The 139903-nt window shown below is 48.4% G+C and overlaps 5 protein-coding genes, 2 non-coding genes and 1 pseudogene across 11 annotated transcripts; 3 read left to right on the top strand and 5 right to left on the bottom strand.

Moving 5' to 3' along the window:
- Positions 1–16892: 16892 nt before the first annotated feature.
- IGF2BP1 (insulin like growth factor 2 mRNA binding protein 1) lies at positions 16893–60193 on the bottom strand. 2 transcript variants are annotated; one of them, XM_032321681.1, is made up of 15 exons: positions 59572–60193; positions 58302–58362; positions 34432–34480; positions 33845–33896; positions 30691–30754; positions 28648–28929; positions 27461–27595; positions 25894–26016; positions 25002–25137; positions 23353–23475; positions 22895–23011; positions 21994–22068; positions 20635–20766; positions 20267–20380; positions 16893–18785 (listed from the first exon to the last, which is right to left on the bottom strand). In XM_032321681.1, exons 1-15 carry the CDS (start codon positions 60188–60190, stop codon positions 18693–18695), a joined length of 2175 nt encoding a protein of 724 aa, XP_032177572.1. In that variant the 5' UTR covers positions 60191–60193; the 3' UTR covers positions 16893–18692. The 2 variants fall into 2 exon arrangements, with proteins under 2 accessions (XP_032177572.1, XP_032177570.1); XM_032321679.1 differs by having other exon boundaries at positions 22895–23014; positions 59572–60192.
- LOC116577891 lies at positions 26564–27061 on the top strand (annotated as a pseudogene).
- A 14818-nt stretch (positions 60194–75011) lies between the features above and the next one.
- On the bottom strand, positions 75012–75118 carry LOC116578581. Its single transcript, XR_004280952.1, has one exon. It is a non-coding gene; the product is annotated as a U6 spliceosomal RNA (small nuclear RNA).
- Positions 75119–89128: 14010 nt separating this feature from the next.
- Positions 89129–91762, top strand: GIP (gastric inhibitory polypeptide). Of its 2 annotated transcripts, none has more exons than XM_032322256.1 (5): positions 89129–89171; positions 89271–89417; positions 89910–89999; positions 90695–90796; positions 91641–91762. In XM_032322256.1, exons 1-5 carry the CDS (start codon positions 89149–89151, stop codon positions 91648–91650), a joined length of 372 nt encoding a protein of 123 aa, XP_032178147.1. In that variant the 5' UTR covers positions 89129–89148; the 3' UTR covers positions 91651–91762. The 2 variants fall into 2 exon arrangements, with proteins under 2 accessions (XP_032178147.1, XP_032178148.1); XM_032322257.1 differs by having other exon boundaries at positions 90707–90796.
- A 4835-nt stretch (positions 91763–96597) lies between these two features.
- Positions 96598–105334, top strand: SNF8 (SNF8 subunit of ESCRT-II). Of its 2 annotated transcripts, XM_032319672.1 has the most exons (8): positions 96598–96755; positions 97118–97168; positions 100260–100398; positions 101284–101388; positions 102076–102148; positions 103069–103210; positions 104030–104104; positions 105096–105334. In XM_032319672.1, exons 1-8 carry the CDS (start codon positions 96702–96704, stop codon positions 105231–105233), a joined length of 777 nt encoding a protein of 258 aa, XP_032175563.1. In that variant the 5' UTR covers positions 96598–96701; the 3' UTR covers positions 105234–105334. The 2 variants fall into 2 exon arrangements, with proteins under 2 accessions (XP_032175563.1, XP_032175564.1); XM_032319673.1 differs by lacking the exon at positions 104030–104104.
- A 1317-nt stretch (positions 105335–106651) lies between these two features.
- Positions 106652–129981, bottom strand: UBE2Z (ubiquitin conjugating enzyme E2 Z). The gene is made up of 8 exons (XM_032319671.1): positions 129873–129981; positions 121235–122090; positions 119184–119256; positions 117084–117271; positions 114607–114718; positions 112003–112115; positions 111026–111116; positions 106652–108712 (listed from the first exon to the last, which is right to left on the bottom strand). Exons 2-8 carry the CDS (start codon positions 121834–121836, stop codon positions 108542–108544), a joined length of 1350 nt encoding a protein of 449 aa, XP_032175562.1. The 5' UTR covers positions 121837–122090; positions 129873–129981; the 3' UTR covers positions 106652–108541.
- On the bottom strand, positions 129300–132137 carry ATP5MC1 (ATP synthase membrane subunit c locus 1). Of its 2 annotated transcripts, none has more exons than XM_032319675.1 (5): positions 132042–132137; positions 131429–131476; positions 130550–130627; positions 129873–130054; positions 129300–129520 (listed from the first exon to the last, which is right to left on the bottom strand). In XM_032319675.1, the coding sequence occupies exons 2-5, from the start codon at positions 131465–131467 to the stop codon at positions 129406–129408; spliced, it is 414 nt and encodes a 137-aa protein (XP_032175566.1). In that variant the 5' UTR covers positions 131468–131476; positions 132042–132137; the 3' UTR covers positions 129300–129405. The 2 variants fall into 2 exon arrangements, with proteins under 2 accessions (XP_032175566.1, XP_032175565.1); XM_032319674.1 differs by having other exon boundaries at positions 131972–132077.
- Positions 132138–132840: 703 nt separating this feature from the next.
- Positions 132841–133022, bottom strand: LOC116578645. Its single transcript, XR_004281010.1, has one exon. It is a non-coding gene; the product is annotated as a U2 spliceosomal RNA (small nuclear RNA).
- Between the last annotated feature and the right edge of the window lie 6881 nt (positions 133023–139903).

Below are 139903 nucleotides of genomic sequence, written 5' to 3' on the forward strand. Positions count from 1 at the left end.
TGCCATTCTGCCTACTTGTGATCTCTGTCTGTCAAATTTTTAAAAATCTTTAAAAAAAAAAAAAAAGAAATGAAGTACTCAAAAGATATACAAATATCAAATCATTATGTTGTACACTTGAAACTAACATAATGTTATATGTAGATTGCATCTCAAGAAGAAGAAGAGTGTGCCTGGGTGGCTCAGTGGGATAAGCCTCTGCCTTCAGCTCAGATCATGATCTCAGGGTCCTAGGATCAAGCCCCATGTTGGGCTCTCTGCTCAGCAGAGAGCCTGCTTCCCCCTCTCTCACTGCCTGCCTCTGCCTACTTGTGATCTCTCTCTCTCTGTCAAATAAACAAATAAATAAAACCTTTAAAAAGAAGGAGGAGGAGGAGAAGAAGAAGAAGAAGTAGGAGGAGGAGGAGGAGGAGAAACCGTTGTAGTAGTAGTGCAGGTAAACCTCAGAGATATTATGGGTTTGGCTCCAGACCATCGTGATAAAGTAGATATTGTGATAAAATGAGTCAAATGAATTTTGGGGTCTCCCAGCCCATATAAAGTTATGTTTACAGCTTGCTGTGGTCTAGTAAATGTGCAAGAACATTATGTCTAAAAAGAGGTACAGTGGCACCTGGATGGCTCAGTGGGCTAAGCCTCTGCCTTCGGCTCAGGTCATGATTTCAGGGTCCTGGGATCGAGCCCCGAATGCGCTCGCTGCTCAGCAGGGACCCTGCTTCCCCACTCCTCTCTCTCTCTGCCTGCCTCTCTGCCTACTTGTGATCTTTCTCTCTGTGTCAAATAAATAAATAAATAAAATCTTTAAAAATAAAAAAAGGTGTACACCCTAATTTTGAAATACTTCAATGCTAAAAAATGCTAACCACTATCTGAGCTTTCCACAAGTTGTCATCTTTTCTGGATGGAAGGTCTTGCTTTGATGTTGACAGCTGCTGATTGATGAAGGTTAGCCTGGCCGTGGCAATTTCTTAAAATAAGACAACAGTGAAGTTCCTGCTGCATCAGTGGACTCTTCGTGTCACCAGAAACTCCTCTGTAGCGTGCGATGCTGTTTGACAGCACGACCTAAAACAGAACTACTTTCAAAACTGGAGTCAATCTTTTCAAACCCTGCTTTATCAACTAAGTTTATGCAATATTCAAAACCCTCTGTGGTCATTTTTCTAATCTTCTCAGCATCTTCACCAGGAGTAGATCCCATCTCAAGAACCATCTTTGTTCATCCTTGGGAAACAGCTCCTCATCTGTTCAAGTTATCGTGAGATCACAGCAATTCAGTCCCATTGGTGGGCTCCACTTCGAACTCTCATTCTCTTGCTATTCCCACCACATCTGCGGTGACTTCCTCCACCAAAGTCTTAAGTCTCTCAGAGTCATCCATGAGGGTTGGAATCAACTTCCTCCAATATCATGTTGATATTCTGACCTCTTGCCATGAATCACAAATGTTCTTAATGGCATTTACATGGTGAATCCTGGGGCACCTGGGTGGCTTAGTGAGTTAAAGCCTCTGCCTTCAGCTCAGGTCATGATCTCAGGCTCCTGGAATCAAGCCCCGCATTGGGCTCTCTGCTCAGCAGGGAGTCTGCTTACCCCTTCTCTCTCCACCTGCCTCTCTGCCTACTTTTGATCTATGTCTGTCAACTAAATAAATAAAATTTTTTTTTAAATGGTGAATCCTTTCCAGAAGGTTTGCAGTTTACTTTGCCCAGATCCATCAGAGGAACCACTGTCCATGACAGCCAAAGCTTTACAGAATGTATTTCTTAAATAATAAGGCTTGAGAGTCAAAATGACTCCTTCATTCATGGGCTGCAGAGTGGATGATGTGTTAACGGGCATGAAAACCACATGAATCTCATTGGACATCTCTACCAGAGCTCTTGGGTGACCAGAAGCCTCGTCAATGAGCAGTAACATCTTGAAAGGAATCTTTTTTTCTGAGCAATAGATCTCAACAGCAGGCTTAAAATATTCAGTAAACCATGCTGTAAACAGGTATGCTGTCGTTCAAGCTTCATTCCATTTACACAGCACAGGCTGAGTAGACATAACACATCTCTTAAGGGCACTAGGATTTTCAGGATGATCAATGAGCACGGGCTTTGACTCAAAGTCACCAGCTGCATGAGCCCCTAACAAGAGAGTGAGCCTGTCCTTTGAAGCTTTGAAGCCAGGCATGGACTTCTCTCTAGCTCTGAAAGTTCTAGAAGGCATCTCCTCCTCCCCAAATAAGGCTGTTCAAAAAAATAATAACAATAAGACTTTTTTGCCTGCATTGAAAAACTATGGTTGACTGTAGCCCCCTCCAGGAATTATCCTAGCTGGACCTTCTGGAGAAGTCACTGCAGCTTCTTTATCAGCACTCACTGTCACCTTGCACTTGAATATGATGGAGACGTCTCCTTTCCCATGAGCCAGCCTCAGCCAGCCTCCTGTTCGTCTTTTGAAGCTTGCTCGCCTCTCTCAGCCTTCATGGAGCTGAAGGCATTTAGGGCCTCGCTCTGGATTTGGCTTAGGCTTAAGGGACTGTCATGGCTGGTTTGATCTTCTCTCCAGACTACTAACACTCTCTCCATATCAGCAATAAGGTTGTTTCAGTCTTTATGCCTGTGTGCACTGGAGTAGCACTTTTCATTTCCTTCGAGAGCTTTTCCTTTGCGTTCACAGCTTGGCTGACTGACACGAGGCACATGGCTTTTAGCGGGTCTCAGCTTTTTCTCAGCCAGTCTCATGCCTTCCTTACTAAGCTTTGTCATTTCTAGTGTTTTGATTTCAAGTGAGAGAGAGGCAACTCTGCCTTTCGCTTAAACACTGAGAGGCCATGTAGGGTTTTTTTAATGGGCCTGATTTCAATATTGATGTGTCTGAGGTACTAGGGGGGCCCAAGGAGAGGGAGAGAGATGGGGACCGCTGGTTGGCGGAGCAGCCAGAAGACACACAGTGTTTACGGTTAAGTTTGCCATCTCAGGTGGGTGCAGTTCATGACGCCCCAAAACACGTACAAGAGGAACATTCAGGGTCACTGATCACACATTGCCATAACAAATGTACTAACGCAAAAGTTTGAAACCTGGCAAGAATTAGAAAAAAGTGACACAGAAACACAAAGTGAGCAAATGCTGTTGGGAAAATGGCACCATTGACGTGCTCAATCCAGGGTTGCCACAAGCCTTCAGTGTGAACATCTGATGTCTACGGGGCACCTGGAGGCTCAGTCAGTTAAATGTGTGGCTCTTGATTTCAGCTCAGTCATGAGCTCAGGATCCTGGGATCAAGCCCTGAGTAGGAGTCTGCGCTCAGCAGGGAGTCTCCTTAAGGATTCTCTCTCCCTCTACTCCTCTCCCTGCTCATGATTTTTTTTTCTCTCTCTCTCTCAAATAAATAAATATATTTTAAAATGTGATATCTAAAAAGTGCAATAAAACGAGGCTTGCCTGTGCTGGTTTATCTACAACATGAGCAAACCTTGAAAACACAATGCTAAGTGAGAGAAGCCAGTTACCAAAGGCTACATAGGATATGATTCCATTTATATGGAATGTCCAGAACAAGCAAATCTATGGAGACAGGAAGAAAATTAATGGTTACCAGGGGCTGGAGGAAGGGGGCAATGGGGAGTGACCACTAATGGGGTTTCTTTTCTTTTTTTGAAGATTTTATTTATTTATTTGACACAGAGACAGAGACAGAGAGGGAGGGAATACAAGCAGGGGGGAGTGGGAGAGGGAAAAGCAGGCTTCCTGCAGGTGGGGAGCCCAATCCGGTGCTCAATCACGGGACCCTGGGATCTTGACCTGAGCCAGAGGCAGACACTTAACAACTGAGCCACCCACGTGCCCACTAATGGGGTTTCTTTGTGGGGATGAAAATGTTCTAAAATCAGGTTGTCGTGATAGACACTCAACTCTGAATATACAAAAACCATGGGATTACAGATTTCAAAGGGTGAATTGCATGGTATGAAATGATAAGGCTATGTAGTATGAAATGAAAACATCATATTTCAATAGTGTTACCCACCCCCCAAAAAAAGGCCAAAAAGCAGCCAGGATGGCATTTTTCCTTTCATGATAATATAGGAAACAATGATGCATGTAACAACTGATGTCATCTTACCGTGGACTAAACATGGTGTTTGGGTTCTTAATTATCAAAACAATCCAGGTACTTAAGTATTAATATCCCTATCCTGTAGACGAGTGAACAGTCATGTTCCTGGATCTGAGGTCAGGTCTGTATGTCGCGCTCCCACACTCTGCCTGTGATTACAAACGCAGGGTCAGTGCCCGGCAGTCAGAGTATCATGGTCAGAGGAACTGAGGTCAAGGCTGAGCTGACAGGGAAAGCAGAGCTGATCTTGACCCCAGGAATTCAGGTGGTGGAAAATTAGGCAGGTGCTCATTTTTCCTAGCTACAAGCATAGCTCCTGGTTATGGTACGTGGGGAAAATGGGGCTGGCAACAGAGCTTGATTATCCTAAACTCAGTCCTTTGCTCAGGAACCTGCCCTGTGCTAACTCCTCTAGCAGGTCAACAGCGTGGAATCTGCCCCCACACCCCCCTTACCCTGGGGGCAAAACCCCTAGCTCTGACTGTCCCTAGGAAGTTTTCACTCTCCTGTTGGAACCCTGCAGCCAGAAAGTTTCTTTCCTCTTCTTGGCGCCGGGGATCTTTCTCTTAGGCTGGGCCTGGGTTCTATCTCAGGGAGAAGCCTAGGGGATGTCCTCACAGGCCAGAAGTGTCTGGCAAACTGCTGCATAGACAGTTTCTGGACCCTCGTTTTAAGAGTTGGCTTGACACTGAGTTAGAATTTTGGCTTTAGGAGCACCTGGGTGGCTCAGTCAGTTAAGCAGCTCAGGTTGTGATCTCGTGGTCTTGGGCTCAAGCCTTGCATCAGGCCCCGTGCCCAGCATGGAGTCGGCTTGAGATTCTCTCTCCCCCCACCCTGCACCTACTCCTTCAAATAAATAAATAAAATCTGAAAAAAAGGGGGCGCCTGGGTGGCTCAGTGTGTTAAGCCTCTGCCTTCGACTCAGGTCATGGTCTCAGGGTCTTGGGATCACGCCCAAGGCTCTCGGCTCAGTGGGGAGTCTGCTTCCTCCTCTCTCTCTCTCTGCCTGCCTCTCTGCCTACTGGTGATCTCTTGTCTGTCAAATAAATAAATAAAATATTTTTTTAAAAATCTGAAAAAAAAAATTGGCTTTAGACTCAAGTAGCAAACAAGCCACAAAATCCATGAGGGCAAAGAGGAGAGAAGAGAAAGTAGAAGAGTTCTGTATTCACCCGTGAATATATGGTTTCCTCCCCAGATGATGTCCAGAAAACGAAGACCCTCTGGGCAAGACCCTTATTCCTAGAGACTATATGGAAACCCTTCCCAAGTCCCCTCTCTTTCCTGCCTTCTCTGGATTGGGTTTCCAGCCTTGACCAGTTTTCCCGTCTTGTCCCCCACTCTCAACTCCCCCCCAGATTTGCTGTATCATCTTGTTTTCCCTTCCTGAGGCTCACCAAGGGTAGATCCATCTGGAAACCCCATTGCTCGCAGCCCTGCTACTTACTTGTTCTTCCCAGCCTGCTGTAGGACCATCCACTCAATGCTCCCTGTACATCTGCCCTTGCCTGTTGACCTGTGAGGACCCCACCACAGGCTGTCCTCATTCAGGCAAACATGGGGCTCTCCACCGACGTTACTTGGTGTGGTTAGAAATAATAGGGGCGCCTGGGTGGCTCAGTGGTTGAAGCCTCTGCCTTCGGCTCGGGTCTTGATCTCAGGGTCTTGGGATCGAGTCCCACATTGGGCTCTCTGCTTGGCCTCTCTCTGCCTGCCTCTCTGCCTACTTGTGATCTGTCTGTCAAATAAATTTTTTTAAAAATCTTTAAAAAAAAAAAAAAAAGAAAGAATAGGGTGGTCCACTCGGTCCCACAAATCTTGCAGACTCTGCTTTGTCACATCGCCTGACATAGCCTCCTTAGCTAACCTCCTGAAGTCTAAGATTTTCTTTCTCCAGCAGGCAGGGTCCTTCCCCTCCTTCCACAGCCACGTGATTCTATGTCCTGCCTCTGCAGCCAGCTGGTCACCCCGTCTGCCATCCCATATGTGGCCCACACCACACACCCAGCCTCATCCTTAGGCAGCTCAGCAGTGTCTTTCTTTCTTTCTTTCTTTTTCTCTTTCTTTCTTTCTTTCTTTCTTTCTTTCTTTCTTTCTTTTTAAATTTTATTTATTTATTTTGTCAGAGAGAGATCACAAGTAGGCAGAGAGGCAGGCAGAGAGAGAAGAGGAAACAGGCTCCCCGCTGAGCAGAGAGCCCGATGTGGGGCTTGATCCCAGGACCTTGAGAACATGACCTGAGCTGAAGGCAGAGGCTTTAACCCACTGAGCCACCCAGGCGGCTTATTTTAATGGGAGGTCCTTGCTCAGGAATTGCCACATTCAGAGACAGTCTGTAGTTTGTTCTGCTGGAAGCTGAGCCTCAACTATCCAGCTGGTTATCCCTGCCAGCTCTTCCTTGTTTAGGAGCCCGGGCCATCCTGCAGAGGCACCTGCTGCCTGGGGAGGATGCCAGCTTGAAAGGGCCCCAGATGCTGCCCACTGCTGGGCACTTTTTGCTCCAAAGATGTGCTCAGGAAATCCAAAAATGTGATGCAGTCCATCTAAGCGTCCTTGACTGGTACGGCACCTACATCCCGTGCAGATGGACATGGAGTGCCTCTCTGAAAACACATCTCTGGGAGGCAAATAATTTGGATGCCCAGAGGTATTGAAGTCCGAATCCCAGGAACTTGTGAATAGTTATGTTACCTGATAAGGGGAATTAGAGAGCCAGATGGAATTAAAGTTCGTTTACTTTGACCTGTATCTGGGCTTCTATTTGGGGGAGTTGGTTGTCCAGTAGATGAAGATTTCTGGATTTAATGGTCCCTGACAATTGGTGCCAATTGAACAAACCAGTCACCCTGACCCTGAACGACTATCTTATCATCTGGGCACTTGTGGTTTCCATTATAAATCCAGGCTGAAGTTACAGTGACTCTAAAGGAAGTTATAGCTTCCCTTATCATTATTGCCCATGGATACTTAGCAGAGAGCTCCTCTTGGGCAGGCCATTATTTCACTGTTGAGGTAAAGACTCACTGGAGATCAGTGCCCTTCTAAGATCCAAGAAAGCTCCCTCACCCTCCTGCCACGTGAGGACATCTGGAAGACAGCTGTCACCAGACACCAAACCTGCGGGTGACTTGATCTGGGACTTCCCAGCCTCCAGGACTATGAATAATAAATCTATGTGGTTTATGAGCCTCACAGTCTATGATAAATTCTGTTACAGCAGTCCAGGTAGACAAAGACATTCAGTTTTAGCCAAAACCCTCCCCAGTGTTCCTCCTCCCCAACTCACTGTAAGAGCAGACCTTAGTACATCTCTGTGCAAATGACTGTCCTTGACCCCTAGGGAGTTTCTCCTGTGGTCACAGCCACAAGTGGAAGGGAAGTTTTGCTCTCCCAGTAGTACAAAAGGGTGAATAACCACCATGCTGTTTTTCTTAGCTTTCAGAACCCTTTCCTTCCTCCGTAACTCTAGCCACCAACCCAAAATACTGGGGTCTTAGGGCAACAGCCGAGTACCACTTGTCCCCCTTGTCACCAGATGCTTTAGCAACCAGGGTCACTACCATCCCAGCATCCTAATCTGCAGCCACAGGGTCACACTGATCTTCTTCCAAAAGGGCACCATGTTCTCATCAACCTCCAGAAGAAGCGGTGTTAAAATCCATTATGACCAACTTGTCAGGGGCTGGTGGGCCAAGCCCCACATAGTATGGCCTCTGTATGGGTTGAATGGCATCACCCAAAAGATACACCCACCCTGGACCTTAGAATGTGACCTTATTGAAATCAACAGTCTTCGCAGTTGTCTGAGAGGATCTCAAGACGAGATCATCCTGGATGAGGAAGGTCCAGTAACAACGGTCTTCACTGGAGACGGCGAAACGGAGAAAGAGACACAGAGAAGAGCACGTGAACACGGAGGCAGAGATTGCCATTGACTTGTCTGCAAGCTAAGGAAGGCCAAGGGCCGCTGTCGGCCACCAGAAGCTAGAAGAAAGGCGTAGGTCTGGGGACCTTTAGAAGGAACTGAACTGCTGACACCTTGATTTCAGACTTCTGGCCCTCGGAACTGTTGCTTGAAGCCACCATCTTTGGGACAATTGTTTTAGCAGCCAGAGGAAACTCATGTAGCCTCTTTTACAGCAAGATGAATAGGGCCAGCTCTGATGAACTCTTGTCAAGAGTTACAAGTTTTGGGGCACCTGGGTGGTTCAGTCGGTTAAGCATCTGCCTTCGGCTCAGGTTGTGATCCCCGGGTTGTGGGATTGAGTCCTACATCAGGCTCTCTGCTCTCTGCTCTCTGTTCCCTCTACCTCTGCCGCTCCCGCTGCTCATGCTCTCTTCCCCACACCCCTGCCGTTAAATAAATAAATAAGCAAATAAATAAATAAAATCTTTTAAAAAAAAGAGTTACAAATTCTGAATTAGGAAATAGAATTTTTTACTTTGTTAAAACACAGCAGTTTTCCTTGGCTGTCAGAGAAATTCATTGTTTCAAGACACTCTACTTGGCAAGCCTGCCCTGGGTCTTGTCGGGGCTTATTGGTTGTGGTTTCTCCCGCTGGCAGGCAGCCAAGGCCACTAAGAATGAGATCTTTAACTTGCCAAACAACAAGACATCATTATAAAGACAAGAAATAACAAGTGATGGGGAGGATGTGGAAAAAGAGGAACCCTCACACGCTGCCGGTGGAAACGTACACTGGGGCTGTCACTGTGGAAAACAATGCGGAGTTTCCTCCGAAAACTAAAAATAGACCTATCATATGACCCGAAAATTAAAAATAGATCTATCATATGACCCAGCAATTCCAATTCCACTTCTGGAAAAAAAAAAAAAAATGCTAACTCAAAAAGACCCATGCACCCGTATGTTCATTGCAACCTTATTTACACTAGGCAAGAGATGGAAGCAACTGACATGTTCATTGATAGAGGAATGGATAAAGATGTGGTCTCTAGATATAATGGAATATTATGCCGCCATAAAAAAAAAGAATGAGATCTTGCCTTGTGTGACAACATAGACAGACCGTGAGGATATTATGCTAAGGGAAATAAGTCAGACAGAGAAAGACACACACTGTATGATTTCACTTGTATGTGGAATCCAAAAAGCGAAGCAAACAGACAAAACGCACAGACACAGAACAGACTGGCATTTATCAGAGAGGAGGGAGGTTGGGGCAGGTGGAAAGGGGTCTCGGGTCAATTGTGTGGTGAGGAAGGGTAACTAGACGTATCATGGAGACTGCTTTGTCGTGTGTGCACAAGTATCAATCCGCTGTATGTATGAGACACCTGAAATTAACACAATGCTCAATGAAAAATAAAGATTGCGTAATTATGTGTGCTTTTTATAGATAAACATATATAACGTAAAATGAAAAAAATTAAAAACCTTCCAACGCAGAGATTTAAAAAAAGGTATCATCACAGACTGAAAGCTGTGGACCCTAGAGGAATTTTCTAGCACTTTGTACACACAATTCAAGCACGTAAAATATTTCAATGCCAATTACAACAGTTCATACAAGAAATGGGCTGGACCCTTCATTTGCCAAGTTACTTCATCTTTATCTTCTGCACCAGCAGGTCCCCTACCCCCGTCCTGCCCACGGCTTCCTTGCAAGGTTTTTGCCCAAGCTCTATTAGGTGCTTTTCTTTTTCTTTTTCTTTTTAAATACAGAAACACAAACCAAGGAGTTTTAGCAAAGGCACTACAGGAGGTCTGTGTAGTAGCCAGACGGAAGGGGAGCAACTTAGACCAGTAAGTACAGCTTTAAACTGCATTTTGGTTTTAAATGGCCATAAATGCAGCCTCAAACTCACTTTTTTTTTTTTTAAGATTTTATTTATTTATTTAAAGAGAGGGAGAGAAAGAGAGCAGGAGGAAGGGTAGAGGGAGAGAGAGAATCTCAATCAGACTCTACACTGAGCATGGATCTCAACTCAGGATTCCATCCCATAGCCCTGAGATCACAACCTGAGGAAAAATCAAGAGTCAGATGCTAAGCCGACTGGGCTACCCAGGTGCTCCTCAAACTCACTTTTAACACCTGAAGTCACCAATCTTACCTCTAGCCACTTGACCTCCAAATGTTTATCAACAGGTGGCAGCAACTATGAGGTTCCAGAAAATTCTATATGCTAACCTGACCCATGACCCTCACAGTTCCCAAATAGGTAGGATGCCTGCCTCTGGCCTACTATTTAGGTGAGGACTGCACTACCAGATCCTGGGGCACGTATATCATAAGGGCACTGTACCTTTACGGTCCCCACACAGGGCACCAAAGTTTGTTAAGCTTACCCACACACGACAAGCCAAGGCCAAAGCCAGTTCTCATCTGACCAGCAAAGATACCAAGAGCTGCTTGTGAATTTACCGTCAATTACTTACATGGATGATGAAAAGCAGAACAAGGGTGTTCTGGCCAACTGTCCGTGGAAACAGCTTGCATCTTGTTTCATAGGTAGCAGTGAAGATTTCTCTTGCAGAGATGGTAACTGGTTAGCTGTATTGCTAAAAGCACAGGTACTAGGATCACACACTCTGTGGCTTTAGTAACATAACCTCTCTGATCTTTGGAGATCATCTTCATCTATAAAATGGGAGTCACATTCATTTTAGGGTTGTTGTGAGGGTTAAACATTCCATCACGTAAGGTCTTTTATGCCTTCGGTGTGGGTAAGAAGCACAAAATTTATCTCGACACTGACCATATAAGCGAAGTATTCACACAGGGTTTCATTCCCACGTGTAAACCACCTTCACGACTTTTGAAACAAGGCAGGGAACAAATAAATATTCATCTCCTCTATAAAGCTTCCACCAAGACTGGGAAATCCTGTCCCAGCATGTATCCCGTTATTTGGGAAGACACAGTAACAGCAGCACTGAAGGTAGCCTAATGGCTTTACCCTGAGACCCAGGTTAAAGCTATCTCAAACGAGACTGTGCTAAGTAGCGGCACCTGCATGGCTCAGTCGGTTAAGTGGCTGCCTCCAGCTCAGGTCATGATCCCGGAGTCCTGGGATGGAGCCCCGTGTCGGGCTCCTCGCTCAGCAGAGAGCCTGCCTCTTCCTCTCCCTCTGCCTGCTTGTGCTCTCTCTCTCTCTCCATCAAGTAAAGAAATAAAATCTCTTTTAAAAAATTGGGTTAAGTAGGAAAGAAGACAAAAGATGTGGCAGGAGAGGAGGTTAAAGAGTGGAAGGAGGAAAGATAAAGACTGGCGTTAACTATTCTTAGCACATACTCCCCACTGTGTCCGGTGGAAGCGAAGGAAGGCTTCACTGATCTGCTCAAGACCCAGGGCAGACAGACTACCTGCGCGGGAGGGACGGGTCATTCTTCCCGTGTCCCGTGTCTACAGGAGACTTCCCAAGACGGTAGGGGGTGCTAGACCCATCTATTTACTCAACAGATAACCTAGAACGTCTCTTCAAGCATGGTGTTGCCCAGGACCACCATGTGGTCTTTGAAAGACATGTCAGAGGGGAAAGGGCTGGACCAAGAAATCAGGAGACCCAAGCTGGGAGCGTAGGCTGCATCCCATGGGGTTATCTGCTCACCGACCTGCCATTCAAAATGGAACAGGCAAGGGAAGGATCACAGTGGTAGGAAGAAGCCACTTGCTTCGTTTTTTTCAGGGTAGGTGTCAGGAAGGACAGCCCCTCTCCCCCACGTCCCCAACCGTGGCTGCTCTGCACTGGGATTTCGCAGCATTTTTTTCACAGTGGAGGCCTTATTCCGGCATGCAAAGGAACTGAACAGCAAGGGACCATCTCAAAGCCACTCCTGCAGGCTGTTGGCTAATTGAAGAAAAACGCCTAGTTTGTATTTGAGCGACTCTGGTGCCTGCGAACCAGGCCTCACACTGAAGTCTGCCGCCGAAGGTCTCAACACCGCAGTCACCTGACCCCCGAAAGTACCCCCGGAGACACACAGACACACGCACGCATGCGCGCGCAGCTTTCAATAAAAGTTTCCTTTTATTTTGGAATTGAAACAGCAGAATGAAGTGGTATGTAGCTGAAACACACTTCGCGGGGAAAGCTGGAGCGCTCACCCAGCAAAAGCACAAATTCGCCAAGTCTGAGCCAGCGGCCCACCACCCCGGGGCAGAGCAAAGAACGCGGAGGGGGTGGGGCGGGGAAGGGTACAACCAAAATCCGGCGGTGATGATGGCTGGCAGGTGCCCAGAAAGTACAATATTCGAAGTGGCCGCAATTAGAGACCAGGCGAGCAGTCACATGCAGGAGCCCCCTCCGGCCCCGACCAGGATTCGCGGCCATAAAAACACATCTTCCACTCTCCCGAGTGAGTGACGTCTCAGGACGGGATACCCACGCACTTTGCCTCGGGGAAGGGAGCTCCTCTGACTTAAGTCTGGTTTCCGGGACCTGGACGAAGATGCTGGAGAAAGGGGAGACTCCAAGTGGTGGGAGAGGATGTTCATTCATTGCGCTAACTCGTCATCTGCTGAAATTCATTTTGAACAGCTTTACACGGCAGTGGGTTACATAAAATTTACACAGAAGCATTACAAGTGTTACAAGCGCCCCCCCAACCCCCACAGGGGGGAAACGGTGAGTCGAGAAGCACCCCAACACACACAAAGTCTGTATTCTTGGCTGGGGAGGGGGGACTGAAGTCACCTGGCTGGGAGGGTCTTGGGGTGAGCACAGGTAGACTCACCAAGGGAAGTGGGGGTGTAATGGGGGAGACCGCAAGCCAGGGGGCTCTGTGAAAGCTGTACCTGTTAGATTAGCACGTTATCTTAAGCAAGTGGAGAAACTCACCAGAGTGAAACTTATTTACGGGGGAAAAAAAGAAAAGTTTGGGGGATTAAAACAATCCAGTGGTCACTGGAAAATGTCTCCCTCTTTTTTTTTTAATTTTAAAATTTTTTTTTTTTTTTTGGTTTTTTATAATTTTTTGGAAAGTATTTTTAAGGTAATATTTTTTTTTTCCTTTGGAAAAAGAAATCTTTTTCCCCCCCTAACCTAAGCAAGTGGAGTTGCCACTACCTAATTTCTATTGTCTGGCTAAGAGGTAGATAAAACAAAAGTGAAATGGGGCTTCTATGAGGAGGTCCATTAGAGGATGGGGAGGGGCTGGGACCGCCCAGTGGGCTCCCCAACTACAAAGACGCCTGAGCGACCAGAGGACGGGGGTGCCTTGGACTCTCTCAGGACAAAGGATCCTGCACTGCCTATTCCAGAGCCAACCGTCCCCGTGACAACGGAGAAGGGGGTACAGTGGAGGCAGAACCTCTCAGAAAAAGCCTGAAGAGGCTTTGCTTTCCCAGGCCTCCTGACTTGAGGGCTGGGTGATGGGCTCCAGGCCTAAGCCCCCACATCACATCCAGCCAGCCCCTCTGGTCCAACAAGACAGAGCAAGTAAGGCAGAAAGGGGGGCACCTCATTGCCAGGCCTCCCAGCCCCGTCGACAGGAATGGGGGGAATCCTGGCAGGCCTGTCCCTCCAAAACAAACCTTTCGTGGCACAAGCCTCTCAAACTCACTTCTGGCTGGGATTCATACCCCCATGCACGAGTCCCCGCCCTTGGTTCCAATCTTACTGTTAAGGATTGAGGTAGTTAATCCGTTTCTACTCGTAGCGTCCATCACCTGTGGTTACTCAAAACTCGTGCTCCGGAGGAGCTTCCTGCTAGTTCATTTCAGAAAAAAAAAAAACAACAAAACAAAACAAAACCACAATTCTTTCATGTCTTGTCAGTCCGGATTCAACCATACTAAGGCACCCTACTAATGGTGCCATCATCAGGCTGTGCTCCAAGGAGGTGCACTGGGCCCAAGGGTCAAGGTTGGGATCTGGTCCTCATCCTCTACCTCCGCCTTCGGTCACGAGGCCTCCTCCCTGCCCTGGACCCTGATAGAGAAGCCTTATGTATCCAAAGGAAAGAAACCGAAGCTTTCAGCTGGTGTTACTCTAAGTCTGAATACAAGAGAAATGTTCTGCATCTAAGTCATTGAGCGTTCAGAAGGGAAATGGCTTTATGTCCCCTGGCACTGAGGATTTGTCATCCATCTTCCTGCGATTACTTTTTCTTAGGCTGTGCTGTCTTCCTTCTACCAGTTTTCAACAGGCAAAACAGCTGCATGGTTTGAATGTCAAAGCCCCCCACCCCTGGCTGAGAGGTGGGACGAAAGGGGGGACGAGAGGTGCCAGGTTCTCCGCGAACCGGAAGCTTGGACGGTCCCTCCAGGGCTCGGTGAGGTAGTTAACAGCGCACTGCTGGTTCCCAGTTTGGCAGAGGGTATGTCTGGGGTGGGAGGAGGGGAAGGCACCCTTGAGAGCTAACTGAGGCCCCTCCTCGCTGCCAGTCTGCCAGGCCTGAAGGGAACTCGCCGTGCCATCTCTGCAGCGGGGGCAGGGGACGGAGAGCAGTCCCACGCGGAGGAGCCCCGAACTTCCCCTCCTACCCCAAAGTGCAACCAGGAGCCCATGGACCCCTTTCTCAGCTCCCTACCCCTTGGCAAGTCCTGGCCCCAAGTCCCCCAGGAGGCTCGGAAGGGAAGGGACGCGTCTTTAGCTCACACTGTCTCCGGGAGCCCCTCCCAGACAGCCCAAGTCTATGTTGAAAGATGGCTACTGCTTTGATTCAAAAGCGGCCTCTCAGCCTCTGTCTGTCTTTGGCACAGAGGAAAACGGACACAGAGCCACCTGGAGTGTTCCCCCCAGTGTTCTCTGGGTTTTACACGGGGTCTTTGCTGCCAAGAGTGAGGCATACCTAAGAATAGCTCCCAACCGCCCCCCCGAAGTGGAGAGCTCACGGGAAAAGGAATAAAGACTGACAAGGACTTGGGGGGGTGGGCAGGAGAGGGCAGCAGGGGAGAAAATTCCCTGTCCCTCCGCTGAGCTCTCTCCTACCCAGGCCCCTCCGAGGAGCCAAGTCCAAAACCCAAACCACAAAAGGCAACCAGACCCTAGAGGGGATTAAAGCCATCGGGGTGTAACTGTCAGATGCAGGTTCAAAATTAGTGAATCAAACCATTTTGGTTTTTTTTTGTGTGTTCCATAGAATTAAAAAATATATCCTCAAGAGATGGTCCTTTCTTAAAAATATATATGTAGCGCACACACACACACACATACATATATATATATAATCTTCGAGTATAAGAAGTGGTTTTTTTAAAAGTCGCTTTTCTCAGATCATCCAAATCTCCCAAGTGCTTTTCACGTTGACTTATCTCGCCAAGGATGGGGAAATGGAGGTGATGCGGGGGAGGACAAGGAACCGTCCCAAGACCTAGCCTAGGGGTCAAAGGCAGGCTCACCAAGGCAGGTCCTTTATCTCCCCTAAAAACTTTTAACCACCAAACCATATTCCTTCTGCTTCTGGTAGGGTTAACTTTCACAACCTTCCTGCTGGGCAAACGTCAGCGATGAGTGGAGCTGTGCCTAATTCAACTCCTGTTGGACAGTCCCTCGCCACATTTCCTGACCTCTTCTGGAGCTGAATCAGCCAAAGGAAAAGGACGTGGGCTTACGGTGTGAAGGGAGCAGGATCCCAAGGAAACTGAACACTGCAACAATCACATTTCAGGTACTGTGGGTGGTTTTTGTTTTTGTTTTTCCTGCTGGTAGTTTGAACCAGATATTAAAGCATGCTTGCTGCTGGAAATTTGCCTTAAATCACCAAACGGCCGATGTCTGAATGTTATCTGCTTCATTTTGGGATAAAGCACAGAGAGCCAGAGATGGAAGCTGGGAGACCCTTTTTTTTTTTTTTTTTGTGGTTAGGACAGGTGGGAAGCTCGGATTACACTGGCCTGATATTACCCCGAAATGCTGGCCTGCATCCTCCTCTCTTTGGAACAGACCATTCTGGAGGTTATAAAAGAATATCACGGGGACAAAGGGATAAGACATGAGCGAGGCAAGAACCTGTCCCCAATTACATTTCCATACCTCCTACCCCTCCTGGCAACCCACCACCCTAAATTAAGAATTCCTTTAGTTTGGGTCCACTATTAAAATCAATCAGATCAATCTAAAGAAGACAGAGAAGACCGGGGGGGGGGGGGGGGCAGTCATCCAAGAGTCGGTCTGCTCCTTGGTCTGTTGACATAGACCAAAAAGGACAGCAAGATGGGACTGAGAAGAAAATAATTGGGGGGGGGGGGGGATAGAAAAAGAAAGAAGAAAAAAGAAAAAGATGGCAATGACAGACCAGGTGGACCTCTCTTGAGGGTGTGAGAGCAGCTATGGCTCTTCTACCAACGGAATCTTGGCTCCCATATTTCTAGACAGAGAAACAGAATTTTTTTTTTTTAAACGGGTATATTTTTTTAGTTATTATTTCACTCCTCGATAAAACGGAGGCAGTATTTTAAAGTATCTCAACAGCACCACTGGTGGGGAAAATTGGCGGGGATGCCCTTTAACCAAAAAGGGAAAGAGGGGGGGCGGACACCAGGGGCCGGCTGCTGGGGTTTGTTTTCTGACCCCCGGAGGCCCACAGCTCCGCCAGGTCTCTGGATCCTGACAAGCAAGGAGTTTCCAGAAGAGAGGACAGTGGTTTTTAGCAATCTGGGAGTCCTAGATCAGGGCCTCCCCCCGGGGCTCGCTCAGCCCCAGCCTCCTCCCCAAGAGCCAGCCCCCGCTGCCTTTCCCACAGGGCCTGTTCTCCATAGAGAGATCCTAAAGGCTTACACTGGCTCATGTTGTAAGAAATTATGAAACATAACTTTCTCGTTTTTCTCTTTTCATTAAAAAAATAAAATATTCAAGACTATCAGCTTCTCTTTTGCTTTGCTCTTCTTTTTTTATATAAAATATCAGCAAGCCGCAAAGAAAAAAAAAGGTTAAAAAAAAAGGTGGGGGAACAAAAAGGAAAGTAATTGCTGAGGTAACTTCATACCTTGAGGTAGTTTACTTCGCGCACAGCATTACCTGACTGACTCCGCCCAGGTGTCATGGTTGTCTCGTGATTACTACTGTCGTGGTTGCAGTGTTGGAAGGACGGGAGGCCACGCATGGGCTCTTCCACATGCAGAGAGGCCTTCCTCCCTTCCCAGCACACTTGATAGCATTGTCCAAGGTAGCTAAAGTGCACCACCTGGCTAATATGCATTGACAATCAGTATATTCGGAGGGGAGGCCTAACCTCATTTAACTGATGGCTGCCGTCTTCTACAAGCGCTGAACTTCCAACGGGATCTTATTGAGCCTGGTAAATTAATAAATTAAGCTTATTTACCCCTTTGTGCATAACGCTGCTGGTATTTTGAATTCTGTTCTCAGGCACAACTCTTGTCGTGCCAATGATTCACAGAGGCAGAAGCCATCGGTTAAATAGGCCTCTAGGATAAAAACAGAAGCAAATACTCTCCAATGTACTGAATATTCGTACTACATGCCAGATGATGGGCTTTAGCTTTACTGGAAGCTCAGGGTTGGGTTCCACATCCCACCACCACCAAGGGAACAGTGCCGTGGAGGGGGAGTGCCCCACAACCCCTACCTCTGGGAACCAGCCCTTATAGGAGCACATGGGCTGGAGTGAGGGCACAGTGGCAGCCTTTGGGGCCACTCAAGTCCTCCATGGAACTGAGACTTTATCAAGGGGAGTCATGTCCCCTTCCCAGTGCTCATATCCAATCATTAAAATAGACTTTAAAAAAATATAAAATCTGCCTGAGAATGATGGGAATCAGGGATAGTACAATGGTCAGCCCCTATCCCGCTGAGCATTCAGTACCACCCATGTGCACCTAGATGGGGAGAAGGACACGAATGGGGCAGGGAATCTTGGTGGGGACGTCCCGACCAAGTGGAGAAAATTTTAATCACGCCAATTTTTCACCCCGGTGATCTGAACTAGACCAGCCGTAAGGGCACTCCTTTTAAACGTGGATTACTATATATTTTAATCGTATTTCCCCCCCATTCTTTATTCCTTGCTGTTCCTATCGGTTGGTTAGGGAAGGAGCGGAATTAGACTACAGATGCTGGTGTGTCTTCTCCTTTGAATCAGTAACATAAGCAAAGCAGTGCACTGGTTCCCACTTTTTCTGGTAGCAGTACAGATAAAACAATCCGTGTGACTATAGAAAAAGGCTGTACAGGAACAGGCTATGTCAGGGCATGAGAATAGAGGTATTTTAATCAATGGACCAAGTAGGAGAAGGCTGGAAGGATTTTAGGGTCAAGAAGCAAACCATCCTTTGAGGCTGATTGAAACACCCCTCTTAAGTGATTGAAAAAACCTGAAGGAAATTTTATTTCTCTTCCCACTGGGGTCTGACCCACCCTCTCGGTGGGACCTGGAGAACTTACTTCAACAATCCACGTTTAAAAGCACCCTGAGCTAGAATCGCCATGGTGACACCCTGAGGGGTGGGCAGTGTCGGGCCAATTGGTTGGGCGTGTGGGGCCGAGGGATCAGGGTTCCTCACTGGAACGTCTTTTCTCAAGCAAGTGGGCAAACCTGATCTACATCCCGGCCCAAGTGTCCCTGATTCCCACTCATTCTCAGGCCTGCTGGGGAGAACGCGCTCTCGACTTCAGCCCGTTGTCCTTGAGTCGATGTGATAGGGAGGGGCTGGTCACTTCCTCCGTGCCTGGGCCTGGTTACTCTGTCCCTTTTGGTGCAGCTGTTTAACTTGGGCCAGGATGTCTCGTATCTTCCTCTGTGCCATCTGCAGGAAAACCAGAGAAGAGGCCAGAGTGAAGACCCCCTTGAGGATCCCCCAAAGGAGCCCCCAAAGGTAAGGACTTAGACACTGGCAACAAGAGCAACAGGAAGAGCGAGGGTGAGCGGGACCCGAAGTTTCTCTGCCTCCCCGTGGGCCCTGAACACCCCTGGTGGGGGGGGGGGGCAGAGGGGGACGCCTGAAGGTGGGGGGTGGGGAGCCAGAATACAAACTCAATTCACCAGAATTGAAAAACTGACAATAGTTGCCACACACGCTACTGAACCCCAAACAGAACTCCTGGGGTTTCCAGGAGGGTGTCTGGTCGGAGGGTCATCATTCGGGAGACCTCCTCGCAAATCAGACTCCCCGCTATGTGTGCGAACATCTCCAGCCAAAGGGATGAAGTCATGTCCAGACACGGATTTACAAATCAAACAGTGAAACCTAAGCAATGGACAAAAGACCCAAGGATCTGTCTCTTAGAGTCTTTCCCTCTCAAAGGTGCTTTGCTAAGAACAGAGCTCTGCCAGGGAAGCCAAATGGAACAGGAGGCGCCCCTAACCACTGACCAGAATCGCTTCCTTCCATAAACGGAGTGCTCAGTTTCCTGGTGCAAGAGAAAGGTGGTGGAGGTTGGGGGAAAGGCTGTGGACTTGGGATCCTCGTACTTCCCATGCAGTCGGCCGCAGGTGGATGATTTACAGAAGGTTTCCCTGATTCTCATTCTAACACACAAAAAACGCATGCATCCCTGCACCCCCGATGCCCCCGTCGGCACTGGGAACATCCTGGCCCAGTGCGTCCTTGGATCTATCCTTCACGCTACCACGCTGTACAATGAGGCTATCAGGGGATTAAGTGAGCTCATATATGTGAGCCACATGGAACGGTGCTCCATGTATCAGACGCACGCAGGAATCTAGGATACTGTCATGGCTCTTGTTCTCCGAGGACTGTCATGGGAAGTTTCTCAGCCCAGGCCACACAGCAGAAAGGCCACATGGGGTCTGAGCTCCAAGCCCTCTGCCTCCAAATCCCCTCTCCTGGTGCTGCACGGCCACACCACACTGGGAACCGAGAGCCGGGAACTGGGGTTCGGGTTCTGGGTTCCTGTCCTGCCCTTGACCGCGTAGGCAGCATCGAGCTTAGGAAGCTGCCTATTCTCTCAACAGAAGGGCTCATGTCCAGGAGTCCCCATATCCCTTCCCGTTCCACCGCCAGAGGATTTCAGGGCAACCCCACTACATTCCAATCAACCTTTCTCTGCCTTTTTGAGATTCAGAGCATTTGAACCTAATATCCACCCTCTTTCCAGACTCCGGGGTCGGTCCCAAAGCGGGGCAGTGCTGACTGGCCCACGGAAGTGGCGTGGGGATGGTGAGTTCTGGAATGGGACAGCAGAACCGGAAGCAGGGATGGAGGTAGTCACTGTAAAAAAGCCAAAGGGACTGCACTGGCACGAGACGGGGGAGTGCCCTGTGTACCTGGCTGGCATAAAAATGCCCAATGATCTTGACGATGACCTGGTCATTCTCATCCGGAGTCTGGTCTCTTGGCACCACCACCTCGGCCGCTGTCAAATTCTGCAACTCATTTACCTGGGCGGGGTGGGGGGCAGAGAGCGGCTTAGGGTGCTTTCCAGAAAGCACAGAAGGGGGCTGGAGGGAGGGGCAGAAGCCAAGTCCCGAGCAGGTAACTGGAGGACCTGGGAGTCGGGCCAGGAGGAGAATTAGGTAATGGAGCAAGTTGGGGTCCTCAGGTCCTACGGGGTAGGGGAGGAGGAGGCCAGGGCAGAGCTGTGCGGTGTGGGCACTGCGACGCAGCACGTCCATCCCTGGCCCTCCAGGCTCACCGTTTTGCCACCTTTGCCAATGACTCTGCCAGCAGCGGACGCCGGCACCCGGATGTGGGTCTCTAGCTTCACTTCCTCCTTGGGACCAAAGAAGTTCTCCTCCTTGAGTTTTCCATAGATTCTTCCCTGAGCCTGAGAGGAGGAGGTCCTTATGAACCAGCGGGCCCCACACGACAGAAGGGAAAGCAAAGGAACCGCCTGACCGGAGCCCCCAAGGTGCACCCGGATCCCCTTTCGCCCCAGAGGCCCGGCTCAACCATTTACACCAGGGGATGCGAAAATGGCCCACAAGCAGCGACCTGTTCCTTCTGCTTCCTTGTAATGCTGGAGAGCCCGGGTACAGTAGCTGAACACATACTTCCAGGGACGATTCAGAAGCTACAAACCCCTGCAGGCTCTGGGAGGATCATGAACAAGGCAGCTGATCAAGTCAGCCAGAGGACAGGCTGCTGGACAGTCCCCACAGCCTCTAGAGTGTCCCCGGTTCTCTAGCCCTGCCTAGGTCAGGAGGAGCCAACGGGTTGCTCTCGGACTCTGTGTCCACCAGTTCAGGGACCCGGCAAAGCAGCAGGACATAAAGAAAAAAAGGAGAGGAGGGAATTGGGCATCAAAGATCTTCCTAAGGGAAATCGGACACAAGAAAGAAGCCCTCAGCATTCCTTCTGTCCCAGACTTCTGTTCACCTTCAGAAGTAAAGAGCAAAGAAGTCAACAGAAATGGAGTCTGATGCCAAACTGACAGCCAGCACCGCAGTGCTGCCCTCGGGTCCCCCCAGCTGGCTCAGTCAGCAGGACAGGAGACTCTTCCTCTCAGGGTTGTGGCTGCAAGCCCCACGCCAGGTGTAGGGGTTACTTAAATAAATAAAAACTTTTTAAAATAAAGTGTTATGTAGGGGCGCCTAGGTGGCTCAGTGGGTTAAGCCTCTGCCTTCAGCTCAGGTCATGATCTCAAGGTCCTAAGATCGAGCCCCGCATCAGGCTCTCTGCTCAGCAGAAAGCCTACTTCCTCCTCTCTCTCTGCCTGCCTCTCTGCCTGTCAAATAAGTAAAATCTTTTTTAAAAAAGCGGGGGGTGCTCCTGGGTGGCTCAGTGGATTAAACCTCTGCCTCCGGCTCAGGTCATGATCCCAGGGTCCTGGGATAGAGCTTTGTATCGGGCTCTCTGCTCAGCATGGAGCCTGCTTTCCGCCCCCCCACCCCCCGCTCTGCCTGCTACTTGTGATCTCTACCCATCAAATAAATAAAATCTTTAAAAACTAAATGAATAAAAATAAAAATGAAATGAAAAGATGAAGGTGTTCTGCAGATTTCCATTCCCACCCAACCTCGATTCCTTCCCTTAGAAAAACAAAGATGAGAACCTTAAATTGGGCTTCTGGGGGTCCAGTGATGATGACCATACGAACTTTGGAGTCAGGAGTTTCAGGAGGAGCAATCTAGAAAGGAAAGAACTGGTCAAAGAGGTGCCCCCTAACTCCACCGAGCCACCCACCGCCACCTCAATTCCACCACCTACTTCCGAGGGCCAGGAGAAGCAAGAACAAAGACCCTGAGCCCCAAGGGCACTGCCCCTGCACCAAAAATGTGATAAGGACGTGTGCGTGTTGTGTGTGCACCAGGGACAGTCCCTAAGCAGGGCCTCCCCACCGCCCACCCTCTCAGCTCCCTGGGGAAGCTTCCATGGGGTCCTGCTCGGAGTGGGGGCACAGACAAAATGCCCACGGCAAGAAGGGCAGGGACCACACCGGCAGAAAAGAATCCCTGTGTCTGACCAAGTCCTTTAGGACCACCGACACTACTGGATTTAGGCTTGTGAAGCTTAGCTCTGTTTAGCTCGTGTTTCCTCTCTGCACCAGACCCCGGCCAAGGAAGGCGAAAAGACAGCTGGCACCTGCCGCAACCACTGAGCGCCAGGCACTGGCCAAGCAGGGGACCCCCGACTGCCTCACTTTGTGGCGCTTGGACTGGGACTGCAGTCACAAGGGATCGGGGGCTGAGGCTCCAGGGCTGGGGGCTGAACCCACGTCAGTCCATGCCAGAACCTAAGCTCTCCTCCCAAGCTGCAACTCCGCCTGCTCCCTCCCCCGGGAGTCCAGGAGCCCCAAAGGCCCAGGGCAAGGTCGAATGCAAAGGGGACGGGTACAAGCAGAGAAAGAAGCCACCCAAGAGCGGCCCCACGGGGCATCCAGGAAGAAAGGCTGACAGGGTGGAAGCAGAGCGCTCCCCTCTTCCCAGGACCTGGAAGGAGGCAGAGCAGGTCACCTTAATGGAGGCGCTGGCGAAGCGCGAGAGCTGTTTGATGTGCTGTCCCTTCTTCCCGATGATGGCCCCCACCGCCTGCGCTGGGATGAACACCTGCACCGTCTCCTGCTCCGGGGCCTGCTGCCGGGGCAGGGCGTGTTATCACCGGGGGCAGGGCACGGCCTAGCGCCCTTCCACCCCCCCAGGCGAGCGTCCTCAAAGAGAAGGAGCCAGACGCGGGGCGGCCAACATGGGCGACCCGCGCCGGGGCTCTCCCCGGGGCCAAAAGGGACAAGGGACAGTGCTGCCAGCTGCCAGTGCACATGGCTGGAAACACTGCACAAGAGGGGCATCCCAGACCTCCCTTCCCTCCTCCCTCTCTGCAAATTCCTAAGCGTCAGGCTCCCGCAGGGGACTCGACCCTAAGGGAGGCCGTGGAAGGGCCCACAAGGCCCCCCGTCAGGAAATCTTGTACCTACCATAAAGGAGCTGTAGGGAGCAGCCCCAGTGACGCTGCTGGGAGGTGGCGGGACCGCGCTGGACGAAGCTGGAAAAAGACCTACGGCCGCCAGGTTCAGGCCGGGTATGAGATGTGACTGCAGCTGGGGAAGGAAGGTGAGGAGGGAAGAGGTCAGCTCGTGCTGCAGGGCCCAGCTGAACCCACAGGGCAGTGCTGGGGTTGAGGGGGTGCAAACACAGCAGAACTGGGTGCTTCTGCACAAAGCCTTCCTGCCCTTCTGGCTCTCGAAGGCACACACACACACACACACACACACACACACACACACACGGCGTGGGGCTGTGAGCAATGGGACATGACCGCTGGATCAAGAACCAGCAACACCAACCAGAAGGGTCAACCAGACCCTCAGATGTCCCATCTCCCTGGTGCCTTATTCCACTAACCCTGCCTGCACTGGAAAATTCCCATGAGAAGGCACAGCAAGGACAGATCTCCGTTAGACCTCCAGGGCTCACCTGTTTTCCTGTACCCCACATTCTCACTCTCCTTTTTAAAAAATCGGCTGAGGGACACCTGGCTGGCTCAGTCGATTGACTGTCTGCCTTTTTGGCTCAGGTCATGATCCTGGGATCCTGGGATCAAGTCCCACATCAGGCTCTCTGCTAAGCAGGGAGCATGCTTCTCCCTCTCCCTCCGCCACTCATCCTCATTCTCAAAAATAAAGTCTTTAAAAATGAACGAATGAATGAAAACTTAATTTTAAAAAATCAGGGATGCCGGGGCGCCTGGGTGGCTCAGTGGGTTAAAGCCTCTGCCTTCAGCTCAGGTCATGGTCCCAGGGTTCTGGGATCAAGCCCCGCATCAGGCTCTCTGCTAGGCAGGGAGCCTGCTTCCTCCTCTCTCTCTCTGCCTGCTTCTCTGCCTACTTGTGATCTGTCTGTCAAATAAATAGGTAAAATCTTAAAAAATAATAAAAATAAAAATAAAAAAAATTTAAAAATCAGGGATGCCTTCGGCTTGGGTCATGATCCCAGGGCCCTGGGATGGAGCCCCACATCGGGCTCTCTGCTCTGCAGGAGGCCTGTTCTCCCTCTCCTACCTCCCTTGCTTGTGTTCCCTCTCTCTCACTGTGTCTCTGTCGAAAAAATAAAATCCTTTAAAAAAAAAAAAAAGTTAAAAAATCAGATGAGGAGTGCCTGGCTGGCTCAGATGTTAAGCGTCCAACTCTGGACTTTGGCTCAGGTCATGTTCTCAGGGTTGTGGGATCAAGCCCCACACTGGGATCCACACCCAATGCAGAATCTTCTTAGTCCCTGCCCCCCTCTCTCTGCTTCTTCCCCTGCTTGCCCTGGCTCTCCTGCCCTCTTTTGTCTCTGGAATAAATAAGTAAAATCTTAAAAAACAAAGGAGATAAAAATTATGGTCACTCTCCTCACTGAAGGACCCACAACACCAATTTTATAGGAAGACCACAAACCTCAAAGCCCCTGATGAAACCCAACCCACACCTCAGGAATCAGATCAAGAATCTCTATTCATTAAACCTCAAAGATCTGGAGGGCTGGAAATCCAAAGGTGTGTGGCCTGCCCACCCCACGTGCAGGACCCCTTCTTCCGTGCCGCAGGCCCAGAGCGTCAGAGGAAGCAGCGGCACCGGGCACTCACACTCATGGCAGCCACGTCGTTCTCATAGGCCTCCCGAACCTTCTTCATGATCTCCTGCTCGGCCCTGCAGCAGTTCTCGATGGCGCCCTTCACGGTGATGGTCCTCTCGGGATTATAGAGGGTGAGGTCCTGCAACCTGGCGGGACAGCAGGGCTGCGTCACCCTCCCACCAGCGAGAGGCCCCCGGCTGGGCACCAGCCCCAGACACAGCTCCTGTAGGTTGCGTCCCTGTCGGCAAACAGCTCCCCGCGTCTCTGGCCTTCAGTCTGTCACTGGGGCAGGGCGGGGGCAAGCCAGGTACAGGGAGAGGAGAACACCCGACTGAAACCCCCCGATTTGCGAGGAGCCCGATCACAGACCGCTTTTCAGCACCAGTAAAGCAAAGAGGACGCTCAGGACTGGAGGTTTCTCCAGTGGTTCTAGGCGACCCATCTCCTAGGCTTTCAGAACGGAGCGAGTCTGGGATGAAATGCCGAGGCACAGCGCTCACCTAAGAGGTAACTGGTCTGCCTGGCTCCGGTTCTCCCGGGAGGGGCGGGCCAGGACACAGGGGAGCACACACTTAATCCTCGGGAGTGGGGCCTGGGTCGGTCTGCTTCTCGCAGCCTGGCAAACATGCCTGAGACTGCCATCCCCCTCCCAGCCCCACCCCCAACCCTGCTGCAGGCTCTCCGAGATGCAGGCATCAGGCGTGATGGGCAGCCCAGAGGACGGAAGGATGTGCTCCAGCAACCCCAGCCCTCATAGAGATAACCAGTCTTTGCCACTTCACTGATCATGCTTCCCTAGGGCAGAAACTGCATCCAACTTACGGCCCCAGTATTAAGGCTCACTACCGACACACCGCCGCCCCCCAGCAGCCCCCTCACAGAGAGGTAACTGGGAGCCTTACGAGGAGATGGTGATCTTCGTCTCTGTGTCCTGCTCTACTTTCTTCAGATTGCGCCCTTCCTTGCCAATGAGACGCCCCACAAAGTTATTATGGGCCAGGATCTTCAGGGGAACCTCATCAGCCCTTCGGAAGGAGGAAGAGACAAGAGCTGTTAAACGGGGGGGCCACGCAGAGACTCAGTCAGCCCGCCACTGCAGACGTACGGTTTCCAGGACCAACCAACCACGGCACAAAACTACTTTTGAGGGGCACCTGGGTGGTTCAGTGGGTTAAGCCTCTGCCTTCAGCTCAGGTCCTGATCTCAGGGTCCTGAGATCGAGCCCCACATCGGGCTCTCTGCTCAGTAGGGAGCCTGCTTCCCTTCCTCTCTCTGCCTGCCTCTTTGCCTACTTGTGATCTCTGTCAAATAAATAAGTAAAATCTTAAAAAAAAAAAAAAAAAAAAACCTACTTTTGAAATGATTATGAAAATCAACAAATTGGTGGTTGCTTAGTTAGTGCTAGAGAAATGGGGAAGCACGGACGAGCCACCAAGGGGCACAGGGACTACCAGAGCAACGGCCGTGCTCATGATCCTAATTGGGGTGATCATTTCAGGGGCACGTGCATATTAATACTCATTCAACTGTTTACTTTAAAATAGCCACCCCACAGTCCTTTCGGCCGGAACCGCCATCTTCCAGTTATTTGCCAAAATGACTAACACAAAGGGAAAGAGGAGAGGTAACCGGTACGTGTTCTCTAGGCCTTTTAGAAAACATGGGGTTGTGCCTTTGGCCACATACATGCAAATCTACAAGAAAGGTGATGTTGTGGACATCAAGGGAATGGGCACTGTTCAAAAGAGAATGCCCCACAAATGTTACCATGGCAAAACTGGAAGAGTCTACAATGTTACTCAGCATGCTGTTGGTATTGCTGTAAACAAACAAGGGCAAGATTCTTGCCAAGAGAATTAATGTCCGCATTGAGCATATTAAACATTCAAAGAGCTGAGATAGCTTCCTGAAGCGTGTCAAGGAAAATGATCAGAAAAAGAAGGAAGCCAAAGAGAAAGGTACTTGAGTTCAGCTGACGCGTCAGAGAAGCACATTTCGTGAGAACCAATGGAAAAGAGCCCGAACTGCTGGAACCCATTCCCTATGAATTTATGGCATGATAAATAAAAAGAAAATAAAAGACCTCAAAAAAAGAAAAAAAAAATAGCCACACCACAGAATTCCATGCTGCGTTAGAAAGAATGAGGCGGGTGATTAACTGCTGATCCATAAATGGGAAAAAAGCGAACGACAGAACACGTTCACTATGGTCCTATTTGTGCTGGAACACGTACAAGGGCCCACGCACACCTGTGCATACGTACGTCCGTGGACCAACGCGTGCACACACGCCTGTAAATGCACAGAATCGCTAAAAGGGTACACGGGTGTACTTGTAGGAAAAAGGACCTCATGTTTCAGTTTATGTCTTGTCTCCTCTCTATCTCCATATTCTTGCGAATAAAGTGTGTCAGAGCAGAGGAGGGCGGCCATCCCCTCCTCCTGAGAAAAGCTGAGTGAAAGCCTTACGTTTTGGTGTCCTTGGCTTCCTTGTGCATGATCTCCAAGATCATCTTACAGGCAGACGAGCAGCCCTCCGGGGTCGAGTGGACGCTGATGGCCTTCTCCGCAGCACCTGCGTTCTCTTTCCTGTGCACGTCTATCCTGAGGACCACAAGGTCAAGGATGGTTAGGGGTCCCCGGTGAAACCCGGAGTCTTCTTCACCCTCCTGGCCACCTCTCCTCAACCCAAAGTCCAGAAACGGCTCTTAGAACAAGTTCAAGGGCAGAAGTGGGAAGGGCGGAGAAAGGTTCAGGGGAACCTGGGCCAGCCCACTGAATGAGTGAGGAACGACAGTGGCGTCTGGCATGGGAACACAGGGCTGGCAATCAGCAGCCCACAGGTCTGAAGCTGCATTTCCTCTTCAACACTGGGTGTCCCCCGTGAAACAACTATAAAGGGAAGGCACACTGTTCCAAATTAAAAGTAAGTAATTAAGGATGCATTTGGAATAAGGACATGATGTGACCTGTTCTTTTCCAGAGTACCCTGATCAGCTATAAAGATTAAAGAAGAGGGGTCAACTATATGCAAATTAAAAAAAAAAAAGAAAGTCTGGGATGCCTTGGTGGCTCAGTCAGTTGAGCAGCTGCCTTCGGCTCGGGCCATGAGCCCAGGGTCCTGGGATCTAGTCCTACATCAGGCTCCTTGCTCCCTGCTTCTCTCTCTGCCTCTGCCTGCTTCTCTGCCTATTCGTGCTGACAAATAAATTAATACAATCTTTAAAAAAGAAAAAAAGTCCAATTTTAAAAAAGAGATTAGAGGGGTAGCAGTGGTGGAACAGGAGATGGGGCAGGATGGTGACCTATCACTGAGGGCTGGCTTTGGCCAGGCTGCCCATCCCAGGGGCCACCAGCAGACTCTGTGGCTGACTCGGTCTGCCTGAGGACACTTCCTACAAGAAATTCTAGAATGCCTCCTACTAATAATGGTGTGGCCCAGCCACTGCCAGCAAATGGCATACCCCAGGTCCATTCAACCTCCCCAACAGCCCCCACCTTTCCAGGAGGCTGAGATTGGAGCAGTGACCATCCCCCTTCCCCAATGAAAAGGGAACACATTCCAGGAAACATTTCCTGAAAGGTGTATACTGAGACATGCCCAGTGTACAACCAGGAGGCACCCCAGCTCCCACGGCCCCGCAGCCAAGACTCACTTGGACTGGGTCTGTTTCGTGATGTTTCGTATGGTGGCCCCCTCCTTGCCGATGATGGCACCCACATACTGGGTGGGAACCAGGAGCCGCAGGGGGATATCCACTTGCTGCTGCTTGGCTGGGGCCCCCGCTGCCACAGGGGAGCCCTGGCGGGGCTGACCCCGAGAGCCAAAGCCGCCTCGACGCCCATTCTCAGGACCCTGTGCTATCTGCTCATCAGGAATGTAGGAGACCTTCAAGGCGTGGTTCTCCAGCTGGTGGCCATTCAGCTTCATGATGGCTCTGAGGACAGAGGGAGAATCTACTTGTCTTTCCAGTCCACGCCAATCACACCAAAGGCCCTCCGTGTGTGAAGCACTCTGGGGTACAACTTGGAACACACTGAAAGCAAGGGAGATGACCACCTACCCGCCACTCCCACCTCCACCTCAGAGAATTGTCCAGTCTAAATGGCCGAAAGGGAAACTAAATAAGTTATTCTCAATGAATCTCGAATTAGATTAGTTCCAGCCAGAACTACGTATCACAGGTTACTCTGAGAACCACATGCGAATTCGGGGTAAGTAAATAAATATAATAAACACATGATGAAAGAAGAGACTTGTTTTTACACCTGTTGAGTCTGAGCCTGGCACCTTCCATATCTGAGGAAACTGTTGCTTGAGGGGTGGGAGAGCTGGAGACAGAACGTCCTGCTTACAGTTTGGAAGCTGGAGTTTAAGTCTATCTGGAATGTCTGAAAAATCAAGCTTCCTCCCGTCCCACAGCAGCCGATACAGGTCAGAAATGTTAACAAGGCAGCAACAGGCCGTGGGGAGTAAGCCGGGGTTGACATGACCTTTAGAGCCAGGCTAAGGAAGAAGCAATAGGGACGTCCAGAAAATTCTGAGCTCAAGAGCCACTTAAAAAAAAAATGCAGGCATGGGGCACCTGGGTGGCTCAGGGGGCTAAGCCTCTGCCTTTGGCTAGGGTCATGATCCCAGGGTCCTGGGATGGAGCTCCATGTCAGGCTCTCGGCTCAGCTTCCCTCCCTCTCTCTGAATACTTGTGGTCTCTGTTAAATTAAAAAAAAAAAAAAAAAAGGCGGGCAGAGGGCCTGGCAGGTTCAGTCAGTAGAGTGTGCTAACTCTTGATCTCGGGATCCTGCATTCGAGTACCACGTTGGGTGTAGAAATAACTTAAAAATAAACTTTAAGGGGTGCCTGGGTGGCTCAGTGGGTTAAGCATCTACCTTCGGCTCGGGTCATGATCTCAACGTCTTGGGATCGAGCCCCGAATCGGGCTCTCTGCTCAGCAGGGAGCCTGCTTCCCACCCCCGCCACCTGCCTCTCTGCCTACTTGTGATCTCTCTGTGTCAAATAAATAAAAAATAAAAAATAAAATAAATAAAATAAACTTTAAAACAAAATAAAGAAAAACAAAAGAAAACAGGATTTGAGGAAGCGGTGGGATCCATGTACCACCAGCAGGCTAGAGGCAGCATGCTGAAGGAACAGGAAAGCTGTCAAAAGCCCAATGTTGCAAAAAGCCCCTAACAGGTCAGATATGAACAAGTAAATGCACAGACTGTACAAGTCCGTCGGTACCAGCAGGTGAGAAGTGTAAACTGCTCAACCAAAGGTCTTAAGGAGCTAGAAAGCATGCGTGTGACCGGACGAACAGGACCCTTCAAGAGCAGAAACTGGGCTCGTGGCATCACCCGCAAGAAAATGTCTGGCCACCCCCCACCCCGCCCACCCACCCCCCCCACCCCCCCCCCCACATCAGAACACGAACAAATCCCTTCTGTGAATCCCGTAGTTCCTCCTCATTAACACTAGATGGCGCCGTCAACACGGCAAAGGACCCTGCCAGGGCAACTAGACATCCCAGAGAAAGCCCACCTTTTGCTATCAACCCTGATGAGTTTCTGAACCCTTGAGACCCGTGAACCAAAAAAAGTCTGTGACTGGCTGTCACCATAACAGAACCCAAGCAGGCACTCTTGCCTGCCTCCAGGTGCCCCATGAAGACCCTCCCCACCCCACTTTCCAGCCCACTCACTGCCTGGTCTGTTCCCGGTTGGAATAGGTGACATTCACCACCGCCGTCTCACTCTCGGTGTTCACTGGGGGAGCAAAACAGAGTCCAAGGTTAGAGCAACGCAATTCGGAGATGCCACCAATGAACCTCAAAGTGTCAAAAGCTCATCCTTCCAGGTTAGAAGACATTGAATGTGTTGGAAGAAGGAAAGATCTGAAAGACAAGGCAAGCTACCCACCCTCTGGAGAGGCCAGTCTCTCCAGAACTAGAAAATTCAAATTAACCTTTTTGCATTTTCCCATCCGTGTCTTCCTCTAAATTTCCCCCTGGCCAGCACCTCCCACCCCCCGACCCCACACTGGGCAACCAAATGGTGCGGTCAGCACAGCAGTTAGGCAGCAGGGAGAGCACACACATCGGGTCTGGGATTTCCCGTTTATTCTTGGGAAGTTAAACTTTGTCAAAAATCCACACACATGGGCGCCTGGGTGGCTCAGTGGGTTAAAGCCTCTGCTTTTGGCTCAGGTCATGATCCTGGGGTCCTGGGATTGAGCCCCACATCCGGCTCTCTGCTCAGCGGGGAGCCTGCTTCCCCCTCTCTGCCTGCCTCTCTGCCTACTTGTGATCTCTGTCAAATAAATGAATAAAATCTTTAAAAAATAAAAAACTCCACACACAGTAAGATCAGCAATTTACGGAAGCAAACATCGCAAACATGGTCTGTAAGCATATGGCAAAAAGACCCACTTCCGCTGCAGACCATCCTCAAGGACAGACCGACCACAAGTAAGCTATCATAAACTAAGCTAAACGGGCTAAGAGGAGTAGCTACTAGGGAACTGAGGGGTGGCAATTTCCTGACTCTGTCTTCCACACCTCTTGGCAGTGAAACCGTCTTCCACACCTCTTGGCAGTGAAAATGCACATTCTATCCATCATAAATAAATTCATGGTGCCTGCCATGAATCCCATCCAATCCTCTGTTCTTACCATGAAACCTCTTGGTCTTCATTCATTTGATTCTGCCATATACTCTTTCCTACAAGGAGACACTGGGCTGGACAACAGAATTCCAGGCGATCTGAGGGCATGTTTCTTATTTTAAATTAGTAAAATTAACCTGTCTTGTGTCTGTCTTTTGATTCGGGGTTCCCTGGGTCAGCTCAGCCCTGGGGTGGAGGACAGTGACAAAAACCAAGCCTCTGTCCCCCTCACCTGAGGATAACAAATGCTCAGCAGAGACCACTCTAAGCCCCTCTGGCCTTCATCCGCAGAGCTCCCCGAGCTCAGGGGTGAATGAGGGAGAGTCCACAAGAACAATCTTGCCCATTAAACTGAAACACCATAATGAATGAAACCGACAAAGGCCCTGCCTTTTTGGAGCTTACATTCTAGCGGGAGCAGACAACACAAAGCACAATAAGCAAATTCACTAGCCTATCAGAAGTTGATGAACGCCATGGAGAAATGTCAGTCAAGGTTAAAGGAGGTGGTGGGAAGAGATGCATTTTAAATAGAGTGGACAGGGGGTGCCTGGGTTGCTCAGTGGGTTAAGCCTCTGCCTTCGGCTCAGGTCATGGTCTCAGGGGCCTGGGATCGAGCCCCGCTCTCTGCTCGGCAGGGCGCCTGCTTCCCCTCTCTCTCTCTGCCTGCCTCTCTGCCTACTTGTGATCTCTGTCCGTCAAATAAATAAATAAAATATTTTAAAAAATAAACAAACAGAGTAGATAGAAAGGACCTCACTTAGAAAGTGACACGAAAAGACTTTCTCTGTTGTCCAGCAAAATTAAACATTTCCTATTCTGTTCTCTCCAGGGAGCCAGTCTCCCCTCCTGATATGATGTGTTAGAGCTCCCCAGTGAGCCGTGGACAGATGTAAACTAGCTGGGCCTCAGGACCTCCCTCCCAGCGCAGCTCACGCTGAGGTCCCCAGCCAGTGCTCATTCTGGCTGTTTGTCCAGGAGTAACTTAGTCATTAGTCTAACGCGCAAGCCATACAGGGCAATGGTTATCCGTGTGTCCAGCTGGGTCCCAGCATTTACGATAAAAAGGCAACCTACAGGATCAGAGCAGGAGAACACACTTGATGGACTCAGCACTTTACCTCTGCGCAGGCTGGTATTTTAATCTACAGAGATTTCTAGATTGCGCCTTTCCACAGAAAATGGAGATATGCGCTTAAATCTCAACAGGGTGATTTCTCTACGTTCCTCAGAGAAATACAAACTCCAACTGTATCTTCTCGGAATGGCCAAGCTCTACCTTGTATCCACCCAGCCAAAATCATCCTTATTTTTGCTCGTTTCCTCTTAAAATTATTTATAACTTGAAGCAATGGAGAAACCTCAGAAATCTCAGCAAATAGTGTATGACCCAGACTTCTTAGTATTTCTTCTGAAATACTAAACGCACTCTTGAAACACTGCGCCCTGCCCATCGCCATGCACCCAGTAATAAAATCTTTTCTTTTTTTTTTTAATTGACCAGACATGTAGCAGACCATCAGAGCTTCTGCAAAGAGATAACCAATTACTATTCCAGCCAAATATTAAGAATCATGAAGCTTTTAAAATGCAGGAGCTGGGACGCCTGGGTGGCTCAGTTGGTTAAGCGGCTGCCTTTGGCTCAGGTCATGATCTCAGCCTCCTGGGATCAAGTCCCACATCCCGCTCCTTGCTCAGCAGGGAGCCTGCTTCTCCCTCTGCCTCTGCCTGCCACTCTCTCTGCCTATGCGTGCTCTCTCTCTCTCTCTCTCTGTCAAATAAATAAGTAAATAAATAAATAAAATCTTTAAAAAAAAAAAAAATGCAGGAGCTGCAGACTTCCTTGGGCTGAGTGCCAATTTCCATGCCCATACTACTGCTCAACTCTTCAGACCTCTCTTTCGACCGTGACTGACCCCTAAGAGCCTGGGACCCCAGGCAGGAAACGGGTGATTTTTGCTCATTAAACAGGGAAACCCGCTCCAGAGAGAAGCAGCACAGCCAAAGCCAGGCCGACGTGCCTACCTCCCCCATGTGTGTATCTCCCTTCATGCCATGTTCTGTCTGTCTGTCTGTCTGCTTTTGGTACGCCAGGTGGTTGTGGTCATGGAAAACGAAGCAGAGCAGATCCCCCAAACTGCTCCAGCATGCCCCCCCCACCTCCCCACTGCCCATGGCCTCTGTACCCTTACCTTGCTCGCAGTTCTCCACTGTACCGTACTGAGCAAGCAGGCTGTCCAGCACCTAGGGGCATGGAGAAAGAGGAGAGAAAGGCTACTCTGAGCATCCCAGGAACTGTTCACGAAGCCTGCCACCGGCCACCGTCACCCCAGAGCACGGGGGCACAGGCAGAGCCTCAGGAGGGGACTGCGTAGTATGACCTGCTGGACGTACTCTTTGTAGGGTACTGATACTGCTGGTAACTTGTCGAGGTATCTTCGCAGAAATGCACTTGAGCACAACAAAAAGGCATCCAAGGGCCTTTCTGGAAGGAGATTTGGGTCTCTGGGGTCTAAGTCTGGGGCTCAGAGAACACCCTACCCACCTCCCCAATGCTTCTCCTCATAGGGACAAGCCCAAAGGGCTAACCTGGGGAGTCCCAGGCTGTGGAGGAGACCCAACCAACCTCCCTCAGCCCTAGCATCCCTGGCAGACCCCCACACCACCGGGGCGGGGCAGGAGTGGAGGATTCCCCAGTCATCTCTGCCAACTCAGACTGGCCTGGACTTCCTTTCCAGTCTCCATTTCCCCATGTCTTGCGTTGCCCCCAATCACTTACTTCCCAACGGAGCTGGGGTGGGATATTTCGAATCTGAATTTTCCGACTCCTGAAATCAGAGGGAACAGGATTAATGGTCATGAAGCTCTGGATGCTTTAGGGATCTACGACCTGGCAGTGTTTAACCCCTGTGTGCGTCTTTATCTCCCTACCTCCTGTTCAACACCGAAGTCTGAGAATCCAACAATGATAACCTCTGGGAATGAAGGTCTGGGAGAAGGGTGCCTCATTCCCAGGGTAAATGATCAGTGCAGCCACTGACAGGAAGACTAAGATCAGAGGCCCGAGGTATCAGGGTACCATAATCCACCCCAAACCAAACCTGCTTTGTTTGTTCCTCCACCCAGGTCTCTCCCTCTCTTACCTTCACTAACCACCTATTTTCACCTCTTACCTCCCACGGAGGTGTCAACATTTCAGGGACTAGGAATCCAGAAGCTGCTACAGAGACATCATTCATTAATCTGATACCCATTTAACTGTGCCTAGTTCAAGCTGTACTTTGTTCTAGATACTGGCAACACGTGACAAACAAAAGAGACAAGGTACCTGGCCTCAAGGTGCTCACAATTTATTGGGAGAGACATACATGCAAACAACTGACAGCAGGCTGGTAGTACGGCAGAGCTCAGTGTTTCTGATGCAGGAATGGATTTAAATCTCTGTTCCACTTAAGAGCACTGATCTTAAAATTATTTCACTTCTATGAGGCTCACTTTCCTTTCTTTGTAAAACAGGGATAATACCTATTCACAGGGTGGTTTCAGGTGATGTTAGATAATATCAGAGCTTAGCAAAGGGCTTCAAGTACTTAAAGAGTAGTAACGGCCGCTCCTGAAATACTAAGGCGGAAACACACCGACAGGGCATCAGGACCGCCACCTTCCCTCCTTCCAGATGCCTTCTCTTGTCTCCTTCCCATGTTTCAAATACCTCTTAAAAGTGTAATCTTCCCCAGGAAGGCTTTCAGGTTCAAGGTTGATTCCCAGGGCAATTAACTGCTCACTACCCAAATCGATGCCCTAATCCCTGGGCTTACTAACATTTCAATTGACTTGATCTTCACTGGTCAATTGTCATTTATGTCTCGGCATATCCTTGATCACAAACTTAAGTTCAGGGACATGGTCCAATGAAATTCTAACGGCAAGAGGGAAAACGAACCTGGGAAGCAGAAAATCCGGTTCTAGCTCTTAAACTACCGGACTGGGTCTTCATCTGACTAAGCCAAGTAAGCTTCGGGCCTCAGTGTTCCTACCGGGCCCTTCCTTGTCAGCTCCTGCCAAGCTAGAGGAGACGGGTGTTGAAAACACAGGACGAAGGGATGCTAAGTTCTCACCATAAAAGCTTCCCTCTGGGTTCTGCCCTAGGTCCATTCACTCACTCCATCCCTGGGACCTTAAAGGGTCAAATGGAAACTGAAGGGTCTCCAAGATCCCTTCTAGGCTGTGTAGCTCTGAGCATGGAAAAGTCTTTATTGATGAAATACACAAAGGAAATCTCTTCCTGGGAGAAAATGACTGTAGGGAAAAGGAGGATCCGTGTTAAAGGGAATCTACAGGTTTAAGGCTCTTCACCTTGGGTGGTTCATGAACCCGATCTGAAGTCATCAGACTACATTGCTGAACAAGACAGCAAGGGTAAGAACCGTGTCCAGTTCCGGGTCCTCAGATCCTACACCAGGCCACCTTTGATTCCATTCAAAGGCAAAAGAGGGGGCCTTGTGAGGGATGATGTCCCATAGAACACTCATTTTGTGCCCAAACAGGCAGAGAAAATGCAGAAACCCTCAAAGCAGAAGTTCAACTGCAGGGAGAATTACGGAAGAGATGGTTACACACTGGGAGACTGAAGACTCGGGTCTCGCTTGATGCCCCACGACAGGAGTCCTTCCCTCTAGCAAACTTTTGCAGATGAAAAGGCAGGGGCTACCTGCCTGGGAGCTCAGACCAGTAAGGGCCTACAGTCACCACTGTGCGGGAGCTCAGGGTGAAGATGGCTCTTTCAAGATGGTCCCTTAGTGTAATCTCGGGTTGAAGGTCAGAAATACCCTCCTCCTCCTTCAAACTCCTAGGTTTAGGGACTTTTCTTTTCAAGGTAGGGAAGAGTTGGGGAGGGGATGGGGTGAGGAAATCAAATCTCGGTTTGGGGTTTTAATCCATATCCTGAAAGCAATGGCAGTCTGGAATGTCTGGAATGTTCCAGGAGAAGGAGGGGGAGGAGGGCAGGGCCACACAACCAATGAAAGAAAAGACCTCCCGGCAGCCCTCTCCCACCCCCAAGAGGCAGAGACTCACCCACCCCTCTAGGACACACACACCCAATCTTTCAGGCCCCCAAACCTCCCCGCAAGCCCCCAACCGACACATACACACACACACACACACACACACACACACAATACAGAAGCCACGGAAGACCCTTTGTCTTTTAAGCGCTTGGCCTGGTTTCTATTACCGATGGTGCTACCTAATTTCTTTCAGGCCCAAAGCACGTGGGGTGATGTTGGGAACTGCACCCAGTCCTGCCCTCCCAGGACCCCCGGTGAACTCCTCTGCTCCACAAACTATGGAAGGCCAGAGGGAAGCTGGGCCAGAGTGGTATACAGAGGGTTTGGGGGTCCAGAGAGAAGCCATGGCATTTGACGGCTCGTACCATCGTTTCCTCCTGTGGAATCGGACAGGGCTTTTGTGAGGACTTCCAGAGATAAGCTGTGCGAATGGGGGTTCCTTTTGTGGGAGTGGACGCTCAATCCCTGGCCCGGTCCTCAGGAGCCCACAGGCATCCAGACAAGCATGGAGGGAGACAGGGAGGAAGGGCTGGCCAGGAGCACTCTCACTGGGCGACCACGGTTAACGCAGTCGTTACAATATTTAGACGTCTACCAGCACCTCCAGTCCCAGTCCCCTGCCTCCCCCAACGACTAAAGGGTCCTGGCACGGCCCAGGGCCCCACTCCACACTCCAGTGCACCAGCCTCCACTAGAGCTGAGCAGTACCTCTGCCCTCCAGGTAATAGGGCCCTCTACTCTGAGCGGAGCCTGGAGGGCCCAAACCCCAACACCCCTCATTCAGAAAAAGCAAGAGAATACCTAGAGGTTCACGAAGCACACCCCAGCACCCAGGAGCTGATAAATCTGTTGTGTGATAGCCCCTGGCAACGAAGGCAATGGTTTCACCAACCTAATTCCTTCCCTGGGTGCCAACGCCCTGTGGCTTCTGACCTCTTTGCCTGCCTTGACCTGAAGGGCAAGTTACCAAGCCCTGGGGCGGCTCCCAGGACAGAGGAACCACAGGGGACCCACCTCTCCAATGCTGGGGGAGGAGGGAGCGGGGGTGGGGCGGGTGGCCATGAAGGCCACAGAGACCAAGTGACCATTTTTCTCAAGCCCTGGGGAAGATTTCAGCAGAGAACAGAGGGAGAGAGCACCCATGCAACTGCGTAAGGAGTTAAGGAGCAAAACCAAGAATTTCCGAAAGCACAGGAACCGGACACCTGGAAAAGGATGTGGTTGGGAGTTCTCCCTGAGAAGGAAATTCTCATCCTTTTCACCTTTTCAGAGAAGTGTCACTGACTTAGACTGGGAAGGAAAACAAGTCAATTAGGGAAGGGCCAGCATTTGAGGAATGCTTAAAAGACGCCAAGCTGAAATTCAGCCTTGCTAGAAGACCCTCATTACCCGTGAGGGTGGGGTCCACGGCTCCATTTTACAGACCAGGACCCTGAGAATGGAGAGTGAGTATTTCTGCCAAGCACACAGCTACTACTAAAAGCCTAGTCAGGCTTGGAACTCAAATCTTGTCTGATTCCAGACTCTGTGTGCTGTCCCATGCTGCTATTTTGATGGAAAAAAGGAGACAAAAAGCCTCTGCCAAAACTCAGCCAAGTCTGGCCAAAGGACAACCAAAAATATTCAGAATCTGGGGCGCCTGGGTGGCTCAGCCGGTCAAGCGGTTGCCTTCGGCTCAGGTCATGATCTCAGGATCCTGGAACTGAACCCCAAGTTGGGCTCTGCTCAGTGGGGAGTCTGCTTCTCCCTTTTCTCTCTGCTGCTCCCCCTGCTTGTGCTCTCAGTTATAAACTCTCCCTAATAAAATAATTTTTAAAAATCTTTAAAGAAAAAAATATTCAGAATTCATACAACAGGGGTGCCTGGGTGGCTCAGTCATTGAGCACTTGCCTTTGGCTCAGGTCATGACCTCTGATCACCAGGAAGCCTGCTTCTCCCTCCCCGTTCCCTGTCAATAAATAAATAAGATCTTTTTTTTTTTTTTTTTTTAAAGATTTTATTTATTTATTTGACAGAGAGCACAAGTAGGCAGAGAGGCAGGCAGAGAGAGAGGAGGAAGCAGGCTCCCGGCTGAGCAGAGAGCCCGATGCGGGACTCGATCCCAGGACCCTGAGATCATGACCTGAGCCGAAGGCAGCGGCTTAACCCACTGAGCCACCCAGGCGCCCAATAAATAAGATCTTTAAAAAAAAATTTCATACAACATAGTGAACAGCGGGCCTGGCTAAGCGGGTACTATTCTCCAATAAATCGAAATGTCCCACCTGTAATTCCATAAGCTCATAACTTCTCCCTTAAGTGGGTGAAGTGATTCTATACCGCATATTGAACACCGATTAGATACTGGATAACACTGATAATTAAAATCCGTGACTTTGTAAGTTCTTATTTTTTTAAGTAGGCTCCATGCCCAGTGTGGAGCCCAACACAGGTCTTGAACCCTCGACCCTGAAGTCAGGAACTCAGCTGAGATCAAGAGTCAGATAACCTAACTGATTGAGCCACCCAGGCACTCCTGAAGTTCTTTTATTTCCAAAAAAAAAAAAAAAAAAAGAGAGAGAAAGAGAGAGACAGGGACTCTGGGTGGCTCAGTCAGTTAAGTGTCTGCCTTCAGCTCAGGCCATGATCCCAGGATCCTGGGATCGAATCCCGCATCAGGCTCCCTCGCTCCACCTGCTTGAGCGCCCGCACACATTCTCTCTATCTCTCTCTCTCTCTCCCTGACAAATAAACAAAAACTTAAAAAGAGAGACAAACAACTACAGATAAAATAAGATGCCCAGGGAGCTCTGCTCAGCAGGGAGCCTGCTTCCTCTTCTCTCTCTGCCTGCCTCTCTCTGCCTCCTTGTCTCTGTCAAATAAATTAATTAATTAAATCTTTAAAAAACAGTAAGGTGCCCAGGATTTGCAGCAAAATAATCAGAGGGTGAAGAAAAAATAAACATCGGCTCGATATGAGTTGGTACTTCTAAAGCTAGGTGATGGGTACATCGGAGACTTACTACATTATACTTCATACTTCTTCGCTTGTATACTTTTTTTTCATCATTAAAATTGTTCTAAGTGGGGCTCAAACCCAGGACTGTGGGCCGAGACCAAGAGTCAGATGCTTAAGTAACTGAGCCACCCAGGGGCCCCTAAAACTTTTTTCAAATTGCTCCGGGTTAGCCAGTTTTAAAGTCATAGCAGATTCCAAATTAATGGATCTAACAAGGTTTTCCGGTTGGGGTTGTATGACCAAGAATGCAAGCCTCCATGATGAGCCTGCGGGGGACTGGAAGGGGCAGGGGCCCGGGGTCCAGGGCGGAGAGGAGCAGATACACAAACGACAGCCTTCAGAATGGGGCCTCCCCACAGGGCAGGAGGCACAGGAAGTACAACGACTCCAGGTCTCCTGAACAACGGCTGAAACCTGCCCCAGGGAGTGTTCTATTCCTTTTTCCATCCCCACAGCGCGAGAGGCAGGGATCTCACCCTCCCCTGAAAGGAGAAGTTCCTTTAAACCCAGGTGGCCTAAACCAGCAGAAGGTGGGAGGAGTAGGAGGGAAGTAGCAACAAGTTTTGGAAATCTTGTCAAACCTGGACTTTCATCTCGGCAGAGAACCAGGATTAAACCAGGATTTCCAGATGAGATCCTTCACCTCCAGCCCTCCCCCAGGCTGTGATTTTCTGCCTAGCAGGCTGTGTGGCCTTGGACAAGTCCAACCTTCAACCCTCTGGACCTCAGTTTCTCACATGTAGGAAATAAGGACCAGGACTGGTCTGTTTTACAAGGGCTTGTGTTCCCAGCAGGGATCAACCCTGTCTACCTATAGGAAAAGGCTTTCTTAATCTGAGGAATTTTCTATGGCCTTAACAGTCTTAAATAAGTGGTTCTTTTTTTTTTCTTTTAAAGGTTTTATTTATTTATTGGACAGAAAGAGTACACAAGCAGGGGGAGCAGCAGACAGAGGGAGAGAGAGAAGCAGGCTCTCCGCTTAACAGGGAGCACCACACGGGGCTCGATCCTAGGACCCTAGGACCATGATCTGAGCCAAAGGCAGACGCTTAACCAACGGAGCCACCCAGGTGCCCCTTAAATAAGTGGTAATTAACACCCTCTCACACACATACACCTTTGTCGATACTCCATCCCCCCAGGAATGTGATAAAAGCTAAAAACACTCTACACCAGAGAAGTGCCAACATTCCGCAAACAGTGTCAAGATCTCAGGAGTTCATGGAGACTTCAGAATCCTTCCCTAAGTCCACAGTGAAGACATCCTCCCACACATCTTCACATGGAACTTCATCCCAAGGATACCCCAGTCCTGGCTCAAGCCTGCAGACAGCTCCTCAAAAAGCTGGGAAGAAACTAAGCCAAGACGATGAGAACACAAGCCTGGCTGGGGAGGTGGCCGGAGACTGTAGTTACTGGCATGTCTGGCAAGAGCGAGCCACAAAGGTTGCTTTCCCTTCTCATCCACAAACTCACGACCATGACTTGCATCAAAGTTTCTGTAAAATTTGTGAAATCTAAATGCTGTTCGTGGGCCCCTGCTGGCTTGGTCAGCAGAGCGTCTCACTCTACATCTCGGCTCACGTCCCAGTCTCGGAGTCTTGGGATTGGGCTCCATGCTCAACGCAGTCCACTTGGGATTCTCTCTCCCTCTCCCTCTGCAACCCCCTCCCCAGCTCCAGCGCACGCACTTGCACACTCTGTCTCTCCCAAATAAACAAAATCTTTATAAATAAATAAATTATAAAAAGCTGGTCGAATGTTTCCCATGAAAACTTAGCATCTGAACTGGAATAGGCTCTAAGTATAAAATACTGCACACCGGATTCCTTATGACTTTGTACCCCCTCCCCACCAAAATCAAACCTCATCATTACACTGATTACATGCTGAATTAATAATACTCTGAATTGGGGCACCTGAGTGGCTCAGTGGATTAAAGCCTCTGCTTTCAGCTCAGGTCATGATCTCAGGGTCCTGGGATCCAGCCGGGCATTGGGCTCTCCGCTCAGCAGGGAGCCTGCTTCCTCCTCCTCTCTCTGCCAAATAAATAAATAAATCTTAAAAAAAAAAAAAAAAGTAAGGGTGCCTGGGTTGCTCAGTGGGTTAAGCCTCTACCTTCAGCTCAGGTCATGATCTCAGGGTCCTGGGATAGAGTCCCACATCAGGCTCTCTGCTCAGCAGGGAGCCTGCTTCTCTCTCTCTCTCTCTCTCTCTCTCTGCCTGCCTCTCTGCCTACGTGTGATCTATGTCTCTCTCTCTCTCTCTCTATGTCAAATAAATAAATAAATAAATAAAATCTTCAAAAATTTTTTTAAAAAATAATAATGCTCTGAATTTCCCAGTTAATTTTAGAATTAATCTTTTACATTGTTTTCCCTCTTTTCTGACATGGCTATTAGGAAATTTCAAAAATTTAAAAAAAGAATCTAAGAAAAAAAAAGAAACTTACATATGCAGCTGTCAATATCCTCGTACTGGACAGGACTGCCCACTGTGCTAAAATGCAGAGCATAAAGTGATGGAGACAAGCGTGCCTCCTGCTCTCAAGGAGCTGACAGTCCAGTAGGGGACCCCATTTGGTTGGAGATGAGAGAAGGGTCTGGACAAGGTTAACTGGGGGATAGAGGGGGGCTGTCCACTGCATCCCTTTACAAGTGGGTGATCCTGTTGACTCTTCAACAAGAGAGTCCCCCGCGGCTAATGGAGGAGAAGCACCCTCCCGAGCCTGGCCTTCCTCCCAGTTTTTTCCAGCTGGAAGTCACGCATCTAACATGCCCTGAAGTATCAACATCAGCCTTTTCCCTAAGAGTACCACTGATCCTGCCCTCCCCCCCACCACCACCCTGCCTCCTTATCCCTTACAGAGTGGAAAGGATGAAAAAAATAACTGTCCAGGGAAGCCTCCGAAGGGGGCGGACCTGGCACGCTCCGGGCATGGCAGGAGCTGAGAAAGGGGGCGGGGCCGGAGAGGGGAGGAGGAGCTGGCCCAATGCCCAGGGCTCTGTGCCAGGCTGATCCAGAGGCAGGGCAGCCAGACAGGCGGGCTGTCGGGTGGGCTGATGGGCAGGGTAGGGGCTGGAAAGGAAAACATGAACCTACAGAAAGGTACGGGAGTAGGCAGCGCAGACTCAAGCGCCCAGGTGAACGCTAGGGTGTTAGAAGGGGCAACTGGAAGGCAGCGACACCGCTGCGAAACATCTGTGGTCCCGTGAACATGGTCTTTTAAAGGCATGTAGCACCCGTGCAATGTCCCATGTGTGCTCAGACTCCTGTGCTAATAATGCTGGGGACAAGCAGAAAGGAAAATCAAATCTCCAGGAAAGACTCTGGAATGAAGTATATACCGCCCCCCTGACACACACACCTTTGGAAGGCTTTGTATCATATTTAATTCGCTCCCAGCCTACCTAGAAGCAGGGAAGCAGGTGGGGGCGGGGGGGGGGTCGCTCAGCTTCTTACATGACTAAGGCTAGTGCGCAGATGCGCACGCCCACACACATGAACCCAGGACGAGCAAGTTCCAGTTGCAGGAAATCAGATTCCTACACTGAGGCTGGCAAGGGGTAAGCCCCTCGAGCCTGAGAGGTCTCCCAACAGTCACCTTCGTCCGAGGGCTGGAGAAACACAGGGCTCCGAGAAGAGGAAAAGAGCCTTGGCAACGCTAACGTACAACCAGAACCCAGTTTTCCTCCCAAGCCGGTGTATGCTCATCTCTCCACCAAACCCTGCTTTCCCTCTGACAAGAAGCGTTAACACAGCAGAAGCTTGCAGAGCCCCGATGTCAGCAGCAGGAAAAATGCCCATATTCTGTACGGCTAAGTGCGCGCCAACTGGCTTTTACTGCATGCGGCTCTAATTTGGGCACAGGGTTGAACTCACACAAGAGCTAACTAGACTATAATACGGCTGGATGATTGTCAGAACTGTTAGCAGCCTAAAAGGATAGTCACCAACAACTCTTGCAAGATTTCCTGTAAGTTTGGGGAGAGGCAAGGAGGGGGAACGTGGGACATGGAGCAGGACGGCTCTCACCGGTGTGTGCAAGCAAACCTCGACGATGTAGACTTCGTTCTGTTCACTCATCTCAGAAATGAACGGATTGACAAGACAGCCCACGCTTTTTTTTTTTTTTTTCCTTGCCCATCTGGGCAGCGCCAGAGAGGAAGCCAAAACAGAAGCTCTGAGACAGTGCAGCTCTTTCCAGAAAAATCTCAAGTTGGCCGACGGTCTCTCCCTCACTCCACCTTGCTCTCTCCCTCGACCTGTGCTTTCACAGGAGTGGCTCCTCAGAGTGGGACCTGGCCATGGGAGCTCTGCAGGGTGAAGTGGGAGGAAGGAGAATCGGAGTATGGGGACGTGTGGAAAAGCCTTCAGAATAAACCTAATTTGTGGAGACAAGTAAGTGATAAAAAGGTGACCCAGCAGCCAAGCCTTCCCGGTGGAGGCGGCAACAGTGTGGGATCAGAAATGAACCGTTGCAGACATTATTCGCCATCCTTCTCGGACTGGCAGTGAGAAGCCTTTCCAGCATCTTCACTTGTGGAGGAGGGGGGTAATACTCTGAGAGGAAAAGGCAGAAGGGGGCTAGAAAGAGTATTCCTGTCCAAAGCTCTTCAGAGATGTTGGCTGAACTCTCACCACCACCACCACCCCCCCAACAATAGAGATGTTAGCGTTTCTCCAGAAAGGTTGAGAACCAAAAGGTCTGGCCCTCTGGGACCCACAGACCTGGCTGAAAGGCAGAACTGGTGCTCAGTGGAAAACATCGTGGGCACACCTCAAAAACAGAAAGGCTGAGTCTCTCCCTCAAGAGGGAATGGCAAGCTTGGAGAGCCCAGTTCAAGACAGGATTTTACTGTGGAGCTCTCAGAAGCAAGGATAAGGAAACTAGACCAGCCTCAAGAGAAATCAGGCTTCAGCAACTCCATTCCCCACAGAGAAAAAGCCCCTATGGGACTTAGCATAATTGTTGGAATGGGCAGGGCCCTGTGAAGGGCCGCCAAGGTATCCCAGTGTACATTAAAAACAATAACTGATCATCCTACCAGTAGGAAGGAGTGCTGGCTGTGTCCCTCCCGCATGAGGCTAAACCTCTTCAAGACCTGCTGGGGGAGGCTGCTGTTTATCTCTTCCTACTGGGGTGGGCAGTTATCAGAACAACTCTCCTCCGACGTGAACACCCATCCCAAGTTGTGCCCAGCCTTGAGGCAGGCACAGATGTCCTTATGGGAGGTCTCTCTTCCCCAGCCCAGGGATGGCGGCCACGAGTTGCACATGCACCTTCCAAGATGGTGCAGCCAGCAAGGTCTCAGACCCGCCAGGAGCCCCAGGGTGGCAGGCCCTGCCCCGGAGGGCCGCCAAAGCAGGGGCAGGCAGGGCAACGGAGGAGAAAGAGGTGCCTGGGAAGGGCGGCAGCAGCTGAGGGTGGGGGAGGGCTGGCAGCAGCTGGGGGGAGGAGGGGAGCCCTCATGAACGGGCAATTGAGAAGGCCTGAGCAGCTGAGCGGCCGCGCTGGCGTCGCCGGGCCTGCGCCCCACGCGGGCGGCCCCTTCCCCCAGCCCCTCACCTCGCCCAGGGAAAGCTGAGCACGCGGCCTCCCACCCCAGCCGCTGGGTGGGCCGCGTCGGCAGAGCTCAAAGAGGGGGCATCCGATGCCCCCCACACACCCCCCACCGCCCGCCGCAGTCTAGAATGTTCTGCCGCCAGAACCCCCTCGGTACCCGGCTCGGTGAGAGCCGGTCCGGCCCGGCCCAGGGGGCCCTCGGCTCCCCCGCGGGGCCCAGAGGGGGAGGGGAGAAGCGCCCCCGGGCTGCCGGGTGGGGGTGGGGACAGGACTTTGCCCTTTGTCTCTCTCTCCAGAGCCACCGGCCGAAACCCGACCCCATGAGCGAGCCAGGCAGCCAGCGAGGGGCAGGCTCCCCCTCCGGGGTCCTTTAGTAAATCCAGACCCGACCTCCCTGTGGTCAGGGCTGTGACTGAGGTGGTCCTGTGGGGGAGGGGGCTTCCCGCCTGCAAACAGGCCTGCAAGCATTTAAGTGGGAACCGGTTGGGGGTAGGGGGCCAGGAGAGGGCTGGAAGTGGGGCCGCAGAAGCTGGAGGGGAGAAAATGGCCCGGGAGGCGGCATTCCTTAGAGACCTCGGCCGGGCTGCGGGGAGGAGGCAGGACCGGGCCAGGGAGGCCTCCCACTGAGAAGGCAGGAACTGAGGCCCGGGAGTGGGCTGGGGGCACGGATCGCGAAGCCCTTCCGGGCCTGAAGAAAAAAAGACCCTCTTCCCGGGGCGTTCTGGGAGCCTCCTCAGAAAAGTTACAATCGAAGACTCCTCTCCACTCCCCATGCGCAGTAGGGCATTAGTCTGGGGGTGAGAAGGACCTTCTTTGTCTGCCCTCTCGGGGTGTCATCAGTTAATGATAATCTTATTTTGCACGGGCTTTAGAGTTTACAAAGTCGTTCTTTACACCTCCAACTTCCATGAACCTAAAACAGCGACAAGAGGTTGATTTGAGCCTCTGAATCGTCAAAGAATGAGAATATTTATTTCCATTCTGCAGTTCAAAAAAACAAACAAAACAAACAAACAAAAAAAAACAGGCTCAGAGAAGTTAAGTGACTAACCCAAGGTGACACTGGCCAGCAAACGTGGCTCTACCATGAAGCCTACCTGCTCCTCCTGCTTGGGGGGTGGGGGGAAGAAGGTACCTGGGTTCTTGATCCTCAAAAACATACCTAAGCTATGACTTATGATTCTGTAGGCTTGCAACATAGGTGAATTCTCTGTCCCTTCCTGCTGGGAGGTGGGGGGGGAGAAGCATCTCACCCCTCCCCTCAGCCTCCCATGTTTCATGGGGTTGACCCAAACAGAGTGGGGGGATACCAGCCAAAGGCTGTAGCCCTGGTGCCTACCAGAATGCTCAAAATACTTAGCTCAAAATACTTAGCTCATTTCATGGGGTTTCTGGAGAAGGGGATGTTGCAGATGAGCAAATGAGGCCCAGGAAAAGATAGGGACCCTGGATCCCACAGTTTACCCATCCGGGGAAACAGCAAGCTGAGACTGATACCCGAACTTTAACCCCACTCAAGTCCTTCTCCATTTCACTCAGCTCTCTGTAAGGTCTTTTTCGTTCTAAAAGCAGCGTCCCCATTTCCTACCTTAGCTGCCCAGAAAAGAGGAGAATTTTCTGGGTTTTTTTTTTTTAACCACTGAAAATTGCCTGAAAATCCCAACAGTGTGAGGAAAATAAAATGCTAAAGCAGGTATGAAACACCTGGGAAAGGAGGAGGCTCAGAACAGGTTGAAATTCATGTTGGGCGTGTTTTTATTTGCTAACCTTACTTACGCTCTCCCCCCAGAAAAGCTCAAGATAAGATTCAATTCCTTTGAACGTTGGAGAATCACCTGTTCCCACCTCCGAAGAGAGCTCAGCCTTAGAAGTGGAAAGGCGTGGGTTTGAATCCCAGCGCCACCACCGAGTCACGTGCGGACCCTGGCTAAGTCTCTCGACCCTCTCAGCTTCAGCTTCTTCTGCAGAAGGAAGTCCCTTGCACAGGACTCTCTATGAGGACTGGGGCAACAGTGCTTAGATGAGATACTCGGTAAGTGCCCATCTTTAGACCTGAGTCACCTCCAACAGAGCTCTGGAGCCAAGACGATGCTCTATAAGGGAAATAAACAGGGGTATCCTCCCCACCTGCCCGACTGTCTCACTACAATGCCACCCCGCTCTTCTAGATGAACATCTCTCCCTGTCAATCCATCACGCTCTCCTTAATCCACCCCTATTTTGTCTGCCTATCCTCCAAAACACAGCTTAGCTAACTCCCTCAAAGCTTCCCTCCTCTATTTTAGTCCCTGAGGTTGTGTACCTCCCATTTTAATACATGGTCTCTTGGCCTCTGCAGTCCCACAGAGCTCTTCCTGGATCTAAAGTGAAAATGCCCGAGGGCACAGATTTTTATCTCACACCTCTCTAGTGCAGCTCCCTCTCTCAACCCTTGTCTCTCTCCCCCACTCTGAAAAAGACCCAGCAGTGCAAATAATTAGTGTTAATGGCAAGAGAGGGGTCAGGCAAAAACTCCCATATTTATGGAAGGATGAAGAGGTGACCACCATGGAGGGAAAAGCAAAACTGGCAATGGTTTGAGATGGGGAGTTTACTGGGTACAGTTCCAGTCCCACAGGATGGAGAGAGTTCTAGAGACGAAGGCAGGTGCTGGCTGGGTGACAGCATGAATGTTCTCCATAATGGAGCAGAGCGCTTCACGCTTATGGCGGTCAATGTCACGGTATGTACGCCTCACCACGTAAAATTTAGATATTTAAAAGTTTGTTGATTAACTGAAATTTTAAAATCCTTAAAATTTTTTACTTAGGGGTGCCTGGCTGGCTCACTGCGAAGAGCACTCAGCTCTACCTTGGGGTTCCATTCGAGCCCCAGGTTGGGCATAGCGATTACTTAAAAATAAAATCTTATGGGGGGGCACCTGGGTGGCTCAGTGGGTTAAAGCCTCTGCCTTCAGCTCGGATCATGATCTTAGGGTGCTGGGATTGAGCTCCATGGCGGGCTCTCTGCTCAGCAGGGAGCCTGCTTCCCCCTCTCTCTCTGCCTACTTGTGATCTCTTTCTGTGTCAAATAAATAAAATCTTAAAAAAAAAAAAAAAAAAAAAGAACTTATAGGGGTGCCTGGGTGGCTCAGTGGGTTAAGCCTCTGCCTTCAGCTCAGGTCATGATCCTGGGGTCCTGGGATCGAGCCCCACATCAGGCTCCCTGCTCAGCAGGGAGCCTGCTTCCCTCCCTCTTTCTCTCTCTCTCTCTCTGCCTGCCTCTCTGCCTACTTGTGATCTCTGTCTGTCAAATAAATAAATAAATAAAAATCTTTTTTAAAATATAAAAATTTAGGGGCGCCTGGGTGGCTCAGTGGGTTAAGCCTCTGCCTTCAGCCCAGGTCATGATCCCAGGGTCCTGGGATGGAGCCCCACATCGGGCTCTCTCCTTGGCGGGGAGCCTGCTTCTCCCTCTCTCTCTGCCTGCCTCTCTGCCTGCTTGTGATCTCTCTCCCTACTTGAGTGTCTCTCTCTGTCAAATAAACAAATAAAATCTTTAAAAACAAAAAATATATATATATAAAAATTTAAAAATCTTATGAATAAGTAAGCAGACAGATAAACAAATGGCTTAAATTTAAAATTCTCTTAAAATACTAAGGAGCAAGTGAAAAATCTAAAAGCTCCTAGAGGAAAATGAACCGAGAAGTTGTGTTTCCTCCCATCTCCACTCTAAGACGAGCCTTTCCCTTGTCTCTCATTGTATTTCTGACCCCGGCAGAGGCCGTAGACTCTGGGACATGTTCAACCGGGTGAATGAATGCCCACGTGTGTTAAGTGAGTGGACACACTCGGAGAGATAACCAAACTTCACAGCAAAATGCTAGCAATTGTAGAGATCTGTCCCATCTTGTTAAATATTTTCTTACGTGGAAAGTGGTTGTAAATATGTTATTTTTAAAATCTCTCCCCCTCTGCAAAAATGGCTAATGTCTGTCTGTCAACCCCCCCCACGCCCCCCCACACACACGCTAAAGTTGCTGACCATGGGATGTTTTGAAGAGAGCCTGTCTCGGCTCAGGCTCCACTCTTCCTCTAGTTAGAAGTTTAAATTTAGCAAACTACTCATTCAAGATAGTCAGCAAGGAACAAGCGGAGGAAAGCGAAAGGAAGATTATCTCACAGAGACCTAGGAGGTTTGTGAAGGCCATCGTATCCCACCTGCCTGCCCCTGGCTTATTCTGGACAGGTATCCCTCTACCTGATTCTAAAAAGCCAGCAGCAGCAGCTTTCAATCAAATGGTAATGACCACAGGCAGGAAAACCCTCTAGATAAAATAACCTTAGTGAGCCACATTTTCCCTTCTTTTACATCAACAGAAAGTTGCTGCTGTGGATACTCGACATAAGGAGTCAAGGGAGGATCTTCTGAACACCGCTGTCCCCCCTCCAAACCAACATCCTCTGTCTAGTCCCTGCTCAGAGCACACTGCCTGCAGCCACCAAACAGCCGGGTCTACGAAGGAGCATCTCTACTCTTTAATTTAGGGTCGTCTCCAAATCCTGCCCAAGCCAACTGCTCTATTACAGTCGGACTTCTCCTCCCAAGAAACTTAGAGACCTGGAGGAGGAAGTAGAGAATAAATATTTCTAGCCTGGAACAGACATCCTCACCAAGTTTACTCCACCCGCCAACCCCCACGTTAGTTCCTGTCGCCCCTCATTTTGTCCTCTTCATCTCCAGAATACCTCATGGGAAGCTGAGGAGCCCCAAGCAATCCCAGATGCCACTCCAGAAGAGAGGCAACACACATCATTCCCCATAAACTAATTGTAAAACCCTTTATAGTAACTGATTAAAGTCACAAGCCTGTTAAATGGCCAAAAGCCACATCCGGATTGGAAGCCTTTCCTCTCCCCACCCCATGGAGAGAAGGTTCAATCCGCAGTCCCTAGACTGAGATTTCGAAGGGGGCAATCGGTCTGTGCCAGTGGGGGTGTGCACACCCTTTCAGCAGAGAGGCCCAAAGAGAAGAAGTGGACGGCCAGATGGGCTCTCTTTCCAGTCCAGGGGGCCAGGGAAAGTGACGCCACTGGGGCTGTGCCCTCTACAAGGGCACAGGAAAAGGAACAATGTATGCAGTCGCTTCCTGGGAATCCAGGGAGCCCCAACTCCTGAAAGGCTTCTTTGTGAGCTTACCAAGAGCTGAACATCAAGGCAAACATGCCCATCTCCCACCAGGTGGGGGAAGCTGCTCTCATTTCTTCCTTCCTCTGACCCGCAAGGACTCACAGTCCCCTTCATCCCGATTCCTTACCATACTTAACCTCATCTGCAGAATTAAGATGGTTCCTCTCTCACCAATGTCCCTACCCTACATGCACCTTTGACAGTAGCCCCCAATTATGAAATCTCCTCTAGCCTGGGTTCATGGCAGCGACAATGGAGTATATGGCCCCTTCCTCCCTGAGGAAAAGGAGTAGCATTTTCCAGCACGTTTGCAGTCTCTTGTCTGACGGGATGGGGTCCATAGCGCAAGGGATCTGGGGGCACTGCCCTGGTAAGCTTCATCTCCCTCTCCCAAAAGGTGGCTCTTCCTTTCAGCATGCAGGTTACCCGAGGACCCTACACATAAGTCCCTTTCCGTATGCCTGTCCATCACTGTTCCATGTCATACACATGCCAGAAGCACAGACAGATCAATGGCCTGCCGACTGCCTTAGATACATGCCCCAAGCTGCCGCAGTCCAAAGACAGGAGGCAGCGAGGTCTCTATCTACAACAAATAATAGCAATAATAATAGTTAACGTGTGGGCACCTGGGTGGCTCAGTGGGTTAAGCCGCTGCCTTCGGCTCAGGTCATGATCTCAGGGTCCTGGGATCGAGTCCCGCATCGGGTTCTCTGCTCCGCGGGGAGCCTGCTTCCTCCTCTCTCTCTCTGCCTGCCTCTCTGCCTACTTGTGATCTCTCTGTGTCAAATGAATAAATAAAATCTTTAAAAAAAAAAAAAAAAAAAAAAAATAATAGTTAACGTGTAATAACACCAGTTCAGTTACAGAAATCGAGGCTCAAGAAGATTAACTTCTACAGGTTCAGTCACTGCCTGGCTCCAAAGCTCTTATTTTTAAATACTGAGCTATCCTGAGAGCCCCTTCCTGCATAGTCCTGAAGAGGGTAGGAGGCGGCACCGAGGGTAGGTCAGAAGACCCTGACCGCATGGGGTTTCCTCTCTCCTTGAGCATCAGTTCAGAATGATTCCTGTCCACCCAGTTCCTGCTGCCAAAGAACTCAGACCCCACAAACGACCTTTACACAGAACAGTTTTTCCCTGAATCCTGATTTCTCCTCTTGGAGATTCTAACTACATCCAATCAACTCAACAACCCAATCAAATTTCCCTCAGACTTAACATTTTCCACCGCAAGTGGTCAAAACATCTGGATGAAGGACTAATTTTTCAACTGAAACTAACTCAAAATGAATGAAAACTGAAGGTTTCCCTCACCCTCTTTTCCTACAGAACTATCGAGAGGGCTGATGAGAATCCACGGAACAGACACAGCGTGGGAACGAGATCCTCCATTTCTCCCGTCTCATCTCAAAAAAGAGGTTCCACACCCCTCCCCTAAACTATGAGCAAAATCCACATCCATCCATCCCGACAGGTCTCTCATGTGCCTTTAGCCACCAAAATGCCGCTTGTCTGATCATCACATTTGTCTAGAAAGGTCCTCCAAACACCTTGACATACCAGTCCAAAATTCATCTCATCAGCCAGGTGTTTGCTCTGTATTTCATTTAAAAGCAGTTTACCAGTGCTTCACACCATGCCCTGTGCTCCCTGCCGCACTACCGGAACATCAAATCCTGAAGACTGGACTTCTGTGATAGGACTGCATTCCTGGGCAGCGGTGGGGGGGGGGGGGCGGGGAGCCGCGGGGAATGTTCTGTATACTGTCACATTTCAGTGTTTTCCAATCAGGTTTTCTCCAACTGTATTAAAATGAGGTGCAGACCCACTTTTCTCCTGTAATCCACGTACATTGTATTTCAGTGGTCTGTGATTAGGGTAAAAGCTTGTTCCAGCCTGTTCTGCCTTCATTCTTCCACTATTTATTGCAAACCTACTAGCTGCAAACAGGCCTTACAAAGCTGGCTCAGCCTGTTCCGCACCAGGATGACCCCTCCCACTCACTAAAAAAAAAAAGAAAGAAAGAAAGAAAGAAATCCCACAGTCCCCTCTGAACAAAATTTGAGAGGACATCTGCACTCTTCTATGGGAATGGAGTTAGCACACTGGGGGCTGAGCGGCTTCCTGCCTGCAGAGCGTTCCCTGCAATGGCAGCTTATCACAGATGCCCCCCCCCCATCTTTTGCTAACCTTATCAAACTTTTATCAGTAACTAAAAGAGCATGCACTCTCTCCAGTGCCCGTTTTTTGAGACCTTTTCTTTTGTTTTGACAGGCATCTTGAAAGGTGTGGGCGAGGAGAGGAAATGTGCTCGGGACAGATGTAACTAGTGTGCAAATCTGATGTTCACTAGGAGTCAAACACTGGCTGGGATCCGTTGAAAAGTCTTCCAAGCCCAGTCAGTGGCCCACCGGAGGACCTGTTGTGCCTCTTTTAAAACACGAATGAAACCCACCCCAGAACCTCTGGCTATGATTCCCCTTTATTGTTTCAGTCCGCCTTCGGGACGTGGTGAGAGGCCATTCTCTAAAGATTACTGGACCCTGTTAACTCTTACAGCTCTGTGCCCCGTTGCCAAGGGGCCTCGGATCCTGGGAGAGAGCGGGCGACCACTATGCCACCTCCATTTTCCTTTAGCTTTAGCCTTCGAATGCAAAGGTCCTTTAGGCAGCCGGGGCGCTGCAAGGGGGCTGCGCTCGCAGCCGGGGAACGCTCCACGTGGGCGAGGTCGGGAATCTGGGGGTCCCTGGGCGAGGTCGGGAATCTGGGGCTCTCGGGACCGGGACTGGGGCGAGGCTGTCTGCCCGCGCGCCGCGGCCGGGGGTCTCGGGGACCCGGAGAAAGGCAGCCCTGCGGGGGGGGGGGGGGCCGAGGGGCGCGGGGGCGCGCGCGGAGCCGGCCGAGACTGCGGGGCCGCGGGGGGCCACAGCGGGTGGGGAAGGGGCAGGGCAGCCGGGCGGGCTAGGGCTCTGCAGGAAGCGCCTCCAGGGTCGCCGCGAACTTTCTCTGCTTTTTGAAAAGGGGAAGGCAAGGCGGGCAACTCCGACAGCAGCAGGAGCCTTGCCCTACGCCCAGTCTCCCACCCGTCTTCCAAAGCTGCTGTCTGCGACCCCCTCTCCCGCGCGGGTCGCAGTGCGCCTCCAGCCGCTTCTCTTTAAAAGGGAAGCGGGAATTCCACCCCAACCCCCATCTCTCTCTTTTCTCCCCCGTCTGGAATTTCCAACCCAGGACTAACTCGTCTGATCTCTCCCGTCTCCCCTGCTGCTTTTTTCCTCCTCTTTTCTCTCCCTAACACTCCCATCCCAAATTCTAAGCTGCACTTTCTGGAAGGCATTAAAAGCTACATTTTAAGAATCTTTCAAGAGGATGGAGAGCGAACAAGACGGAATTCAAACCCTAACAGCTGGCAAAATGTCTGTTCTTCAAACGCCTTTGGTTCATACATTTACTCTAATGACAACACCACCACCACTGCCGTCACCACCAACAGAGAGATAACCAATGTCTATCTTCAGCAAAAACATCCCCAAGTCTCACACAGCACTTGCTGGTCTTCCCCCTTTCACTCAACTAAACCAGATCTGAAATCTTAAAAAATATTTTAAAGTCGTATATTTACTCGCTTATCTCAGTGGTATCAACTCGCTATTACACACTGAAGTTTAGACAAAACCCTTAAAAAAAATAAGCCTTAAAAGTAGCCAAACCCATAAAATAGATTCAAATGACATACATTAAGGTAATTTTAAAAGATTAGAAGCTTCAGAACCCTTGAATCAACATTCTTCCAAAGGCTAATGTCATGGATTTTATTTCTAAAACATAATGATGTTTTGCTCCTTTTCCACCAAAAGCTGTACCATTAAAACTTTACATTTGGAACAGTTAATTATACTTTGAATGAATTAGTGATGGATAGATTTCTTCCCCTTCTCTCCCCCAAAGTTTTCCATCTGAGAAAGCATTAGGGTAAAATTTTCCTCTTTCTACTTTGGGTCAGAAAATAAAGGGTTCTAGAAACCTGCCACTCTTCCAATGGATGTCAAAATACCACTGTCCTTTAGGAAAGCATCTTGAAATACTGTGCACTTAATGAAAACAAGTTAAGGGATTTGCTAGCAGTGAAGAAAACATAAATTTATGAATTTGTAGCATCTACTTTCTAGGTGGAAATGAAGATGAGTGAACTGATTTCCACCTTCCTTCCAAACAGTGCAGAAAAATATAAGAATCAACTATTTTTTTTTTTATTGAAAGGCAAAAAAAAACTAACCTAATACAAAAACTTTTACTCAAAGTGTCATAAACTGTTTCTACTTTACTCTTACTCTTACTGACTTTACAGGTCAGATAAATCTTTCAACTACAACCACTAAAGAAAAAGTGCCTAAAAATTCTCCCACTCTAGTATTTTTTACTCCTTTGTTGTTTTATTTTTAAGACATTCCCTTGCTTCTTAACCCCCCTTCTTATAATTCATTTTCAGCCCCTAAGAACAGTTTTCATTAAAGACAAGTCCATTTCTGAAGGCAGAATCTTTTTGCTTGTTTTGAAAACATTTAGTGATCCAATTACTTCAGAGCAAATCACTTAAAATTAAAAATAATATTTTTGCCACTTACAATACATCCCTTCAAACAGATTTTCAAAGTTGTTAACTTTAGGAAATTAAAACTGTAAAATCAGAATAAACTTTAAGCACTTTGAGAGTTCTCACTCTTCTATGGCTCTGACACCAATTTTTTTTTTTTTAATACTTGGAAAACTTAAGGTAAAGTGTTTAGTCCACCTCATTTTAAGTTAGCTTAGAGAAAAGAACCACCATTAACCTGCCTAAGAAAATCAGTCTTTTAAGTCAAACACATTTCATGCACAGAAATGCAGTACATCTCTTGCATTTTTTTCTTAACAGCAACACCTTTTACTTTGATGACAGCAGTTGACAGTAGGTATGCTATCTTTAGGTCACATTCCTCTAGAAAAAGGTGCACACAGTGGCAAATGAAACAAAAGTTTAATTCCTTTAAAAAGCAAGTCAATTCTTAAAATAAACAAGTCTAAAATGGGACCCCCCCCTTACCTTAACTACTCTTATGCCTCTCAAAATAAAACACAAGTACAAACCCCTTCCACAACTGTTTTAAAGAACGCTTTTGGCTTTTCTCCATTGTCCTAATATTGACAGTGAATATATGTTAAGTTCTCAATAAAAAGCCAAAATGCTGGCCCAAATTCCAACACTGTCTAAGAGAGGGTTTGGGAAGGTGGGAGAAATTTAGTATCATACATTTTAAAATTTCAAATTAATGTTTTCAGCTTAAATGCATAATGCTCAGTCTCTTGGATTCTTAAAAAGGTACAAATTATATCAAAGAGATACAAAGTTAGAACAAAATAAATGAATACTTCAAAATCAGAGGATGCCAAGGTAACCACTGTTAATACTACCTTTTGTTTGCCACCCCCCTCTAAAATACAACCAAACAAAAAACAGGAACACTTAGGTTGTTAGATTTTTATGAATCTCTTAGAAATGTTTAAAGTCATAACTCATGTGGAACTGAGTGTATCAATAAGTTACTTCTTTTCTATTTTTTTAAACAGTGAAAACAAGGGTATATACATACAAAATACATATGCACAGTAGTTCATTTTGCTCAAAATATATCAGTCATAGTTAATTAACTAGTTCCTGTTCTATACATCCATGAGATTGAAAAAGCCAGTAACAGACCAAGTGAAAAAATAGTTTTCAGACAGACTAAAAACACATACCACAAAAATGCTTCCTTCAAAGAACACAAAATGATAGAGCAAACTTACTTCATGAAAACAAACTCTTTTTTTAAATCCTAAAACTTCAAAAACTGATTCAGTCTAGAAAAATGAAGTGCCTTCTTAACCACCCCACAAACACACACAACTGACTCAGTGTACGCAAAAAAATTTTAGGGAGGGGGAGCGCACATAAAAGGTGGAATTTAATATGGATGTGGAAAGGAAGATTTTGTACCCCCCTCTTCTCACATATCCCACCCCCTTCCCAACTCAAAAGCGCCCTAAGTAATGCATTTTGGAGGGAACAAGAAGGAGCCTGAAAATGACTTGAAAGCAAGCAGATGGCTTAGGGGGAAAGATCCATAAATACAGAACACCATGGAAATTAAAATATAAATGTTTTGGGTCCCATTTCATCACATTTTGCTATTTCTCTTGCTTTCACTTCATTCCCTTTAAAATTTAAACCATCCATAAGAGCAAAAGGGGAAAAAAAAAAACCCCACAGATGTCAGAATTCCAGTTATTCTGGACATTTCTCAGCAACATGTTTCAAACACTCAGCTTTCAGTTCAAATATCCACAATCTCCTCAATAAATCTACTGGTGTCAGTATGTTTCACGGAGTCCCATCTCCAGGAAATGTTTCCAAATAATAAATAAGACTTTTTTTCTTCCCTCCGATTTTATTGCCTCTTTACTCCTAACTCTAATTGACTTTCCAATAAGAGTATTTGAAGTACTTGACAGTTAAATCACAGCCTCTATAAACATAGTTACAAGCCATATTGATCATCTATAGATACAATAGTTCTCAGTTCCTTAAAATATCTTAAGCTGAACCCACTGAACAGATTTTTATCTCATTTAAACTTTATAGTTAAAACTTCACAGGCTCAACAAAATAAAATAAAATAACCATACAGAGCCACCCACCTCCACCTTCCTACCCAGAAAAGGCCAGGATTATTCTAAATGCAGCAAGTTTCCAGTTGAGATGAGGGGGAGAACACACCTAGGGAGGGGAGGGAGGAACAAGAAGATCAAAGAGTTCCTGGGGGCTGCAACAGGAGGGAAAATTCTACACTGTCAATATGGTTCAAGTCAGATTTGAGAAAGCAGAAAGGCTCTGCCCCTATACTTCCCAGCCAGAGATCAATGAAAGATCTGAAATCCACCATAAATCAGATTTGGGGATAACATGATAGAGGTACCCCACTTTGCTTAATTAAGAATAGAAAGGTATTGGGGGACACACACACACACACACACACACACACACTTTCTTTCTCTCTCTCTCTCTCTCTCTCTCTCTCTCACTATTCATCCAGGGAGTTCTAGACCCTCCAAAGAGCCCCAGCTCACAGCCTGAACACAAAGCTCTCACCCCAGATGGTCCCCTTGTAACAATGGACCGAAGGAGTGAGGGTTGGGGGGGGGTGCTGGAAAGGATAGCACAGCCAAAGCATATTCTTTGCAAAATCCAGTTGGGAAGGGAAAACTGTAATGTACGGGACTAGAGGTAGGGATCTGGGGGGGGGGGAAATGCCCTTGCCTGTTGCAGAAATATCCATAAAGCACAACCCTAAGGGAATTCTTTTGGAGGCAGGAACTCATTCCACTTCCCTAAGGAAGTCGAAGGGGACACCCCCCCCCCAATCCACTTAAGAATTATGCTAAAGAATAGGTGGGGGGAGAAAAGGAGCCCTGCTAGAAGTTGTAGAAATGTCCAGGAGTTGGAACTCTTCAAAGATTTTAGCTTCCCCACAAAAACGGCCCCACACACACCTTGAACAAACTCCACAAGGTTTCTCTTCTATTGATTTTTCCCTTTTCCTTCTCCAAATACCATCTCTCAGCCCACCCCAGCCCCGGCTTATTTTTTACAAGCTGTAAACCACCCATTACAAGATCTTAGCCAATCTTCCCTCCCTGCCCCCAACATCCGGAGTTGGGGGTGGGAAGGCCAGTAATGGGTTTCTTCCACTGGAGACACTATGGACCCCTTCACACAGCCTCTAAGCGCCTCCAGGTTGCCTCCCTTCTCAAAGAGCCCTTTCCTACCTTTGTTTTTTGGGGACCGAGTGTTCAATCTCTAGGCGTTTTCCTTGCAATTCGACTTTCCCTAAAGATTAAAAAAAAAGAAAAGAAAGAGGCAATGTAAGAACTGGAACGCGTGTGGGGTGGGAAAAGGGCGAAGAGGGCAATTCAGGAGTTACTGGGATCGGAGATCTGCCTAGGATCTAGGCAGTGGGTTCCGTGGCCAGACGCGAAACGGTCGCTCTGGGAATGGTGGAATCTATAAATTCGTTATTGTGTTTTGTTAATTTTCGTTTTGTTCCGTTCTCTCACTGAGGGTAGTGGTGTAGTGGATCGCTCCGGGAGCCCGATCTGGGAATGGGGCAACCAGAGCGTCTGGTGTATGGGCTTCCTACTCGGCTCCCAGAGGTGGGGAGCTGGGGCCGGGAGAGAAAGGGCTCCCCGTTGCTCCCAAAGTGTGTTGCGGGGGAGGGGTGCAAGATGAAACTTTAGTTTTCTGCCGAGCCGCAGAGCAGGGCTCGGGGCGGCGGGGCGCTCACCTGTCGGGGCCGGTGGCGAGCAGAGGCCCTGGGGGAGCGGAGCCGGGCCCCGCGGGGAGGGTCCCCGGCGGCCGCGGCGCGCGCCTCTCGGCCCAGCCTGGGCGTCTCGGGAAGCAGCATGGCGACCCGGCGCCGCCGCCGCCGCCGCGCCACCCCGCTCACGCCCCACTTTCAAATCAAAATGGCTCAAGCCCAGGCCCTGGGCGGGAGGCGGGACCCCCTTCCTCTCCAGCCCTGCCCGAAGGCTGCAGTTCCCCCTGGGCACCCGGGACATCGGGGACGGAGCGGGGGGACCTCTTCCCCGCCAGGAAAGGCCTAGGGCGGAGGAAGGGGAGCCGGGGGTGCTGGCGCTGGGGGGCGGGGGGTCCGAGGAAGAGGGGGTCCAGCCTCGGATAGGGAGGGGCGGGCGTGGAAATAAGGCCCCAGACGGGGGGGCCGCCTGAGTGGGGACCCACACACACTGCCAATGGGGCCCCCGCCCCGTCGGTGGGGGGTAGGGGCGACCTTACTAAAGCCTCCAGCTTCTGCTCTGGGGCTGGGAGGAAGGGGTGAGGGGATCGGGGATATTTCCGCGCGAGGGGTGAGTAGGGGGGAACGGAGGGGGCGTCGAAGGAGGTGGGCGGAGGGTCGATGCCGAGGCCAAAAGCCCCGCAGGCCGGAGCGCGACGAGTTGGCGGGCAAGGAGAGAAGAGGAGCGGGTCTCCGTTGTTCGGGGATTTCGTTGTGGCTTTTCCGGGGGGTGGGTGCACTCTTACCGGAGAAAGTTTCGATGGCCTTCATCGCCCAGTGCTCGTCGGGGCAGTCCACGAAGGCATAGCCGGATTTGACCAAGAACTGGCCGCTGTAGGAGATCTTGTGCTCCGCAAACACTTTCTCCAAGTCCGCGGGGGTCACGCTCTCGTTGAGGTTGCCGATGTACAGCTTGTTCATGGTGGCGGTCTCGGGGCGGGACGCGGTCCCTGGCAAGGCCGAGCGGGCGGGCGCGGGCGGCGAGCCTCCTAGGCCGAGAGGCGGGAGGCCGGAGGCAGCAGCCGCAAACTTTCTTCGCACCCCACCCCTGAAGTTGTCCGGAGCCCGCGGCGGGGAGGGCGGCCTGAGGGCGCGCAGAGGTCGCGGGAGAGTTCGGGGAGGCCCGGGAGAAGTGCCCGCGGCGCGCTGGGAGGCGGACGACGCGGCGCGGCTCCTTCCCTTCTGTCCGAAACCCCTCCGAGCGGGCTGGTGTGTCACGTTTCTCCGCGGCCGCCCTGGCGCCGCCTCTAAATAAAATCGACTTGAAAAAAAATGGAGCGGAAAAAAAAAAAAAAAGGCGAAGCCACGTGGTGAAAGCCCCCACCCACCCTGCTCTGGAAGACCCCCCGACGCCTCTGGGCCCATCGGCCCTCCGGCCCGGCCAAGCCCACCAGTCTCCAGCCTGGGGGTGTTGGGGGGAAAGACATTCAACTCACCCCCGGGGGGGGGGGGACAGCGCGGTGGGGGGGGATGCGTTCCCGAAGCTCTCCTTGCCCCCTCCCCCTTGGCAAGAACCTGGCCCCTAGGGAGGCGCCCCGCCCCCACCCATCCCCCTACCCCAGCCCCGGCTGGGGGAGGGTGGTCGGGCCCAGAATCTCCCACCTCTTTTTGGGTAAAACGTACGGTTATTTTTTATTCGTGCGGTGTCTGGGGGGGAGAGTTTGCCCACCCTACCCCGGTTAACTGCTAGCGACTGACAGGCGGGGGACGGCCGAGACAGACAAAGAGAAGCCGAGGACTCTGGGGTCTTCTGGCGGGGGTCGCGCGAGCCGGTGATTTTAAAAGAAAGGCGCTTTTCTTCTAGATTTTTAAGTGAGGGGTCTCGGCCTTCCCGGCCCCAACCCTAGGAGACTCCCCCGCCTACGGCAATCCAGGACCCGGGGACCCTGCGAGCGCGGGACCGGGAAGCTAGGAACACGGGGGACCGCGGCTGAGAACGAGGGATCCGCAGGAAATCATGTTTCGGGATTCCCACGGGAGAAGGGTGACTGGCACCCGGCTCCGGCCGCCCTACGAGACCGTCTCGGGGTCTTGGGTTGGGGGGGTGGGCGGAACGCGCGGCTCCGGCCCAAGCTGACCCCAGGAGAGAGGGAGGGGTGGAGAGGAGGAAGAGGAGTGGTAGCTTGAGCAGACCCGAGTGAACCGAAGGGGGAGGTCTCAGGGAGGGAGTGACTGGGTGGGGATCCGAACGCTCCCCTTCTCCCTCCCTGATGCGGGGGCGGACAGGTGGAGTCGCCTCAGGCCACCCCACCCAGGCCGGCGACCGCAGCTTTCCCAGCGCCGGGTTCGGGTCTCGGAACTTTGGGGTGCAGCGTTCGGATCCGGGCGGGAAGGCGGGAGAGGGGCCGGGGGCGGGGGGCCGAGTGCTGAAGCCCCGCCCACGTCCCCAGGTCAGACCCGCGGGGGGAGGGGGTAATTTCCGCTCCGCGCTCGGGGAAGCGAGGGGCGGGAGCTTCGAGGAGGGGGCGGCGGCCCCTTCCCCGCCCGTTCCTGGGGAGGGGGAAGCGGATCCGCCCTGGTCCCTTTCCTCGCCTTTGACCAACTCGCTCCGGATCCTCCGGCCCCGGGAGCCCGAGGGACGGACCCGACTGGGCAAGGGGCGACACGTGGGCGGTCGCACCCCGTCTCGGCGGTGGGGGAGGGGGCAGTTCGCCGCGCGTTTCGGAGTCCAGGATAGGCGGCAGAGAGCGGGACGCGCGGTCCACGCGCAACCGGGATCCCGCGCCGAGTGGCGGACGAGGGCAACGAGTTTCCAGCGGAGGGGGCTGGGATAGCGCCTGGGGAGGGGGGTGGTGGCGGGGAGGGCGGCCCGGGGGCCGGGGAAAGAGGGGGTGGACCCCCAGTTAATGCCAGACGCTCCCTGAACTGGGCGGAAGCTCGTGTTTTGCACCGGGTTCTGCGGGTGGGAGAAACAATTCTGTCGGGGGCACGCGTGCTGCGAGGGCAGGTGAGGAAGGGGGTCACTCTCCCTTTCCCCGTCCCCGACCCCATTGTCTCAGTCGCCTGCGGCCCGGGCCGACTCCGCAACACGTGTTGGCTGCACTGATACGAATGCCTTGAATTTTTTTTTTTCTTGTTATTATTTTTTGTTTGCAGAGTCAGTGAGCGACTCCCGACTTCGGCGCCCCGCTCTTCTGCCAGACGATTTTATTACCGTTCAAAAAGTCGGGAGTTAAAAGACCACACGCCGCACCTTTGTCCCCCTCCCGGTTTTCCCCGCGCGCTGCAAAGAAACGGGGCTTGGGCGTGGGGGGAGGGCTTCCAACTCGGTTTCTCCATCTCCACCACCTTCAAAACCCACTCTCCAAATCCGCGTTTTGTTCTAGCCAGCCACGTGTTTGTCGGATTTGGGGTTTGTGATTTTTTTTTTTTCTTTGCATGGGGCGACAGAAAATACCAAGAGCTGTTAGTAGCTGAGTAGAAAAAGAATGTTTCCTAGGCAAGAAGGTGGGCGACATCTGTATCCTACCCCCCTCCCCACATCTTCGGCCCTCCCCCCCTCCACCCTTTCTGACTCAATATTTAGTCAGCTCTTTGACCATAATTTTCACACAAACCAACGAGCTGGAAACGGTGTCTGCCACATAGTAGGCATTCAATAAACATTTTTAAAATGAAAAGCCAGCTAATACAAACTGCAGGGCAAAGAGAATTCAGAGAAAAATTGAGAGTCGGGGGGGGGGAAGGGAAAAAAAAAACCTTGCCAGAATGTGTGTCTGTTGCCCGGGGACTTTTCTTGGTGATGTGTGTGGACTCTTGAAAGGGCTCAAAGATGGTCTCAGAAAGGCTGTTGTATTCCTTGGCCTCTTCCTAAAAAAGGAGCCCCAATCTCCTGAAATCTTTTCTCTTATATTGGGGAACAAGAAAGAGGGTCCTGGGCAGGGCACTGCAGTTCTCAGAAACTTTTAAGTGCTGTTTCCTTCATTTAATTTAAATCTCTAAGAATTAATAGAAGCACCTCTCAGGGTTTCTCCCTGGGGAGCATGCCTACTACTCTATCTCTTTATTCCTAAAACAAAAGCAAGTTACACCCCACAAAAATTTCCATGCAGACCTCTAAACTCCTGTAAAATGCAGCCCACCTTTTCCTACCCTAGATTCAAAGGGAAACAAAAATTGTAAAAGTAATCATTGAATTCAGTTCACTTTTAGGTTTGTTTGCCATTTAAAAAATACAATAGAAGTCTAAATGTTAGCTGAAATTAGTTTCTTTTACATGTTTTACAATGACAGCAGGGGAGAAAATACACATTTGTGAAAATAAAAATTTACCAACTATTGCTAAATTGAAACTGATTAGTTCTTTTTAGAAATCAGATGTTTCAGTGAATTCTAATCCTCCCCCCTGCCCCCACCGAGGGCTTCTGTGTATAGTCAGAGGCTGCAAGAACACAAGAGAGCGGAGACAGCTGGGGTGAGATGCAGACCTTTTTAGCCCCCAAATCAGTTTTGCCTCACTGATCTGGCTATTTTAGGCTGGGGTTGGGGGCACTGAATGATGCTGTCTGGTTCTTCATCTCCCCTCTGAGTGAGCCCAGCACTAAAATTAACCTGAGAGTAGGGTTATTTCTTGTCAAGACTCACATTCCTAGGGTAGGGATAGGAATGGGCCAACTTGGAATGCCACAATTTTATCATTTCCCCTTTCTGTCCTTTCTTTCTTTTGTTATTAAAGACAACTAATAAACACTGTATTTGTTTTCCCCCTTTTTTTTCCCTACACAGCTTCTTTGAGAAAGATTAATCATCAGTGTAGTATCAAACTTAGTTTGTAAGAATTAAAAACATAGCTGCAGGATAAATTATTTTCTCTAACATTATTTTTATTATTTTATTCCACTTATTTATTATCGGTGGGATTTTGTTGTTGTTGTTTTGTTTTCTTTTGTTTGTTCTCCTCTTCCTCTCCCTCCTTCCTCTTCATTTTTCCTGGAGAAGTGTTTGGTCTAGTTAACAGGATTCAATTCTCTGAATCTAGAAACACTGAAACTTGACTCCATTTTAAAGATGGGATTCTGATCTATTTTCCTTCAGTGTGGACATACAAATTTAGAGAGGAGAAAAAAAACCCAAAGGCAAGAAAACAACTTTTTTTTAACAAAAAGGAAATATAACATGAGAAAATCAGCAATTCCCTTACCATACAATTTTAATTTTATTTTTAAATATTTCTTCCCAATATTTGTCCATTGATAATAGTTTGAGATTTTGTCATCTTATTTGTATATCTCCATTTTTCACTTGTTGTTTACCAGAAGTGGTTCCCATTGCTGCCTCAAAATTTTCATAACTATCATTTTTCACCAACATATAACATTCAGTCCAGTACATGTGAGTTAATCATTAATCGTTATTTTTAGATATATGTACATCAAAATTCTTTTAAACTTTTGTAAGTAATGTTGAATAGATATTTGGGGACATATAACTTTTTCTTCTCTTAAATTAGCTCATTTGAATAAATCCCCAGAATATATACTTCTTATTTAATCTTAAATTTATCCATGACTTTCTATTTTAAAAGTTCAGCACATTTTACAAAAGAGAGGACACAAAAAATTGGAAAGCACTTAGGAGGGAAATATATTAAAATAGAACATTTCTGTGTTTTATTTTCTAATGAATCCTAATCAGTTTTGAAGTAGAATTACAGTTTCTATGAAATATAGAAAAAGAAAGAATTCACATTTACTGACACAGGACTACTGAGACTTCCCAGTTCTTGGAGGAATTTGTTTTTTGTTTGCTTGGGTTTTATTTATTTTGCTGTTGTTTGCTTGTTTTTCCCTTGTTACTGCCTTTGGGATATTTTGTTTCTTCTAGCAACTTGAAGTCTTGGTGTGGTTCTTTTAAATGCCCATAAACTTTGAAAAAGTGTAAATTAGTCCCAATTTAAAAGCACATGAAGTATTTTCTCCTGTCAAATAAATAAGGATAATTATGTGTTTAAGATAACTCATAAAATGTAAGGGAATTGTAAGCAGAAAAGGAAAATTTCCTTGTTCAGATTATTATGGAAAAGTGTTCCATGTTTAAGACCTTAAAAAAGAAATGTGTTTATTCCAGAGATAGAAAAGATTCAAAGAGAAAAAAAGAACTTTAAGAACAATCATCTGTTTTTCTATGGGTCACACAGCTTGTGTGACAAAACTGCTCAGTGTTTTGTTTTGGCTCAGGTTGGCAATGTAGAAACCTTTAGATAAGGAAGGGAATCGTTTATTTTGTTAACTTTTAAAAAATGGATGTTTCCAAATTCAGTTTGAGTAAATTAAACCACACCATAGTAGCCCTATGGACACATGTACAAGAAATGGTCAGTAACATTCCTTACACTACACGACTGCTGCCTTTTTGCATTTTTTTGACTCTAAAATCATTTGGTTAAAAGATAATGAACAATTTTGTGTAGTCCCTACTTGGCACAAAATGCAAAATAAGTCCCAGGTTAATTTGGGGGAAGACTGTAGAATTCAGAAAAGGAAATGTTATTTTTCAAAATAAAACAAATTGTAAAAAGCAACAAAAGAGAGAGAACCCACACCTCAATATTATTTAAAGTGGAAATAGTAATAAGACAATTTGATACTTGACATCCACATAGCTTCTAAGTATGCAAATGATTTTAATTCAAAATGCATCAGTTACAATAGCAAACTGCAGGGAGTTCATTCAGTTTTAGCTACAAAACATCTATGCTTTTTAAGATTAAAAGAATGTTTCTATCTAGAAAGCAAGTTGTTTTTGTGTGCTTGTTTAAAATTTTATTCCTGATGATAAGATTAATTGCTGTTACTCCTGTTGCTAGTTAGGATTCCACACACACACCCCCCCCCCAGCTCTCTCAAATATTTCAAAGTGCTTAAGAGGGAATGCTGCTATGATTTTTTATATTTAGGTTTAAAAATTGTATGTACATACCATTTCACTAATATCTCATTATCAAAATTCTCATTAAAAACACTCCCTCTGTCTTCGTGAAACAAACAAGTTTTACAAAGAAAAGGGACCCAGCCTAATAGTATGTTATTTTGGTTGTTTAACTAAATTGAGATATAGTTTTAAAATGATTTCTGATTTTCATGGGTTAACGATATAGAAAGAGTTTTGGTCCACACACCTCTCCCAGAAACACTCTCAAGTTTTTAAGAATTATCTACACAACTTAACTTCCATTCTTCAACATAACCTGAAAGTATTTGGTAAGCATTTATATGCTAAATTGTTGAATATATTTTTATGTTTTTCTTTTCACTTCTAAAATGTGTTTCTACACAAAGTGTGTAGAAAACAAATATTAGAGTTATCTCTAAACTGCTTTGAAATGAGGGTCATGAAGTCCTTCCCTATCTTCCTCTTCCTCCCGCCCCTCCCCCTCCCCTCCCCTCTCTCCCCCCCTTTGTTCCTCCATTTTTCTTGCTACTCCCGACACTGTCAATTCCTCTCCTCCTCCCCCTTTACCTTTACCCTCTTTTTAATTTTTCTTTTTTCTTTGTTACTTCTCTTCCCCTTTTTTTTATTCCCTAGCTCCTCTGCCCCTCAACCCATGTCTTTCCTCTTTTTAATCAATAAACCTATCCCAACTTTCTATACTTTTCTTCATTCCTTCCCTTTTCCTTTTTCCTGTCCCTCTATCACTAACTTGCTGTCATTCAGACTGTTATTTCTGGTGAAGTGGAAGATGCTTGAGTAATTTTGTACACCAAAATAAAAAGCTTGTTACATCTTTTAGGTGAACATCCATGTCATTCAGAGGACAAAGCTCCCTGCTCTCCCAGCATTTATTGTCTGAACATTCACTAGACACTTTTACTTCTTTGTATCATTTTTCTGTGTCTTACATTGCTTATAACAGACTGTGTTTTTAGAATTTTGTGTATCAAATCTTTGAGGGCACAGCCTGTTTATCACCCGAGGAGTCCCAACACAGTGCTGACAGGTGTCCAAAAATATATAGTAAGTATCTTTTGATACTATCTGGAAAGACATGGTCAGTGTGATCAAATAAAATGCTGTGTTCAGCCTGTGATGCTTTTTCTTTTTTCCTTCCTTCCTTCTTTCCTTCCTCTCTCTTTTTCTTTCTCTTTCTTCTTTCTTTTTTCCCCATTTCTATTTTTGTAAATATTATACTCTACAATCATCAGATTAAATACACATAAATTCCGTCATTCTGAAGGCTGATAGGTCTACATCAAGAACAGCAAACAAAGGATATCTTTCAGCTTGTGTCTCCCTAGTCTTGTACCTATGACTGTCCTATTCCAGATGTCTGTGGATGAGCAATCTCTTCACCTTGTGTCTGGATAAGTAGCCCTGGAGTTCTCAACTCAAGGCTTCAGACAGTCAATGTCAACCATCAGTGTTAGTTGGCACAACCCTTTGCCATCCTTATCTCCCTTGATGCCATCCAACCAGGATGACAATCTCAAGGGACAGTCCACAAGCATTTCCTGCCAACAGGTCTCTTAGGGTCTTCTTTCTGGGAATATAGCCAGCACCTCATTAACCATGTAAAGATTTATTATTTTGCATGTCATCCAAAGCATGAGTGTCACCCCTAGACAGCCCTCCATCTCAGTGATTCCCAGGATGTCTGCTACAGCCGCTTCCCATAAGAGATGTTTATTGGATATCTACCTATCAATACAGCTGTGAACACTAAGGAGAAGGCAAACCAATTTTTATAGCAGTCTAAATTAAAGCCAAATTTAAGCAGGTCATGAAAATAGCAAAGTGCTTTGTTTTGTTTTTAATTTATAATACTCATTACTAGCAAGAATATAGTGAAATAAAACATTCCATATGCCTGTGTGGGAGAACAATTTTAAGGCAACAAAACCCTTTAAAAATTCATATTGTTTGGCTCAGAAGTTGCACTTTTGAGTAATTTTTCTAACTAAAATCCGGTATATAGAACATTTTACTCAGCCTTTAAAAAGAAGGAAATTCTGATACCTGCTACAATATAGATGAACCTTGAAAACATGAGGCTAAGTAAAATAAGCCAGGCACAAAGGATAAATATGTATGAGGTACCTAGAATAGTCAGATTCATAGAGGCAGAAAGTAGAATAATGGTTACCAGGGCTTGGGAGGAATGTGTGAGGTGGAGAGTTAGTGTATGGAGGTTCAACTTGAGATGAGGAAAGTTCTGGAGATGGTACTGGGATGGTTACACAACATTTAAACTGTTATGCTACTGAATCTTAAGACACTTAAAACTGGCTAAAATTAACAATTTTATGTATGTATTTTTAAACATTTATTTATCTGAGACAGAGAGAACAAACGGGAGGGGCAGAGGGAGAAAGAGAACAAAATCAAAGAGTTAGTGGGTCAACCAACAGAGCCACCCAGGTATGCCTATGTTATGTATATTTTACCTTTTTTTATTTTTGAAAGATCTTATTTAGGGGCGCCTGGGTGGCTCAGTGGATTAAAGCCTCTGCCTTTGGCTCAGGTCATGATCCCGGGGTCCTGGGATTGAGCCCCACATCGGGCTCTCTGCTCAGTGGGGAGCCTGCTTCCTCCTCTCTCCGCCTGCCTCTCTGCCTACTTGTGATCTCTGTCAAATAAATAAATAAAATCTTAAAAAAAAAAAAAGAAAATAAGAAAGAGCGAGCGAGCACGGGGAGGGGCAGAGGGAGAAGCAGGACTCCTCCCTGAGCAGGGAGCCTGACCTTTACCATGATTTTTTTTTAATACCATGATTTTTAAAGACAAAAATTTTAGCCTTTTCAAAACATCAAGAACAACAAAAAAACAAACAAAGATAGTATTTATCACTGTTAAGGAAAAAAACTGTTAGCAATAGAAATGCTTACCAATAGGGAAGTCTTCAAATAACTTCAAACATAGCCAGTTGGTAAAATATTATGCAGCCATTAAAAATTATGTCCAAGGTTTAGTTGGTTAAGTGTCTGCCTTTGGCTCAGGTCATGATCCCGGGGTCCTGGGAAAGAGCCCCACATCAGGCTCTCCACTTCTCCTTCTCCCTGTATCCCCACCCTGCTTGTGCATACGCATGTACGTGCTCTCTCTCTCTCTCTCAAAAGTAAGTAAATAGGTAAAGATCTCTTTTTTTTTTTTAAGATTTTATATTCATTTGACAGAGATCACAAGCAGGCAGAGAAGCAGGCAGAGAGAGAGGAAGGGAAGCAGGCTCCCCACTGAGCAGAGAGCCCGACGTGGGGCTCGATCGATCCCAGGACCCCGGGATCATGACCTGAGCCGAAGGCAGAGGCTTTAACCCACTGAGCCACCCAGGTGCCCCAGGTAAAGATCTTTTAAAAACATTATGTTTGAAAGGGGTTTAGAAAAACTTAGGGGAAGTTTATGTAAAAAATGCATATCACAACACAAAATTTAGTATTCGTGCTCATATAGTCTGTGTGATTGGAACCATCTTAGCCACAATGACAAAAGCTACGTGTACATTAAAGACTAGAAATTACCTTAGAAAAACTCTTACATATGGATACCTAGAATGTGTACAAGAACATTTCATAGCAGCATTGCTTATAATAACAAAACTTAGAAACCCTACAAATGTCCATCTCCAAGAAGAATGGATAAACAAAGCTGAGTATACGGGCACCTGGGTGGCTCAGTGGGTTAAGCCTCTGCCTTCAGCTCGGGTCATGATCTCAGAGTCCTAGGATCGAGCCCCCACATGGGGCTCTCTGCTCGGCGGGGAGCCTGCTTCTCCCTCTCTCTCTCTCTGCCTGCCTCTCTGCCTATTTGTGATCTCTGTCTGTCAAATAAATAAATAAAGTCGTTACTAAAAATAAATAAATAAATAAAAACCTGAGTATAGTCATACGGTGGAATTTGGGGGCAATCATAATAAAGGAACTTCTGCAATGTTTATCAATGTGAGTGACTTTTACAACTCTGATCAATAAACAAAAACAAAGCCCCAGAGACTGAAGAATATGCAGATAATGGTTCCACTCACAGAAGTTCTAGACTATCCAAAACTAACACTGTGTTGTTTAGGGATGCCTCCAGGAAAGGTTGAACTTTAAAGCAAATGAAGACCTCTGCAACTAACTGCTGGGCAGTTTGTTTGGAGCCGTTTCCCAAGCTGTGGACCAAATGGAAACAATAAAGTTTTTTGCAGAAAAAAAGAAAGCAGAGAAAAGAGAAAAGCAAAGTGAAAAGAAAAGAAAAGAAAAAGGAAAGGAAAAGAAAAGAACGAACATGATAAACAAAATTCCAGAATGTGTTAATTCTGGGAAGTAGCATAGGGATGATAGAGAAGGACCTCACCGGGCACTTCAAAGATACTGGGGATGAATGTTCTAGCTCTCAGACTGAGTGATAGCCACACAAGTGCTTCATCATTCTTTGAAACTATACATGTCCAATTTACACTACTTTGTTAAATATAAATATTTCATAATAAAAATTAATTGAGGGACGCCTGGGTGGCTCAGTTGGTTGAGCAGCTGCCTTCGGCTCAGGTCATGATCCCAGCGTCCTGGGATCGAGTCCCACATCGGGCTCCTTGCTCCGCAGGGAGCCTGCTTCTCCCTCTGACTCTGCCTTCCACTCTGTCTGCCTGTGCTCGCTCTCACTCTCTCTCTCTTACAAATAAATAAATAAAATCTTTAAAAAAAAATTAATTGAAATACTAAAAAGTCTGAAAAACACTGTTAATAGTAACTCTGGCTTTAGGATTAGTGGATTTCTCTCTATTCCTGTCTGTTTCTCTCTTTCTCTTCTCCCTGTTTCTCTCTCGACTCTGCTGTATTTTTTCAGGATTTCTAAGACTATTGCGTTTTTATAACAAAGTTAAAAAAAAAAAAAAAGTCAAATGGATATTCAAACGAATCACCCCAGAATATTTTCACAAACCAAACAGGGAATAGTTTTGGATCATCCATTCTTCTTGATGCAGCCAGAAATCTCCTTCCATTAGCAGCCAAGGTTGAGGGTTAACTGAAACTCACCCTGATCAATCACGGATGTGGCTTGACTTTAGCTAAAGGTCTGATTAATTATACATGTATTCATAATAAACTGAGATGGTGTGTAGTGAGACTCAGGACCGGCATGGTAAACAGGAACCAAGCACCCAGATTCACACCTGCCCAGTCTGTCCTGGACCTTTTGAAGATACACTGTTCCTTTCAACTCCCAATGCACGAACATGTTTGTTTCATTCACTGGAAACCTCTGAGGCTGGAGCCCATTTCTGCCTCATCCGTCTGGGAGTTTCTTGTGAGATCACGCCTCTCAGTACACTAGAAACCTCAGGGCAGGACCCATGTTGTTTCCTTTCTCTAAGTGAGTGGTTTCCATTATGTCCGTCAACTAAGATCTCATTTATTACTTTTCCATGAGCCCAATGTTTTTGAAAAATATTGTCTATCAAAAAATTCCAGCGACCAGGTAATAAATTGTTTATAGATTGAGTGGCTAAGCAGAGCTTCTCTACACAAGTGGCAAGAAGTTAAACTATTTCCACCGAAAGTAAAGGGACTTGGAACTGGAATTTGTCCATACAGCCTTGCCTGAAGCAAATGTCTGATTTGCATGAGATATCCTAACTGACTGAAAACAGTTTAAGGATACCACTGTGCTTGTTACACCTTCTTTCCTTCCTTCTTAGATCCTGCATCTGGCGAGCCTAGGGTTAGAGAAACATTCCTTAGGACCAGCTTTCCCAGTTCCTGGTCTGTGCCCGGGAGAAGAGCTAAAGAGAAAAGACGAGAGAGAGGATGTTGTAAAATGCGGTAAACCCCCAACAGGGTGGCTTCATGGTTTCTACTTTATAGGTTCAACTCTGCTACAGATAGGCAACAAAACCAGGGTTCCAGCCTAGTTGTCCTGGATCCCGTGTTCTTGCTCTTGCCCTTACGTGAGCAAATTTAAAAATCCTCGCGCATGGAGCGCCTGGCTCGGTCCAGGAGCATCCAGCTCTTTATCTTGGGGTTGTAAATTCAAGTCCCTTGTTACGTATAGAGATTACTTAAAAGTAAAATATTCTAGGGGCACCTGGGTGGCTCAGTGGGTTACAGCCTCTGACTTCAGCTCAGGTCATGATCCTAGGATCCTGGGATCCAGCCCCTAGTGGGGCTCTCTGCTCAGCAGGGAGCCTGCTTCATCCTCTCTCTCTCTGCCTGCCTCTCTGCCTACTTGTGATCTCTGTCTGTCAAAAAATAAATAAATAAAATCTTTAAAAATAAAATAAAATATTTTAGGGGAACCCAGGTGGCTCAGTCAGTTGGGCATCAGACTCTTGGTTTTGGCTCAGGTGATGATCTCAGGGGTGTGGGATTGAGCCCCGTGTCAGGCTCTATGCTTTGCAGGAAGTGTGCTTGTCCAGCTTGTCCCTCTCCTTCTGCTTCTGCTTCTCCTCCCCTCCCCCGTCCCCTGCCCCAGCTCACAGTGTTCCCTCTCTCGCTGTCTCTCTTTCTGTCAAATAAATAGATAACAATTTTAAAAAATAACAAAATGAAATATTTTGGGGACACCTAGCTAGCTCAGTCGGAGCATGTTGACTCTTGATCTCAGGGTTGTAAGCCCCATGTAGAGATTAGGTGTAGAGATTACTTAAAAACAAAATCCTAAAAAAATAAATACAGTAAAATACTTTTTTTTTTAAAGATTTTATTTATTTATTTGAAAGAGAGAATTAGAGAGCATGAGAGGGGAGAGGGTCAGAGGGAGAAGCAGACTTCCCGCTGAGCTGGGAGCCCAACACAGGGCTCGATCTCTGGACTCCAGGATCATGACCGGGGCCAAAGGTAGTTGCTTAACCATCTGAGCCACCCAGGCACCCAATAAATACATTTTTTTTTTTTTAATTGAAGGGAGCCATTTTTTTTTTAAAGATTTTATTTATTTATTTGACAGACAGAGATCACAAGTAGGCAGAGAGGCAGACAGAGAGGGGGTGGGGAAGTTGGCTCCCCGCTGAGTAGAGAGCCCCATCCCAGGATCCTGAGATCATGACCTGAGCGGAAAGCAGATGCTTCACCCACTGAGCCACCCAGACGCCCCAGTAAGTACTTTTTAAAACAGATTTTATTGTATTTATTTGACACAGAGAGAGAGAGCACAAGTAGGGGAAACAGCAGGCAGAGGGAGAGGGAGAAGTAGGCTCCCCACTGAGCAGGGAGCCCAACCCAGGAATCCATTGGTATCATTAGCCCAGCCAAAAGCAGATGCCTAACAACTGAGCTACCCAGGCACCCCTACAATAAAATCTTTTAAAAAAAATTAAAAAAAAAAAAAGATTTATTTATTTATTTATTTGACAGATAGAGATTACAAGTAGGCAGAGAGGCAGTCAGAGAGAGGAGGAAGCAGGCTCCCTGCTGAGCAGAGAGCCTGATGCGGGACTCGATCCCAGGACCCTGAGATCATGACCTGAGCCGAAGGCAGCGGCTTAACCCACTGAGCCACCCAGGCGCCCCTAAAAATTTTTTTTTTAATTTTTTTTAATTTATTATTTAAAGATTTTTATTTATTTATTTGACAGAGAGACATCACAAGTAGGCAGAGAGGCAGGCAGAGAGAGAGAGAGGAGGAAGCAGGCTCCCCGCTGAGCAGAGAGCCCGATGCGGGACTCGATCCCAGGACCCTGAGATCATGACCTGAGCCGAAGGCAGCGGCTTAACCCACCGAGCCACCCAGGCGCCCTAAAAATTTTTTTAATTAAAAAAATAAATACAAATCCTAGGAGCACAAGGGTGGCTCAGTCTTTTGAGCATCTGCCTATGGCTTAAGTTATGATCCTGGGATCCTTGGTGGAGAGCCTGCCTCTTCTTCTCCCTCTGCTGTTCCCCCTGCTGTGTTTTCTCTCTCTGTCAAATAAATAAATAAAATCGTCTTAAAAAAAAAAATCCTAGTGTAACCCATACGTATATCATAATTTGTTTTTTTACTTTTTAAAACTTTTTAATAAAAGATTTTATTTATTTATGATTTGACAGAGAGAGAGCACAAGCAGGGGGAGTGGCAAGCAGAGGGAGAGGAAGAAGCAGGCTCCCTGGCCGAGCAAGTAGACAGATGTGGGGCTCAATCCCAGGACCCTTGGGATCATGACCCCAGCGGAAGGCAGATGCTTAACCAACTGAGCCACCCCACAATTTTTTCTTTAAGATTTATTTATTTACTTATTTACTTGAGTGAGAGCAGGGGGACGGGCAGAGGGGGAGGGAGAGAGAGAATCTTCAATCAGACTCCTTGCTCAGTGCAGAGCCCAGCACAGGGCTCAATCCCAGGACCCTGAAATAATAATCTGAGCCAAAATCAAGAGTTAGATGCTCAACGAACTGAGCCACCCAGGCACCACTATCACAATTTATTTTATGCAGAGATGTAAAGACAACTCAGCAGAGAAAGGATAATCTTTCCAACAAATAGTGCTGAAACAACTGGATATTCGTATGCAAAAATACATTCCCTTCCACATCCCGTCCTGTATATAAAAATGAACTCAATCATGTAATTTAACCATTTAGGTCATATAACTAACTGTGAAGACAAAAACTACAAGGCTCCTAGGAGAACACAGAGAGAGAGAGGGTCACCTTTGTGACCCTGAGTTATGCAAAGTTATCTTAGATATGCCACCAAAAGCAAAATTCAAAAAGACAAATTGATAAATTGGAATTAAACAAACAAACAAACAAACAAAACTCCTCTTGCCTCTAGGAGGTAACCGTTGAGGGAATGAAAAGATGAGCCACAGACTGGGAGAAAAACATTTTGTATATCATGCATCTCATTAAGGACTTGTATCCAAAATACGTAAAGAACTCTCAAAACTCAGTATCAAGAGCACAAATAACCCTCTCCCCCCAAAATGGGTAAAAAAATGTAAACAGACATTTAAAGATATTATTTATTTATTTGACAGACAGAGATCACCAAGTAGGCAGAGAGGCAGGCAGAGAGGGAGGGAAGCAGGCTTCCCACTGAGCAGAGAGCCCGATGTGGGGCTCCATCCCAGGATCCTGGGATCATGACCTGAGCTGAAGGCAGAGGCTTTAACCCACTGAGTCACCCAGGCGCCCCTATGTTTAACTTTTTAAGAAGCTGCCAAACTGTTTTCTTTTCTTCCCCTGGAGCTCAATAAAAACTTTTAATTATACGTCAGAGACTTTGTTCAGTGCAAGAGTGAACGTCCGCTGTTCATGTTCACGAGTTCACTTTATCAAATGTCAATTACATCAAAAATACAGAACGTTTCACGAATTTGTGTCTCACCTTCATTCGGGAACCTTGCTAATCTCTTCTGTATCATTCCAATTTTAATACATGTGCAGCTGACGCAAGCACTGCCAACCCGTTTTCTGAAGTGGTTGTAACATTTGACCTGTGAAATATAAGTTTAGGGGCGCCTGGCTGGCGCTACATTGGTCTCTCTGCGCAGCGGGAAGCCTGCTACCCCCCTCTCTCTGCCTGCCTCTCTGCCTACTTGTGATCCCTCTGTCAAATAAATAAATAAAATCTTTTTTTTTTTTAAGTTAAACATATCCCAATCCCCGGTATTTACCCAAGAAAAAGGAAAGCATATGTACATAAAATAACTTCTCCACAAACGTTCACAGTGGCTTTATTTGTAATAGCCCCAAACCGAAACGACCTAAATGTCCATCAACAGGTAGATGATAAACCAAGTGTAACATATCCATAAGATGAAGAATATTATTCAGCAATGAAAAAGAGTACACTATTGATCACGTTACAACTGAAACTCAAAATCAGTATGCTGAATGAAAGAAACCAGACAGAAAAGAATACATACTATATGATTCCATTTATATAAAAGTTTAGAAAATACAAACTAATCTATAGTAATAGAAAGCAAGTCAGCAGTTGGAAGAGGTGATTAGGAGAGAAAGGGCTCAGAAAATTTCAGGGGATGGTGGGTATGTTCACTACTTTATTTTTAAAAAAATTTTTAAGTAGGCATGGAGCTTAAAATGATGACCCTGAGATCAAAACCTGAGTGGAGGGGCGCCTGGGTGGCTCAGTGGTTTGGGCTGCTGCCTTCGGCTCGGGTCATGATCTCAGGGTCCTGGGATCGAGCCCCGCATTGGGCTCTCTGCTCTGCAGGAAGCCTGCTTCCCTCTTTCTCTCTCTCTGCCTGCCTCTCTGCCTACTTGTGATCTCTGTCTGTCAAATAAATAAATAAAATCTTTAAAAAAACAAAAAAACCTGAGTGGAGATCAAGAGTCAGTCATTCAGGGGTGCCTGGGTGGCTCAGTGCATTAAAGCCTCTTCCTTTGGCTCAGGTCATGATCCCCGAGTCCTGGGATGGAGTCCGGCATCGGCATCGGGCTCTCCACTCAGCAGGGAGCCTGCTTCCCTCCCCTCTCTCTGCCTGTTTGTAATCTCTGTCTGTCAAGTAAATAAATAAAATCATTATTTAAAAAAAAAAAAAAGTCAGTTTTTCAATCTACTGAGCCACCCAGGTGCCCCAATATTTTTAAAGTAGGCTCTATGCCCAACATGGGGCTCAAACTCACTGCCCCAAGATCAAGAGTTGCATACTCTATCAACTGAGCTGGCCAAGTGCCCCAGTATTCACTCCTTTGACAGTATTGATGGTTTAATGGAAGAAGACATATATTAAAACATGAAACTGCACACTTTACATTCAATATGTGCCATTAATTATGTGTCAGCTATACCTTGATAATGCTGTTTTAGAAACCCCAATACTGTGGAGGGAGTGGTGAATTGGAAAATAACCATTTTCCATCATTGTAGTAAAGATGGGTTCAAGCAAGAATCAATAGTTGTGAGGCGCCTGGGTGGCTCAGGTCGTGATCTCGGGGTCCTGGCATTGAGCCCCTCTCCCTCTGCCTCTCCCCCTATTCTCCTGCTCATGCTCTCTCTCCCCCACCCCTCTCTCTCTCAAATAAATAAATAAAATCTTTTTTTTTTTAAAGATTTTATCCATTTATTTGACAGAGATCACAAGTAGGCAGAGAGGCAGGCAGAGAGAGAGGGGAGGAAGCAGGCTCCCTGCGGAGCAGAGAGCCCGATGCGGGGCTCGATCCCAGGACCCCGAGATCATGACCTGAGCGGAAGGCAGAGGCTTTAACCCACTGAGCCACCCAGGCGCCCCTCAAATAAATAAATAAAATCTTAAAAAAAAAAAAAAAAGGACGAATAGTTGTTAAATCTGAGGGTGGGGGAAATCTGATGAGGAAAGGGATATTTACATTATCTTTTTTTTTTTAAGATTTTATTTATTTATTTGACAGACAGAGATCACAAGTAGGCAGAGAGGCAGGCCGAGAGAGGAGGGGAAGCAGGCTCCCTGCTCAGCAGGGAGCTGGATGCAGGGCTCAATCCCAGGACCCTGGGATCATGATCTGAGCTGAAAGCAGAGGCTTTAACCCACTGAGCCACCCAGGTGTCCCATATTTACATTATCTTAAAGTGTCTCCCTGTCAGTTGCTTATTAATTATAAGGAGAAAAATAGTAACTATATAGTGGGAAAATTGAACAAAATTTTGGGTGGTCAAAATTATCATCAGTCATGGGCAGGTAGACATCTTGTTCCTCTAAATGCAATACCTTGAAAAGGACAGACTAATTTTTATAGTATTCTGGCTACCATGTATAACCTGATTTAAGATGGAAGAAAAAGCAGACAAAGCCAAATTAAGAAACATTCGATAACATAACTGACCTGGACCCTCAGAAATGTCAGGGTAGGGGCACTTGGGTGACTCGGTCGGCTTAGCATCTGCCTTCGGCTCAGGTCATGATCTCAGGGTCCTGGGATTGAGCCTCGTAGGTGGGCTCCTTGTTAAGCAGGGAGTCTGCGTCTTTCTCTCCCTCTGTTCTCCCCCCACCTCCCCCATGCCCTCTCTCTCTCTCAAATAAATAAACAAAATCTCTCTCTCTCTTTTTTAAAGATTTTATTTATTTATTTGACAGACAGAGACCACAAGTAGGCAGAGAGGTGGGCAGAGAGGGAGGAGGAGGAAGCTGGCTCCCCGCTGAGCAGAGAAGCCCATATGGGGCTCTATCCCAGTACCCTGGGATCACGACCCGAGCCAAAAGCAGAGGTTTTAACCCACTGAGCCACCCAGGCACCCCATAAAATCTCTTTTTTAAAAAAATGTCAGTATTATGAAAGACAAAGGAAGGCTAAGAGAGAAACTGTTAAAGGAAAATAGGAGACATGACAAACACAATACATGATCCTGGACTGAATCTGATAAAGTAAGCGAAACACCCTAAAAGACATTATTGGGACAATTGGACAATTGAAAAACTTGTAATATGGACTATATGCTTTATATTAATGTTAAACTTCTTGAATTTCATCATTGTACTAATAGTGGTTATGTGTGTGAATATCCCTGTTCTTAGGAAATATACATGGGGCAGCAGCTCTTTCTGGACCCATTGGTCCTGTCCCTGTGCTTTAATAAAACCACCTTTCGGGATGCCTGGGTGGCTCAGTTGGTTAAGCAGCTGCCTTTGGCTCAGGTCATGATCCCAGCGTCCTGGGATCGAGTCCCGCATCGGGCTCCTTGCTCAACAGGGAGCCTGCTTCTCCCTCTGCTTCTGCCTGCCATTGTGTCTGCCTGTGTTCTCTCTCTCCCCCTCTCTCTCTCTGATAAATACATAAAATCTTTAAAAAAAAAAAAACACCTTTCTGCGTGCACACACTCACACACACACACAGAGAAATATGCATGGAAATGTGAAGTGGTAAAGGAACATAATGTATGTAATTGACTTTCATATGTTTATAAGATAAATAATGGAATGATAGAACAAAGTGGCAAAATGCTAGAAGTTGGTGTCTCTATGGGTATATTGGAGTTCTTTGTATTATTTTTGTAAGTTCTCTGTAAGTTCATTTATTTATTATTTATTAAAGATTTTTATTTATTTATTTGAGAGAGAGAGATCACAAGTAGGCAGAGAGGCAGGCAGAGAGAGAGGAGGAAGCGGGCTCCCTGCTGAGCCGAGAGCCCCATGCGGGGCTCGATCCCAGAACCCCAGGATCACATCCCGAGCTGAAGACAGAGTCTTAACCCACTGAGCCACCCAGGCACCCCAGTTCTCTGTAAGTTTAAATTATTTTAAATGAAAGCTTTAAAAAATCTCTAGGCTAATGACATCGGGGTCTCTGGGAATATCACTGAGGCACTGGGATTTTATTTGTACCACACCCAATGTGGGGCTCAAACTCACAGCCCTGAGATCAAGAGTCACATGCCCTACCGACTGAGCCAACCAGGTGCCCCAAGCCATGGGATTTCATTTATTTATTTTTTAAATTAACTAATTTTTTTAAAGATTTGATTCATTTATTTGACAGACAGAGATCACAAGCGGCAGAGAGGCAGGCAGAGGGAGAGGAGGAAGCAGGCTCCCCGCTGAGCAGAGAGCCCAATGCCCGGCTCGATCCCAGGACCCTGGGGTCATGACCTGAGCCGAAGGCAGAGGCTTTAACCCACTGAGCCACCCAAGCGCCCCCATTTTTTTTTTTTTTAAGAGAAAGAGCACAAGGGGCGCCTGGGTGGCTCAGGTCATGATCTCAGGGTCCTGGGATCGAGTCCCACATCGGGCTCTCTGCTCAGCAGGGAGCCTGCTTCCCTCTCTCTCTCTCTCTCTGCCAGTCTCTCTACCTACCTGTGATCTCTCTCTGTCAAATAAATAAATAAAATCTTTAAAAAAAAAAAAAAAAAAAGAGAAAGAGCACAAGAGGCAGGAGCTGGCAAGTAGAGCGAGAAGAAGCAGACTCCCCACTGAGCAAGGAGCCAATGCAGGGATCAATCCCAGGACCCTAGGACCACGACCTGAGTGAAAGGCAGACTTAACCAACTGAGCCACCCAGGTGTCCCCCAAGCCATGGGATTTTTTTTTTTAATTTTATTTATTTGTTTGACAGAGATCACAAGTAGACAGAGAGGCAGGCAGAGAGAGAGGGAAGCGGGCTCCCTGCTGAGCAGAAAGCCCAATGCGGGGCTCAATCCCAGAACCCTGGGATCATGAATGACCCGAGCTGAAGGCAGAGGCTTTAACCCACTGAGCCACCCAGGCGTCCCATGCTATGGGATTTTACAAAACTTTTAGGGCCAGGGTGCCATATTTGGCGAATAACAGTACAATATGTGCAGTTAAATTTGAATTTCAGATAAACAACAGGTTAAAAAAATTTTTTTAAGATTTTTTAAAGATTTTGGGACGCTCAGTTGGTTAAGCAGCTGCCTTCGGCTCAGGTCATGATCCCAGCGTCCTGGGATCGAGTCCCGCATCGGGCTCCTTGCTCAGCAGGGAGCCTGCTTCTCCCTCTGCCTCTGCCTGCCATTCCATCTGCCTGTGCTCGCTCTCTCCCTCTCTCTCTCTGACAAATAAATAAAATCTTAAAAAAAAAAAAATTTTAAAATAAAATAAAATAAAATAAAATAAAAAGATTTTTTAAAGATTTTATTTATGGGGACTCCTGGATGGCTCAGTTGGTTAAGCTGCTGCCTTCGGCTCGGGTCATGATCCCAGTCTCCTGAAATCGAATCCCACATCAGGCTCCCTGCTCAGCGGGGAGCCTGCTTCTCTCTCTGCCTCTGCCTGCCACTCTGCTTGCTTGTGTGCTCTGGATCTCTCTGACAAATAAATAAATAAATAAATAAATAGATTTTATTTATGAGAAAGAGAGAATGAGAGAGGGAGCAGCAAGGCAGGGGAGGGGTAAGGGAGGGGGACGAGCAGACTTTGCTGAGCTTGGAGTCTGACAACAGGAGTGGAGGACTGGGTCCAGATCATGACTTGAGTCAGACTCTTTTTTTTTTTTTTTTAAAGATTTTATTTATTTTATTTGACAGAGAGAGAGATCACAAGTAGGCAGAGAGGCAGGCAGAGAGAGAGAGGAAGGAAAGCAGGCTCCCCGCCGAGCAGAGAGCCTGATGCGGGGCTCGATCCCAGGACACTGAGATCATGACCTGAGCCGAAGGCAGCGCCCCAATCCACTAAGCCACCCAGGCGCCCCTTGAGTCAGACTCTTAACTGACTGAGCCACTGACTGAGTTTTTGTTTTATACTACAAAAACATTTTGTAGTATAAGTATATACCATGCAGTATTTTCTGTCTGACTAGCAAGGTCTGTCTTGGAATACAACTCATTCTGATATCTGTATTCTGCTGGTCTTTGTGGAATATTAGAGAAATATCTTGTTTATCTGTCTTCTGTGTACAAAATCATCTCAGTTCTTACTCTTGCAGAGAGAAGGGGACTGAGATAAATATAAGTCGGCATTAAATGGCCAGAGTTCATGGCGATGAACAGAAATGTTTCATGAATCTAGGACCTTCTGTAATAATAACAATAATAGTTAATATTTTTTAGGGTATATTAGGTATATTCGAGCCAACCTCTAAGGGGGCCCCCCATGATCACTGCTTCCTGGTATTCACAGCCTTACGCACTCCCTCCCACATCATACCAGGGCTGGTCTATGTGACCAGTAGCATAAAGCTGAAGGATTGTATGTCATTTGTGAATTTCACTTAGACTTTTCTTTCTTTCTTTTTTCCTTTCTTTCTTTCCTTCTTTCTTTCTGACAGAGAGAGAGGCAGTGACAGAGGGAACACAAGCGGAGGGAGCGGGAGAGGGAGAAGCAGGCTTCCCACTGAGCAGGAGCTCCATCTTAGGACTTTGAGGTCATGAACGTTGCTGAAGGCAGACACCCAATGACTGAGTCACCCACGTACCCCTCACTTAGACTCGTCTTAGGTGCATGGCTTTGCTCCAAGGGAAAAAGCGTGGAGAGGTCCATGTGGTGAGGAACTGAAGCCTTCAGCCTACAGTCAGTGGAAAAGAGCTCCAACAACGGTGATCTACAGCCCCAGGCTTCTGAGATTGCAACTCCACTGACAGCTGACTTCAGCTTCCTGAAGACCCTGAGCTAGAAGCACCCTGCTAAGCCCCTGCCAGATTCCCAGTCTTAGAAAACGGAGTGAGATAGCGAATGTTCTGTTGCTTTGCACTGCTGAAGTTCCGAGTGATTTCTTACCCACCTAGAGATCAGTAATGTATCAAGATATGACGAAACACAATGTATCTGCTCAGCGTACTTGTTTCCCAAACCAATTCTGTCTTTATCTGAGACAGAGAGAGAGAGAGAGAGAGAAAGCATGACCACAAACATGGGGAGGGACAGAGGGATAAGGAGAGGGGGAAGCAGAGTCCGCACCGACCAGGGACCCTGATTCAGGGCTCTATCCTAGGACCCTGAGATCATGACCTGAGCCAAAGGCAGCAGATTAACCGACTGAGCCACCCAGGTACCACCCCGCCAAGTCAATTATTTGAGGTAGGAAATTTATACTCCCGTTTTACAGAAATGGGGACCACAGCAGGGGAAGAGCGGGTTGCTCTAAATCACCCACCCAGCTAGTAGCACCAGAGGGTCAGTCTACAGGGCCCTCACCCCAACAGGGAATTTCATAAGCCTTCTCCTTGCTAGGTGAGGGGCCGAGTCAGCCTGGGTTGTTGTTTTGTTTGGTTGGTTTTAATTTGAGAGAGTGCATGGGCCTGAGCCAAGCGGGAGCAGGGGGAGGGGCAGAGGCAAGGGAGAAGCAGACTCCCTGGTAAGCAGGTAGCTTGGCCCTTGGGGTTCTGTGCCAGGACCCAGAGATCAGGACCTGAACCTAGGGCAGACACTTAGCGGCTTAACTAAAAGCCACCGAGTCTCCTGGCCTGGCTTTGTTTTTTCGTCTGCCTGCTCACCATAGAGTAAGATGGAGGAGATCATTCTAGAGAAAACCACCCGCCAACACTGGCAGGATGCCTTCACGTTAGCAAGATATTAATGCCACACTTACCTATGAAGTAAGGAGGACTGATTCTGGTTTTCTTTTGTGGGGGGTGGGAGGGGGAAGAGGAGGTTCTTTCTTTGTTCTTTAAGTAGGCTCCATACCAATGTGGGGCTTGAACTCACTACCCTGAGATCAAGCATGGCAGGGCTTTCCCCAGATTGTGTTTTCTTATCTCCAGTTCTGAGATGGGCAAACTACAAGCTCAGAGTGGATCAGGGTTCTGCCCAAGTCGAAACCTCACCAGGGAGAGGCTGGTGGGCGGAGCTGGGGTTTGAATCCTCCTCTTCCGCCCAGAGGCTAATCTCCTTAAAGAAAAGTGTGGTTACTGAGGTTGCAGGAGACCCTCCCCCACCCACCGCAGGCATGAGTATGTGGTGGGGGGCCTCACTGGGGACCCTGGAAGCTGTCTCCCTGCAGGGAAAATGAAGGGGAAGCCCTCCCTTGGCACTCCTCACCTCTGTCCCCTAGGAGACACTCCTAGGGGACAGAGAAGGGGTCAGGAAGGCCATTTTCCCTGGGAGGCCCTGCCCTTTGGCCTTTCACCCTAAATGCTCCATGAGCTATTGCCTCTCTGGAAGTGAGAGCCCTTGCGGCCACCGCTCCCCATTCTATCACGGCTCCACAGTTCTCTTCCCATGGATTAGGTCATGATTCCTAAGGGCTGAGCTCTTTTCTTGACGAACCAAAGCAGACAAAATATGGTCTTTGAAAACAGCAAGAAGGATTGGGGTTAGAGCTGAGAGGGGACTTCCAAACTGATTCCATATAGCAGATGGCCAAGAGAAGTTGTAAATAGTATCTTCCGTGTTTTTAATGGGGAGTCCTATTTATTTTGTTTTATTTTTTTTAAGATTTTATTTATTATTTGACAGAGATCATACATAGGCAGAGAGGCAGGCAGAGAGAGAGAGGAAGCAGGTTCCCCGCTGAGCAGAAAGCCCGATGGATGCTGGGCTCGATTCCCGCCCCAGGATCATGACCTGAGCTGAAGGCAGAGGCTTTAACCCACTGAGCCACCCAGGTGCCCCTATTTCTTTATTCTTTATTTTAATTCTTTATTTTAATTGATGTATTATATTTGTTGGGGGGATGTAGCATTGTGATTTGACAACTGTATACATTACAAAATGCAGACCACCATACATGTAGTTACCATCCATCACCTAAGAAGTTAGCACAATCCTCTTGACTAAATATATTCTTTCTTGAAGATTTCCCTGAAAAGTGTTTATCTTGGCCTGAGGGGTACTGAGGCTGGATGTAGGCAAAAATGTTTGGGACCACGACTGGGTTTGCAGTACGACCGGCAAGGAAAGCTGGAGGTGACCCTTCTAGGAATCAGGACAGACCCGATGACTCAGCAAAGTTTGTCTCTTTTGTCTCCTCTGCAGGAGAAGAAGTATAAATCTGCCACCTGGTGTAGGAGAGCTGGGAGAGGGATGTCTGCCTTCTGAGTCAGCCGGGGAGCTTGAAGACCAAGAGGTCTGAAGCAGAGTCCCCAGCAGGGAGGCTGCAGTCAGCCCTCTGAGTCACCCTGGCCTGGCTGCGGAGCTTGGTCTGGAATGTCTGCGGTGACCCTGGGGCTGCGGAGGGGGTGGTGAGTCACCATGGGGAGAGGGTAGAGCCAGCAAGCCCCACGGCTTTTCTGCGGTTCCAGTTCTCATCCTGGGGCCTGGGTCCAGAAGTCAGGAGGGTCTGGAAAGCAGGACCCTGGGGTGTCTGGCAAGCATATGGCTATCGCCCCATCCTGCACTGATGGCCTAGCTTCCATGTATCCTAGACACCCCTCGCGCACCCCAGCTCTCTCCACCTGTCTGGGCCTGTTTGTATCCAGGCTTCCTCTTGCTTTCCCATCCCCTTTGACCTCCCTGACCCCTCACATCCTGGAAATTCTCCCCAGTGGGCTGAGGGTCTGCCCAAGCCCCCTTCCTGTTCCCTCCCCTGCACACCAGGGCAGTTCTCATGGTGCTCGGACAGGCTGGTGGAATTGCCAGTAGGGTATTGAACTATTTTTTTTAAAAGATTTTATTTATTTATTTGCCAGAGAGAGATCACAAGTAGGCAGAGAGGCAGACAGAGAGAAAGAGAAAAAGAGGGAACCAGGCCCTCTGCTGAGCAGAGAGCCTGAAGCAGGACTCGATCCCAGGATGCCAGGATCATGACCTGAGTGGAAGGCAGAGGCTTAACCCACTGAGCCACCCAGGCGCCCTATTGAACTATTTTGATCAAGGGCAGCAGGTCCTTCCATTCCCTAGAAACTTCCAGAAGGCCATCTTTTCCATTCCCCAGCTTCCCAATACGCTCTAGGGGTGGAGGCTGTGGGCTCCCCTGGGCTTCTGGCAATTTCTCTGATCCCCTCCCCAGATTCTCCCCAGAATCCTTCCTCCTCCAGGGCCCAGGCTACATTTTCCCTAGTGTGTCCACTGCAGGGTGTGAGAACCAAAGATCAAAGGGACACAGGTTGAGAGCTGCAGAGAGGTCCCCTCCAAGGGGGTGTGTGTGAGAATTTGAGGCACAACTGGCCTTCAGAGCAGCCTGCCCCCAAAACAAATCCCCAGGGCATGAGGCAGGCACTCAGAGATGGAGGGACCCATTCTAGAACCTTCCTTGACTCTGGTTTGGCATTAGACTTAGGGGTTCCAGGGAATGGTGTCCACCCTGCTTGGGGTGCCCAGGTTTTGACGCAAACCCTTTTGAGCCCATTAACTGTGGCTCAACAGGAAGCGGGATCCCAAGCGCCCCCACATCCCATTCGGAGACCAAATCTGAAATGACATGTAATCACTGCCTGTGGATAGCCGGGAGATGGAATTTGGAGAGCTTGCCCGGAGAGAAGTTTTTCTAGATTGTATAAAATGGGTGGTGGGTGGGCGAGGTTTCTAGGAAGCAGAAGTGAATTGCACCCCCCGGTCCAGTAACCTCTCATCCCACACAAGCACTTAATTTCATGCTGGAGCTGCTTCCTGGCCACAGTTTACCTGGAAAGGAAAGTGGCCTTTATTAGATCCTGGAGCTCATAAGCAGAGCATGAGCTTGGTTGTTGATGGTTCAAAGTACTACAGTGAGTGGAGAAGGAAGGGCCCAGGAAGGAGGCCTTGAGGGCCTTGGAGGTCTTGGAGGTCTCCCCTGCTCCTTCTAAACCCAGCTCTGAGCACAGAAGCATGTACTAAGCACTTGGAGAAAGGCAGAGGCAGTATTTGGCAGTATTTTTTTTTTCTTTTAAAGATTTATTTATTTATTTGACAGATAGAAATCACCAGTAGGCAGAGAGGCAGGCAAAGAGAGAAGGAAGCAGGCTCTCTGCTGAGCAGAGAGCCCAATGCGGGGCTCAATCCCAGGACCCTGGGATCATGACCTGAGCCAAAGGCAGAGGCTTTAACCCACTGAGCCACCCAGGTGCCCCTGGAGGAGTTTCCCTTCTAAGGGGCAGACATGGGCCATAGCTTCAGGAAATTTCATAGGATGGGGAACAGATAGCCCTGGCTGATTCATACTCCTGATCTCAGAGAGCCCCCAGTCTGATGGGGGAGACAAAGCCCCAGCACTGGAGAGCCCCCAGTCCGAAAGGCATAGCATGAACTCACGGTACCCCAGTCTGATGGCAGAGACAGGTCCACACTGGGTGTCATAAATCTTTACAGATAGAATTGCAGCTGCCCACCTTCCTTCAAGTTCCCAAGGGGTGAGTGTACCTCTTTCCCCCACTCTGTCCTGCCCCTGTGCCGAAAGGCAGCTTGACTGCAAGTTTCCGGTTCCCAGCTACCCCAGGAAGTCCCCATCCTTCATGGTCCCTCAACCCTCTCACTCTCCAGTCCTTTCTGTAGCCGGCGGGGACACTCCCTTAGACTTCATAGCAGGGACATTGCTTCACTGCCAGAGCTGTGGGTCACTATCCAAAACTGGGGTTCCATTGACTGTGCCCCCCTGTCTCGGACCCAAGCAGGGGTAGCCTATTGCCTGTGGGAGCGGTCCTACCCCAGCTAGTGCCACCTGACCTAAGTCTCCCTTCACCCAAGACACCCTTTCTGAGAACACCTGGAAAGGAGGTGGGGTTAGAAGAATTTGGGGGTCCTGTGCTGCGAAGCGAGGATGGGGGAGAAGGAAGGGGATGCGTAAGGTGGCCTGCCCCCTACTCCCGGCAACTGGAGATACCCAAATGTTAATCATCGATTAGCCCAGTTCAGGTGGAAAGGGCAACTTTATTACGCGTAAAATGGACTTAATGTGGCAGGAGCTGTGGACCTAATTTCTTGAGATAAGACGCTTTTAGGCTAATCAGCTGGTCTGTGATGCCTGGATATAAAGGTCTTGCGGGAGACTTTCTTGAGACAGGCTCCAAAGGACCAGGAGGTAGGAGGAAGAAACCCTTGCCCTGTCCTTCTGGAAGAGTCGGGAAGAAAGCCAGGTGAGCGAGCAGCTGGGATGGAGGGTGGGTGGACGGGATACTGAACAGGCAGCAGGTCTTAGCACCCAGAGATGCTCGCCATCCTTGCCTCTCACTTTCTCTTCCTCTACCTGAGAAATAAGAAGGTGGCTCTCAGGATTCCTGTAACACCCAGGTGACGAAGGCAGGACGACGAGCGAGATCTGGCCCCTTTTCCTCCCAGGGGTGTTCAGTAAGGGTGAAGAGCAGTAAAGAGCCTTCCTCCCAAGCCCTGAAAACCAAAGCTAGACCCAGACATGTTTGGGCACCCCGGGAAGAGCTTCCCGGAGTAGAGAGATTGAAGCCCAAGGAGAGGATAGAATATTCCTACTTGTGGGCTTTCACTTGGGGCAAGAGGGCTGTGATGGTTTAGGTGACTGCCTAGTCTGACAGCTAGAAGGCGGGCTGCTATGGACTCTGGAGGCTGGACCCACCAAACCACATACATGTGAGGTCCAGCTGCCAGAGCTGGGCAGGGGGCTGTCAGGCACATGGGTCTGGGCTGCTTTCTTCTGCCTGGACCTTGCCCCCCATGCCCTCATCCAGAGCTCAGTGTCCCTCACTTGCAGAACCCACACGGGCCCTGACGCGTCAGCAGGACACAGTCCGCCCTGCTGACTATCCTGAGCAGGTCCTGCCCTCCTCCCGGTCTCTCTTCTCTCTTTGCTCAGGAAATCACCCTTGGAAGATGGTGGCTGTAAAGGTCTTCAGTCTGCTGCTGGGGTCCCTGCTCCTGGCAGTGGTGCTCGGAGAGAAGGCAGATGGTCACTCCAGGTAGGGCTGCAGGGGAGGGGTCTGGCGCAGAGGAGGAGGCTGAGGAGAATGACCCAGTTCTGGTTTTGGGGGGTAGTGGGAGGTGGGAAAGGGAAGAATCCCCAAGCCAAGAGGAAAGAAGCCAGAGGGGAAACCCTGCCAGCAGTCCGGGTGGAGAGTGCGCACAGAACCCAGGAGTTTTTATAATGAGCTACTGTTGCCACAGAAAAGACTGTGGTTAGATCTCTGGAAGGACTTCTCGGTGGTTAAAGGTGTGAAGGAGATGACAGCGTCTCCCTTCCTAATGGAAGCCTCGACCATTCGCTTACGTGTGCATTTGATCAAATTGTGCAGCGGCCCCCTGCACATCAGCCACAGAATATATATTAGGGCTGAGGGGTCCCCAAATGCCTCCTGGGAACCACCTAGGGGAGTTGTCAACTGTCCTGAGCATTTCCGGTGGTGGGGAGGGGAGCAGAGTGTCACAAGCCCATGGAGCAGGGGGCTGTGTGCTCTGGAGGACAGAGAGAGACGTGTCTGAGTGGAGAGCTGTGCCTTGTCAGATGCAAGGGCTGGCCATCCAGGCAGCCGTGTAGATGGGAGGCAGGGCCCTCGGACAGGTGCAAGGAGGGACAACATGGCCTCGAGCTTGTGAACTTAGACCTGGACCCAGCCCGCCTGAGGCTAAATCCTGGATCTGCCCCCTAAGAGATGTGCCAGAAAATCTCTCCGCCCTTTGGTTTCCTCATTCCCAAAAAGGTCATAGAAATAGTGTCTACCTCATAGAGGAGATGAGGATCAAATGAGTCTGTGTAGTAAAGGCCTTCCAGAGGACCGGCCCCACAGCGAGGGCTGTAACGGAAGAGCTCACTCATGTTCCTAGCAACTGGGAACAAAGCCTTGAATGGGCGGGGGTGGGGTGGGGCTGGGTGGGGCTGGGGGGGGTGGGGGGGGTGGGGAGCAGGCAAGAAGAGTGAAGGAAGGAACTGAGGTCAGTCCTCTTCCCGGAAGCCTCTTTGCCCCAAGCCAGAGTCGCACACACTGAGGCTGCGGGAAGTGGGTTCTTGAGCTTGAGGATAAAGTCCCAGGGGCCTGATGCCTAGACAAGAGGGGATCTCCAGGAGCGCCTAGGTGGCTCAGTGGGTTAAAGCCTCTGCCTTCTGCTCAGGTCATGGTCCCAGGGTCCTGGGATCTAGCCCCGCATTGGGCTCTCTGCTCAGCAGGAAGCCTGCTTCCTCCTCTTTGCCTGCCTCTCTGCCTACTTGTGATCTCTTTCCAAAAAAAAAAAAAAAAAAAAAAATCTTAAAAAAAAAAAAAAGCCAGGGATCTCCATAAAAATGGACTCCCAGGAAACCCTCCTGTGCGTGAGGATCACCTGGCCCTGCCTCCTGATTCCCCTCACCTCCTGCCCCTCCTGCGGTGTCCAGGCTTCTAGCTCTCTCCTCCCTCTGCCCCTCAGAGTCCACGCGAAGGTCAGTGGCTCCCGACCTCGAGGCCCCAGGTATGCGGAGGGGACTTTCATCAGCGACTACAGTATAGCCATGGACAAGATCCGCCAGCAAGACTTTGTGAACTGGCTGCTGGCGCAGAAGGGGAAGAAGAACGAGTGAGTCGAAGCACATGCCCCTTCCTGTGCCTGGGGCTGTCCGCACCTTCCTTTGAGGGTGCCACATGGGCCACATGGGCCGGTGACTCACGACTCCATGTGGTGCCTTTCACTGAGGCACCAACGGGGAGCTGGGCGACACCGTGGCCCTGACCTGCCCAGTCTGGGGGGTGGGACCCAGGCAATTTTCCACTCCTTTCCATCTAAGGAGAGGGATCAGGGAAGAGGTAGGGGCTCCCGGAGGATCCCCACGGGGTTGCAGAGGGAGCAGAGCTGCCGGCAGTGGTGGCCACCTGGGACTTGGTCCTTCTTCCTTCTCTTGGCTGAGTCTCTTACCTCGTCCTGGCTGCTCGATTGGCCTGGTAGACAGCTGAGCCGAGAAGGAGGTTTGCTTGGCAACTTGGGTTAAGGTCCCAAAAGATTGGAGGCTTTGGACTGGGGAACATCTGGAGCCTCCCAGCCCCACCCACTCTGGCATCTTTACCCTACCAGCTGGAAACACAACATCACCCAGAGGGAGGCCGGGGCCCTGGAGCTGGCCCATCAATCTGACAGGAAGGAGGAGGAGAGGGAGCAGCAGGGGTGAGTCCGCCCACGGGGGAGGGGGGCAGGGCCTCATTGTTCCCTCTCCCAGACCCCAGAGTGGGTCAGGGCCCCAGATAAGCATCCCCTTCCACTCCTGGTTCAGAAAGGGGTCTTGGAAAAACTCCTGGAGGCCAGCCTGAGCTTAAGGGAGAAGCAGAGGAGGAATAGGGGCTGGAGTCCTAGGAGGGGTTTGGGGTCAGAGTCCCTAAGATTGATGACTTGGTGTGCAGAATCACAGAGTCAAGGAGGAGGGCAGCAAAAGAGACCTCAGGGGGACATCAGGAACTGGCTTCCCTACTTCTCCCCGACAGACCTCAGGAAGGCTGTTTGAGGAACAGGGACCCTTTCAAGGCCAGTCCCTTGACATCAGTGATCCCCTCTCTGGGGAAGCTGAGCAATCTGTGGACATTCTAAAGAGTGACTGTCCCCAAAGTAATCTCCTGGGTTTTGGGGATGCATTCGGGGATGCTCTCAGAGGTGGGTGAGTGGGGTGCCTCCTACACTGAAGAACCCCTATTCCCGGGCCCACAGGTCAGGGTGGAGCTTGGAAAGCTGAGATAAGGAGAGGCAGCTGTGTTGACTCCCTCCCCGGACCCCAGCCACCCCTGGGAGCCCCAAGCCCTGTATTTACTCACTCTGGGTGGGGCCCAGGCTCAAACAGCCCAGCCCAGCTGAGGCTTTCTCCTTGGCAGCTCCCTTCCCAGGAACCCCAGTGATGAAGACTTGCTCAGGGATTTACTGATTCGAGAGCTGCTGGCCTGGATGGTGGATCAGATGGAAGTCTGCAGGCGCAGGTGGGCTGTCTGGTGGCTTCGGGCGTCTCGTGTCGCGCTTACAACTTGAACTTTGGGGCCAGACATGGGTTCGGATCGGCCCCCCAGGACATGCTAGCAAACCAACAAGGCTCCCTGAAACTCAGTGTTCTCAAGAAAACAAGGCTTATTCAGACCACTTCTGTGGGATTGTTGTCAGGTTTAAATAAGATCATCGGAGGAAAGAGCTGAGAGCAACATGGCGGGAGGAGGAGTTCAGTGATGTTGGCAGCTGTTGTTACTTCTGGGTGTCCACCTTATCTGGGTGAGAGGCTGCGCTCCCCTCCCCTGCACACCTGAGCCAAGCTGCCCATCTGTTCTCAGCTCTCCCTCTGTACCCTTGTCCCATGGGCCCTGGAGCTGGAGGCATGTTGCCCCTGTCTGTAGCCATTGTTGGTCTCATTGGTTCTGGAACCCATCTTGCCAGCTAGGAGGTCCTTTAATCTGTTATGTCCCAGAAGCAAGGGGTGGCCAGATGCCACGAAGGAGCCCATCTACCTAAGGGATGAGACGGGACCCTCATTCAAGATGCAGACACCGAGGCTTGGAAACCAGAATACATTTCAGGCTTTGATGCTGACGAGCTAGGGAGGCATGGAGGGAGTAGATCTGATGGCTTCTGGTAGAGGGCAGGAAAGGAGCAATGGAGGAGAGTATGAGAAATTCTCCAAAGGGAGGTGGTTGCTTTTGGAAAACATTTTGATTACTTATAATTAAAAAGGTCATTGAACCTTGGCTGGGGACTAGGATGAATTAATTTGCTGACTCCGAGTAGATAGTGACCCCCCTCTCCAACCACTTCCCCTCTGCCTTCCACTCTCCCCAGATTTCAGTGACTCAGACCAAACCCAGCTCCGGCCCGGACTCTGCCCTTCGCTCACTCAGGACTCAGCTCCACTCCAGGGTACCCAAGAGAAGCCAAACCAATAAAGTTTAAGCTGAAATAAATCTTTGTCCTCATTGTCAAAACTTACTCAAATGTCTGCTTGAGCACTGTCAACGTTTGTCTGTCTGTGAGCGTGTGTCACCCAATGAAAAGGAGATATGGTTCCCACCTGCATCTGTAATTCGTGTTTACTCTCCAAATACCAGTACAGGTAGGGGCTGTGCTAACTGCTGGGAACACAGCAATCATGGAAATGGGCACAGTTCCTGTCCCCGAGGAATTTATAGACCTATGATGGATACAGACCTTAAACACACACACACACACACACACACACACACACACACACACACACACACATTAATAATCATGTAACATGCAGGGTCGCCTGGGTGGGTGGCTCCGTCGGTTAAGCCTTCAAATCTTGATTTTGGCTCAGGTCAAGATCTCAGGGTCATGAGATCAAGCCCTGCCTCAGGCTCTGCATTGGGCTTGGAGCCTGCTTAAGAGTCTCTCTCTCCTCCCTCGACTCCTCCCTCCCTTTCTAAAAAAAAATAATAATAATAATTGCGCCAATGCAAAGCTATGTGAAGAAAGACTAGAGTGCTATGAGAACAGAGCAGCCTCCTCTAAATGGAGTAGGGAGTCTCAGGGCCTCTTTGAGAGAGTGACATTCAAGCTGAGTGTGATGGTGAGGACAAGATGGCCAAAGGATGAGGAGAGCCTTAATAAACATTACCTCAATGTTATTCGCACAAAGGGGACCCCTCCCCTGCCGACAATGGGGAGATTAGCATAATCAGGCTGGACGGGAGGGCAGAGAAAGGGTCTTAAAGGCCATGTTAAAACTTTTCAAATTTTATCCTCAGAGCAGGGGCAGGTCCTGAAGGATTTTGAGCAGGGGCAGATTTGAAGAGTTACTTTCGTTCCCAAACTGTCATGAGTGAGGAGTACATACGGAGATGAACTAGGATGGCAGTGAGAAACAAAGACCAGTTACGAGAACCCTCTTTTGCAGGATTCCAGGCTTATCCTGGGGTGGTGGGAGGGGGAGTGAAGGGAAAGGGCCCAATCAGTTTGTCCAAAAATCAATACCTTTATCTGCCAGTGCTCAAACCAATGCCTGGTATCCGCGGAAGGCAGTCCTGTCTCCTCCCCCTTCATTTGGGCTATCTGGCCTGGAATGTCCTCTCTCCCCTTGATCTTGTCACATTTTAGTAGACACGAGTCAAACACACCTTGATTCAAAGACTCAAATTGCTTATTAGGTCTGTGACTTGGCAAGTTAGTTCCTCTCTCTGAGCCTGTTTCCTGTCTGTGAAAAAAAGATTCGGAAGTACCTGACTCCTAGGGTTGAAGTATTAATTAAGATAGTGCCTGACACAAAGTAAATGGTCAGTAAGTTAACTTTGATTATCATTTACCCACCTAAACCTCAATTGAAAAATACAAGGATATTTGTTTTCAATCAGGGAGTGGCAAGCTGGATTGGCTGAAGGGCTGGGCCTGTGGTATAACTGAGCAGAGTGGGGAGGGGGTAAGACAATGGGAAGGATGGGGACTGTGAAAATGGAAGGGACACGCTTTCTGCTGACCAAACAAAACACTTTTGAGAACTGAATTTGCCCAAGGGCTGCCGGTGTGCTCTGACATTTTAGGTTTTCTTTCCTCTAAACTCCTTGAGTTTGGAGAGTGTGTACCACACAATTTAGGCCTTTGCTCAGAGGATATAGTTTAGTGAATCTCTATGGTAGAATCAGCTGTCTTTAAAAAAAAAAAAAAAAAAAAAGAACCCCAAGTTGTCTTGGGGAGAAGTTGGTTGGATCTCTATTTCTGGAGCCTTGGGTGTCTTTGGGGGTGAGCGAATCAGAAAGGTTTAGAATAAATTTGTACAATGTCCTTATTACGGGCCAGGCATTATGCTCAGCTCTCTATAAACCTCATTTAAAGCCTCATCACAGCGCTTTTAAGATAGTAACATACTAGCTGTTAACCATGCACTACACTGCCTCCATGAGGTAGAGAATTAAAGTCCCTTGCTCTCAGCCACCCTGTGGCTAAGGCCAGTGAGTCACTTAAAGCAAGTGACAGCATGTGAGATGGTCGGCATTCAGAGTATACTGGAGCAGAGCGCTTCTGAGAGCCATTGTGCAATTGTCAGGCATTTTGTGAGCAGGTTGTAAAAGCATTGTTAGCTTGAAATCGGCCATGGCCAGAGTACACAGTGAAAATTGACAAATGCTGTAAATCAGAGCTCCTCCTTCCTAGCTTGGAGAGGTTGTTGTTAAACATTTACCAGCACATTACTGGTCAACATACTTTCTCTAAAATCATGAAAGAGAACAAATGTGTCTGAATAAGGGAAGGAGTGTGTCTGCTTGAGTGTGGTAACCAGGTGTGTCTCTGGCCAACGTTTGTACCTACGAGAGTGAGTGTGTGTGTTCATTTGAGGGTATGAATAAATTTTAAGAAAGGAGTGTGAGTGAAGGATCAGTGCATGCATCTTTTTTTTTTTTAAGATTTTATTTATTTTATTTGCAGACAGAGATCACAAGTAGGCAGAGAGGCAGGGAAGAGGAAGCAGGCTCCCTGCTAAGCAGAGAGCCCAATGCGGGGCTCGATCCCAGGACCCTGGGATCATGACCTGAGCCAAAGGCAGAGGCTTTAACCCACTGAGCCACCCAGGCGCCCCTCAGTGCATGCATCTTAAGGGGTTATACTGTGTGAGTCAAAGAGTGAGAAACGAGGCAGGTGTGTCTGTGTGTGTCAGTGAATCAGGAAAAGATCAAATTTTTATGTTAGGGAGCAGTGTAGTAAGAACATGAGAATAGGAGGTAAATGTGTGGACGTAAGGGGCTTCATGTTGTTTTGCAGAAAGGCATGGGTAGGTTTATTGAAGGTCAGTGTTTTAGGAGATGGCTGATACGTGTTGGAAGAGCAAATCTGTGTCTAGGGAAGTTTGTTTCTAAGGGGACTCGGACTATCTATAGAACTCAGTGTCTAAGTGTATGTCTGAGGATGAATCTGAAATTTGGTCCTTACACCCACTAACTCTAGATTCTGCTGCAAATAACAGAAAAACACCTGGGTTTGGGTAACCAACAGTGGCTTTGGTAAGACAGAACATTGTTTCTCTTTCTTGTAAGCATCCAGAAGCAGGCAGCTCAAGGCTGGTATGATTGCTCTGCTCCATGAAATCCTCAGGTCAGGGACCTGAGCCATGGTTCCGTAATCCCTCAGGGTCCAAAGTGGTGGCTACATATCCTGTCATCAATCTCTGCTCACGTCCTCTTCTAACCCTTTTACTTGAAACTTCTGGTAACTTTATTCACATTTGTGATTTCACCTTGCTGATGATTCTGGATCTGTAGCTCTGCCCAGTGCTTTCTGTAGACCTTTATGTTAATACATCCAAATGACCATTGGTTGTCTCTCTTGTGATGTCACAGAGACCTCAATTTCAACTTGTTCAAAACCACTTTTAATTATTTCCCCAGCTTCATCCTGTGGTCTCAGTCTCAGTCCCTGTTCCCACACCCCCTTCTCTGAATGGCACCACCCTGCTGCCCAAGACAGAAAAGAGCATTTTTCCCTACCCACTCTGTCTCTATCTTACCAGTTTTACCATTCTGCCCTCCAAATATCTCCTGAAACCATTGCATTCTCTCTACCTCATGGCCAATATCTTAGTGCATTGTTTCTAGGTTGCATTGCTATGGCTGACTTAAGTCTAGGTTGTCACTTTTTTTTTTTTTTTAAGATTTTATTTATTTGACAGAGAGGGAGAGAGAGAGAGAGCACAAGTCGGGGAAGGGGTAGAGGGAGAAGCACCCTCCCGGCTGAGCAGAGAGCCACATGCGGGGCTCAATTCAAGGACCCCAAGATCTTTTTTTTTTTTAAAGATATTTTATTTATTTGACAGAGATCACAAGTAGGCAGAGAGGCAGGCAGAGAGAGAGGAGGAAGCAGGCTCCCTACTGAGCAGAGAGCCCAATGTGGGGCTCTATCCCAGGACGCTGGGATCATGACCTGAGCGGAGCGCAGAGGCTTTAACCCACTGAGCCACCCAGGCGCCCCAAGGACCCCAAGATCTTGACCACAGCCCAATGCAGACATTTGAGGGAATGAGCCATCCAGGCGCCCCGTTTGTCACTAATTCTTCCAAAACAGGAATTTGATCTAACAAGTCAAGTAACAGCTTCCTGGCTTAAGAATCCTTCGTTAGCTGCTTTGTTGGGCTCAACGCTGTAAAAACCGCCTATGGTGCTTTCTAAACACACAGATGGCTGATTCCACTCCAAATCCGCTGAGTAACAATCATAACTGATGTTTACTTATATGTCAGGCATCGCTCTAAACGCTTTGTCATAATTTTCTCACTTCATCCTCACAACTTCATGAGTTGGTATTACTCTATATACTGTGGACACTAGAACACAAGAGATTCAGGACTATGGCTAAAGTGACTGGACCCACTGCAGTGGAAGTGAGCTATGGAGCCGGCTATCTAATTCCAGAGTCCAAATTCTTAACTGTAAGGTCTTAGAGTTTCTGCGTGTGACTCCAACAGGTAGGCTCCACTAGAGCTGACGGGTTGTGCTCCATGCTCTATTTGGAAGCTTCGGGGCCGATTCAACGCCTGGGCCATAGTAGGCGGCTGGGAGCCGGAGCCCGGGGGGCGGCGAGCATCAGTCGTGCTACCACTCGGGGCTCCGAGGCGCCCACGTGGGTGGGGAGCGCGCCTCCGACAAAGACGCCGCGGCTCAGCGTCTGCACTTGCCTGTCCTCCCCGCCGCGGGGCTTCGCCAGGCTGGCTACTCCCGTCCTGGCCACCAGAGGAAGGCGGGGCCTCTCTGCCCCGCGGCAGGAAGTCGGCGCGTAGCTTCCGGCGCGCGGAGATGACGCGTGCCCCGCGCTTCCGCGTTGGGAGCCGGCGGCGGATCCCGGGACGCGGAGACCCGGGGTCCCGGCAGCGGGGCGGCCCCCGGGCCCAGGGTGGGGATGCATCGCCGCGGGGTGGGAGCGGGCGCCATCGCCAAGAAGAAGCTTGCCGAGGTGAGGAGAAGAAGGCCGACCTACAGCTATCCCCGACCGGAGAGAGACTGGAAGTCTCGGAGAGAGCTCTGTACCCTCAAATCGCCCCCCATCAGAATCTGACACGGGCTCTTCGGGTCTCGGGAAACTGACTTTCTTCAGTTTCCAGTTGATTGGAATGTCAGCATTCGCAGATCCACCAGCCCTTTCCCCCGCGTCCCCAAATATGACTACAGACTAGCCGTCTGTTTTACTTCCTCATCCCTCACTCTAAGAAAAACCATTTAAGAGAGACCCTCCTCTTCTCATACTTCATCGGAGGCAGTACAAGTGGGAGCCCCCAGCGCCCACTCTCAACTCACATTGGTCTCTTTGTCTGACAGGCCAAGTATAAGGAGCGAGGCACTGTCTTGGCGGAAGACCAGCTGGCCCAGGTGAGTCGGTGGGAGGGCTCCAGGCAGGAAGGGAGACCCGACTAGGCTGGACAGGGCACCTCTGATGTAAACTAGATTGTTTGGATTGAACTAAAAATAGGGTATTTGGCAAATCTCGGCTTCCGGGCTGCTCAGATCTTTTATGGGACTTGCTAATAAGAGTGATAGCTAACATCTTTGAGTCGTTGCATGCTTATATCGTCCCAGGCACGTGTCTTTTTTTTTTTTTTTTTACATGCACTATCTTGTTCATCCTGACGATCCTACCAGGAGGGAACTCTATTCTTCCCAGTTTAGAATTGAGGACATTCAGGTGATTTATTCAAGATTACATGGGTAGTAAGGTGGTAGAGCTGTTTGAATTAGGTCTTTGGGGACTTTCACCTCAAGTGCCTAAGAATAACATGAAAATAGGGCTTAAACCTGTGTGGCCTATCACCACCACCGTCACATCTAGGTGCATACCAAAAGTGTGTGTCAGTGATGGGGTGCGGTGCCTGTGATTCCCTTTTCATGCCCTGAGTTCACGCAGTTTCTGGGACTGGTAAAGAAGAGGCAGAAACAGTTAAGCAAGGAAATGGATCCTTGTACTGAGGAAAGAGTAGACGCGGGCTGTGCTCTTCAAAATCTCCCACCTCAGGGGTGCCTGGGTCGCTCAGTTGGTTAAGTGTCTGAGTCTTGGTTTCTGCTCAGGTCATGATCTCATGGTGGTGGGATCAAGCCTGGTGTTGGGCTTCTCACTCAGTGGCGGGTGTGCTTGAGATTCTCTCTCCTCTCTGTACCCTTCTCACTTGTGCTCTCTCTCTCCCCCTAAAATAAATACATATTTATTTATTAAGGAAAAAAAAAAGAAAGAAACTGGAGCGCCTGGGTGGCTCAGTGGGTTAAGCCACTGCCTTCGGCTCAGGTCATGATCTCAGGGTCCTGGAATCGAGTTCCGCATCGGGCTTTCTGCTCAGCGAGGAGCCTGCTTCCCTCTCTCTCTGCCTGCCTCTCTGCCTGCTTGTGATCTCTGTCTGTCAAATAAATAAATAAAATATTTAAAAAAAAAAAAGAAACAAAACCTCCTACTTATAGGGGAGATGACATACAGGAATCAACTGGAAATGGTGATTATGGTTTTTTTTTTTTTTTTTTTAAGATTTTATTTATTTATTTGACAGAGAGAGATCACAAGTAGGCAGAGACGCAGGCAGAGAGAGAGAGGAGGAAGCAGGCTCCCTGCTGAGCAGAGAGCCCGATGCGGGACTCGATCCCAGGACCCTGAGATCATGACCTGAGCCGAAGGCAGCGGCTTAACCCACTGAGCCACCCAGGCACCCGGTGATTATGTTTTAGTTTATAAAATGTAGCAAACAAGGAGATGTTGGTCCAGGAGTGATTACTCTTGGTGGGTGGAACATAGGCTTTGTTAATTAGGGAAAGAGAAGGAATACTACAAATAAGTCAGAAAATTCCCAAACCATTTGTATTTAGCTTTGGAATATAATCTGGGAGATCCACCCCTCCCTTTGGGATTCTTTACTTAGAGTTGATTCCCAAGAAGGTCCATGACTGAAAGAGTCAACAATCACTGCAAACCTAATTCATACTAGGCTTCCTTTCTCTCCTGTGTAACCTTTCTGTCAGTGGCTGAAGATTTCTTTCTTTCTGAATGCTGAATTCTCTCAATTTTTAAAAAAGATTTTATTTATTTATTTGACAGAGAGAGAGAGACAGAGAGAAAGGGGACACAAGCAGGGGGAGTGGGAAAGGGAGAAGCAGGCCTCCCACCAAGCAGGGAGCTCGATGTGGGGCTCGATCCCAAGACCCTGGGGATCATGACCTGAGCCGAAGGCAGATGTTTAACAACTGACCCACCCAGACGCCTCCACATTCTCTCTTTTTTTTTTTTTTTAAAAGATTTTATTTGTTTATTTGACAGAGAGAGATCACAAGTAGGCAGAGAGGCAGGCAGAGAGAGAGAGGAGGAAGCAGGCTCCCTGTTGAGCAGAGAGCTTGATGCAGGACTCGATCCCAGGACCCTGGGTTCATGACCTGAGCTGAAGGCAGAGGCTTAACCCACTGAGCCACCCAGGTGCCCTCTCTTATTTTCAAGACAAAATGGATTCTGGGGTTCACCTTCAATCTAGTAGCAGTTTCTTTGGGAAAATAAAAAAGTATCACATTAGTTAAAATTGTTAGATGCATCCCAACTTTAGAATAGGAACATGTGGGGGGAAAATGTGTGTTTTATTTTTTTATCTTTAAAATGTTTTATTTTATTTATACTTTAAAGATTTATTTATTAATTTTAGAGATAGAGCTTGCAGGTGGGAAGAGGCAGAGGGAGAGAGTCTTAACTGGACTCCAAGGAGAGTGCAGAGACAGGTAGGGCTAAGTCTCACGACCCCGAGGGGATGACCTGAGCTGAAACCAAGAGTAGACCACTTAACCTACTGAGCCACCCAGGCACCCCCAAAGATTTTTAAGTAATCTCTCTTTCCATCTTGGGGCTCAAACTCAAAACCCTAAGATCAAGAGTTGCGTGCTCTACTACCAACTGAACCAGCCAGGTGCCCCCAAAAATGTGTGTTACAGAATTGAGGAAACATGGCATCCCAATCCAGTTGACAACAGAAACACGAAGGAAAGTTAGGGATAAACAGAGGGAAAAATAGGGGCACCTGGGTGGCTCAGTCGGTTGGGCGTCTGACTCATGGTTTTGGCTTTGCTCGTGATCTCATTGAGCCCCCAGTGCGGCTGCATGCTCAGTGGAGAGTTCGCTTGACGATCTCTCCCTCTGCCCTTCCTCCTGCTCATGTGTGTGCCTGTGCGTGTTCTCACTCTCTCGAGTTAAGATATATCAATCTTTTTAAAGATTTTACTATTTGAGAGAGAGAAAGAGAATGCACAAGCTGAGGGAGCAGTGGCAGAGGGAGAAGCAGGCTCCCCGCAGAGCAAGAAAGGGAACAAGAAATAGCGTCATGGCAGGCCTGGAGGAGGTAGGTTATTTCAGCCTTTGCCCTAACACCGGGCTGGGAACTTACTTTTGGCATCGGGTTATCACTTGATTAGGCTGCCCCTGACCTCCCCCTGGTCCACCTTACAGATGTCGAAACAGTTGGACATGTTCAAGAGCAACCTGGAGGAATTCGCCAGCAAGCACAAACAGGAGATCCGGAAGAATCCCGAGTTCCGGGTGCAGTTCCAGGACATGTGCGCCACCATCGGGGTGGACCCACTGGCCTGTAAGGAGCTGTGTGCGGGGCTGCGGTGTTCTCCTGGGGCTCCAGAGGGCCAGCAGCTCTGCCGTCTGTCAGCGCTGTGGCTAGGCCATCTTCCAGAAGGCCCTTCAAAAAGGGTCTGCAGGGAGAGCCAGAGGCTGTTGTCTCCAGGGAGTGCCCAGCAGGATGGCTGAGTGCGCAGCGTGAGGGGGAAGCTGGAGACGTTGCCTTCGGGCTCGTAGCCAGGGTGCGGGCCTTCCCGTGAGTCGTGACCTACAGTGGACTTTCTTCCCTTTATTAAAAAGATAATTGAGTTTTAATGAAAGTAGCATGTCATCCTGGAGTCAGTCACTAGATGAGAAAAAAGAAAAAGAAAGTACGAGTCTCCAGATCCTGTTCCGTAGTTGCAGAGATAAACATTAACGGTCTGAGGTAGCTTTCTGGGTGCCTGCATCCCATTTATAAACTTCTTCTAACGTATCAGATTATGCTGTCATTACTACTCTGTAACCTGCATTTTTTCCCCAGTGAATTGTTGTCTCTGGTGGATTTTTGAAGGCCAGGTCTGCGGATGGTTTCTCTCAGCCTTGTCTAGACCCTCTGTCCCATTGTATTTCACTGTATAATTTGGTAATGGAAGACTCATTTTTATAGTGTTCTGAGCCAGAATTAGCGAAACAGAAATGCCTTTTAGATTGCCCACCCTTGCCAACTGTCCAAGCTGGTTTTTAGGAGGACTTCCCAAGAGTTCAACTGTCTTGAGGATCCTGAGTAGTAAATGGAGCCCCAGGACTTAGGCTAGGCAGGTAACGCTTCCCACGGGGTAGATGTTTTAATCTAGCTTGGAGAGAAAAGAAAGGATAGAAACCAACCTATAACCTGGCTTTTGTTTTTCTTTCTTTCTTTCAGCTGGAAAAGGATTTTGGTCTGAGATGCTAGGCGTGGGGGATTTCTATTACGAGCTGGGGGTCCAAATTATTGAGGTGTGCCTGGCCTTGAAGCACCGGAATGGAGGTGAGGCTGGCTGAGTCCTGAGTGCTGGGCTTTGGACTTCTCGGAGGGAGAAGACCTTGAAAGGTGATCTTTTCCATCCTGCAGACTGCAGGCCAATAAGATCTCGAGAAGCTCTTAGGTCTTCAGAAGCATCTTAGCGGCTTCATGTGGTTGAAAAATGGAACTGCCTGAATGATGGTCTCTGTTCCCTAGAGAGCTTCGCCCAGCAGGTTCTTAGCCCCTGGTGATTATAGAAAATTATAGGGAGGTAGGAAATAGGCCTTTCCCTCGATACACAACATACCCAGGTTATGATTTTAAGATTAGTAACTGTATGTCCTGGTGTTCCAGGGTGGGGTGATGCCCACTTTCTTGGCTCCCCAAAATGTGACCTAAAAATGGTCATCCAGTAGGGTCATCTTAATAATTTGTTTTTTTGGTTTTTTTGTATTTATTTATTTGACAGAGAGAAATCACAAGTAGGCAGGCAGAGAGAGAGAGAGGAGGAAGCAGGCTCCCCACTGAGCAGAGAGCTCGATGTGGGACTCGATCCCAGGACCCTGAGATCATGACCCGAGCCGAAGGCAGCGACTTTACCCACTGAGCCACCCAGGCGCCCCCATCTTAATAATTTGTATTTTGGATTTGGTTTGGTTTGGCTCAGCCACAAAGCTCACCCTCCCCCTGCTTTCCTCACTGCTCGCACAGGCCTGATAACCCTCGAGGAGCTGCACCAGCAGGTGTTGAAAGGAAGGGGCAAGTTCGCGCAGGACGTCAGCCAGTAGGTCTTGCCTCCCAACCCCTTGGAGTATGGAAAGGTCTTTAAAAATCATATGAAAATCGTTTCTCTTTACTGCTCACATGTCTAGGCTGCTTTCGGGATCATTTTGTTCTTCTTTATGATCAGAAAACCTGCGTTTTAGAAAACGGGAAATATAGACCTAAAAAACCAAAAATGACCCATTACTTCTCAACTAAGATTACAATTATTGACATTTTCGTGTATTTTCTTCTAAGCATTTTTTTCCCCACATGTATGCATGTATTGTTACTATTTTTTTTTTTTTTAACATTCTTAGGGCTTATTATTGAGCTATTTGTGGTGAAGGAGACTAGTGCACACATCTGGGAAGGCTGGGGAATGGAGTGGGGGTCAGAAGGCGGGGTACATGTTGATCTGGTTTAGCAGCCTCCATGCAGAACTTCAGTTTGAGAAAAGGTTAAAAAAAAAGGCTGTCGGTATGTGGGCTGCATATAGGTTCTACACATGGTCTTGTGGGTTTTCTTTTTCCCTAATTCGAGTTCAGTTGTTAACGGGAAACCAGATGATCTGGCAGGAGCGGGCCTGAATTTCCCAATGGCGATCATCAGCTGGATCGCTGTCTATAAAATGCATGCGTGGTTTCCGGTTTCCTTTCTACCACAGTCCGCACTGCTCCCTGTCGTCTGTTCCATGGAGTTCCTTTGTTCCCATTCCCTGGTGGGCTCCTGTGGGCGGGTTTTTGCTCCATTCCTGTACCATCTCCCAGTAGTGTCCCAGCGCCGTCTGGTGCCCCTTGGCCCTGCCTTCTTACTGAGGTCACTGACCGTCATGCAGCCGTTTGAGTCTTGTCAGGGGGTCCCCGCTAGGCCAGAGCTGAAACTGCGTCGCGGCTGGGTCTGCTGTGCCAGGGGTCTTTAAGCAGCTTTTTCTTCCCTCAGAGATGACCTGATCAGGGCCATCAAGAAACTGAAGGCGCTGGGCACTGGCTTCGGCATCATCCCCGTGGGCGGCACCTACCTCATTCAGTCTGTCCCGGCTGAGCTCAACATGGACCACACCGTGGTGCTGCAGCTGGCTGAGGTACCTGCTGCCTTCTGGGGGCTGCAGGGGCGGGGGCGGGGCCTGGGTGGGGGTTACAGACTTCGGGAGTAGCACAGACTCAGGACTTCCACTGAGACTGTCCAGTGGACGCACGACTCAGACCGGTGCTTATTTAGAAGACATTTATTGAGCAGCTACAGCGCAAAGCACCGGGCCAGGCTGTCGGGGGCAGAACGGCGGGCACCAGAGGTCCTGCTCTCAGGGAGCGTACAGTCTAGTGGAGCAGACAGACATGCAGACAGCAGGCTGGATTTGCTTGGGTAGACCGATTCTCTGAGGTCTTCAGAGTACTACACTCTGAATGGGTTCTTCCAAATAAACGTTTCATCTCGTTTGCCAGTCCCCTGTCCCTTGGCATGCCTTCAGCGTCCCCCCTCCTTCCCCATTCCTTACCCCAGATTGAGGGAAGACATGTTCAGTTTTCTTAATCCGATAATGGAAAACAAAACTAAATAAGGAAGAGCTTTTCTTACTGGGGAACAGGTAAGATGAGCCAGGGAATTGTCACCATTTCTTGCTTTCAGTGAATTATTCTGAATCTTGTCATACTCTGAAGTTCTCGGAGAAAGTCTAAATTAGTATTTTAGTACCAGGGACCCCACTTTTTAAGACTGAACCTGTCACCCTGAAAGTCACTTCTCTCTCTTTGCTGGGGCTTCTAAACATTCTTTTCCCCTGCTCTTAGGCTTCAAGGGCAGGTCTTCCTCCTGTCTGGGTCGGTCTGTTGTTGCCGGGCAGACGCTGGGTTCTTAGGGAAAGTCCACTGTTAACTGACTCCCTCGTTCCTCCTTCCTCCAGAAAAACGGCTACGTGACTGTCAGTGATATCAAAGCCAGTCTTAAATGGGAGACCGAGCGAGCGCGTCAAGTGCTGGTATGTGAATTCTGGAATGGGCCAGAAGAGACGGGCCCCAGATGGGTGGATAGACAGCACACCGGCAGAAACTTTAGCCTTGCTCTGCTGGCCTCTCGCCTTGAAGGCTGCTGTCACCACAGAGAAGCAAGGCAACCCCCGCATTCCTCTGAAGGTGCCCCTGAGGTCCGACTCAGAGGCAGGCTTCTAACTCTGCGTAGGCCAGTCACCAGTACCTCCTCTCTCCCCCAGCCTGTCAAGCCTGGTCAGACAATTCATACGGTTTGTACTGGAAGTAACACTGTCAATACAGAGTAAAGGGAATTGTTACCTACTTAATTACATACCCGTAATGGCATACTATTACACGTGTATTACATAGTTAGTGTTCTCTATAGACAGATCTCGTGATGCTAGTGAGAGGCCGATGAGTAGTAGCAGGAGAATGTAATTCTGGCTTTTCATACCTTCTTCCTTATCCAGGCAATTAAACTATAGACTTAATTTTTTCTGGAAAGCAGGGTAACATAAACATCTGTTTACTGCTGCTGGGGACAACCGGGCCCATCTTGAGCCTATTTCTGGCTGTAAGAATTGCCAGTCCATTCTAAACTAAGAGAGTCCCTCCAATAACTTGTCCATGAAGGTTCACCCACAAGTTAACGGAAACATAATTACAACAGTGGTGTCCATTTTGCTTCAGGGAACTGGGATCAGGGATTTGCTTCAGGCCACAGGACAGACGTCTCTGCAGCCCCCGAGTCCTTCTCCAACATCCCACACTACTGGTCTTTACCCTCCTTCCCAGCACGGGTTAAGTGATTTGGTAGCATCTCTTGCACCTCAGGCAAAGGTCAGGGCCAAACAGAACCTGGAATTCCAGTCTGGTTGTGTAAAGGTGTGAAGGCACTCGTGTAGATTTAGTCTGAAAACCCCACTGATGCCAAAACAGGTCTGGGGGTCGTTTGTCCACCGGACAGGAACTCCAACTCTTCCTACCTTTTCCCTCCAGGAACACCTGCTGAAGGAAGGGCTGGCCTGGCTGGACCTACAGGCCCCAGGGGAGGCCCGCTACTGGCTGCCGGCTCTCTTCACTGACCTCTACGCCCAGGAGATTACAGCCGAGGAGGCCAGAGAAGCCCTCCCCTGACTCTGGCAGTGTGGAAGGAGCCCCAGCAACAGGCAGGAAGAGGAGGGCAGAGCTGCTGGTGTGAATAAAGCCTGAATAACTTTTTTTTTTTAAAGAAAAGAGTTTCAAGTTTTTTCTTTCCTCAATACTCTTCACCCCTTATTTTATTTTATTTTTTTTAAAGTGCCTTCACATTGCATCTTTTATTGGAGAAAAACTCATTTATCCAGTAAGGCTAACCTGAGCAGCACAGAGAATAGCGAGCACGTACGAAATGACCTGCATGGGTCACCACCAAGTTCACGGTAGGGATGGGTCTAGAATGAAGGCAATCCATCTCCTGGCTAGACAGTCTCTTGGCTATTGGTAGTCCTGGGACATAAATTACAGCCCGTTAATTCAAACCTTGTCTTTATAAAAATGTTTATCTCAAGGGAGCAGATCCTAATGGACCAGTAACAGCCACTCGTTCAGTCTCCTCCAGTTTCCTCTGGAGCTTCCAGGTTCTGACAGTCTTGGCTGAGTGTGAAGAAAGTAGAGGTCAAAGTAAAATGGTGGTTAGAGGAAACAATGGAACCTAGGGGAATGGACCAACAGTGGACATAGTCTAGTCCTTGAGTTTCGTACCAGCTCTCCCTCCCGTGATCACTAGGTCCCTCTCGCCTTAGCAGTGGGAAGGGCATCACTTACTGAACACCTACCCTGTGCCTTCTTCTAAACACACTTAAATCCTCACGGCCACTTTCATCAGCTCAGGGAGTAGGTCTCCTTCTGAATTAACTCACTGGGCACGGGCCACCAGTTTAAAAGGCAAAGTGAGGAGCCAGAGCCCAAGTGCACTGGCACGCAGGCCTTCGCCTTCCCGCATCGTGGCTTTGCCCAGCAACGGCTGGCTGTGTCCCATGGAATGTCTTCCTTGCTGCGGGGTCAGCCAAGAGGGAAAGCCTTTGCGCCAGAATGCTAGAGCCTTTCTATATCAAGTAGAGAAGGAAGGTGGCTGCATGAATCAGTCCGTGCAGAATTCCTAAGAGCTGGTTTCGTACCAGATATCCGAAAATCAAGTGAGGTCTGGATTATCCAGAACTTAAGATGCCCTTTTCTTACCCAGGGATACAGTCTAGATCTGCCTGTCCTTGGAGGACATACTCCCTTCCCAGTTTGTGAAGGAGCTCCTTTGAAGCAATTGAGGCCAAAATGGCATTCCTCTCCTTGATGGCCAGACTTGGTCTCAGAAAAGGCCCTGCTACTTCTGGTTGGCCGGAGACCCATCCCTGGCCGCCCTGCTTCCACCCACGCCCTGTAACCGGAGTTTCCAGCCTCCAGACAATGCATCGAGCACTTTCTCCCTGGCAGTTTCAGACCTGGGTGAGAGGTGTGGTTGTTGGAGGATCCCAGTCTCCCTTGACACACACCCGCCCACACCCACAGGCGCTTCCTCCTTCTGCCAAAACAAACTTTATTGCACCAAAAAGAAAAAAAAAAACTTCATTTATGTACAGTCAGATATAAAGACATCTCTTTTGACTCCTGTGCATATATTTCCTCAACTCAAGATTAGGGCATAAAAGTCAGGCTGGTATGCCAGACATGCTCTGCCCACGGCAGGGCCAAGGAGAGGATTGTCACTTAAAAGTGGGAACACTTAAATGGATGACAGACAACCACTGGACCAACAGGCCAAGGGCCTTCTGCTAAGCCCTGTACTTGCTCTGGGAATGGAAGAGGGAAATTGGCAGCGGGGTCCCTCTTTAAGTCTCCTTGTTAAGAGACCCAGCCTTAGGTATCCGAGATAAACTTCCGTTCCCCAAGCCCACTTCCTGTCCAGTTTCTTTGCTTCCTGCCCTCCCAAGCTGGACATTCTCCTTCGTGCCCAACCCCTTCCGAACTCCCCGGAAGTCCCATGACCCGCAGGCAGAAGCCTCCACAGCAGCGGGCAGGGCAGGCCCAAGTCATCCTCTCCCATACACGCGGCTGGATACTGACTGAGGCCCTGCGTCACACGGATCACCAACACCCCACTGGGAGCCCTAACAGTAAGAATCTGTAAAGTATGGGGAGAACACACCAAAAAGGGGAAGGCTGGAGTTTCTCAGTGCCCAGTACCACAGGGCGCCTAAAACACATTCTTCTGAGCCAACCAGCTAAAGGATCACTGCAGCTAGATACAGACAGAGAAGCAACACAGCCAGGCAAACAGCCATCAGAGCCAGTGACAGAGCAGCTGGGAAGGACGGGAGGCGGAGAGGCAAGAGAAGCAGCGGGGCCCACAGTCCCAGCCCCAGCCCCTCTGCCATTGGCGACCCTTGCTCCCCACAAGTCCCTGGGCATTGAAGTGGGAGGGAGGTTGGGGGGGGTAACTAGAGGCCAGGGTGAAAATACACAAGGACAGCCAAACAGAACACAAGAGGACTAGCATCAGTCTCCCCACTGCACCCCACCCCCAGGGGAAATACCCTCATCGTGGGTAGCATTTAGGAACATCTGTAAAAGACTATTGTATCTAGTGGCTCTCGTACCCCACAAACAGCAGCTGGCTGCGTTGGGAACTTTTCAAATCAGTGATTGCGGGAACAAAATCAGCTTCTCATGGTGCCTGTACAGGCTCTACCAGGACCTCAGTTCCATCCCAGTCACATTTACCTTCTGTCTTAAATCTGGAAATGGGCGAGGGAATGGGGGCGGGCAGAGGAGAAAGGTGCTCAGGTGCTAGGTAAAGCTCACTGATCAGCAGCCTAGACTCCACCACTGTTCCTTCTCTTTGGTCTGTCTAGAACAGTGACTATAAATTAGGAAAAACAAAATTATGCTGGCCCATGGGAAGTATTGGGAGAAGAGAGGCAGGGAGGAAAAGGGCATCGGGAAGCCCTGCTTCAAGACTGCAGACAGACAGACAACCACCCAGACTGCTTAAGTGTCACAGACAGCCCCCACCCAAAGCTCCCTTCCAGATATCCCCCTCAATCATGTGGGCACGCTCCCTCTTGGAATTACAGTTTGTCTCCCGCCTCCCCCTGAGGAGCTGGCCCCACGGAGAGGTGTGTCAGCCGCTTGTGTTTGCCAGAGGCCCTCACCCTGGGTGCTCCTGCGTCGGTACCTTGGCCCCTGCTATGGGATGAACACAGCCCCGGATGCTCGAGAGCCAGGGAGGTCAGGTCAGGAACAGCCTCCCCACTCCCACACCCTGGGATCCGAGCTGGCTTGGTTCTTGCCATCTTGCAGGATGACGTCACGTTTGGAGGGAGATACACAGTGCCTCTCCATCCCTGGGGTGGGGGGGAAGGGACGTTGCTGGGACCCTTGAGTGGGGGGAGGGGAGAAGGGAGCAGGGTCTAAACCCTCAGGCTCCCGTGCAGGTCTGTCTCTGTCCCAGACGAACTGCTATCAGAGTCCATTTCGGCGTTCTCATTATGGAGCCTCTCCAGCACTTTCTGACGAATCAGTCCCAGGCGCATCAAGAGGGACTGGTAGTCAAAGTGGCCACGCTTCTCTCCAAAAGGGTCCTGTGGGGGAAAGGAGACAAGCAGGATGGAAGATTCGAGTCTGGAGGGCTCACCCTAGAAAGAGCAGCTTCGGGCCCATGTTGGACGCATGGTCAACTTCCGAGTCATGGGGGCAGAGGGTAGAGCGCTCGATCCCAACAGCAGACAGCGCACCCTCTGCTTAGAAATATTACGGCACACTAACCGCCACCCAGACAGGTCTGGCTTGGGACAACATTCAAACGTTTTTGTTCCCTGAAAGCAAGCCACTATGCAGAAGAGGGTTACAGGAAAGGGGAGACAGGCAAGAAACAGAAACTCAAGACCAGAACTGTGACCATTATGTGTGCCTGTGTTCGCAATTAACTTCATAAAAACCATACAAAGGGAAGTATCATTTTTCTTTTCCTATAATTCAAAAGGGGAAATCTGCTTTTCCAACATCACAGGCAAGTCTGGAACTCAGGAGTTGGGACTTCCAGATAAGCACCCGTCTACTCTTCTGGAGAGACCTGTCAACACCTCCCTGTCCACTTTGTACGCATCACTCCAGGGCTGCCCAGCCTCGATCTCAGTCCCTGTCATTCTACACCGAACATCTCCGTAAGTTTTCTAGAAAGGGGTTAAGTGTCCTTAAAATCTCAAATATAACCAGGGTGGGAGCAGACAGTCTAAACACAAGGAACGTAAATGCTACACAGAGAATATGGCAGCGAAGTAGTGCACGGCCAGGGTTTAGACAAGTGGAGACCTCTTAAGTCACAAAAAGGTACATGATTTTTCCCTCCCACATTCTGCTTCTCCCACACAGACTCCTTCCACACTTTTGCCCACACATCACCCTCACGATCAGGGACCAGTGAACAGAAGTCACAGTCACTGTGACTGTAGCCCACACTTTCTGCTTCTCAGGGTTACGTTCCCCACGGGCTGAACTCCACACTTACTCTGGAGCCGTCATTTTTCAAATCTTCCTTTTTTCATCCTTGGCTCCATTTCCACCCACTTCCCTCCTCCCCAGACGCTGCTCTTCCCTTTCCTTCTCTCATCACGAGTTATTTTTCCTCCACAGAGTGAATATTGGAAATGCTTTTGAATACCAGCAGTGAGAATTCCTGATGGGGCACAAAGCATGGCAGGCATCACCTACAATGGACTCTGAAAAAGGGGTCGGGAACAAGTTAATGCTGATCTGGCCTTGCCCTTTAAGGTTTTTTGTTTTATATTTTAATTATTTATTTTTAAAAAGTAATCTCTACACCCAACATGGGACTCAAACTTCCAACCCTGGGATCAACAGTCACACTGGCTTTCCCGACGGAGCCAGCCAGGCGCCCCTGCCCTTTGAGTTTTAACTGGGCAGATGGGTAGGAAAGCCTTGAAGGAAAAAACAGGGCAACTACCATTTCTGAGCAGCAGCTGAGGAAGGAAGACATTTACTCCTACTGCTGCTGGTGCGGCCTGGGTGGGGGAAGCAGCTCAGGAAGAGCTGGAGAGAACTTTAAGTGGCCTCAGTCATTCATCCAAGTCAGCACGAACCTAAGCAAAACCACAGGTAATGATCCAAAAGACCAAGGAACCAGTCCTTCAGGACGGCGGGGTGTGTGTGTGTGTGTGTCTCACCCTCTTACCAACCAGGTCTTTTATACTGGAGCATGTTAACAATTTGGTTTCATAAGAATCTTTTTTTGTTTTGTTTTGGTTTGGTTTGGTTTTTTGTTTTGTTTTGTTGGGCTCCATGCCCAACATGGGGCTCAAACTCACGACCTTGAGATCAAGAGTCACATGCTCTACCGACTGAGCCAGCCAGATGCCCCAAGAATCTCCTCTTTAGAAGAAGCTTAAATCCTGCATTCCAACTGGAAGTGGAAGCACATTTCTCCAATGGAGGCCAGAAGTAAACAAATGCTTACTGTCTTCGTAACAGGAGTCTTTCAACATGTAAGAGCACATACCCAACATTTCCCTAGCCTCGATCTCTGAGCACCCCTCTGAGCCAGGGACTGGACTCAGTAGAGAACTCACCCTTATCATCACTAGGAGTCTGAGAGGGCTGAATGTTCATGGTTTGAAAAGACTGTTAAGAAGGGGAGGCATTCCAGGCTAGAAAGCAGGATGGTTCAGACTCTACCCATGAGCATCTAGTTGATGGCAAGACTGACAGGCAACTCCACAGCAATTAGGCAGGGCGGTCTCCTCCCTGGGCCACAGCAACTTAAATGACAAGTTCCTGTCGGCTCTGACTTCTCTGAGAGCTGCAGATGCTATCCTTGGGGAGGGATTTTATGGAGTCTGCCGTGCGGCCTCTGGAGTTGGTGGCAGGGGCTGCGTTACCTGCATTGTCTGGCCTTGAAGGTGCAGGCGATCTTTGCAAGCCACCTCATAGAAGTCGTAATACTCCAGGAAGGACTTCTCCATCACCCCTCTGGAAAACAAGCAGAGAAGCCTGAGCTAGGAACGTGGTGGGGAAGGGATTATCCCTTCACCATCTAACCTTACTGCCAATTAGAGTTCCCAAGCCCAGATTTGGCATCTCACAAAGACCTTCCTTTAAAAAAAAAAAAAAAAAAAAAATTTCAGAGAGAGAAAGAGAGAGAGAACATGAGGGCCAGAGGGAGACAGGATCTCAAGCAGACTCTGTGCTGACTGCAGAGCCCGACGCAAGGCTCGATCTTACGACCTGAGCTGAAACCAAGAGTCAGATGCTCTACTGACTGGGCCACTCAGGCGCCCCCTCACAAAGATCTTTCAATGGAAAAAGAAAGCTGACAACCCAAGACTGCTCTTATACCTCAGGGATTATTAAAGGAGGGTGACTGTTAATACTGATCATTTGAATCCCAACTTCAACTCGTGCCTCAATCTCGTGTTTTCCATAGGCCATCCCTTATCCCAACTCTTACTCAAAATTCTTCCAGAAGTTTGTTTCAGTAACTCCGACCTTATTCATCTAGTTTGAACATTTATGAGTAAACTCCAACACTGAGAAGTGGATTCATTATGAAGGGCTCTACGCCTCATTTGGTTATAGAACAAGTAAAGCTCTTCACTAGGTCCCGGCCCTCAGCAAACTGGAGGCTACGGCTATGTCGTTCCCATTGGTCTTGGCACTCTCCTAGAACAGAGCAGCTTGCTCAACTTTCTCTTGAGTGATCCTTAGCCAGTACTCTTTGAAAACGGGAACCAAAACTTTATGTTTTTCTGTATCTCCCCTGGTGCCCAATAGTGGATTTTGCCCCAAAGGTTCTCAGAGCTAAGCCTCCCAACAGCAAAACCAAAGTGCCAAGTGTGCGCTCTTGGCATACACCTACCGTAAGGGCTCAGGGCAGGGACACTTTCCTTCCATCATGTCACAGACTGCCACTCTGATGGTCTCATGCCGGATACATTCATTGTAATTTTTGCTGTCTCCTGGATGTCTCTCCTGTAATGTAACAGACACCAGAGGGCCCAAGTACAAATTTAGGCAAAGAGAAAAGTCAACAGGAGGAGACGTCGGGATTAACGTGGGGTGGGGCGCGTGAACCAAGTAAACAAACCTAGAAGATACCTTTCCAACTACAGCAGATCCATGAAGAGCAACTGAGTTTCTCTTTCTGAGATCATTCACCTCCCCCCATGCGTGCCAACACCCATCCTCTGTTACAGGTCACCCGGCCTGTAGGCAGCAAACTAGACCCATCAGATTCCTAAGGCTGAAATGAGAGGCCTCTGAGGTAAAGACTGAATGGGAAAGAACCAAATGTTAAGAATGGTGATGGGACCAAAGGGTAAACGTGACATTAAGAGTTTCAGTAAAAAACCCTGTAAATATCTGGATGCTTTCCGGCTAACTCCTTTTTATGTCTGCAGGATTCCACCATCACTGAAATCAACTACTATGAACCTATTGGAAGTAGCACCTGAAGTTTCCAAAAGAAAACTCCAATACTGACTGAGAAAGCCGATATGAATGTGTGGGTAGAGACGGAAGGGAGCACAGTCTCCCGTCCTTTTTTTTTTTTTTTTTTAAAGATTTTATTTATTTATTTGACAGACAGAGATTACAAGTAGGCAAGAGAGGAGGCAGGCAGGGAGAGAGAGGAGGAAGCAGGCTCTCTGCGGAGCCGAGAGCCCGATGTGGGGCTCGATCCCAGGACCCTGGGATCATGACCCGAGCCGAAGGCAGAGGCTTTAACCCACTGAGCCACCCAGGCACCCCGTCTCCTGTCCTTTTAACTCTTCCTCTACTCCGCAATGGTCCCCCTACCACCAACCTGACAACCAGAACCTTGGCCTCTGATTAAAACACATCATGAGCAGGAAAGACATATATACCCTCACTCTCTTACCATGGTTTCCAAAATGCACCATAACAGGCTCACAGGGGTGCCATGGGATACGTTCAACTTTTTTAGGAAAACCATAGTATTCACCACCTGTCAGTCAGCACGCCAACTACTAGCTTGAGCTCAGTGGGTCAGGTTGGACATGAAACTGCATTATTTTCCTTTCGATGACACGTGATGTCTGTGAAGCTGGACTGTCAATCACTACTTTGGTAAACAGCAAGCAGCATATGAAAACAGTGGGGAAGAGAAATGAGGGTGGTGATTCGACCAGGCTCCATGATCTTCGAAGTTGTGTGGTGCCCAACAAGTGTATCCTTCCTGACATTAAGACATTTCAGTTATTTAAGAAAGAAGTGAGTTGTCCGGATGTTAACCGCTACGAAACAAACAGCTGGCCACTTCCTTCTGCCTGGGGGGCTATGAAAAAGGGCACCCAGGGACCTGCGGCTGTGGACCAGTAACGTTTGGGAGAATAAAAGTCATAGTTCCTGAATTTCCAAACAAAGGAGAGACCTTCAAATCAGCTCCCTGGTTGGCCAATGAGGCCCTTTTCCATTTCTACCTAATCCTAAAATCAAATACACTATTTGTTTGGAAAGGAGATTTTGGGAATAACTTCTATTCCCTCTTAAAGAGTATTTCCTATTGTTCAGGTCTATAAATGAACCGTCAATGTTAGCATTACTTCAAATATTTTAAAAATTAGTTAAACTGTTCTAGTCACCTAAATAGAATCTTTGGGGATTATGATTGAACTCTTTCCCTGTACTTCAGAGTAATCCTGGAAGGCATTCTGGAACAGTGGAAAAACTCTTGGCTCCAGGGCAAATATTGGGTTCTACCATTATCTGTGTATCTTTGTGAAAGTTATTAACCTGTCCGTGTCACCAATATCTCATTTGAAAATGGGGATAACATTTACCCCAAGTGAGTATTCTCTGCAACCGAAGTGGGGCTCAAACTCACGACCCCAAGGTCAAGAGCTGCCTGCTCTTCTGACTAACCTGGCCAGGCGCCCCTACCTCAAGTTAGTGTGCAAGTTAAATGAGATAATATATATATACACACAAATTTGGCAGCGGCTGGCACATAGCATACCCCTGGAAAACGCAATTTTCCTCTCCCTTCTCTCTGGCAGCGCTGACTGCAATGTTCTTGCCCCACTAGCTAATAAATGACCAGGTCCTCTGGCTCTTCAGGTAACAGGATTCTGTAACTCCGGAAAAACACCCGGCTGAACAGGAGTCACTCCAGGAAGTACCTTAAGGGGACTTTGAGAGAATGGACACATACAGAAGAACCCACCAGTTGCAACAGCCCCCAAAAGCAGGCTTAGAATTAATTTCCAGAGGACTCCACTGATTCCCACCTTGTAGATTAATCCAAGTCAAATGGAAATAACCAAACAGTATTATAAGTTACAAGGAAAAAAAAGACATTTTTAAGGAGCACACATACCAGCTCCTTTTTTCTCCTATGGTGACATTAAACAAACAAACAAACAAGACCCTTAAGCACACCTCTCAAAGCTCTTCAAACTCAGTACTCCATTTCCCAGCTGCCCCTCTCCCCCCACTGCCTTACCTGCTCAAAGCCAGGCTCATTGTGATAGGGGTTCTCAGTCATTAGGGACTGGATGGAGATCAGCACGGAGGAGATGCTCTGGGCTGGGCTCCAGGCGGGGCCAGTCCACGTACTGGAAAACACAGCAGACAGAGGGAAGAGGGTGAGGCCGAGAGCGATGGTGAAGGCCACCACAGAAACACTAGTGCACCAGCACCCTGGGGCCTGGCAGCACCCGCATCAGTGAGTTAAACCAAACGTTTCTCTTTCACTATTAATGCTCTGGAATTCCCCAGCCTGTCTCACCCTCATTCACCAGAAATCAATCAACTGCCTAATCCTCTTATCAAGTGGGACAAAAGAAAAGAGGGTAAAGCAAGCTCTATAACTTTGAAATGATTTTCATCCGACTAGGAAATAAACAGTAGCCAGGGAAGGTTCCAATCATCAAAATGGAAGAGAAAAGGTATGAAAACAGTACCAAACGCAACCTAAGTGTTAACCTCTGTAAATCCTAAATCCGGAAGGTGGTGAAGGAGTTAGTGAGGAGACAGAAGCTGAGCACAGAGGGGCAGGGAGCCTGAATACAGCCATCTGGTTCAAGGCCATGTAGCAGGGCTGATGACCAGGGATCCTGCCCTGTATCAGCCCGCAGAGTGTCAGACTCTCTGAAGACTACAGGACTCTGCCAAAGGACAGGAAGGGAGTGGGTCAGACCCAAGGAGGGTCTGAAATAATATATGGAAGCCATCCCGAATAAAACAGAAGCACCAGAATTGCTCCTCTCTTCCATCAACCTGACCAGATCCTGGGAGGAGGAGCGTGACTTGGACAACAATGGCATTTTTTAGCTCAATTAACTGAAGAGGTGGCACCTGATCTGGAAGCTGAACACAACCTAAGCCAGGACTGGCTTGCTCAAGTTCACTGGCCAATTCCCTTTCCCTGCTACGCTTGAGGAAAGCCCAGTTAAGCAAGCTCATCATCATCATCGTCAAGGCTCGCTCTTCCGAGACTCTCAGCCTGCTCCCCTTAGCTCTACGCCTCCAGGAAAGCCAGACCCTGTGCTAAGACTTCCGCTAAGACTTCACTTATTTGAGAGGCAAGCCAATAGGGTAAATTTTCGTTACGTTTCTTTCGTCAGTAAGGCAGTCCCAATCTTTTTTTCTACGTAGGGAGGAAAGGACTGAGGCTGACAGAGGGAACAGTCGACTAAGAACACATGGGAATTTTCTACCCTGTGATTCCTCGTGGTCAAGATTCAAGTTCAGGGTAGCTTCTCCTTTTCTACCCAACAGGTTTCGGCCATTTGTACCCCACCATCTTAATTCCCCTGGTTCCACTGTGAGCTGAGGTTCGTTCAGAGTTGTTTCCTACTGGCCTAATGGGGAACCTGAACAAAAACCCTGTCTCGAACAGATGTCATACAGAAATAACTACCGAGTATCCTCACCACCTTGGGCTATGTATACCCCTGTCCTACCCACAGAGACAGATACCCTAACAACATAAAGGACCTCTTGAAGGACAACCTCCTGTGAAAGACTTCCTCACTGCCACCATCACAGAACATACCCCTGGATCAGAGAGATTAAAAAAATCAATAAAAGAAGCTGCGCCTCAGGTTGGGTCAGCTGCCTTCCCCTTCCCCCACGACCCCACACTTGGGAAACACACTAGACAAGAAAGAAAACGCACCCCCAGTTTGGGCGACTTTCCCAACTTCACCCTGCACTTATTCTCTGCCCCAGGGGAAACTCAGATCACACGAACAAGACAGATCCAGAAAACATCAGCAGACGGTTCCATTCTGAATTTGTAACCCCCCCTAGGCAATTAAAAGGGAACCAATGAGAACCGCATTAAGCAAAAATCTCAGCAGTGCCCAGAAAACAAAATGCACTTGAAACTCGTGTTTCTCATCTGATGTGATTTCCAACCTTAGACATTTTTCATTCAGATGTTAGAATATCCTATCATCCTCATCACCACCACCGCCTCCAAAGCCACTCATTGAGAGACTCAGAAACAAGACACCCACAATCGTACATGGCACAGATCTGCAGCCTTTCTCAACCCGTTCGGGAGAGAATCAAGCCCCGATGCCCTAAAGAAGTGGTTCTCAAGCTGGAGCGTGCGCCCCAATCACCCGGAGGGCCTGGAGGACACAGACTGTGGAACCCGATCCCTGGAGTTTCTGACACAGGAGGCCGGGGTTGGAACCCCAGAGTCCGCAGGGCTGCAAGCTCCCGGGTGCTGGTGCAGCTCGGGGAGAAGCACTTCGCTAAGGCAGCCATCGTAGGTCATAAATGAACTTCTCTCTTTGGCGCCTAGAATGATACTTGTCGTGTACCATCCTGAGGAGAACTGAGGTGACAGTCCCTCCAATCATTTTCTGTGTTCTGTGGTTCAGATGAGGAACCCCAGTTGATAAAGGCTGGCCTAGAGCAATTATTTGCTAACAACGAACTTGGCCACTTAGAAGAGTCTCCTCTTACCCTAGAATACTCAAGCAGACTTTCCCATTGCGGTAGAAGTTGGGGTTAAACCTCACTGTGTTATTGCCCGTTGTCATCAGTTTGACCCGAGGCGGGTGGATGGGATAGTCGGGCGGACACCGAAACACGAACAGGAAGAAACCCCCTTCATAAGGGGTGTCAAATGGGCCTGTGATCAATGCATGAATCTGCAAAATAAAACCCCATCTCAAAATTGTGAGGTGATGTCCCATCCCAACCCCGCCTGGCTTCCACGTGCTCCCCACACCAGAAGCAGGCCCTTTGGCTGGCATCTGTATTCCATGCCCTCACCGTGCAGGAGGAGCAGCTGGGACTCACTCGCACTGATACACAGGTTTGGAACTTAAGAAACCCCATTCTGGTGGAGTGGCATCTGACTCGGGGGCTACATTCTACAGTTCGAGCCTAAGGTGAAAAGTGAATCCGATCCAAGATGACCCTTGAGTGTCCCTTAGAACTCCCCGGCAGCAGGGTTTTGTTTAGACTTCCCTCATCAGTGCTGTATGTGACAAGTCTAGACGGCACACCACTGCACACATTAAAATATGCACCTGTAAAATATTATCCTAGCACGTTTAATTTTCAGAAACGAGTATCTATTTTTACCGAGGAAATGGGTAAAACACGCGTGTGATGCGACCCCACCCTCCACTTATGTGGCTGAAAGGGGAGGTAAGTTGAATGGAAAAGAGCCCAGGGACTGGTGGCCACAGCACCGGGGCCAGTAAGGGCGCAGAGCTGAGGTTGTGATGGAGGCCTAGGGGGTCTGCTGCCTCCAAAGAGGATCAAACCTACTGTGGATGATGCGGCTCAGGCTGTATCCAACTTGTGCCAAAGATGGAAAGAAAAATGGGGAAAACTCAGGGTCCATTTGGAGCCCTTCAACCAACCTCAGAAATTTCCCCAATACTGTTGGTTAATTTAAGAAGAAAACAGATCGGTAGCATTTAGAACAGAATGCTAAACTCTTTCCTCCAGCCACGATTACTGAACAAACTTTCCCTTCCTGAAAGGAGGAAAACCTGAACAAACTCTGTTATATTTCTTCTCCTACAAAGGCTGCTAGGCACTTAAGGTCTGCTCAGAATTTAAACAGCAAGACGAAAAAGGACCTGCAATGCAATGCCTCAGGCCCTACTTTGCCCTGGTGGCACCACGGATTATCTTCTAGCCCTCAGTCATTTGGAATAGCAAGCTCAAATAGCATCAATAGGACATCAATTCTGGGACCCCGGGGAACTAGCATTATTAACACTGATACTTGACTGAGGACAAGATGTCCCAGGAAAAACATTTCCAACCACATAAAAAGAAAAAAAAATCAATTTACAGGGAAACCTATTTGAAACAAAACAGAAATACCAACAACACAATGTCTGAACTTTTACTCTAAGAAATTTGAAACTATGGAGAGGTTTCATTTAAACTATACTAGATTTAGGAAATCTGATTTCTTCCCATCAGTTTAAGTGAAGGTAGAGCTTATTTAAATGAGGGTAGAGCACTCAATGACAGAGAGGCCTGAGTATCTAAGTCAGAGGAATTTCAGCCTCTCTGTGTTTGAGTGGTGAGGACAAGACAGGAATGGTCTCTGGGGTGGAAAGGATATTCAAAAGCAACCAGTGAGGATAGGAGCCTAAACAAGCCCATTTGAGTATAAACTCTGTTCATTCAGGTCGGCCCCATCCCCAATCTTCTCTGCATGTGATTTACATCATCATACTGTCAAGAGTGACAGGAGGAGGGAAAAATTGGGATGAAACGAAAGACTATGCCATCTATCAGCCCAACTGGTGCATTTCTGAGAGTGAAAGAGTACCCTAATAATAGTTAAGCTGGGACAAGTGGCATAAACTGGGATTTTCCAAGTCAACCGGAACTACTGACACCTGAGTAAAAGACACCTGTTCAAGGCTCTGCTCCACCTCACTGTGTGACCTTGGGAAAGCCACTTATTCTCTTGGGATCTTGATTTATTCATTTATGTAGTCAGAGATGTGAGCTGGATAATCTTTTAGGCTCTTCCAACTTTCTGGGCCCAACTTCCCAACAGCCCCCAACCCCCTCCAAGTTACATACCTTAGTCATGTCAACAGTATCAGGTACGACGAACATTCCTGGAGGAGGCTCCTTATAAATGGACATGATATCCCTGTATAACACCAAGAGGAGGTGGGGAAGGGAGTGAGGGAGAGGAGGAAAAAGGGGAATCCCTTGAGCAGGACAGCTGGTGGCACCTCAATGAGGCCAGGGTTTGAGAAAGTGGTGCTTGGTACCACAAATGTGCACACTGTCTTGTTGGCTGAGAAATCTCAGCTGAGTACTTGTCAGGCAAGCAGAGAGCAAATTATTATCAAAAGGGCATTGTTTCCTCAGGGGGAGGGGGGAAAAATCAGAGATCCCAATGGCATCAGATGTCACCCTGGAAAAGCCACATCCCATTTACTCTCTCTTCCTCCCACAGGCAATTCATTCACTCCCCACCTCCGAGACTCCCAGGTACTATGACTGAATACTAAACGAAGACTGTTCAGTAACTGGGAAAACATAATCAACTCCATCAAAAAAGCGAATCCCGTAGACAGTGGACCGTTGTTGGCACAGGGATTCTATATAACAAGTGAGCTAGCAAGGAGCAATCATGGTCTTCCTGCCCAGGGTACCAACAGGGTAGAGATCTCTTCAGACTGCAGAGGGTACCCTCTGAAATCACTGGGACTCACATCTGAAAGATGACATGCACTGGCTACTACAGAGAGAGGATCTGTAGGTTGTCGTGCACAATCTAGAATGCATCCGTTGTGAGCACGGGTCTAAGGGACATTCTAGGTGGGAAGATGCTTGGTAGGGTACATAGGGATGTAAAGTGCACACAAGTGAGAGAGCAAAGGAAAGAAGTATTGGCAGAACTCAAAGGTCAAAGTCAGGATTGGCAGACTGAAGGGGATGGAGGACAGGAGTAGAAGCGAGTGCTGAGATTCTGAAGTTAGAGGTGGCGACCCTGTTGGACCCTAATAGAGCTGGTGTCTGTGTCAGGCACTGGGCCAGGTACTTTACACACAATGTGCTGTTTAATGGTTATTACAACCTTGAAAGATAAGCAGAGACATCTGAAGGGACTTGGAGCGTGGTGGTGGGGGGGGGGGGCGGTGAGATTACCTAGGTGAGTAGGGCTGCAGTGGAGGGGCACAGGGAGAGGTAGAGACCGGTCATCAGGAAACAGGTTTCAGAATTAATAGCGGTCAAAAAGCATTACTTTTTCCCTATGCAATAGGTACTACGCTAAGCATTTTTGCAGAAACATTATCTATTAAATGATAGGATCTAAGATCAGTCACCCAAGAAATAAGCACAGAAAGGACTTGGGCCTTTGTTCCTCTATCTGAATTAGGTATATTTGCTTCAGAAAAGTAAACCAGACGACGGAGAAGAAAAAATACAAGAAAGTCCTGAGTGGGATAATACAAGCCAGAGTGAGACTGGGGGAGAAAGCCTGCATTCCCGGAACAGGTGTGAGAGTGGCGAGCGTTGGGGTTCTGGAGAAGTGGTTCAAGGGGAGACTGCGGGTATGTGAGGGAAACGATCTAGACTTGGGGAGTCGGTTTGAGGACATGGGGAATAAAAAGAAAGGTTGGTCTCGACTGTGAAGCCACGAAAACCAAGCTCTACGTGTGTTACAAACGGGGCTCAGGAGGCTACGACGCGGGGCTTGGGGGGGGCGATGGGTGGGGCCTCCGGGCAGCATCTAGCAGGGCTGGGGTGGGGAAGGGGGGAGAGAGGCGGCGCGGAAGGCGGGAGGGGGTGTTGCTGAAGCGCGAAAGGGTCGGGTTTCGGGCGGGAGGTATGGGGGAGGGTGTCCGGCACCGAGACGGAGGGCTCAAGGGAGGTAGCCGAGGGGCGGGGTCGGACCTGGGCACGCGAGGAGGGCTTTGGTGCGTGTGGAGCTGCGGGTGGGGGGAGAGGGGGCTTGGATCGCAACGCTTCGGGCTGGCAAGACGTGGGCCTTGGAGCTGGGCCGCCGCGAGGGAAGCGCGGAGGCAGCGGGCGGAGGGGGGGTGTAGTGGGAAAGGGGGGGCGGGGAAGGTCGAGCCCCGGAGCTCGGGGCTGGGGGAGGAAAAACCCCGGCTCACCGCTTGATCCGAAGTAGACACTGCGGCGCGGTTCGTTCGCCGTCCCAGTCGGAGCTGAGTGTGGGGTCCCAGTGGCTAAGCAGCGCGGCCCCGTGGGCAGCGGCCGAGGGCGGGAGCCCGGGCAGCGGAGCCAGGCCGCTCCCCGGCCCCCCGGCCCCGCCCGCAGCCGCCGCCGCCGCCCACACATCCGGCAGGAAAGGCGGCCCGAACCCGCTGCCGCTAACGCCAACAACACCGGCGACGCCGCTCGCCCCGGGGCCCGCCGCCCCGGCGCCCGCCGTCGCCGTCGCCGTCGCCGCCTCCTCAGTTGGACTCTCCGCCATCGCTGCTTCGCTTCCGGGACTGCTCGGCAGCACGTCCGCCGACCAGAGCGGCCGCTGCTCCCTCCCGCTCCCGCACCACCGAGAGCCGGGCCAGAGTGTCCCCACCCTCCGCTTCCACAGCCCGGGCGGCGCTGGCTCCGCCCACCCCCGCCCGACCAGCGAGAGGCGTTCTGCAAGAGCGTCCACCCACGGTCCTCCAGGGCGAGAGGGGGTGGGAACTGGAGCCGGGGCCCAGGGCCGGCGTTGGCCCTCGCTTTGCGGGAGGAGGCTCTGAAGCATGCGGGGTCGCCGAGGTGCGGCTGAGAGCCCAGTGACGTGCAATATTTAATTTTCAAGTGTGGCAGGGAGAGGAAGGAAGGAAGAGACCCTCCTCGGTCCTGTCCATGGGCCAGGAGAGGGGATAGAGCTTCCTTGGGGAAGGTTCTGAATAGATGAGTCGACTTGCTCAGGGCTCTTTGCTGTCTGAAAACCTCTAATTTATCCTTGCTTCCCGCACCGTCACCCACGGAGGGCAGGCTGCCATTGCCCCCTTCCTGCAACAGAACCAAAAGGAAGGAATCAGAACCGGCGAGCGAAAAACTACCTCGTTTTAGAGTTTATTCAGTATACATTTATGAAGGGGCTAGTAAATGCCAAGCACTGTTGCTAGGCGTTGCCATAGGGATAATGAAACAGACCTAGAGAAGCTCGGTAAAAGGAAGAAAATCAGGCCTCCTGACTCCAAGCTCAGTCTTTTTTCTTCCCACAAGTCCTCGAATATACAGGAATCAAGGGGCTGTGAGTTTAAATCCTGGGAGGATTCCTCAGGGCTTTCCTGGGATTTGTAAGGTGAAATAGCATACTATGGACTAAGAAACACAGAAGCCTTCTAAAATAGACTTTCTCTTTTCTTTTTAGCAACAACACAGGCTCATAATCTTGTCCGGAAACTCTTGCCCAGATGCATTTCAGAATTGAAAGTAACACTCCCAGTAAGGTCTGGGGCACCTCCCAGTAACCAAACTGATATTTCGACAGCAAAATGTATGGATATTCTTACTAATTTAGGGTACACGTGTGAATATCCATAGTACATCAAACAAATAACCTCCCTCTGTGTTTTATTTGGCTGCCCATCTGGTTTTTAGGAAAAAGTACACTTTTCACTGTTTCCTGAATTTTCCAATAAGGGACCATAGACTTGAGTGGATAATAGCCAGCACTTATTGAGACTAAAAATTTGTTTCTGGGGTGCCTGGGTGGCTCATTGAGCATCTGCCTTTGGCTCAGGTCGTGATCCCGGGGTCCTGGGATCGAGCCCAGCATCGGGCTCTCTGCTCAGTGGGAAGCCTGCTTCTCCCTTGCCACTTCCCCTACTTCTGTTCCCTCTCTTGCTGTCTGTCCAATAAATAAATAAAATCTTTAAAGAAATAAAAAATAAAAATTTTGTTTCTCTAGCTGACATTTACTGAGTGCTTAATATGTGCCAAGCATTTTGTATACTTTGTCTTATTTGTTCCTTACAACAGCCCTATGAAGTAAGTACTATTATTAGTCCGTTCTGACAGATGGAAAAACAGAGGCTTACGGAGATTCGGTCACTTAACCAGGGTCACACTGAGAGCAAGCAACAGATTTGGGGCTGTAAGCCCAATCTGTCTGACTCCAGAGAAAACGTTTTAACTGCTGTGTGATACTGTCACAGTCTGGACCTCTCCCACATTGACTGAATTTTACTTCATGTGGTCCTTTGTTACCTGTTGCTCCCAACCCCTATCCCACAACACACACACACACACACACACACACACACACACACACACAACTTGCTCTCTTGGGGCTCTCAAGCATGTACTGTCTGTGAACCCAGCAGGGGGCCTGGTATAGCTTAGGTACTTAACATGAAGTGAAATGAATCAACACAATGTTTTATACACATTTCATGTTTTGTTGGTTTAGCATTTTACCACTCCATAGTCATAAGGATACCAGATATCTATGAAAGGATACACAAAAAACTGGTAACAGTGGTTGCCTCCAGATGGTTTGATCACTGACAAGGTGGGCCAAGGTGTGTGTATGGATGGGTACCTTTTTAATATTGTACTGTGTATCTATTGACTATTCAGACTAGGTTTTATTCATTTTTAAAGGATTCTGGAATTTTGTTTGGTTATTATTCATTTAGTAAGGTGGTCAAAGTCAACTCAATGATAACCTCACAAAGAAAAATACTACTCCATCCCTCCTCCATGATTCTAGTCTGCAGAGGCCCAGAGATGGCCCCGGGGGCAAGAGGATTCCTGCATGGGGTTCTTCCCTTACTACAGGACTATTGTTTTCAGTGGACAGAAAACATCTTGGATCCAGAAGAGTTTCCAGCTTTTAATCTGTACCGCTTACAAATAGCCTGTTTGAGACTATTTCTGCATCCACAGAATGGTGCTAATTCTTACCTCTTAGGGTTTTTCTGAGGATTAAGTGTGACAGTTCTACAAGCGTTTTGTAGAGTGTCAAGCACTGTCTGAACAATGGGCATCCCACTTGCCCATGTATGGTCTCTCCTCCAGGCCTTTGCTCAAACTTTTTCTCCCTGGAATACTCTTTCCCTCTACTCTGCCAGGGGAAATCCTAGTTATTGAAACACTGAGCCTCTATTTCTCACCAGTAATATTGGTAAAATGATAGTAGCTATAAAGAAGAGCGAACGTGGGGCGCCTGGGTGGCTCAGTTGGTTAAGCGGCCAGCTCTTGATTTCAGCTCAGGTAATGATCTTGGGGTCCTGGGATCGAGTCCCACGTCAGGTTCCATGCTCAGCGGGAAGTCTGCTTCAGCATTCTCTCTCCCTCTTCTCTGTCCCTCCCCCCAACTCACACCCTCTCTCTCTCAAGTAAATAAATGACTCTTTTAAAAAAGAGAGAGATAATGTGATAACTAATGTGCACAATACCTGCTCAGAGTTAATGTTCAATAATTATTAACTCTTACTATTCTGACTCATCTTTAATGCAGGCTGAAATACCACTTTCTCTCCCATGATTTGCACCTCCGGGTGTATTCTTATTGTTACTATTTATTAGTCATTTAGAATTACTCTGTCCTCGAGTGATTCATACCTTTATTGCAGCACATACTACTTTTTACTTTTCTGGTTTGGTTACCCTGTCTAGCTACTATGTGTGACATACTCTAGGGCAGAAAACATGGAGCACCATCTTGTATCTCCACGAACTGACATCCAGTGAATGCTGCAGACATGGCAAACAGAGCGGAAATGAGAACAGGGCAGCGAGTTGCCCTTCCCCTGGCCATGGGTCTCTAGAATTTCAGCCCCTCCTCCTGCTCAGATATGCCTGTTTTTCTTTTCAAAAGGCTGAGCCAGGCTTGCACAAGGAATCTGCAAGTCAAGGCCCGAAGGGCCTTAGAGCATGGCAGCTGCTTAAAGGACCAACTCGCCACCTTCCAAGGGAGCTCCAGGTAACTCTAAGCCAGGGAAGAGGAAAGGCCAAGGAGAGGCTAGCAGCAGAGTGTTAAAAGCTGGAATTGCTCAGTCCAGTGTTTACTGACTTTTTCTGGCTGCTTTTCTGGCAGCTTGGCTAGAGGGCAAGAGTGTGCCTTCTGGAGCCTCTCCCATGTCTTCTGGGGATGGATGACACAACTAAGCTGTCTTACAGGAATTTGGATCCAAGCCTCTCTCCTCCACAGCGTCGGACTTCCCTGCGTCTAGCCGTCTCTTAGTGCGATAAAGTTTGGTAACACCTTGCTCATAGCAACTAGACAAATGTCCTCCCCCAAGGACAGAGGCCAGCAAGTGTCACAGAGTCCAGGTCACTGATATGCCTCAACTCTAAGAGGCGAAATCGTAAAGATCTTTCTCCCCTTCCCCAAAGTTCTATGTCCCTCAGGAGCAGTCCTTCCCCCACATAAGGCCCAGTCTTTTGTCCTGGGCTCAATGCCAGGGATAGATGAATTCCCATCCAGGTCATAAAACCTGGACTAAAATTAAAAATCAGAGCTTGGACTGGGAGTTTGTGGCTTCTGATTACAAGTGATAATAGCTATATTAAAGAACTTTTTTTTTTAATATTAAATAACTTTTTTAAAAAGATTCAATTTTTCTAAAGTAATCTCCATACCCAATGTGGGGCTCAAACTCACAACCCCGAGGGGCGCCTGGGTGGCCCAGTGGGTTAAAGCCTCTGCCTTTGGCTCGGGTCATAGTCCCAGGGTCCTGGGATGGAGCCCCGCATCGGGCTCTCTGCTCGGCGGGGAGCCTGCATCCCCCACACACACACCGCCTGCCTCTCTGTCTGCCCCTCTGCCTACTTGTGATCTCTGTCGAATGAATGAATAAAATCTTAAACAAAACAAAACAAAACAAAAAAACCTCACAACCCCGAGATCAAGTTGCATGCTCTCCCAACTGAGCCAGCCAGGTACCCTCTTAAAAAATTTAGGAATACAGGTGTTATTACATCTCTCTGAATACATGGAATGCTACATGTATCTCATTAACACTGCAATGCATATGTTACATGTATTATCATTATTTGCATACATTTACCTGTATTATCTTATTGTCCCAACCACTGTGAATTGTTCTTATCCCCATTTTAGAGGTGAGGAATCGAATCTCAGGGGAATTACCCAGTTGAGAAGTGGCAGGGATGTGTTTGCATTCCCCTCTATGTTCTTTGCTACCATGCTGAGCTCTTCTGGAATAGGTACTAATTGTTTTTGGTCACTGCCTCTGAAGTATAATGAAAACAGCGGATCCTCACCGAAGAATCATACACCTCTGTAAGTATTTTGCATTAAGCAAGATGGTTCCCCCCTAAAGACCCTAAAGAATTGCAATGGTAATTGACTAACTAGCCTTGTTGGGGTGGGGCAGCATTCTCCCCTCACTCTCTAGGGTTCTCTAGGCCAACTACATTCCCAAACTTGCTGATTTGGATTTGTAAGTCCAGCAACTCCAAGGCTGTTTGGAGCTCACGATCAAGGGAAATCCTTGCCAGCCCCTTGGCCAAAAATTAGGTTCCTGGAGCTTCACAGGAAATCAAGAGAATCACCCTCCCTGGAGGCTGCTCCTTGATTTACCATTAGAGTGACCTGGCAAGGATGCCGGCCTGACATCCCGAAGGGTTACTACATTCCATTTTTTTAACATTACCAGTTTAATCCATTGCTCCCTTGGGGATACCTCAGCTGCCAGTTCAACCTGAGTTCCATTCTTTCTCTTTGGCCCTATGATTCCTGGGCTCTGCTTCAGCTTCTAAAGATTTTTTTTTTTTTTTTTTTGACAGAGAGAGATCACAAATAGGCAGAGAGGCAGGCAGAGAGAGAGAGAGAAGAGGAAGCAGGCTCCCTGCTGAGCAGAGAGCCCGATTCGGGACTCGATCCCAGGACCCTGAGATCATGACCTGAGCCGAAGGCAGCGGCTTAACCCACTGAGCCACCCAGGCGCCCCTCTGCTTCAGCTTCTAATAGTAGCTTGTTGGGGACAACCTTAAGAATTACTTAAAGAGGACAAGCAGCAGATTATGGGAGATGAGTAGTTCTAAACTGGGAGTGATTTTGCCCCCAATCAGGAGACATTTGGGTGTTTAACTGGTTGTCACAACTTGGGGGTGTGGAGGCCAGGGATGCTGCCTACCACCACACAATGCACATTATCTGGCCCCAGATGTGCCAAGGCTGAAAAATCCTGTGGTATGAGACCATGATTGTTGAATGAATGTCAGATGGACTTGGGACTGGAACTGCTGATGTGCTGTGTGCTATCGGGCATGTCAGTGAACTTGGGTAAAGCTTAGGTGAGTCAGCACAGTGATAAGAACACAGGTTCTGGAGTTTGAATTCCAGCTTTACTAATCAGCTGTGTGACCTTCATAGGTCACCTCACCTCTCTGAGCCTTTTTCCTTGACTGTAAAAATGACCTCATAGGGATGTTGGAAGCCATTCACAGAAAATGCTTTGCACTGCACCTGACCCCCAAGAGCTCTTGTGTTAGCTGAGGTTATTACCCCACTGGCTTCCTTGCTCTCCCTCACCTACAGCACAAAGTTTTGTATCCACATATTCAATGTGGGACACTGTTCAAGATTTCCACTCTTAATGCCCCCAACTCCTTAAGGACAGGATCTTAGATTTCCCTGCCTTCCCCAAGACTATTAGGAGGATGCTTAGCACTTAAATACTTGCAGACTTTCCTTAGTTGCATGGAAATTTTATCCATTCTTCTTAATTCACATTTTTTGGTGTTTCAACCCTCTTTGCTAGCTAACCTTCAGCTGGATAGGAATATTCTTGGTTTCGCCATTTTGCAGAAGTTTTGAAAGGGAGGTATAAGGCTTTCACAAAATGGGTCCCTACTTCTACCCCTTTTGAGACCATCCAATTTGAGACAGATCGTTGTTAACCAGCACCTCTGTGTTTATTTTGTTACGGTTAGCTCATGCTGGGGCTTAGAGAAGCAGTGGTTGTGCGTAGACCAGCTGAGCGCTCTCTTCCCTGGGTTATCAGTCACGCTTTAGCCAAGCTGGGGAAGCCTGCTGGGCCAAGACTGAAACCACAAGGAAGATGCTGTGCAAGGCTCTCTAAACAATTTACTGGTTGGTTCAACCAAAAAAACCCCTCACCCCTTTTTTTCCCTAGCAAGGCTAAGACTATAAATTCTCCAAGAACAGGAACTGTACCTCATCTGCTTATTCTAGAATGTTTAGACACTCTAAGAAAAAGTGTCTTTCATTCTTTCATCTAAGAATGAAAGTGAAACTTACAAGGGGGACTAAAGGCAGGCAGATGGAGGCCCGCCTCCATTTCCAATCAGCTACATCACTTCTTTGGGACTGTTTCCCTATTGGTGCCACCCTGCTTGTGGGGCCGTCACAAAAAACAGATGGGGGACGCCTGGGTGGCTCAGTTGGTTGGGCCGCTGCCTTCGGCTCGGGTCGTGATCCCAGGGTCCTGGGATCGAGTCCCGCATCGGGCTCCTTGCTCGGTGGGGAGCCTGCTTCCCTCTCTGCCTGCCTCTGCCTGCTTGTGTTCTCCCACTCTCTCTCTCTAACAAATAAATAAATAAAATCTTAAAAAAAAAAAAAACAAAACAGATGGGACAGCACAGCAGTTAACGGGTTAGGCTGGCCTGAGGTGGAATCCCCAGTTCTTCCACTGCCCAACTCTTGTGATGCTGGACAAGTTATTTTGCTGCCCCAAGGCTTGGTCTCCTCATTTGTAAAACAGGTATAAACCATTTGTTGAAATAACTAATTAGGGGCGCCTGGGTGGCTCAGCAGGTTAAAGCCTCTGCCTTCTGCCCAGGTCATGATCCCAGGGTCCTGGGATCGAGCCCCGCATCGGGCTCTCTGCTCAGTGCAGAGCCTGCTTCTCTCTCTCTCTCCCTGCCTGCCTCTCTGCCTACTTGTGTTCTCTGTCAAATAAATAAATAAAATCTTAAAAAAAAAAGAAAAGAAAAGAAATACCTAATTAAAACAGCTTGGTGCAAATTAGGCCCCTCAAGAATGATACATTATTATTTTATTAAATTCAAACGGAAAAAACCCACCAATTATCATTACTTGGACAAATCCATGCTCTCTCTGAGAAATAAAGGGAACCCTCCATGTTCTCAGGTCATGGCAGTGCCACTTCTCAGCCCTGAAGATTTGCAAACCACGAACGGATGACCCATTCCCACTTCCCTTGTCCCAGCTTTCCACCAAGACCCTCCATAGGGGCAAAGGACAGAGGCACAGGCATATGGGTTTAGAGAAACGTTGTGTTTAATGGTAAAGCTGAGCACACTCCAGCACCGGCATGGCCTGAAGTCGAAGCAGCAGGGGCGGGTAGGTGACCCTCATGGAACCTCACATGGCGAAGAGGATGAGGAAGGCGACCATCAAACAGAAGAGCCCCATGGCCTCAGACAGGGCAAAGCCCAGAATGGCATAGGAGAAGAGCTGCTGCTTGAGAGACGGGTTCCTGCCAGGGACAGAGATCGATGCCAGCCAGGGGAGAGGAAGGGGTGAGGGCATGGGCGGTGAAGGACATAGGAAGAGTGGGCCAATGGCCGGGGGGGTGGGGTAGGCTGCTGAAACTGGGAGAGGGCCTAACCTATATATATCCTGGGGATTTAGACAGGTAAGCAGAGTACCAACATGGTAAGTTTAATACAGCCAGGTTGGAGACATATCTAAATACTGATTCAGAGATCACTGGAGAAAACAGGAGGTCAATGGAATCAACTCCGAGCTAGCGGGACCTCCTGCTGAGGCTTCTCCCAAATGGGGTGGCATTTATGGTAGGAGATGCTCTAGGCCACCCCCAAACTTACCTGGCATAGCCAATGATCAAGCTGCCAAACACTGTTCCAATGCCAGCCCCTGAACCAGCCACACCAACTGTGGCAGCCCCAGCGCCAATAAACTTGGCTGCTGTATCAATGTCCCGGGAGACAACACTGGTCTGGAACTCCCGTCGGGCCACCTGGAGCGGGGAGTTGCTGCTATAGGATGGCTGGGAGGCAAGCAGGGAAGGAGAGGTAGTGAGGCACAGGACAGGTTGCTGACTCCCATACCCTCACTCAACCCACCTGGGCTCTGAAACTGTTGGCAAATTGCCTGGTAGGAAGAGAATGCTCAAGACTGCAGAGCATGCTGGGAATCAGTCCTCAGGCCCATTTCCCGATAGGGCCAGGGAAATTTTGTAGGTTAGGGAAACTTCATTTTTGCAAACTTCTCACCTACAACGTTCACCTTAGGGTACTTGGAGCTAAGAGCTATTAAAGCACCACAGATTCTCTAATTGTCCTCCCACTCTGGATTATAAGGTCCCTATCTTGAAGAACCCCTCGCTGGGGAAATTAATTTTTAAGATTTTTATTTTTAAGTAATCTCTACACCCGATGTAGGGCTCGAGCTTACAACTCCGTGATCAAGAGTTGCATGTTCTACCGACTAAGCCAGGCAGGTGCCCCTGGGGAAATTTACAGGAGGGCCCACAGTCCTTTACCTGTTTAGCTGGGATGTCTGGCCTACTCAAGAGGGAGGCAGACACAGGCCTGATTAGATCCCTGGTACAACAGCGAATCTGTCAAATCAGAAAGACACATTCCTCCAAATCAAGCAAGGGAAACAGGAAAACCTAGATGCTGAAATTGTGTCAAAAATGACAAGATTATAAACAGAAAAAACACCCAATGTGTTTCAAGGTCAATTAATGCATTCCTGTATCTACCAGACAGGCCTACACCAGAGACAGCTGTCCAAGACCCAGGTGCAGTTAGCAGTGGCAACTTTCCCATTTAAACCCAGGTACCAAAGTTCATTTCTACGGGCACAGCCCTGATCACTATCCCAGAAGGGAAGAACCCACACTAACATCAAACTAGGGACAGGGAGGGTTTGCACCCGGATCACCCAAAGAATCAGAAGGGGGAAATCTTATTTTGTTAGAGTGTACTCACTGTTACACACCCCGTATGGACTGGGTCAAGAAGCCTGCTGAGGCTCCTCGAACGACCAGCTAAGCAGAGCCTCCCTGCAACCGAGCTTTCTTGAAACATGCCGACAAAATGCAGTGGTTCTCAAACATGGCTGAACACTGGAATCACCTGCAGAGTTCTGGCCAAGCTTGACTGACTGCTTCAGTGGGCTGTCTGGCTACCGCCAAGCCAGCCTGGGTGTCAAGATTATCTCCAGACTCTGACCACGCTCCAAAGCCAAGAAAGCTTGGTTTACAGGTCTAAATAAACAGGGGTTAACTGCATCACTACACCCTCCCCCCCAAAAGGCCAACAACATCTGGATGCCAAGCTTCTCTCAGTTCATTCATTACATGTCGACAGGTCCCACATCTGGCACTACAGATCACCCCGGAGCCGCAGCTTACCAGAGCCGGAGAAATGAGTAGTGCCCCGGTGGTCTGCATTTTCTCAGTCTGCAGAGGAAAAAATAAAGATTCATGCACAGCCCAGTCGTCTGCGTACAGCGGCGACCTTCGGTCGTCCCCTTCACCCCGTCCGTCCTCCCTCCCTGGACCACCACGTTCTTCCTTGCACCGTGCCCCAGCTGAGGAGGGCATTAGAGGTCAGAGGGACAGCGCGAAAGGGTCCGCAAAGGAAGGTCACGGGGATCTTCAGTAGAGGAAGGAGGGCCCAAATCCCAATAAGAAAACGTTGCTAAAGAGGGTGGTCTCCAGGGAAGACTTTTGGAGGCAGATACTGGGTCGGTGCCCGGCAGAGTGCTGCCCATGTTACACAGCTGTTCTCGGCCCGCCTCAGTGGGGATAGTTAATCGCTCGTTACCGTTGGTAATTAACATTAATTGTTAAGGATATAGGCAACCATCGCTTCTCCCGGCCCGGGGGACAAATGCCCCTTCACACAGCCCAGCCTACGCCCCTGCCCATCGCTGCCTTCCGACCCCGAGTCACCTGCACTCCCACTGCCCCGCTGTCCCTACACCGACCACAGCGTTTGCCCCGCTCAAGGTGACTGACTCACCTCCCGGCTTTAGCTCTAGGTCTCAGCACTCAGCTCCCCGACCCACGTGTCCCGGTGTCCCCCCAGTCTCATTGGTCGCAATCCTCCCGCATCCTCATTGGCTAACATCCTCAAGTCCTCCTTTCTTATTGGCTTTTCGCAGCTTCTTCCTCTCTCTCCACAGGAGCTGCGTGGCAATTCCCGCCTTCATGCGGGTGAAGGCGGGGTTTTCATCGGAGATTTGGCTTCCGATTGGTCAGTCCCTGAAATGCTCAACCATAGAGTCCGCGGGGCTCAGAGGTTCCAGAACCTGCCGCACAAAATGGCTGCCAAGGTGGACGCCGCAGAAAAAGGCGTGGGAGAGATGACGAGACGCCTTACGCACACAGACACATGACCTTGGACTTACGCCTTCATTCGGGCGCTTGGACCTTCAGTCACGTTGTATGTCGGGATTTGTAGTCAGGTCGGAGGCCCAAGGACGGCTGAGATCCCGCGAGAAGTTCCTCCCGAGGCCCGGAGAGCCAACGCCTTTGCAGCAGTTCGCGCCCTCGTGATTCGTGAAAGCTTTCCTTCCGCCTTGGAGAATAAAGGCCTCCCGCTGGCCTTGAAAGTTAACTAGGGGGCTACCGCGGCTTTGTGGGCCTCCGCCAGAGTTCAGAAGCCATGGACAACCAGGAAGATTTTTTTTTTAAGGGTTTTTTTTTTTTTTTTAATAGCAAAAAGCAAATTCTACGGATAAAACACTTAATACTCCTGCAGAAAAACGAGCAAAGGATAGGAACAGGCAGTCCGCTAAAGTAGAAATAGACATTCAAGGAAATAATATTTAACTTCGCTAATCAAAGAAATAGAAGTGAAGTGGATGGAGCAAGGTCCTATTCTAGCTTCTAGTTCCAAAAATCCATTTAATATATTGTTCTAGGATAGAGGACGTGTCAGATATTACACTGATAAGAATAGATAAAACACTTGACATTAGCTAAAAGGCCTAAAAGCTATCAGCATTCTTTTTTTTTTTTAAGATTTTATTTATTTAACAGACTGAGATCACAAGTTGTCAGAAAGGCAGGCAGAGAGAGAGGGGAAGCAGAAGGAAGCAGATGCTCCCTACTGAGCAGAGAGCTGATGGGGGACTGGATTCCAGGACCCTGAGATCATGACCTGAGCCAAAGGAAGGGGCTTTAACCCACTGAGCCACCCAGGCGCCCCTCAGAATTTTTTTATTAGTGTAAGCCAGGCGCTATCTTATACTATTGCCAGTGAAATTCTGAGTTAGGAAACCTTTCCAGAAAACAATGTGGACTGGAGGAAAATAAAACAAAATATTAATAGTTAATTCTGGATAGTGTAGTAAGGTTGATTTTATTTTTATGAGTCTATAATCACAGCAAAAGATTAAAAATCATACTAATCTGAAAGTTTAGACCTCTGGATTCTTAGAAAAATATTTTATGACGGAGATTAGGATAGCTTGCTGGCATGGTAAAATGGAAGGAATGTGGAGTTTTGTTTTTTTTTTAAAGATTTTATTTATTTATTTGACGGAGAGAGAGATCACAGGTAGGCAGAGCAGCAGGCAGAGAGAGAAGGGGAAGCAGGCTCCCCGCTGAGCAGAGACCCCCCCATGCGGGGCTGGATCCCAGGACTCTGAGATCACGACCTGAGCCAAAGGCAGCGGCTTAACCCACTGAGCCACCCAGGCGCCCCAGGAATGTGGAGTTTTGAGATAACACAGGCTTGAGTTCCCCGCATGGCTCTGCCATATAAATGGATACACCTGTGTCTGAGATTACCAAATTACCAAATCTTTCTTGGCTTTAGTGTTAGAAGCTACCATTGGTTGAGGCCTCATCATATGGCAAGTATTGTGTTAAAATTCCTTTAGCTCTTAGATGATTTAATCTTTAGAACAACCCTTTAAGTAGGTATTATTATCCCCATTTTACAGATTACTCCATTTCACAGAATATCTTTCTCCAGTTTGACATCTTTGGTGAAGAGGTAAAGTCAGGATGCACCTAGGTGGTTTAGTTCATTAAGCATCTGTCTTTGTCTGGGGTTGCGATGGATCATGACCCCAGGGTCCTGTGATTGAGCCCTGCCTCAGGCTCCCTGCTCAGTGAGAAGCCTGCTTCTCCATCTGCCCCTTCTCCCACTTGTGCACGCTCTCTCTCTCAGATAAATAAACAAAAATATTAAAAGAAAAAAAGAAGTAAAGTCAGTTTTTTTTTTTTTTTAGATTTTATTTATTTGGCAGAAAGAAAGAACACAAACGGGGAGTAGGAGAGGGAGAAGCAGGCTTCCTGCAGAGCAGAGAGCCCCATGTGGGGCTCCATGCCATGACCCTGGGATCATGGCCTGAGCTGAAGGCAGACGCCCAACAACTGAGCCACCCAGGCACCACTAATGTCAGTATTTGAACGCAAGTGTGTCTGGGTCCAAAGCAGAAACTCTTAACCTAATGGCTAAGGAGGTTCTTGGGCCTCCTAAAACTGAGGAACATGTAAAAAAGGGTTAATACTACTTGCCTTATAGAAATACGAAATAAAATAAATGCGAGGCATAGTTTGGTGACTGGTGAATGTTCTCTTTCTCTTCCTACTCTAAAGAAAGTTATATTTTTGGGGCGCCTGGGTGGCTCAGTGGGTTAAAGCCTTTGCCTTCAGCTCAGGTCATGATCTCAGGGTTCTGGGATCGAGCCCCACATCAGGCTCTCTGCTCAGCAGGGAGCCTGCTTCCTCCCTTCTCTCTCTCTGCCTCCCTCTCTGCCTACTTGTGATCTCTGTCTGTCAAATAAATAAATAAAATCTAAAAAAAAAAAAAAAAGAAAGTTATATTTTTCGGACATGTGGGTGCCTCAGTCAGTTAAGTGTCTGCCTTCTGCTCAGGTCATGATCCCAGGGTCCTGGGATCGAGCCCCACATTGGGCTCCATGCTCAGTGGAAAGTCTGCTTCTCCATCTCTCTCTGCCTGGTGCTCCCCCTGCTTGTGCGCTCTCTCTCTCTCTCTCTCTCTCTAAAATAAATAAATAAAATTTTTAAAAAAGGAAAAAAAGAAAAGTTATATTTTCATGTGGATTATCTCTGTCTACATGTATTAATTTTTTTTCAAATACAGATTTGTCATACAGCTATACTCCTAGCATACACTCAAAGTTGTCGAGTTTGACCTACTGTAATTCAGGCCGTTCAATGTGAATCTTGAAGTCTTAACTAGCAGGTTTCAAATCCTGGCACTGCCACTTATTATTGTGTGATTTGGGGCAAGGTTCTTAATCTCTTTAAGACTCAGTCTTCATATATAAAAGAGAGATATTCCTTTTTCAACAAGATTGTTTTAAGGAGTAAATGAGATAGTATATGTGGAGGTGGACTTTTCATTATTGAACTAAAAAGTACTAGTAACCAGCAGTGGATGTGAAGTGAAAGGTAGTTGGGAAACCTCAAATCTGGCCCTGGCATCTTGGGGTGAGACAAGCTTTCTTGGAGGGGCCAAAAATACTGTGGGAGCTCAGAGGATTGCTGTGTAGGCAGAAATTCTATTGATGAAGGTGGCAAAGAGCAAACTTGTGGATAATAAGTCAGGTGGGCCCTCTTTCCAAAGGCATTTCTGACTCTTAAAACCCTCCTTTCCTGCCTAGAGTCTTATTGCAACATCTTCTCTTTCTTCCTTTAAGCCCGGTTCCTCGCTAGAAATTCACTTCAACAAACATTTTTTTTTTTTAAAGATTTATTTATTTATTTATTTATTTATTTATTTGACAGAGAGAGATCACAAGTAGGCAGAGAGGCAGGCAGAGAGAGAGAGAGAGGAGGAAGCAGGCTCCCTGCCGAGCAGAGAGCCTGATGCGGGACTCGATCCCAGGACCCTGAGATCATGACCTGAGCCAAAGGCAGCGGCTTAACCCACTGAGCCACCCAGGCGCCCTCAACAAACATTTTTGAACACAGATGAATAATACCAGTTTCCACCCCAACCAAACTCAAAACTAGCAAGAAAATCACGATGCAAACAAATCATTAAAACGAATCATCTTCATGGGCACCACAAGAAAACTACCTACAAAATACAAAGAAGGGAGAGACTAACTTCCTCTGGAGAGAACCAAGGGAGGCCTTTTTGAAAACAAAAAAAAATTTCTGGGTTGAATTTTGAGGATAAATATAAGTTAGCTAGATATGTCAGGGGAGAGGGTGAGAATGGATGCAGCTATTCCAGGCACAGCGAACAACATGTATAAAAACACAGGAGAGTTGGTGTATCCAATCTTAGACCAGTCAGCAATGGCCATGACATGGCACAAATGTGACTGTTGCTCTTCCGTTTCTGGCACTACAACTAAATTAAATATTCTGAGTCCTCTGACACAACACCTAAAGATGCTACCGAAAGAAAAAATATGACAAATGCATGGCCTTGTTTTTGATAGCTAAAATAAAATGTGTTCTCTATCATATTAAATTACCAATTTTCCATAGTCCGAAAAAACACCTCCTCTCCTAAATGACCCAGCTGGTAATGATATATTCTGGGACAACAATAGCAACAAATATAAAAGGAGGGATTTTTGGGGAGGGGGGGTTAAGGAGAAAGATGACTCATGGTGATAAATGCTGGCTTTTAAATGCATAGCTGGCCTCACAAGAAAGTGAGGAAAATCCTTAGGGACCCGAAACAAAGAAAGAACATAAAACCAGAGCAGTAAACATGTTATATTAAATTGAAGCAGCCATGGCTGGGAATATGGTGGGATAGAGAAAGGAGTGTTAGTTGCAGGAATTAAGTGGCTTGAGTTTTTTTTTTTTTTTTCAAGTAAGGTGTTTTTTTTTTTTTAATATTTTATTTATTTAGTAGAGAGATGGAGAGAGAGCACAAGCAGGCGGAGGGAGAGAGAGAAGCAGACTCCCTGCTGAGCAGGGAGCCCGATGTGGGGCTCGATGCAGGGCTCAATGCGGGGCTCAATGCGGGGCTCGTTCTCAGGACCCTGGGATCATGACCTGAGCTGAAGGCAGCCACTTAATGACAGAGCCACCCAGGTGCCCCATTAAGGGGCTTGAGTTTTAACCCTCCATGAGGACAGAAGGGTTTGGGGTCTGTGTGAGAAAGGGAGCTGGAATTAAAATTTCCAAATAAAGCTAAGATCCTCAAAAGGCTATACCCTTTGATGGGTGGACCCCCCCCCCAAAAAAAAAAATCCATCCACAGGGAGGCAACAGGGAAGCTTATCTACCTATTCCCTGCTCTGGGTGAAACACACACACACACACACCCACACACACACACCCCTTTCCTAAGAATTTGTAACTTCAGGATTATATTTTATGCTGATTTTGAATTTAAATCTATGCCCTGGGGCACCTGGGTGGCTCAGTCATTAGACACGAGACTAAGACTAACACTGGGGGCGCCTGGGTGGCTCAATGGGTTAAAGCCTCTGCCTTTGGCTCAGGTCGTGGTCTCAGGGTCCTGAGATGGAGCCCTGCATCGGGCTCTATGCTCAGCAGGGAGCCTGCTTCCCCCTCTCTTTCTGCCTGCTTCTCTGCCTACTTGTGATCTGTCTCTGTCAAATAAATAAATAAAAATCTTAAAAAAAAAAAAAAAAAGACTAAGACTGAGTCTTAGACTCAGGTCATGATCCCTGAGTCCCGGAATCAAGCCCCACATCGCATGGTGCTCCCTGCTCAGTGGGAAGCCTGCTTCTTCCTCTCCCACTCTCCCTGCTTCTGTTCCCTCTCTTGCTGTCTCTCTATATCAAATAAATAAATAAAATCTTAAAAAAAAAATAAACCTATGCCCTGTTGGGTATCTGGCTGGCTCAGTTGGTAGGACATGTGACTCTTAACCTCAGCGGGGAGAGTTCAAGCCCCATTTGGGCATCGGATTACTTATAAAACCACATTATAGAAAAAAATATCTATACGTTGTTGTCCAGGAATGTCCAAGATAAGGAATTGGCAATTAAAAGTGGTGCTGGACTAGAGATGCCCTTGAGCTGAAACAGTGTGAAACTCCTTCTTTGGACCCAGGCAGGATTGCCACAATAACGGAAAAAGTGATCTCCATAAAGAAATAATCCACAAGGAGCAAAGGTGAGAACACGCAGCAAACGGCAAGAATTTCAGATAACACAATTTTTTTAAAAGATTTTATTTATTTTGGAGCGCCTGGGTGGCTCAGTGAGTTAAACTGCTGCCTTCGGCTCGGGTCATGATCCCAGGGTCCTGGGATCGGGCCCGCATCAGGCTCTCTGCTCAGCGGGGAGCCTGCTTCCCCTCCTCTCTCTCAGCCTGCCTCTCTGCCTACTTGTGAACTCTGTCGGATAAATAAATAAAATCTTAAAAAAAAAAAGATTCTCTCTCTCAAAAAAAAAGATGATATAATGTGTTTTTGTTTGTAACTTTTTTCTCTTCTGTCTTACTTAAAAGATAATTACGTAAGAAATAATTATAAAGCTGTGTTAAAGGGCTTTATAATATCTAAAGACATAATTTGTATGACAGTAAGTATACAAAGGAGAGTGAGGGAATTAAGCCATATTGGAGTTAGGTTTTGGCATATTATTATTATTTTTAAAAAAAAAGATTTTATTTATTTATTTGCCAGAGATCACAAGTAGGCAGAGAGGCAGGGGGAAGCAGGCTCCCTACTGAGCAGAGAGACCGATGTGGGGCTTGATCCCAGAACTCTGGGACTATTCCCCCGAGCCGAAGGCAGAGGCTTTAACCCACTGAGCCATCTAGGCACCCCAAGTTTTTGCATATTATTGAAATTAAGTTAGTATTAATTTGAAATAGAGTGTTTTAAGTTAAGCTGCTAATTGAAATCCCCACAGCAGCCATTAAATAATAACTAAGGAAATACAGTGAAAGAAACAAGAGAATTAAAATGACATACTAGAAATATCTATTTGACCCAAAAGAAAAAATTCACAAGTATGTGGAAATTAAATGATATGCTCCTAGATAGCCAATGGGTCAAAGAAGAATCATGAGAGAAATTAGAAAATGCTTTAAGATAAATGAAAGTGAAAACATATGTACCAAGCTTTATAGGATGCAGCTAGGGCTGTGCTTAAGGGTAAATTTACAGCTTTTAACACCTATATTAAAAAAGAGGGATGATCTCAAATCAATAACCCACTCTTCCACCATAAGAAACTAGAAAAAAGGGGGCACCTGGGTGGCTCAGTTGGTTGAGCGACTACCTTCAGCTCAGGTCATGATCCCAGAGTCCCGGGATCGAGTCCCCATCAGGCTCCAGCTCCACGGGGAGTCTGCTTCACCCTCTGACCTTCTACCCTCTCATGCTCTCTCTCTCTCTCTCTCAAATAAAAAAAAATCTTAAAAAAAAAAAGATAACATGAAAATAAATGAAATAGAAAATAGATGGTAGGGCGCCTGGGTGGCTCAGTGGGTTAAGCCGCTGCTCAGGTCATGATCTCAGGGTCCTGGGATCGAGTCCCGCATCGGGCTCTCTGCTTAGCAGGGAGCCTGCTTCCCTCTCTCTCTCTCTGCCTGCCTCTCCATCTACTTGTGATTTCCCTCTGTCAAATAAATAAATAAAATCTTTAAAAAAAAAAAAAAAAAAAGAAAATAGATGGTAGAGAAAATCAACAAAACTAAAAGTTGATTCTTTGACAAGATTAACTATGTTATTTATTTATTTTATTATTTTTTAAAAGATTTTATTTATTTATTTGACACACACAGAGAGATCACAAGTAGGCAGAGAGGCAGGCAGAGAGGAGGGGGGAAACAGCCTCCCTGCTGAGCAGAGAGCCCGATGCAGGATTCGATCCCAGGACCCTGAGATCATGACCTGAGCCGAAGGCAGAGGCTTTAACCCACTGAGCCACCCAGAGAAAGAAAGAGGGCATAATC

Source organism: Mustela erminea, chromosome 18 (genome assembly GCF_009829155.1).
Source record: "Mustela erminea isolate mMusErm1 chromosome 18, mMusErm1.Pri, whole genome shotgun sequence".
Classification (NCBI taxonomy): Eukaryota; Metazoa; Chordata; class Mammalia; order Carnivora; family Mustelidae; genus Mustela; species Mustela erminea.

What these genes read in the sequence shown, in the direction of transcription:
- IGF2BP1 (XM_032321679.1), bottom strand. Translation starts at nt 60,190, where the DNA reads ATGGGCCCAGAGGCGTCGGGGGGTCTTCCAGAGCAGGGTGGGTGGGGG. An exon ending in ACGAAGATCACCATCTCCTC is followed by an intron (nt 25,138 to 25,893) that starts GTAAGGCTCCCA and finishes CTGTCCCGCCAG; the next exon opens with GTTGCAGGACCTCACCCTCT. An exon ending in TTGGCAAAGGTGGCAAAACG is followed by an intron (nt 20,381 to 20,634) that starts GTGAGCCTGGAG and finishes CACCCCGCCCAG; the next exon opens with GTAAATGAGTTGCAGAATTT.
- GIP (XM_032322256.1), top strand. Translation starts at nt 89,149, where the DNA reads ATGGACTCCCAGGAAACCCTCCT. An exon ending in GACTCCCAGGAAACCCTCCT is followed by an intron (nt 89,172 to 89,270) that starts GTGCGTGAGGAT and finishes TCTGCCCCTCAG; the next exon opens with AGTCCACGCGAAGGTCAGTG. An exon ending in CAGAAGGGGAAGAAGAACGA is followed by an intron (nt 89,418 to 89,909) that starts GTGAGTCGAAGC and finishes TTACCCTACCAG; the next exon opens with CTGGAAACACAACATCACCC.
- SNF8 (XM_032319672.1), top strand. Translation starts at nt 96,702, where the DNA reads ATGCATCGCCGCGGGGTGGGAGCGGGCGCCATCGCCAAGAAGAAGCTT. An exon ending in CCAAGAAGAAGCTTGCCGAG is followed by an intron (nt 96,756 to 97,117) that starts GTGAGGAGAAGA and finishes TTTGTCTGACAG; the next exon opens with GCCAAGTATAAGGAGCGAGG. An exon ending in TTCGCGCAGGACGTCAGCCA is followed by an intron (nt 102,149 to 103,068) that starts GTAGGTCTTGCC and finishes TTCTTCCCTCAG; the next exon opens with AGATGACCTGATCAGGGCCA.
- UBE2Z (XM_032319671.1), bottom strand. Translation starts at nt 121,836, where the DNA reads ATGCTTCAGAGCCTCCTCCCGCAAAGCGAGGGCCAACGCCGGCCCTGG. An exon ending in TGTCTACTTCGGATCAAGCG is followed by an intron (nt 119,257 to 121,234) that starts GTGAGCCGGGGT and finishes GGTGTTATACAG; the next exon opens with GGATATCATGTCCATTTATA. An exon ending in TTCAAGGCCAGACAATGCAG is followed by an intron (nt 108,713 to 111,025) that starts GTAACGCAGCCC and finishes TTTCCCCCACAG; the next exon opens with GACCCTTTTGGAGAGAAGCG.
- ATP5MC1 (XM_032319675.1), bottom strand. Translation starts at nt 131,467, where the DNA reads ATGCAGACCACCGGGGCACTACTCATTTCTCCGGCTCTG. An exon ending in TACTCATTTCTCCGGCTCTG is followed by an intron (nt 130,628 to 131,428) that starts GTAAGCTGCGGC and finishes CTGATTTGACAG; the next exon opens with ATTCGCTGTTGTACCAGGGA. An exon ending in CAGACATCCCAGCTAAACAG is followed by an intron (nt 130,055 to 130,549) that starts GTAAAGGACTGT and finishes CTTGCCTCCCAG; the next exon opens with CCATCCTATAGCAGCAACTC.